Here is a 136,962-nt window from a genome sequence, read left to right as displayed (position 1 = left end):
TGAGATGGAAAGAAAGTCACAGCATGCACATCAGAACAAGTCCTCCACTAAAGAGATTGGGAGCTGAGTGATGGTCACAGGGTTTCTTCGACTAAATTAGTCAATTGATTTAATTGAAAACTGTCAGACTCTTTGCCCTTTGCAGAGGAATGCAGTGCTGCAGAGGGCGTCTTCTCATGCAAAGACCAAACTATTTGGTGGATGTTAAATAAACGCCGGAGATACTAAAGCTCGGGTAGGTCATGTGTTTCAGAAGCATTTTTTTTTTTTTTTTTTTTTTACATTTGTTGGAATTCTCTTTTAATCCTGACAGCAATCAATAATCAACCTAAATGCTCATTCCTCCTTAAAAACACTCAACAAAAAAAATTCCATTTGTTCAAAAAATTAATGTTCGTCATCCTTTTTATCACCAGAGTCCTGTTTCCGTGCCTGTCCACCATCTGGTCCAAATGTTTGAGTTTCCAAGATGGAGCAATCCATCAGTGTGATAGAGGTCTCTCCTTCCTGTATTTCAGGATCCCTCTGTCAGCGTGTCTGTCTTCAACTCTGCTTTTGTGGGTTTCTTTCGCCGCTCTTTCTCCGTCAGTCATGCATACACAGGCAGATCAAATGTGCACATTTAATCCAGCACAGCTACTGAGGGGAAAAGTTCATTTCCTGGGGTTAACAAAGAGCAATAATGCAAACCAGAGTAACAACACATTCCTCGCACAGTGTAGACTTTCTTTTATTGATGTGCTGATGCTAAAATCTTGTATTCAGTTTTTATGAACCGCATGAGAGAATTTAGAGGCAAAGCAAAGGTCCCGTGTGTGATCAGAGATGAAGAGACACACAGGGAGAGCACACATGTCTGAGAGTGATAAAGTGTGACGGATAGGGGGAGCGGGCAAAGATGGGAGAGTCATGGTCACGTTTGATAAAGACATGAACTTTCTTTGATTCCTTTGAGCTTTAAATGGAAAGATGGATTAGGAGTTTCATCTTAAGGAAAGCCAGTGGGCTGTCCATATATCCTTGTGACACTTTGAGCTGTGACTTAATTGAAAACCGACTCCTGGAGTTTCAGCCTGTTTCGGCCCCCATTAGCCCCCTGAGGTAAAGTGACCTCTTTCTGCAACCTCTGGTGACCTTGTGTCGGGACCAGCATGCCTGACTGATACTCACCTGGTTTTCATTACTTATCAATCAAAACACCTCTCACATCAGCGGCCATCATTAGATCTCATGCGCAGTTTGACTGGAAGGTAAAATCAGGTAGGGTTTGTTCTTCTCATTTCTGACATAAAACTGAAAAAGTCAAGAAACTCTACGTGTCATGTGTAACTCAATACATGTGACAGTCTGTTTATTCCTCTTCCAGCTTCAACAGGAAGCCTGTGTGTGTGCATGGCCCCACGGTGCTTTGACCTGGCGTGGAGAATCAGATAAATGACAGGTTAGCTCTACGTAAAAGCTCATCATCTGTGCCTGTATTCTGTTACCCGGCCTTGACTTACCTGACATGTGTTCAGGGAGCAGGATCCAGATGGAGGCATCACATATATGAATAGGTATAGTCATGAGGATCCCCCCCACACACACATGCACACGTGTACACACATGCATGCATCTCTGCAATAAGCAACTCAGCTCCATTGGAAAAATGATCCAGTGAGAGGTCCCAGTGGTCCTCATTTTTCCATGTAGGAAAGTGTTTCTGAAATCCGTCCATGCGCAGCATGTTTTATGGGAATAAGGGCTCTTGTGATATCAGCCTGATAAATTAGGCCCTGCACTGACTGATACAGCATGTCCAGAGGCACACTCTCTCCCACTACTCTATGTAAAGTTATTCCGTGCAGCATCTCGGCACAAAGTGATCGCTCCCCCTCTCTCACGGTCCGGCCTGGCCGATGTCCATGAGCTTAATGATCCAAGAAGAAAAAGCAACACTTTTCACAGGACCATTACACTCTAACAGCCCTCTCAGTTTACACCCGCGCAGTGCGACCTGTCTTAAAATCACTCATCCCAAGTACATTCAACATAACCTTCATCTCCCCTGTTCTTTCTAAAGTGACCACCAGAACTGAATGTATCCCAACAGTGCAGTGTAGACGCCTCTGTGCCACGACAAGACTGAGGACAACAGAGCAGAAAGAAACCATGGTGGTGGGTCGTGAGGTTCAAACCTCGCTGCATGGCTGATGTAACATATTTAAACTTTTGTTAAGGCCTAACTAAACAGGGACGCCACAGTGAAGCAGACGCTTGTGCTATGTATGTGCACACATCTGCAGATGGACCAGTGCCATTAAAAAAACACGGCATGTGTTCATGTTCACTGTCTGTGTCTGATCCTGTGCCCAGACTCACTGGGTCACTTAGTGCTCACATAGTGTCAGAGAGAATTTATCAGCGTGAGTTCAGCTCATTAGTAAGAGGAAATGAGAAAGAATAATATATCTGTATCTATAGAATAATATCTGTGCAAAGCTCCCTAACAGGTAAAATACTATTTACACTTGGAGTCATATTTGTGTTATTGGTACTTCATTTGCATGTCAGTGATGCAGAGTTTGACACTAGAGGTTTCACACTCATGCTGTGGGGAAGGTCTCTCTGTGCTCACCTTAAATCTGAGTTTTACTTTTACTTTTGAGCATGATTCTGTGACATCACAACTAGTGTCAAAGCCAATCACGGTCTGGAAAGCAGCTTACACGTGTGCGGGGGAGTGTTTTATATATCTTAAAACATTTCCGGAGGGAATCTTTAAGTCACCGCTCAGATTCAGACCAGTGTTGGGTAACCCTATTTTAAAAGCAACCAGGTCTCATTGCATACATATCTCTCATTGCCTAACAAGTTCAGATAATATCTATTTTTTTTTTTTTTTTTTTTTTTTTGCAATTTAACTGCAACGCTAAAAATTACTTGAAGTGCATAAAGTAAATACACTGAGTGTACTGAGGGTACCTGAGTGCTGTGGAGAGTAAAGCTCTCTGACAGCCACTTATGAAAATAATGAATGAATACTTCCACGACATACAGGCTCTCCTTTCTGCCATCCCGAGCTACAAAAAACTCTATCAGTGACAGATTGCTTGTTTGAAAGTGCAAATGAAAAACTGATTACTTGAACTGCAAAATGCAGTATTACTTGTTCTAAGAATAATCTGAGTACTCTGATGTGTTACTTGTAATGCATTACCCTCAACACTGACTGTCAGTGACCAACACAAGCAGTCTGTGCGAACAGTGACAAAGCACTCTGAACCTAAATGACTATGTGGCTGGATGGAGCCGGGTCACGCTGGCCCTCGGGGGGGGGGGGACCTGACCTCAGGGTTAACTACTCGGCAAAGTGCCGTAAGCCATAAAGCTAAACGTGAGAGAGAAGGCTCATTAATAGGAGCGCTGCTTGTTAAGGCAGGGCGCCTCTCAGCCAAAGACTCTTCCTTCCTCACCGCTTTGTGTCATATCTGGAAGAGGATGGGGCCTCAGTAGATGCAGCTGTCATACAGCACAGTGTCTGTGACCACTGTCCAGCTGTGGCCTGATGTGCTTCTTGTTCAGTTCAATCAGCTCAAAACGAGCAACTTTCATGTGTTAAATTATACACCATGTTTTCTATGGCAAACGATGATGCTGGTATGAGTTAAAACTCACAGAAAGTTCTACAAAAGCACGAACATTATCACTAAAAATGCCACAAAACTGTTGATCACCTGTTCTGAACAGCAGCCTTCACATTATTTGCAGTAGCTGGTGGTGGAGTCCTATTCTAGCTGTGAAAACAGTCAGAGTGATCCGACCTTGACTTCTGAAGGGAAAACCTGGCCAGCAAAGCAGTAAGTAAAAGCAGTGAAGCTGCTGATTTAAATAGCAGGAAAAACCTCTTTAATTGCCGTCACATCCTCTGCACTGAGCCCGGAGCCTTGAAGCCTGTCGCTGTGAGCCGTGGGTGCGATGATGGCGGGTCCCCTGGGAAATATTGTGTTACACTGCTGGTTTTCAGATCAGACACAGGATTCAGGATATTGAGGATACTTTGGTGCGAGGATTTTTGGATCAGTGAGTAATGCAGTGGTTTTAAGAGGAGTATTGATGTCACATTAGGATGTCTGATGTAACCGAGAAGACAAAATACAGTACTCCTCCATCCATTTCCTTCATTTAAGTGGGCCTGTGTTTGCAGTTAATATTTTTTGTGACCAATTTGTTACTGGTTTTGACACACCACGTGATAGCGCACGGTGAAACATCTGGACCATCTGGGCAGTCCAGAAGAAAAACAGCCAGTAAGTCTCCAGTGGCATGCGATAAACGTACAGGCCCAGACACTTTGGAGGAGAAACGTACAAATAAAAATGAACGTACAAATAAAATAAAAAATCGGCTTTACTCCAACAGAGATGGAGGCTGTAGGCTGCTCTGTTCCTGGATCTCTGCCTCATCAGTGCCTTTAAACATTGTATCATGCAAATGGAAGAGGAAATACCAAGAAAAGAGACAAAAATATAACACGTCCAAAGGTAATAAAGAGCAATAGAATTCAGGAAACAAATGAGGCAAATATAACCTCATTCCAGGCTGTGTGGTGGTTCACTTCATAAAAGGTACTTCATAAGAAGTGAACCACCACACATTATCTGCTGGGTGTATCATACATTTGATGTACTAATTTGTAATGAATAAATTGGTGATTGTGAATACGAGACAAAATTGAGATATTGTTCCAAATTAGTTGCCAGTTGATGTCTGCTGCAGGAGGCTTATATTGAGTCTTATTAAGAGGTGAAAGCTTCTGGCCACAAGGCCTTGGGCCTTGAATTTGTTGTACTGTAGTCTAGAAAGGACGTGAGGGCAGGCTGCACATCCATGGAACCCTGCAAGCTTTTATAGCTGATTGTAAGAGAAAATGAAGGTGGAAATCATCTGCACAGTTCTTCCAGAGTACAGAGTAATGGGTGCAGACTGATGGCAATTTGAGTGGGGTAAGAATCCATCTTTCACTTTTTCCAAAAACTAGTACACATATAGAAAAAAAGAGGATACGTTTCCATACTAATTCACTGGCCAAGTGTATGTAAAGATGGTAGTAAGGGCAGAAAGAGCCCCATATTTATTAGTACCTTACTGCTTTCCTCCTTACACTGTACAAGATTACAAAGCTGAAACCATAAAAAAGCAGAAAAACGTTCACTACATCCTAGAGAAACGAGTGTCTTTGGCAGACCAACCTAAACAAACTTGTCAAACTCAGTTGTGAGATGTAATTTAAAGTCCTTATTTTGTCAAATTGAATGTATGTGTGAGAAGAATTTATGCTGACCGTAGAAAAGGTGAAGGCTGAGACATTTGGCTTTTCTCTCCACTCTTGTCGAGTTTTCTGTGCTTGTTTCTGGAGCCTGTTCTGTCCAGCTGTGGTACGAGGACAAAAATGCATGAACTTAAGTACATTCAGCACAAGTTACAGACCTGAAAACTCAAAATCTGTCTGATTTATTTTCTCCTTCATGCACCATTGCACTGGTGTCTGCACAGAGGGAAGAATGTTTTCATTTCTCTGTTGTTTAATTTATCATCACATGTCATCAGAAATCCAAATATAACTAGACCTTACCACATTTCCCAGAACAGAATTCAAAGCAGTACTTTTCTTTATCCATCTCTGTGGCTGTTGGTGCTATTAAAAAGAGTGAATTCCTGTTCTTTTGGGTTGGAGTGGTACTGCAGGCTGCAGAGTGGAAAGGCAGAGAGGAGTGCAGCAGCTCCACGGTGACTCCTCACAAGCTTTGCTTTGTGTGGAGGGCTGTTTCCTGCGCTCACAGGAAGCGCTCATATTGGAAACAGATTTTCTCTGACAGTTGATTTGAGCCAAAGCCTGACTGAAAGCACTCTCAGCTGCTCCGTCCTGCACGCAGAAAAGGAGGAAGGAATTGAGGGAGGGGGCAGCTTTGAAACTCATCTCCCTCATCTCGCAGGGTGTGGGGTATTTCCTTCATTATTTATTCTTTCTCTCTTTTTTTTACGACCGCATATTTTCTCTCCCTCTATTTCTTTCACTCTCTTCACCAAACTGCTGCCCTTTCCTCCTCGTGCAGGGCTCATGTTTCACTGCTGAGTGCTATTTGCTTTTTCAAATGTCAACACACAGCAGCCCGCCTGGGCGGAGGAGTTACCCCGGCCCGAGCGGGACGGCGAGGGTCCACGCAGAGTCCTGGGTCAATGGAACAGCCAGGGCCCAAACATAAATACAGCACGCGACACACCATCACAGCACGCTTTTAAGCCCTCAAACAGAGGAAGTTAACATCTGAGCGTCGCAGAGCAGGCAGCCAGTCATCTGCGGGGTGTATAAAACTGTCAGGAGAAACCAACTGACCCTGGACTCAACCCAAACAGTCTCTCTGCAGCTCTGAGCTGCATGTGGAGACACACAAGATTATGCACATGCAGGAACATGCATGCATTGAACAACTGCATTGGCTTTATGAATGCTATTGGAAGGTTAATACCAACTCTATGATTCTTATCATATTTCTGTATTTGCTGTCTGTTTTTATTGTTAAGAGGAGACCTGATTACCGACACCCCAATGTGAGAATAACAGGTATGATGCAGCGAGTGACCACCACACCAGAACAGCTGCTTCAGTCTGTCCAGGTTATCACCCAGTAGCCACCATCATTCCTCAGGGGTGCTGTAGCTGGGATTACCATGGTGATAACCCTGAGGTCAAGGGAAGTGTGCCAGGGCTGGGACCCCCCATACTGCAGGCAGGGGCCCCGGGGGCCACACTGTTACCTCTCAGGAGACTATTGTTGACCTCATGTTTTTTTAAAGTGGCCAAATGGATCAAACAGAATACAAACTCAAACGAGTGTCAGCAATAATTTCTCCTGTCACAAGCTTTTTGTGGAGGAAATTGGTGGAAAACATTTATCTAAATGACTGTGTTTACAGTACAGCTATTATTGGCTGACGCTGACAAAAAACATCGGAAATTTTATCTGATTGCAGTAATTCAATGTTTAACACTCACTGATAACTTTCTGAAGTACTTGAGCTTATTGTGGTTATTTTCTAATCTCTGTGACTGGTGTATGATTTAAGACAAAAAGTCCATCATTCAGAGTTCAGAGTTATTCTCCCTCCATTGTCTTTACTCCATGGACCCACCAACACACTGCTGCCAGGCTCTCAAGTTAAAAAATAAGTTAAAATTTAAATAATAGGCTAAATAGGCTTAAATAATTTTCATTTGAAGGCTGACCCCCACAGAAAAAAATTTAACATTTTCTATTTTGAAATAAATTTTCTATTAATCAATAAATTGCTAGTTGCATTGAATATACAATCATTCACAGTGATCCTGTCTCCAGATGAATGTGGTTTTAATGTGGCCTTTCCCCTATCATTGACATTGTTGTCATGGCAGCAGCTGGCGAGAGAGCTGTGTGTTGTTGCTGCCGAGTTCACACGTAAACTTAAATTAACTCCACCAGAGAATTTGCTCCTAAATCACAGATACCTTCCAAAATCTGACAGAGCAGGACCGAGCCGCCGACATTAGCCTACACTCTGACATAGTCGCTTTCTGCTCCCACACAGTGGGGGAATACCGGACAGTGGCTGTGATAGTTGTAACATTTTTCATGTAACCTGTAATCTGTAATAATGTCGTATAGAATGTCACCATCTATACTCTTTGCATACATGTCGCTCTTACTTGACAGGCCTGCTGTGCCTTCTTTCGGTTGCTAAGCTATGATTGGACAGTCGCTATGAGGAGGAGGGGTCTAGTGAACAGCCAGTTGGTATTTGTCATTGCATCTGTGGTCACTCCTTTTCCTCATGGTGTTGTATTTCTGAAATCGCTAATCCTCATCTCAGTCAGGACCCTGTTCTTTCAGTTCAGTTCTCTCCTGCCGTCTGCTGATTTTGGCTTGCTGGTGGGCCACTATCATCTCACCTTCCAGGTGTTCTAAATGAGCCGTAGGTATCCTAGCAACCTGGCACCCAACCGCATGTTGAGCAGCTGAGGCAGATGTGGGTGCACAATACACCTTCCATCGCTAAGTCATTCAAAACAACTGTCCTGTTGGATCTCGTTTTCCCATCATGCCCTAACTGCATACATGCTTCAATTATAGCTCAATCCTGACATCAACCACATGCAGCAATGCACACACACACACACATGCACCATAGCCTATAAGGCAGGAATAAAGAGAGGGTGCATCTGCTGTAGGCTATGGAAAAGGAAGGATTCTTCAGCTCGTGGGAGCAGGCAAGTGTGTCCACAAAGCCCTAAACAGGCAGTCAGGAAGCTCTAAAGATGGGTTAGTGGGAGAGAAGCTTCCCTTCCATCATATTTCATTCACAGGAGTGCCACGCTGCCAGACAACATGTTGATTTTTAGAGAAGGCTTCAGGGTGTGTGCTGTAACCCTCCGCTGGGAAAGAATGTGCTCCCTGTGCCATTTTGTGCGTCGGCTCTCGTCTATATTTGAACATGAGAATGTCCACTGTGGTGAACCCGTGCTTTGCTCTGGGTTCAGATTGGGAGATTTTCCTTGGCGTGGCCCAGTGATTAAGTACTGGGAGAGAGGAGAGCAGCTGAGCAGCTTGGGATCTCTGACCACAAGCCAGGATCGCCAAACAGCTCTGCGGTGGCAGCAAGATGAGAGCTGTTATCTTACAGGCTGCTGTATGCAAAGTATTTTTTGTCATACTTTTCATGATGCATTTGTTTTGCCATGATAAAAAAAACAAAAAGGCAGACATTTCATTGTCTCTTATCGAGCACGATTTGGCAAACACTGATGCATTTGTATGAGATAAGGAGGCTTCTGTAAATAACATACATCTGTTTGAAAAAGCAATGCAAATGTAAGCAAAACATTTCAGTTCAGCAAAGTGATTTTAAGCAAAAGCAACTGAGCTGTAGCAGCAGCTGTCTCCCACTGTGTTTATACTGCACTACCTCTTTTCACTCCGCATATTTTCTATCTCAGATTCCCATCTTGCTATCACCCTTATCTGGTCGCGGCTCGTCGTCCCTGTGCGAACCTGAAAGTGCATATGCTTGTGATTTTATGGGCCTGGTTCCAGGGAGGGTGGCCCGGGCCCCCACTGCACTCAAAAGCTTTTCACACCTGGGTGCCAGGGAAGGGGCAGCGGCTGCACAGCTCTGTGCAGCGCTCTTATTAACAGCTGTAATGAACTGCACAGCATGCTGGATTTAGATCAGCACTGGGCCTGGAATATACAACGTGTATATTCACTATACTCTATATCTTAGTAGAAGGCTTGTAAGAAATTTTGGGAAATATGCCAATCCCCTTCTTACAAAGAGTTAGTTATGTCTGCACACTAAGCATGAAGCTAAAGCCAGCAGCTGGTTAGACTAGCTTAGCCTTAAGACTGAAAGCAAGGGGAACAGCTAGCCTGCATCTGTCCAAGGGTAAAAAAAAAAGAGCTCTAAATGTCACCAATAAAAATGCTACGTCTCATTTGTTTAATTTGTAGAAAAACTGAAATTCAAAAACAGCAATATGAGGTTTTATATGAAATAAAATAATGGGACTATTTCTTGGCACAATGAATTCCTGGAGCCTTGTTGTGTTGTGGTTGACGCTTTAATATTTAGCAAACAAGTGTAAGAGTGTTGTCGATTTTCTTGCCTAACTCGCAGCAAGAGAGCAAATGTATAAAATATAATATACAAAATATTTCCCAAAAGTTTAAGGTCTTCTCCTACAGTGTTAAAAAAAAAAATCAAAAATGTCTACCAAACTTTGTAAACATGTAGAAAAATAGCAAAAACACAGTGATATAGTTGTGATAAAGAAGTAGTATGCCAGTACATTCTCTTGACCTGGACTATCCACTAATAAACACATACGAGAGCAAAGAAGAAGAAAAGAGGCTCAAAACTTCCTTTGAGGTTTGCAGTCTGGTGCCAATTATCTTGATTGGACAGGGCCTGCTGTGCGAAGGTGATTACATCCCAGCACCAAAGCCACACACCTTCAGGTGTGGGAGCGCATGAAAAACCTGAAATAAGAGATGGGCAGTGGGAGTTTGGCACTGGTGTGGCCCAGCTGTGATTCACTCAGCTAAATTGGAGTTTAGTGTTCTTCCCGGGCCAGACTAATTGAAATCTGATTCCTTCACAAAACGGTGCACCGTGTTCAGAGGCTGTAAAGCAAAGTACTCTCATTTCCCTGACGCTTGTACCAAACTAGGTTTTACAAGGAGGTTTGCAGTAAAAACAAATATGTTCGAAGTGTAGCTTCCTCAGAGCGGCAGCCCATTCATCTTGAAGAATAGAGGTGAACGCACAGAAGATTGAGTTGAGGCCAAGTTTAATTTTGGGCCAGTGCAAACATACAAGTGGTTCCAGAGGCTGCAGAGTTAACCACTCAATAATACCTGGGAACAAGAAGTATTTCCCTCGGCAGCCCGAGGCCAAGTGTTTAGCGAAGTGCTTATTCATTTAAAGCTGCTGTGCACAACAGCGTTAGAAAAGGTGCACTTCTTATACTGTTCAAATTCCACAGGAAGTCAGAACTCCAAGACACGCGCATGGTGCTCAGGTAAGTCCGTCATTAACAGCATGATAAGCCACAGCTGTCACTTTCGTCCAAATATGGTTCTGGATACATAAAGTGAAACCTTTCCTCTCCATATCCGCTTCACTTGCTATTGTTTAGACAAGTTGCTGTAAACGTCTGCCCATAGGGAGGACTAGCAGAAGTTAACTACGCTGTTTAAACTCAGTGCTTCTTCGGCTCTCTCCATATATAGACCTAGATCACCCGTTTGTTTGGCTCCCACATATCATTTCCTCCCGAGCAGCGGACAGTGAGCCCCCTCTGAAAGGGCGTCTCTCAGGGTCCACGAGGTCACTGGCTGCAGGCACCCCAGCTCAGCTCTGATGGACCCTTTTGTCTTTGTGTGAGTCCCTCTGTTCTTGTACCCTTAATATCGCCACACTTCCTTCTCATACTGTTTGCAGCTGAAGTCCCAGCGGTCCGGAGAAGCCTGTGTTGTAAAATGCCGGGACACACTGAGGACCAGTCTGTCACAACTGACCCTATTGATCTTCACCCAACTACTGTGACATCTGCTCAGCAACTAATTGAGAGAAGTTTCACGTGTGCAACTGTCGGCCGCTACAGTGCCAGACTGCTGTAAAACTAATTGTCTCAATGGCGTTAACAAGCCTGTGTTGTTTACTGCCAGGTGATAAAAAAGAAGTCAAGATAAAGTCTGAAATAAATAAATGTGCTTATTTACTTCCTCGCTAAGAGTTAAATGACGATACGAATACTACTCTTTCATCTGTCTGTTGAATGTGAAGCTGGAGCCAGCCGCTGTTTATCTTCGATTAACATAAAGCCTGGGGGAACTAGCTAGCCTGGCTCTGTCACAAAATCTGCCTACCAGCACGGCTAAGACTCAGTAATTCATACATTATATCTGGTTTGTTTAATCCATACAAAAGCTTAAGTGTAAAAATGCCAGTTTTTTCTGTGGGGTTTTGCACAGCCCTGTTTCCTTGGCCAGGGACAGTGACTTCCTGGACTCCCGTCGTCACTGTGAGGTCGGGGCTTCTTGTTTAAACACCTTGGTTTTTGAACAGATTAAACAAAGAAGATATGAGGTGGTAATTGGTGAGCTTTAGAGGTGCTGAAAGGCAGATCTTTTTACCTCTTGACAGAGATAGGTTGGTTGTTTTCCCATGTTTGCAGTCTCTGTGCTAAGATGAAGTAAGCTAATCTGCTGGCTCCATGCAGCTACATATTTGCTGTACAGACGTATGAGTGGAAGCAATCATCTCATCTGACTCAACAAGAAAGCCGAAAATTTACCAAAATGCTGAACTATTCCTTTAAGCATAGTTCCAAGTAAACTATTGCTCTGAACCATACACTTGATAATATTTGGTGTAAACTCTTGGTACATTTGCAGCCATTGAACCATATTTTGTTCTGTTCTGTTGTAAATCGTGGCTTTGTAAGAGTGAGTAACATTCCCTCGAAGAATGGCCTGTTGGAATTAATGGTGACTGGAGAATAAATACTGAGCAGATTTAAGTAAAGTAACCATCAATTTTGTAATTAAGGGATTTTTTTTTTGCAAATTAAAAGTAAAAAAGAAACTTTTGTCAAAAAAAAATTGTTGTATCAGCCCAATTTATTCTGTTCTCAGAGTTCAAATTTCCAGTTTAATTCATTAGATCACTGTGACAGGGTACAGGGTACAGACAACAGGCTGCACGGCTGTTGTCTGTACTGTATAACACATGGGTGTCGGACATGCCTGCACAGAGAGCAGACTGAAGGGCGCACATCACCTCAGGGTTCAGGGGTCAAGAGGAGCCACACTTCCTGTAGCCTGCGCGTGGAACCCATGCTGACTGCTTTACTGGCTCTCTCATTGTTCAGATTTATCATCCCTGCCATTGATGTGGCCTCTCGCAGAGGCCATTAAAGACCAAAGAGCATCACCCCGAACCAGATGTTTCACCTGACAAAGTCCTCAGCGCAGTCTGTCACTGAGATACACAAAGCGAATGAAAGAGTGATGGGCTCATGAAGGCACGGGCCCTCATGAAGCACTCCAGCAAATGAAGGGATCCGTCCGGCAATATGAGATTCCTGCCATGGTTTTAATTTGAACAACCACGTCCCCCCATTATGTGTTCTGTATTTTATAAACTGATAGATGATGTGAAAGATTCTTTGCGCAAGAGCTTGAGTTGTTAAAGCGTTCTGTTCAGCACTCGTCATTGTTGTCACACAAAAAATACATGACAATATAAACAATAGATGAACAAGAACGTGACGTCATGCAGTGACATGGCACACACATGGCAATGCAGAATAGATAAAAAGGGGAAAAAAGCACCCAAAACCACCACAGAGTCAAAACCTCTGTCAACAATAATATTTTTTGAGACCAAAAAAGAACCTAAACTTTGTGAGGGTAATGTCCCCTCTCTACCACCAACACGCTAAAGACAAGGATAGCATACAGCATGCATTTCACCCATAATTTAGCTGTCAAAATCCAGTGTGCACAGCTCATTCTGGAGTTATTTTGGTGGCTGTGTGACGTCCCGTGGGGCAGCTCTGCTTTTGTTGTGGGTGACAGAGAGTCCCCTGAGGTCGGAGGAAAGAGACAGAGCAAGATAAAGAAAGTGAGAGGCAGAAATAGCAGCGCGATGAGAATGTGAGAAAGAGAAAGCAGAGTCTGGTGTGGTCTGACGATGTGACATGAAAGCTCTGCCTCATACCGGGGTCGGGATTGAAGGATCAGCACCCCGCTGCTGCCTGCTGGGCTGCAGAGGCAGGATGTGGTTGCAGAGTCAGAGGGGGCTAATGTGATCACATCAGCGCTATTAGGAGAGTGCATGTGGAGAACAGCAGCCGTGCACAAAGGAGCACAGTATCCACTTCTTCAGTCTGACAGAAGAGTGCTCCAAATAACGGCGTGATAACGATATTAGCATCTAATCAAAGGCAGCAGGTCAGGCTTCTCCCGCTGGAGATGTACTTGTGTGATAGTGTGGTTTCTCATTTGCCTAATGGAGGAAGTGGAGCGGCGCAGCAAACAAGCAGCATCCTGTCTGCCTCTTTGACTTCTTGCTCACAGGATTCAGACGATAAAAATGATTTTAGACCTACTCTGGCAATGAAAGCCTCTTTGAGACCAGATCAGACTTAATATTGGTGACAATTCCCATGTTGTTCCCAAGTCCTCATAATAGGATAATTCCCAATTAACAGCTCTGGGTTTCACAGCTGGGGTCTGAGGCAGAGTGCGACTGACTAAGCACAGACTGATAACAATGACAGTTAACGTGGCTCAGATAAGGAACGTAAACAACACATCGCACACTTCTGCGACAGGCCCTGCAGGTTTGATGTGAATTTATAAATGAGCAGCAAGGATCTTAAAGGATTAGTCCAATATTTTGGGAAATATGTAGAAGAATTAGAGGAGAACATTGATACCACTCTGTTTTTTTAATATAAAGCTGCAGCAAGTAGCTGGTTAGCTTAGCTTAGCATAAAGACTGGAAGCATGGGGAAGAAAATCCAGCTAACAGCACGTTATTAAAGCACTTTATATCTTGTTTGTTTAGTCCGCATAGAAAACAAGCTGTAGGCTCATGTTTTATGGATTATTTTTTGTTTCCAGTCTTTATGCTAAGCTAACCAGCTGCTGGTGGTATCTGACCTTCTCACCTAACTCTATGCAAGAAAACAAAGGCGTCATCACCAAACTGCACCAGGAAAGTAACATCCCACCAGTAAAAAACACATCATTTTTTTGCAGTTTGATTCAAAGTTTGAAAAGAAAAATCTTATCTGGAACCAGGAAAACCCATTCCTGGCCCGATTCAGCTGAACGTGCAGTAAAAAGATTAAACACAGCGTGCTTGCGGGTTTACCACTCAGTAGGAATGTGGACGTTAATTGCAGCTGAGCCAATGTATTTGATCTGCACCAAGTGACATGCATTACTCAGCCTTGCAGAGCGACACATCGCTGAAAACCAGCCAAGAGCACGGCCTGAGTTCACTGTGTAAACACGGGCTTTATCTGCCGTTTATTTGCTCTAGTTTGGCTGATGTATGTGTTTGTATTCAAATACAGAAGGTGAAAAGGCGGCTCAGATAACAGAACTGGGACAGAAATTGACTGCTGATTAGATCACACAGTGTTTATGTGATTAATAGTGCTGATAAGGTGACACAGGGGTGAATGAGGGCTGTTATTTGAGCTGATGTAGTGCTGAGGAGAAGCCAGTGGGAGACTCAGTTGTCATATATATTGTGCCAGCCTGGGATTATGCAGAGTCTTGGTAGAGGAAAAACAAGAGCTTTTTCCTGCATATTTCATCATGCCTCAGGTCTGAGTCAGAGATCTCTTGTCCAGGCAAAGGCTTTCACTTTTGTCATGGGTCAGGCACTGTGTTTGGGGGAGGGTGGGCGGCTGTTTGGTGGGTGGGTGGTGACAAGTCACAAGGGGCCACAGAGGTGACGGAGCTCAACGGCAGAGTAATTAGCAAGACAGTGGTCAGTCTGTGCTGTCAGATGTAAAAGCTGCTGTACTGTTCGGCCCTGCAGCTACACAGACACCACGGTGCCACAGGTCACCACGGCGATCGCGGTCATAAGGTGGTCAACATCACACGCTTAATGCTCATGTGTGAGTGCGTGTGTGCATCCTTCGTGTCTCTGCGTCATAGATCACATGTTCAAGACAGAATCATGTCATTCAAGTTTTTTGTCAAATCTTCTCTGTGTTCAGTTTTTATTCTGTAAATTTTGAGCATGTGACCAAAAAAAAATGGCTGTAGTGATTATTTTCACTGAGTCTAATCTAATCTGACGATTCATTTCTCAATAAATTGGTAAATTGTTTTGTCTATAAAATGCATTGAAAATAATTAATCACAGAACTAAAACTGACATATTAAAATTGCAGAAAATTGTCCAAGATATTCAGCTTACTGACATATAAATTAGCTTAAACTTAACCTAATTAATCAATTATTAAACCAGAAGCTGATTAATTTTCTGCTGATCTATAAATATTACTTATTATTTCATGATACAGTCAAATACAGTGTGGAATACTGATTCATTTTGATGCTCCAGTGTGAAAATGTAAAGCACTCGTGTGTCTACGTTACAGCAATTATGGCATAAACATTAAGAATAACAAGACTACTGCGAGATTGCACTTTGGCACTGTGGCATTTTGAGATAAATGCGGACAGCATGCTAGCATGCTAACATGCTTCGTCAGCAGTGCTAAAATGCTAATAATTGGCAGGTGTAATGTTAACCATGTTCAGCATCTTAGCCTCATGCATGCTAGCATTGGCTAGTTAGCATTTAGGTACAGCTGAGGCTGCTGGGAATGTCATTAGTTTTTAAGTATTTAGTCATAAAACAAAGTATCGGACATATTAAAATGTTGGCCTGATGATAGCGCTAGTTATTAGAATCCACCCTGAGGGCCGGTGAACGTGCGCACAAGATTTCATGGCAACAGTTGTTGAGACATTTCACTGTCACCAAAGTGGACCAATCAGGATGCCATTCCTCCAGCCAGGCAGCTAGCGTGGCTAAAATGATCTGTTTCAACCTTTAAAGTAGCCATTTGTTCTCAGGGCCACTTTTTATGGAGCAGTGACCTTTCAACCGGCACGCATGAGTGAAGTGGCTGATACCAGTAATATTTTTCCCACACCACATCCTGCTTGCCGTTTCCCCTCGTTTCTGGGCTGGTTCAGCCGGTCTAAAGTCTTACTGGAGTTCCCACACTGCTCTGCCTTGGGTGTAATAGTGATCCATCCCGTTTCCTGACTCAATCTTCTGTTATCCTCATTAAGGGACAGAAGGTGTGGCAGCAGGTAGAAGAGGGGCAGCAGGTTATTTAAAGACTCATTCACAGTTGGTTGAGAGGCCTCGAGGCCAACGATGATTTGGATTTTAAAGCCAGCAGCAACAGGAAGTTTTATTCCAATATGCTCTAGTCGGACATTTGGCTGGAAAATGGAGCGTTCACCTCTCAATTAAATTAGTCTGCAGAAGTCATTCATGCTGACCCGATCTCAATAACTGGTGTCAGATGAGACCAATCAGAGGGTCCCAGAACAACAGCTACCACATGACTGCACGCCTCTGAGTGTGACTCTCATCAAAGTGACTGGTTTGATCTAAGTGATCACAGTTGGGAAGAGTCCAATTAGAAACCAAAACTGCTGTGTAAAATCAAAACAATTGTTCAGTTAGATTAACTGTTACTGCACACAATGACTCACCTGCACAATTAGAACTGTTTTGTCACCCAACCTGTCGCACCTTCCCGTGCAGCGGCCAATCAGCTAACTGATTATAATCAAAGTCAAAGGCTACGTTAGGGCTTGAAAATCAGGTTAGGAACTGTGAAGCTGGTTGTTGTTGACAAAAGTTTTTGGTTTCACACTGAGTGGACTCATTAATAACTATACTTATTATTTCTATAGAAACAGGACATTTGTTGGTAATCTAATGATCCAGATAACTTCACACACTCATGGGTTATTCAAAACATTGTATTAACACAATGATGAGGCTGTAAAGTCAGTTCACGTGCAGGTTTCTATACGGAAAACTGTTGAATATATTATCAGTCAATTGACAGATTTAGTCAACAGTTAATTTAGATGATCAATGCATTGTTTCAGTCATTTTTAAGAGAAACATCTGTTGGCTCCAGCTTCCAAAATGCCGCTGCTTTTCTGCATTTTTCATCATTAAGCAAAAACAAAGAAACTAAAGAAACTGTCATCATGGCCTCTTTCAACTTGTGGTGGCATTTTACACAATTTATGCCATTTTGTAAAATTAAACAATAATTGATTAATTGAAAAATACTTGATAGATTAATCAATACTTTTAATCATCTGTTAGGGAGAGTAAACGGCTGAACTCCAAATGTAGGACAAAGATTCAGATGGTTTTGATTAAGAAAATAATTTATTGTCAAAAAAAGGCTAATTTATCATTATCACTGGGAGATGATCTGTGCACATCCAGGAAACAGCAGGCAGGTGAGGGGAGTCAGCAGGATTTCAGGTGGAGGACTGGAGCTGGGCAGACTTGGCAGGTGGATACACGAGGAGATGATCCTGAGACACGATGAGAACACAGTTTAGTCAGTCGGAGAGCTAGATGACCAGACGTGTTACCAGGCTAGAGAGTGCAGCAATCTGCCAAAGACTGGTTAGGAGAAGCGGGTATTTATCCTGCTGATTCACAGATTGGCTGCAGCTGTGGTGGTACAAGGATCAGGTGTAGGTGAGCCATGATTGAGGAGGAAACGCCCAGTCCAGACACACACACACACACACACACACACACACACACAAACAATGATAGACACAAGGAGAGGACTCACAAGACACAAAGGGACAAGGGCAAAACACAGGCAGAGGCTTCCCAACATGTTCATTATTTGCAGGATTAATAAATGAATCATTGAACCAGCTGTTCAGGTTAGCCAACATGCAACAAGACAATAATAACAGCAATAACAACCATAGGTATTGATATTATATTTGTAAAGCATGAAGATGTTCATCATTGACTCTGGAAATTTACTTTGATAAAAGAATTTCCAACTCAAGGTCCACTTACTAGACTTTTCCAGAACAGCTACTGAGCCCACATGCCAACCACAGTTTCCAAGGAGAACATCCCAACTGTCATCCCAAAATGCAAATTGAAAAGTCATAAAAGTGCTTTGGATGAAATTATAGCAGCATCAAGTTTAAGTTATTAAATGCAGGTGATGGTGGTGGGTGCAGGGGGTCCAGCTGATTTTTTTTCTAGCTGGTGAACCAGCGGCTTACACTTTTTTTCACCGCGATCAGTATGGAACCAATTTAAATGGATGTAAAACTACTGGAACAGGACAATGTGTGCAGTGTGTGTCAGCTGAGAGGGAGTGAGCGGTGGAGCGGGTTTGGGGAGGGGGGAGCTTGGCAACTCTAAGTTTAATATTTGACCACATCAGTGGTACTGAAGCAGTCACCCAGTCAGGCGCTCTGCATTAAAACTGACAGCTTTGTTTAAAATCAACAGTGGTCCAGGTGCGGCAGGCGGCCATCTGGTGCCTGCAGTAGCCCACCACCACTGGGCTGCGTGTGTTGACACAGGGGCCACGAGGAGGACGTGCCTCTCTGCAGCCAGGAGCCTTTACCTCTGTTCAAAAACTGCTGCACCAGGAGATTTGGCAGAGCTGATACTTTACATTTACATCTGTTAAAAACATCTGTTGCACAAAGTGGCCTTATAGTCTACTGCATGTTTCCATGTTAGCTGTGCAGGTAAAAAGCATTTTATAGTTGCTTACAATGGCTGCAATTGTGCTCGAGAATATTTTGCACCAAATATAATGAAGTTTAAGGGTCAGAGCGACAGAATATGGACACCACTCTCACATTTGCACTGTAAAAACAAAGCTATTGTTAGCCAGTTGTCTTATCTTAGCATCAACATTGGAAACAATCCCACTTGCATTAAAGATTGAACGTGTTGCTTAGTGAGCTTTAGAGGTGCTGGTATGGGAATTTTTGGACAGAGCCAGGCTAGCAGTTTCCCTCTATTTGCAGTCTTTATGCTAAGCTAAGCTAACCAGCTGTTTGGTATAGCTTAATATTCAATAAACAGGCAAAAGAGTGGTATCAGTCTTCTTATCAAATCATGTTATTCCTTTCAGCGCTATAAAAATAAAAGAATATAAGGCGATTGACGGGGTTGAATGTGTTTTGTTTTTGAGCTAAAAACATTAAGTGAAAAGGACTTTCATAATATGTGTGAAGTTTGTAAGGGAATAATTCCCACATCCAATTTCTGATAGTTAAGTGAGTTTGGTTGAGGATGGAGGCATCTGGTCTCTCACCATCTGAACCTCTTTTTTTCTCACATGACATCATGCCCTCATCTCCACCATCGACCCAGCTGATCCTCTGTGACACGTGATTTGAACTTTACAGCTTTTTTAACTTCTTGCCCTGCATCAGATGCCTGCCCCTTGAAGAATGAAAGCACTTGTTTTAGGTTTGCCATTCAACAGTTTCAAAGGAATTGGTGAAGCTTGATCACAGACTGCATGCACATCTGTTTTTAATGGAGATTTCCACATTGAAACCATGTTGGTCAAACTGGCCAATTGTAGGGCTAATATCTGGAGTCACGCTGTAGTTTCTCTTTCCTCCAGCACATGAGAAATAAATGTCTGAGAACGTAAACAAACAGCCTGTGGGGTATCATTATGATCAGAATTTGTGTGTGACTACATGGCCTCTGTGGACATTTTCCCTCATTTCTCTCAACATTTCTATTTACACTCAGCCTGCTCTGGCATACATCAGGACGAGAGGTCACTAAACAAGTTCAGCCGTCATAACAAATTATCCATAGCCAGACGCAGTGTGAGAGCCATGACCGACTGGCTCGACAGCGCAGTAAAGCAAAGCCTGCACAAACAAACTGCACATCTTCGCTAACAAATACCTGCAGGGGTCTGTTCTGATGGCTAAAATGCAAACAGTTTAGAGTTTTAACGGCAGTGAATTGAAGTGAGATCATGCGATAGAGAGGATGAGATGGGGGGTGGCAGCAGGAAGTGAAAATGTCAGAGCAGAAAGAGTCGGAGGAAGCGGGGGACTGAGAGATCTTTGAGACCACACAATGTCTGCTTTCTGTCTGTCTCCTCAGTGTGGCCCATCTCAGACTGAAGAAGGACTCCATTGTGTGGACGTCTAGCGAGGGTCTTCTGTCTGGAGCTGTGAAGGGACAGTTAGTGGCACGACCATGCTGTGGAGCACCACAGGAAGACAACTTATCAAGGTCGCCCCTCTGACCTCGGTTTCCTGCTCACCAGAACCACCAATTGTGCGACAGAGAAGCTTGCGGGCTGATTTCTGCTTTCCCACACAAACACTTTTACTAAACTTGCTTTTCCATTGCAATCTGCATGACAAATCTCTTCTGGCATTTTACTCCTCTTCAGCGTTCGCTCCTTCCCTCTCCTCTCCTCCTCATAGTGCAGGATTTATGTGTCTTCGCTCTTTATCTCCCCACACCTTGAGTTGAACCGACGATGAGCCAGGCAAGCCCGCTCTCCCACACTGCTGGAGTCTATGATGCTTCCTGTGTCTGCAATATTTGGGCAAGACAGAGGCTAGATTCATCCGCCTTTGCTCCGAACGTCAGTCACATGAGCTACTTTCAGCTGAGCATAATGGAGCGAATATGAGCGCAACATTGGTGAACTTTTTTTATCAGCCATTTAAAGCACAAAGGCAGTTTTTTTAGCAGGTCACATGCTGGGTCTCTGAGTAAAAAGGCACCATTTTTGCTTTAAAATCAGAAGACTCTGGGGGTTGATGAGCGTTTTACTTTGAGCATCTTCTCGTCAAGGTTCAGGCGAGGTCTTTAGAGGAGAATCTGGTTTATTGACTGAAGCCCTCTGTGTCTATTGTATCAACGTAAACTATGTGGCGTTTGTGTGTATGAGAGTGTGAATATTTGTGTTTGGCAGTGAAAGTGTGTGTTTGACTTAGGCGGCCTGTCGTAATAGACGCCTTGTCTGTGGGACTATAAGCACACAGTGGGCCGTGCGGTTGTGAATGGACTCTGAACAACCGAAGACACAGTCACACTTGCAGAGTTATGGATAGAGATTGTCTCTGTATGTGGCTTTGGCATCTTCCACGGCCTTTGTTTGGAAAGTCTTATCTGTGGTGTTTATTGTCACCATTTCCACTTGTAGCTCTGCAAAGTGACACAGCTGCATGACGATAAAGTTTAATCTTCATAAAAACAAACACAAATATGAGTCTCTGCCCCATTGTCTTGAACAATCGCCTTTTCCAAGTCTTGGGCTCTATCTTTTTTTAGACGAAAAGGAAACTGCTGCTTTATGGGCGCTGAAACACTAGGCTCTGCAAGAAATAGAAAAACCATTAATTGCCTCCAGAGAAGCTAATGTTTTTTCCGTTCTCTTTGCTTTGGTGTTTTTCCAAGGCAGAGTGTGGAGACGTCACGTTGGCAGCAGGCTGCGGGCTCTGCAGAGGCCCTGCGGTCGTGTCACCGGCTGAGCCAAATGTGTGTGAACTGGGACATGACACGAAGCAGGCTCAGGCAGGTCCACGCTCACATGCAGGTACGGCGAATTCACAGTAATAATAGATGGCGAAGGATAGCACTACATTCCAGAGGCAGTGGTTGTTTATTCAAGCTTTTAAAAAATCTGCAAGACAGCAGAGAATGGCTCTTTGTATATCACAGAAACTGAGAAATAGCTTCATCGCAGGAAAAGCTCATTGAAATGCCATCACGCGTATAATTAATTAAATGTACATGGACTGCCCATGGTTTATCATAGCAACCAGTACTATTATCATTATCATACATATGACTACTATTGATTTTCTCCAGTGAAGAAAAGCCAATAGACGCAGAAATTCTGCAGGTTTTGCAGAAAGCTGATGTGTTTGTTTGCTGCAATGGTTTGTTGTTTTATTTCTCATGCAGGATCATTTAAAAAACAAAGCCTGTACTGACAAATGAAACAAAATAAGGTCAAAACAGTCTGTTGTTTTAACCTCTAATGAGGCAGTTTTATTTATACTGTGGGATTGTGGCTTTGCTTGTAAAGCCGTGTGTTGTACTGAACAGAGGAAGTAGGGTCTGACCTAAGAGGCCCTGTTTGGCCATGAGAACCAAAGCAAAGTCCTCTGGGATATTTCGCCTGTGTCATCTCGTCTGTTATGATTCCCATGAACCTTTTTGGTGAGCAGAAGAAGAAAGCAGCTGTGCGGTTTCTAAATAAAGCTCGTGTGTGATGAACCCCTGATTCCTCTTGTTCAGATCTTCTGTGGTCACAAAGAAGAGAAAGTCAAAGGACAGTTTCAATACTACTCAAGTGCTTTAATGCTGGGAATTCTAACAAAAGGGTCAATTAATGGTCTGTATTCTATTAAGATCTATAAGAATCAGAATAGGAACAGCAGTGAATTAATGACTGCAGAAATTATTTTTTAATTCTTGCCAGGTTATAATGGGGGAGTTCTGCCCAGCCATGTCAGAGCCAAAAAAGAGAGAAGGAAAACAAAAAAGAACATTAATCACATTAATTCTTTGCCAGACTGCAGGCGAGACACCCCCCACACTTCACTTCCTGTCGCTCTCTCTGCCTGCTGATGGGGTAATAGGAACTTTGTGTGTGTCTCAGCAGTCAGTCAGAGTCTCCCTCTTCGGTAAGGGCCGCATCAGTTAATTCTCTCTATCTGTGATGGAGCAGTTTTCTATCTGTTCGTTTTGTTTGAGAAAGCCTCTCCTTAACATCATCACACAGTGTAACCCTCCTGATCCCTAAAGGACACAAGTGAATACAGTGTTTGGCTCTCTCTGCAGCGTGGAGCCCTGCAGCTCCGAGTTATGCAAGCAGCTTGGTGAATCAGTCCACTGGAATTCCTTCAGAAGCCAAAGTGAATCACATGTAGTCATTTTGTTATCTGTCAGCCAATATCTCAATAACTTTGTGTCATGATTACACTGCTGCATAACGTTTTAGCACTGGTGCCCCCCCCCCCACTCCTGCAGTTTGCTTTCTCTTGAAACCATCAAATCCAGCCAAATGGCCGCATGATGTCATTTATCTGCATCTTCCCATGAGTGTGTGGAGTCAGTCACAGATCTGCCAGCAGATTGCTGTCATTCACCTTCTCCCACTTTGTGTCTTCCTGGAGAGCTCATGAACCTCTATACGCTGTAGAAATACTTGTGACAACTCAACAGGCCTGCATTGAAAAATGGATTAGAGTGACTGTGCTCACTTAGATGACGTCTGAAACTGTCAAGTAAGATAAATTTAAGGTCCAGAGTGCAATAACCCTGAATATGGCTCTAATTAGAGCTTGTTTCTACCAACACACCTGAATCACAGAGATGAGGAGTTTGCCAGACTCAGACACACGGTCCATCTTCTCCTTCTGTTTGCTGTTTAATGAGCAGGAGATCTGTTGTGTGGCCGCTGCATTAGCCCGGGCCACCCTGCCTCGGCGGATCTGCTCCAGATCATCCGTGTGCCAAACTCACGCACACTGTTTATGGCAACTGGTGCTCAGACAGTCTCGCTCCTCATAAGCAGACTGTGGGTGGGAGCCATCATTCATCCTCAATCGTTTGAAAGCCAAGTTGTTTTAAAGGTATCCTGCATTGGTGGACAGACTTTTATCTTCCGGCAGCTTCCTTGACTCTGTGCCTACTTAACCGTGTCAAAAAACCTGTTAACAAACAAATGGTGACAGACTCAAGGGATCATACAGTTATGAATGCTGACTAACTGCCATTGTTCACACAACAGCAGCTCATTTTTGAAGAGGTACACTTCAAGTATTAGGCATTCAGCTGGACCGTGGGTGGGCCATCACGCACAGCTCCTGTCCACGTGCCTGATGAATGAGGACTGATGTTTGTCAGGTAAAGCATCAAACGACGGTTAGAGAAATGTGGAAACTAGCAGAGGTCTGATAAACTGGCTGGTGATATGTAATTAAATAGTGTTGTGTCATGTGTAGTGGAAATAATGATGCGCAGCTGCTGCCACCACCACAACCACGAGAAAGTAAGAGAGTAAAGTGACAGAAACCGACAAGAGACGGTTCAGCAAGTGCAAAGTAGCACCTGTAAAGACATGGAGAGCCTTTCTGCATTGCAGGTGGATCCAGTGGACTCTTCCTGATGCTCTAAAAACAGGATCATCTGCACACAGCAGATGATCCTATTTGGAGTCGACAGCACTTCCAGCAACAATATTTAGTTTTTGATTCTCCAGCCTGCTTCATTTACTCCAGGCAAGGTGTGATTATGTCGTTAACTTTGTTAGTCAAACAGCATTTTGTAGCTGTTTGCTCATTGAATGGTTCTTGGCTCACTGGAGCTGAATCTGACAGGTTTTTCTGCGGGTGCAGGCTTCAAAGCTCACGTGCGGATCAGTGTTAAACTCTCATTAACATGCTAGTTAGTTAGTTAGTTACAGTAGTGAGGAATCAGTTTCCAGCCTCTCACCTCTTTGCCCTGAATGACTCTCAGTCAGCTGGGGAAGGTGATGTATTGATGCACTCATCCAGCTGCCGGCCACTGGGAACCAACGTGTGCTGAAAAGGAAAATCAGCAGTAGAGCCAGGAAAATCTCAGACAAGGTGACACTCTTCCAAGTTTTCTTTGCAAAGACTTTTTCCATCAGGGCTGGTCTCGCACTTTTACAAACCTCCACTGCAGCGTGAATGTTATAGCTGCGTCCTAATAGGAGTTCATTATATCCCTGCTGCATGCTCAGCAGTGTGCCACAGTGATGTACCACCAGGAGACCTACATAAACAGGCTAAGACAAACGGCGCCCACTAAGAGCCATCTCTCTTCCGTAGCCTCCCGTGCCCTGATATCAGACATGATTGGTGGGCTGGCTGCAGCAGGGAGCATGGGAAATCCCTTATGGGAACACCCTTTATCTTTATAACGTCTGGTGCTATTTCTCCTCTGAATTGATGAACAAAGAGAATATGTAAAGGCAAAGGTGAAGTGATCATTAGCTTATCTTGGCGCATATGTCACTCTTTTGTATCAGTGTTGTCTTTCTTTTTTTTTTTTTACTTTCCTCAGGACTAATAGTGCCGTTCACCAGGGTGTGTGGATGAGCTGGTACCACCTGTGAGGCCAGAGCACAATAAGAGCAGAGACGGAGTGAAATGAGGCAGGGGGCTGTTAGTGAGACGTTATGCTTCATAAAGCAAAGGGGAGAGTAAACTCCTGCTCCATCTGCAGCCAGCTGCTTCGCCTCTCTTCAACTCTTTCTGCACGGACACATGGGGAATTACCTCATCGGGCACACTGCGCGCTATGTTGATACAGCCTCTGTTTCTGGCCTGTAAATAGCTCTGTCGCCCTCTTTAAAGCCTCTCTGGGTTCAACTTTTTGTTGAGCAAGAACAGAACTTTTTTTTTGAGAACACTGAGCCCCTTGGTATCTAACGAGCATGCTCAAAAATGGACTTTACAAACTCAAATGCCCTTATTAGTCCTGGAGTGGCTACAAGTCTGCACATCCGACACATTATCGTCTTTTCGATGGACCTTTTTCACTACACTAAACTATAAACTCCATCATGCACACCCAGAGTATCATTTCTAATGAAAACAAATGAAATTCTCCTCCGGCTGATCTAGCAGTGAGGAGTCACTGTCTGACTGGAGCTTCTTTAAAATAACAGATAAATGATGTCAGGCAACAACATGTCTTGTGTCACATGAGTAAGATAAATAAAAGAGGTGTGTAGAGTTTAAATTATGAGAACATCTTTATTTTCCATTAGCTTAGTCAAAGCATATAAAAAGTGAAAAAACAGTCATATAAAAATAAAGTGACTCTGAGGATTATTCAGTCTGTACATGGCTTTACATGAAAAGTCAGATGTAGCCAATGATATCTTTGCAGATTATGGGCTGTCGGCTGCCTGATTTCATGAGGGCCGCAAAGTGGGAAAAATCTGTGTCCAGCTCGTTGATGCCCAAGTGTGACTGGTGGAAAAAGGGGACTTTGGCCTGCGAGGCCACGACTGGGCAGGACAGCCGTTTTGGAGCGTTTGCAGCTCTGCTGACATGAGCAGAGTCTGCCGATCTCATCCTCACCCTGTCCTCTACACTCTTAGAAAACCCAACCAGTTTCCTCCTCATGTTGACAAAGAAACCTCTTCCCAGCCTGCGTCTCGAATTCGGCTTCAGCTCGGCGGGCTCGGGGCAATCTGGCAAGTCCATCCAGTTCTGTATGAGGTCTGCAAAGCTGTTGTCGCCCAGAACCAGAGGCTGGCGGTTGCGTCCTCTGGTTAGTAAAGAGTTCGTCCAGTCCTCTGGGTCGCTGATCTCGAACGATGTCCACCTCTCCAGACAGGCGTCAGAGGTGGATTTGGGTCGAATGCGCCCGCTCGGGGCTCTGTTAGTGCGGAGGCAGGCTGAAGATGACACCCGCACGTTCCTCGTCCTCCTCAGAACCACCCCTTCATCCTGCCACGACGCCTCAGAGTAGCCTGAATCGAACTCCAAACTTTTCTGACTGCTGGGAGAGCCCAGGCCCAGTCTGAGGCTCAGGCCCAGCCGGCTGCTCGAGTCATCCTCCTCCTCCTCCAGAGGGCTCGCCAGGCAGCAGGCGGAGTCGTAGGTACTGGCCGTGCTGGCGTCAGACATCCGCAGGCGTGATCGCTGTTCTCGTTGCAGCGCTCGCTGCTGACAGGCACGTGCCACCGCAGAGTGGCGCACTAAACCTGGGAGCTGGTTGCTGATGGGTGCGAGGGGGCGCCTGGCGGCAGGACAGGCCTTCCGCAGCTGTTTCAGGTCTTGCAGTGACCTCATCATATACTGCATCTGCTCCCGTAAGCAGTCGCCTGAGTCACGAAGGCAAAGCTGAGGAGACAAAAGAGAGAGGGTCAGACAATCAAAAAGAGTATCTGGCTATTTCAAAGCCTTTTTGATGAGCTGTCGCAGAATGGCTCAAATAATAACAAGGGTTGAGTAAATGCAGAGTCTCACGGGGGCGGCTTCGTGGACACGTTCAGGCTTGCACACACTTTCAGCCAATGAAAGAACACCTTTCCTCTTATTGTAATCTTAAAGGCCAGCCGACCTGCTCGTCAAAGAACACGCTTCGTCAATAGACAGATTTCAACACAAAGCAAATCTATCCGTTAATTTCCTCGGCCACGCCAACAACGTCAGTGAACGCCCTATTGTCATTGACTCAGCCGTGATTCAGCTGCAAACCCAGACAGATGTTATTACAGAGGCAGCTGCGCTAATGTCCAACCCCAGCTCTTTATGTACATACTGAGATTACTCCAGGAGTAACTGGGCTCTAGAGGATCTTGATTTAGCTACAGGGGTCCTGCCTCTTTAAGGGGGCAGCGTGCCTGCCTATGAAATTCACCAGCGACACACAAAGCAATATAATACTCCAGTTTCCTCTCTGACTCACTGCGCTGATTGGTCAGAATCAGCCAGTGAGCAGCGGCGGCTCACTCTCAAACTCAAACAGGGCATGAGAGATCATGTGACGGTGTGTGTGTGTGGGGGAGTTTAAGAGCAGACGTGAAGCAAAGGAGCAAAGATGGGGGCCCAAATTCTCTATGAACACAGTGCAGCCTGGACACTGTATGAGCTCACACTATATGTGTATCATATAAGGAAGTGCTGTTTCATTTAAATCTATGAATAGAGCTGAAAACCGTGCTGTAAAAAACACACCAGAGACTGACCTGACAGGGAGGTGAGATATGTAAGAAAAACCAGCAGGGGAGACATACAGGATGCAGGTTCATGTGTGACCACAGAGGTCACAGCCGACACAGGCCAACATAACACACACTCTGTCCCTCTGCTAGTGTCAGCAGACTAACCTCTGAACCTCTGCTCTGACTCTGCGCATTAAAGCCTTCGACCCTGCTGCAAGACCCTCTGCCCCCGTTTGGTTTTCACCACAACGCTGCGAGATGTTGCAAGAACTTGAGAAAGTGTCCAAGGCACAAAGTCGTGGAGGGAATAAAGCAGGAAGTGCAAACTGCACAGAAGAGATCTCACTCTAACATAATACATAATATAATGCAATAATCTGATGTTTGATCACATGATGAAAACAAGCTGCATGGATGCTGTTAAATATCTCCACATGCTGCACAGCTCTGGGAAAATAATCATTAATTGCTGTAACAATGTTGTTGTGTCCAAATTCTCACTGTGGAGGCATCTGAGCATCACTGCTGAGGCAGCACTGCCAGATGTTTTCTCCATATGAGGGAGGAAAACCGGACAGATTGGACTAAATACAGTTTAGAATATTTTCGTAGGCTGAATTAAGAGTTTTGTTCAAAAGTTTTTTTTAAAGTAAAGTCAGTATAAAAAAAAGATAAACTCACCATCTCTTCTCTCATCTGTAACACTCAGATCCTGCAAGAAAAACGATGGACCGCTTTTAAAACAAGACACACACACACACACACATAATCAGTCCGAGAAGTCACATGAGCGCGTAAAAGCAGGCAAATCAAGCACACACTCACTTTAACGTCCGAAGGAAACAGCCTGTGTCATGAAGGGGAAGATGTCCAGAGCTGCTGCGGGCCACAGCGTCACGAGGAGGGACCCGGTCCTAAATCCAGACCGCTTCCACGGAGGCTGACGTGCTGAGTGAGACGCTCAGCCCTGCTCGCCTCCTTTTCACCGCTCGGCGCTCCGCCGCCAGCTGCAGCGGCTGGTGTCTGAACGAGCCAATCAGAGCGCAGGAAGCTCTAACACACTCGTTTACACACACCTCTGTGTTCAGCGAAACACCACTGATGCAAAGAAAAGCCTCTGAACTGGACCTCAGACCAACTCATGCAGCTTTTTCTTTTTCTCTTATATTTAGTATAACAGAGGTATTTGTCTCAGTATGACCGGGAGGGTGAAGCTGATCCACCCTCACTCTCAGCTTCACGCACTCAGTTGATGTTGGAAATTCATGTGGTTTCTTTGAATCTCACTTTGGATCCAAGTTCATGTCACTTCTTGTTCATTTTGCTGAACTGGGTGAAATTTCACAGGTGAAGATCATGGCACCAGTTTCTGGGGCGGCTTTGAGTTTGTTTTGTGTCCTTCAGTTTAGATCCTTGTAAATGTGTGTTTCTGCACATGGTTTTTAATCACTGCATTGTGATCTATCTTCATGGTGAATCTACTGATTACTTCTTCGATTAATCATCTGGTCTACAAAAAGTAGACTGAACAAAAGTAGAATTTCCTCAGAGCCAAAGGCCACGTCTTCAAATGGTTTAGCTGACCAGCAATAAAAAAATATTCAGTTTATTATCACGGAAAAACATCAAATATTCAGATCTGAAAAGCTAGTATTTGAAAACATTAGCAATTCACTGATTTTTAGTCAATTGACTAAATGATTAACAAACTAAATGTGATGTGTGTGTATGAGCAAACCTTGCACAGATGCTGGTGAAATATGTTTTTGATTTCCTGCTGCAAAAACAGTGCAAACTTTTGCTCTCCCTCTGTTTTTTGGCTGCATGTCATTTCAGCAGCGTCCTGCTGGTGGCTCTTTGCAAATCACTGAATCAGACTGTAAACAAAACGCCTAAATGTAAATGTATTAATCTGCACCCTAATTGGGCATTGATCCTGACAGTCATTTGGCACTCGACCTTCCATTCACGCGGCTGAATGGATGGAGTACCAGTGAATGGATGTTTATGCAAATCTGATGGGCTAAGAGGAATGCATCTGTTCATGACTGCTGGGGAGGGCAGATCCAGATCTGATGGCCCGCTGTTCAGGTGCAGATTTGTCTCCACAGCATGGTCCACATTAGCATACAGGTACCTGCAGCATGTCCCAACCTGCTTCACCAACTTGACTCTAACACATATGTAAGGCATAATACAGCCTTTAGCATTACGGTAGCATGATTAACTTGATCATACTAAAGCCTCCCCGTCCTAGTTTGATCTATAAAATGGATAATTCACCTCTGTCATACTTAAACACGCTCATTTGAAGTCTTGAAATCTTGAGTCTTGAATTTGACTCTTCTAGGTAGATTTCAGGCACTTTTATACAGAAAAATAGCATTTGTCATTTCCCTATTCAACTCTGTTGAGTGCTGACATCTTTGCACATAACGCTTCAATAGAAGCTGGAGACTGTCATTAGAGAATGAAAACATTCAGCTGATGGAGCACGGGTTCCTGAGAGCGCTGGCCTTTCACTTATATCAACATTATGTTTCTAAAAAAAAAAGAAAAAACATACACACTCCATTAAGGATGATGCCTCCAAGAGCCCTCTACTCTAAAACCCACCGGCCCATACACTCTACACTGTGCATTAAGTAATTACACAGGGCTGCTAATGGAAATGTGATTATTTCAATTTTCAAGACAGGCTGATCTTTACTTCTGACCGTCTCTGCTTTCCTGAATGCCTAATGGATGGACCTGTTAGTAGAGATGGTGCTTGAACACAGTCCATGTCCACCAGGGTCACCGATGAATAATTTGCTCTCCGTCTTTATTATACCTGGTTCTAATCATGCTGATGGGTTGTCAACAGTTTTCTCTTGACAGTAGAGTCATAAGTGTTGCAGTGCTGATGCTCATTAAGGTTCAAATTAACGAGTTGAGCAAATCAGAGACGCAAAGCACAATCCTACATCACTAGGTCCATTTTCAGTGCAGCCTGACAGATCCAGATAGATCCCAAAAGGTCTAACACTGCCAGGATGTGGTTTTGACGCACCGGGTGTCCATGTCTGGCTTTGAGTGAGAATCACTGATTTCCAGATATTTTTTGGAGCTCATAGCAACAAATTCACTTAGACCGACATTTTAACATAAAAAGTCTGCTTCAAACCCGTCAGTGGGCAGAAAACACTGTGAGCTGGAAGAAACCTTCACTTTGAAAGCTTTACCAGACCAAACACAGCAGACATTACAGCACATTTTCTGTCACCCAAACTCTGAAGTGTTACTCTTGTCAGGTTTTAAACCAGAAGTTTTGTGATTCTGAGGCTGGACACAGAGTGGAACTGGTCTTTCAGATGTAGACTTGCAGCGCCCTCTACAGACAGTTCTGCTGAGGGGTTTGGAAAACTGGAGTCAATCAAATCAAGAGCAGCTTGTTCACATGATGGGGCAGTGTTTTTGGTTTTAGCCTGATCTGCTGATGTTTGGGCTTTTGAAAGTAGATTTCTTTTCATGGCTTCTCTAAAATCTTTTTTGTCTGCTGAAAAAGCAGAACTGGCTGAGAAAGCACCAATCACAGTTCAACTCGTAAGGTTTTACTTCAAACAGCAAGTAAATCATCACTTCTTTTGTAGATAAATATAAACTGCTCGAGACTTTGAGAGGCTCATCTTATTAAGTGTGCATGTAGCTGTGGGAACTGTATCTGGCTGTGACCGTTCATGTGGACAAGTCACCTGACTGTAAACTGTGTTTTTCTGGCAGGGATTTTGTATTGAACAGAATTGTATTTTTACTAGCAGAAGTTACCAACCCTGCTGCACAGGTGCAGGGATGTCCTCGTAATGCTGTGACTTTCCAGGTCACATGTCTGTGCAGGTCTATGTGTTGTTCGCTGTTCTTAATCTGTCTCAGTAGGTTAATTACTATTCTGAAGGACTTCTGCAGAAGACTTTCAGGATCAGTTTAGAGGAGGGTCTGTGCACTGGGAGCCTGTCATTCAGCTAATACAAGCATCATTAATCAGCCCTCTTATCGTTGAAGCATACTGTAACTGCGTCTGTAATAGTTTAAATCTTGCAGTCAGTGTTGGTGTCCACTGCTGTCCTGAGATTCATAAAGTGATTAATGAGAACTTTTGTTTCAATAATACTGTCCATCGTCTGTCCTTGTCAGTTCTTCTCTTCAGAAGGTCTTTTTCTCTCTTTAGGTTATAGTCAGGAAGATGTCTGAGACCACTGAGGTGAATGTGGACGGACACCACTGATGGCAAAGCGTCTCTCTTTAACTTATTAACGATCTCCAGCTCAGAGACAGACAACTGCAGGGAAAGGGAATGATAACATTCAGTTCTGCATCTGGAAAATCACTGGGTGACTGGATCTCTTTACAGTGTAGTATTAAGTCCATGTCATGGTGTTTTTAGTTAATTACTAATTAGTCATACAAAGCACAAGCTTGTTGGAGAAAATCAAAAATAGAACATGAATGCAAAACTGAGCTGAATGACACTGACCGTCTAAACCTAACTCTGTACTATTTATAAACTCATGTTCTTCAAGTGTCCACTAGATGGCGCCGTCAGCCCGTTTAAAGACATGTCTGCAGTAGGAAGTTGTGGTTAGGTTGAACTATGTATGTAACTGCTTAAAACTGAATCATTATTTTACCAAATAAGAAAGAATGTCAGAAATTAGTTTTAAAAGTGAGACTTGAAACATTTTAAAACAGAAATGACACACTCTCCCTCTTAGAAATTAAAAGTGTGTCATGTAAAACTCACAGGGGTTTTATAACATTAGCATATGGTGGCTATTGAGCTACTATTTCAGCATTTATCACCATCCCTTATTTGTCGCCTGTGGTCACAGTGTTGCTGTTCAGCTGAAGTCACACGGTCTGGTTGTCGATGTGAAATAAACGTTTCTGTGCAGTTTCAGTGTCAGTGTTTTCAGTTCAACTACCAGAGAGCAGTGATTGCTTTAATGGAAAGAAGCTATTTCACATTACAACGCACCTCCTTACCTTTGTCACTCAAACCAATGTGCACTTGACATCTGTCTTTGTTTGTTTTAATGTGGCGACTGAACACCACGGCAACTCGTTTCAGAAATATGTTCCTTCCTTCCTGGGTGAGGACGTGATGAGTGAAATTGTCTCGTCCAGTAAAAACCTTCTCCGGCCTCCATGATTGAAACTCCATAAAGTTACTTTAATGGTGTAAAACTGTAAACTAACTAATTTTATAGAAAGTCAGGATTATTCTATACACCCCAGCACTTCCATTGTGTTTATATTTGCAACCTCACCCTCCTGTGAAACAGCAGTACAGACACATGTGAAACTTCACTCGACCTCAGCAGGTCCACCACAAAAAAATGAACACGTTGCATTAAAGGAATAAAACAGAGAGGACAAACAATGTGCAAGAGTCAGGTGATCTCTACTTTTATTTAAATTAAATCATATAGGACTTTCAAAGCATTTTAATATTTACCAAAAACACTAACCTTTTTCTGAATTAGATTTTCGTCTCTCATTAATAATCACTACATATTCATAGGTGCTAGGCAGAAAATGGAAGAAAAAATATAGGCGCACAGTAGGTCAAACAGTACTGAAAGCATATCTAGGAATTGGTTGTAAACAGAAGTCAAGGCACAAACATACTGCAACAGACATGGAAATGGTACTAAAAAAAGTGAGAGAATGTTAGGTACACACATACTGTAAATACCAGTTAGAATTTTGCCATAATTTCCCCCTGCATGTGAAGTTTTTTTTTTCTTTTCAACATTTTAATATTTTTTATTTTGATTTTGTAGGAATGTTAGATAATTTGTGCAGTGATTACAGAGCTAATACTTGCCATGTTGAGTCATGCAGAACAATATACGGTTTGGCTACGAATGATGAACTTATGTAAACATTATAAAAAAAAAGCTCTTTCCTTTATCGATCATATGTTATGTCCATGCCTGTGCTTCACCTCTTAAAAAATAAGCTTCATGTGATTAAAAGTTTAATAATTTGCACATCAGAATTTCTAAAAGTAAAATGAATGCATTTATATAAAAAAGTTTTCCTTTGCCTCCTCTAGTACTTGAAAATAAAGAAGAAGAAAAAAAAACAACAACAAAAATACAATAATAAATGTTGATTTTTGTGGTCATAGCCCATAAGAGTTAACAATACGAGTGACTGGATCAGCAATCGTTGAAATCCCACAAGGCTCGTCGGGTTTTCAGTCTCTTAGGTGTCTTTATAAAAAGCAGATCAAAGCAGAAATCGTGGTTGGCCAGTGCAGTCATTCATGATGTGTGTATAATCCCCTATCTTTATGGTCACCGGAACTGTTCAAGTAAGCTAATAAAGCAGAAAAACACACACAATCAGTCATTTCAAACAGGCGTCATTTTGGGACTCATCAGAGATCTGGATCACTTCCTGTGTCACTTCTCTAAACTCACCTTGACTCTTCCTCAGACGTGGTTTCAGAAGAGGCCACAGTCCTTCAGGTTGTTCTTGATGATGACGTCAGTGACGGCATCGAACACAAACTGCACGTTCTTGGTGTCGGTGGCGCAGGTGAAGTGGGTGTAGATTTCCTTGGTGTCCTTCTTCTTGTTCAGATCCTCAAATTTGGTCTGGATGTAAGCCTGGGCCTCCTCGTACTTGTTGGGGCCTGAGGGACAGAGGGTGCTGGGGTTAATGGAGCTTCTCAGAGGGGATCACACAGTTCATGATCCGCCTGGACTCATTTCAGCTGGTCCTTAATAAATCCTCATCATGTTCTTCTTACTGCTGAACTCATCACTCCTGGTGCTTCCTCTTGTATTATTGTTACATTCTGAGTCACACAGATAAGCATTTGTTTCTCTGAAGATTAACCACCCAGAGCTGTTTGAAGAAGCCAGACAGCCGTTTAACAACACTTACTGAATGTATTTCCCAAATCCTCAAAGACTCTCCGAGCTAGCTGGATGAAACGATTTGATTTCATCCAGCTGGTTTCCTCAAACAGACATGATAGCTCAAAATGATGACTTTGTTTAATATTCATACAATCTGAACCACATTTTTAACTGTTTTATTACCAGATATACGATAAAAATTGTTTTGTCTGAGAGCAAACAGATCTAGATGATTTGAAGACTCTTGAAGGATTTTGGAAATACAGCAGCGACTGTCGTTAAACAACCTTCTGGGTTTTTCACAGATTCCTGGGTGATCAATACATAAGAGGCACAAACCGGGGCTGGATTTTCAGGAACAAACAAGTACAACTGAACTGGAGAGATGTGACCCTATCACACCGCATGGACAAAATACTTGACTTGTTTTAAAAAGGTTTAGTTTGAGACTGACGTTTGCGTTCTTGTCAATCATGCAGGTGTAAAAATTCAAAAGAAACCATTAAGTGAAGCTTAAGTGAGGCGTTCAGACTGTACCAGTGTACTCAGGGAAGCAGATGGTCAGAGGGCTGTGGGCGATCTTCTCCTCGAACAGGTCCTTCTTGTTGAGGAACAGGATGATGGACGTCTCTGTGAACCACTTGTTGTTGCAGATGGAGTCGAACAGCTTCATGCTCTCATGCATCCGGTTCTGGGTGGGACGGGCACAAATGTGGAGATAAAGAGATTATAAGAGAGTACAACTAGGGCACATAAAGGAAATGAGTTCACTGAACACTCAAACCTCCCACCCCTTTTAAATCACCCTGGGAACGGGCTCTACTGTGAAACGCATGCAAAGCAAACGAGTGTGAGCCGAACTCACCATCTCCTCGTCCTCGGCCAGGACCAGGTCGTAAGCGCTCATGGCTACACAGAAGATGATGGCCGTGACGCCCTCGAAGCAGTGGATCCACTTCTTCCTCTCTGACCGCTGGCCGCCAACATCAAACATCCTGCACAGGGAAGCAGTGTAAACATGAAGGGTGGATGGGACTGAGCGCAGGACAAACAACACTTTTTCACACTGACAGACAAGTCGAGCAGCTTCAAGGTCTCCCTCTGGAAAAGTGTGTGTGCTCTCTCTCTCTCTCTGGTGAATACATCTCTGCCTCTTCCTCTCTTCAGGGCACGGTGTTTCGCTGCACAGACGTTTGTCATTTTCCTGGCATTTGTTGGCATTTTAGTTCAGTGCAGTTGCTGTGGTAACAGGCGGCCTTAAGACAGGTTGAGGCATTGTCTGCTCCAGTGAAAACCGGCTCACTCTCTAGGCTCCAGGACTGAAACTGTCCCTGAGGCGTACTTCAGCAAGTCCATCGCAAAAAATGTTTCCATAAAACGGGCAGCGTTCAGACAGGCTGAGGCACGGGGCGGCGGCAGGTACATGACTTATTCATGAAGACGGAGGGAAGCTAAACGGATGAGAGAGCATGGATGGTGTCGGACATCTCGTATTGTTAATATTCTTGAACCCTTGGTGTTACTTAGTGAACCAGCCCACGCTCCTTCCACTTTTCAGCAGAACCATTGTAATCAAGGACGCCTCGTCAACACAATGTGCAATGGAAGTAAACAATAGAAGTAAGACGGCAGGTCACGCTGATTACCCGGGAGATTTTGTTCTTTTATTACAGATATTACAGAAAGCCTTCTCCAGCCTCTCTTTCCAGCTGGTACAATACGTCACGCCCACTGATGGTGTCATTGTTCACACTTCAGAGGGAGGAAATCCTGCTTTTTTCTGTTCCAGCTGGGAACCAACTTTCTGGGTTCAGAGCAAATATATATTTGGCCGAAATGCACCGAGCATGCAAATTTAGATGCGCGAACCGGTACGGAACCTGGAGTATAAGAGGGAGCTTTTCGTTTGTGTTACGCCACAGTGACACACTTTTGTCATAATACTACATTCGTCCTGCTCAGCAGTTTTGACTTTGCAGAATTTGGTTCATTAGAGCAGAACTTTGAGTTTCACGGACAGCCCAGCTTTAGGCTGAGTAAGCAGAACTCATTATAACAGTGACACACTTTAGACTGTTTACATCAGCACTGCGCTCGTCTCCAGCACTGCTTACATTAGCTAAACATAACACAGCAGCACAGCACTGAGGAGGTGCTGCAGGTAAACATATGCCAGCAGGATTTGATTTGCGTCTTCCAAAAAGACATAAAATGAATCAAGATGTAAATATGAGACTTAAATATGACACACGGACACACAGCAGGCGCAGAAGCACACACACACACACACACACACACACACACACACACACACACACACACACACACACACACACACACACACACACACACACACAGGCAGATATTCAGACATTTTACAAACAATTTCCTCTTTTGTTTCCAAAGCTTTAGTAGTGACTAATGTCTCCATGAGATATGAAGTACAATGTGTTTGTGTGTGGTTTGAGGGGTGACAATTTTTCACATTTTGTTGTCACACTGAGGAGTAGACCATTATCAGGTTTACACTGTGAAAACAGGCAATTTCTGAGAAGTATGGCTGAAGACAGGCATCCAAAATAACAAACTAGAGCGGTAATAATGAGTCTGCATGCCAGAATACATTTTTTCATTATTATTATGTGTAATCCTGCTGTGATAACCATGCAGTTATTAAAAACCCACACATGCATATTGTTTGTGCAGAATTTATTGATGTGTGTGTGTGTGTGTGTGTGCGGAGTCCCCACTGTGACAGCATCGAGTGGGATGAGCTGCTCAGGTTAGAGACATTTTGAGCTCAGTTGCTGAAGTGAGACGGCAACCTCAAAACAACTCCACAAATCGGAAAAAACAAATGTTTTCCTCTCTGTGAACTTTATTAAGTTTCCAAAAAGGGGAAACACTGTGAGCTGGCAAACACACGCAACACTTACAGTACAAACATAAACGCATGACTCATACGCGCACACACACAGATAAACTGTCCTCAGTTGGGAAAAAATGCTCAAATGATGGTTGTTACTGTCAAAACAACTCATTTTTTAGGCACTTTTTATGACTTTCACATAAAGTTTAAATTCTGAGTACTATTATCTTCCTGTAAGACAGTGATGCACTGAGAGAGTCTTGGAGATCAAAATGGGTCCCACTGCTTTACTAATGACTGCTGTATTTATAAACATGCTTACTGTGTAAATCTTCTCATGCGAAATGTTTCAGGCAACCGTCCGAACAATTCAAACTGAAATGTGTTCAGAAATTTCAGGTGTCCAGCATGAGCCTCGTCAAACAGATGCTGTCAGTGGTATATTAACACAGACAGCGGTTACTGCAGTGGAGGTGGTCCACCTGTGCTATTAAATACAGCACTTGGTAAATCAGAAGGTTGTGTCTGTCTGCAGGTGAAATGAAATGCTGAGCTGCATAATACAAACTGCTGTCGTGACTGCACCTTTAACAATGAGCTTCAGCAGAGTGAAAGTGGGGTCTTACTTGAAGTGCAGGTCCTTGAAGGTGAAATGTGTTTCCACAATACCGGTGGTCTTCACTCGGGTCCGCAGCACGTCTTGCTGTGTGGGGATGTAATCTGGCTTGGCTATCCTCTCCAGGTCATTTAGGTAGCTGATGGGAACACGGACACAAACCATATATGTCAAATTAACAGCGCTGTCCTTTAAGCCAGCACAGAGGAAGGATATTAAGCTGTTCCGTACAGGTGAGGTGTAAAGGAAGGCTGCGTCAAGCCTCCTCTGTTCCTTCACACAGACGTGAGAGGAACAGAAGGGCCTCATGCTGGCAGCAGGTTGTGTTACGGCAGCCTCAGTTACAAATGAATGCAACATGTGACATGTAACAAATTGTTCCGACAGCTTCAGAAAGTCTTTGCTAATAAAACTCAAAGCTTCACCAAAACACCATTTGAGTCCGGGTCAGCAAAACAGCAAAGTAGAGTTCTGGTTGCTGTAGTGTTCAATCTTCTTTGTCAACACTAACACACACACGGTGTCATGTGGTCAGAGACGTAAAGTGCAAACAGCATGGGCACAGCAGCCAAAATATTACTAATAAATGATAAACTCCTACTTTTTCTATTCTCTCTTAGCTGCACAGACGGCTTTCACGCACTTCAAGCTAACGTGCTGACATTCAACTTCCCCATATTTTGAATTGCTTTTAGAAGAAGCAGTGTTTGCGTGTGTGTGCGTGTGGATGGGTGTGTGTGTGTGAACATGGCCAAATAAAGCAATCCGACTTTTCAGGCCAGCATGCCTAAACCGCGACAAAAACCCTAAACACAAAACCACGATCAACCTTAACACATATAATGTAACCATGGGAGAGACGCAGAAGTGCTTTCTGTCAATCTTTCAGCACAATATTAAGCATGCATAAAAAAGACTGTGTTGTGTAACAAAGTGTTGCTGCCGAGTGTAATCCCATACAAGCCACAGCCCGGGCGTAGATATTAGAGCCTCTGCACCACTTCTTCATGCCACATGTTTGACAGTTTAATCATAATCCTTCTCTCCACAGAGGTTTAGGCTGCTTTTGTAGTCCACACATCAGATATTGTAACACTGCTTGATTTGGCCATTGGGTTTATAAGCCCTGAAGATTAATTGAATTTGGGCGACTTACACTCTAATAAGAAAAGGTGCTGACCTGCAGGGTGACAGAGAATCATCAATGGGAATATAATGGTCATTTTATAAGACTGTGCAACCTCACCATGCTAATTTTCTGTCACTGGAGTGAGCAATTATCAGATACTCAGAGTGGAAGCAGAGCTCAGTCTAAAGCCAGCCTGCATTTCTATACACACAGACGTGTGAAAAGGTCAGTCTTGTTTCCTCAAGTGATGGCAGCGGGATCCATTATTTTCAGAGTGTACAGTACATGTCCCCTTTCTATCAAAGCAGAGGGAGGGAGAGTAGAGAGAGGTCTCTGTTAATGTGAGCTGTGCCATCTCTCTCTCTTTATCTCCCCCTTCCTTTCTCTGGCTCTCAGCAGGTGCTCAGACATGGATTATGGTCTAGTGCCAGACTCATTTAGTCCTCTCTTATAGCAACCGACTCGCTCAGCGCCACACTAAGCCGTGGTGAAATGTCGTATATTGTCCACTCTCCCGGCTACTAAATGTGAGGCCGCGTTAGCCCAGCGCGTCCAGGTCTGCTCGGCCTCAACGAGAGCAGTGAAGTCGAGATGGACAAGTTATGGTTATACGGGCCAACACAAACAGAGAACAATATCACCCCCCCTGGAAGTTAAATACTGCCTTCACTGCAACACAATTATTTGTGAAACACTTAACACGCCCTGGACAGTTTATGGCACATTCTGGAGGTGTCACAGTATTATCAAAGGCCTTGTATTCAACAGAAAAGTTAGTTCATGCTGCAGCTTGCAGGCAGCTGCTGGGGAGCCAAGGCTAAGCCTCTTCATTTTCTCTGGATGCCCATTTCAGAGCAACGCTGCATCCCAGAGGGTCAGAGTGATAGCCACCTCTCACCTCCTACCAGCAGCCTCTCACAATTACCTCATGCTCCCGCGGTTATTATGCTGGAACATTATAACAATGCAGCCAACAAATGGAGCACTCAGAGATGCGGGTAATTTAGGTAATTAAGACCTGAGGAGAGAGGATGAGGTTGCTCTGTTGTTGCAGATTAGCAACGTGACTGGTCTTAAAAGTGAAAGCCTCTGGTTAAACAAAACCATAACGTCTTCATTATTAATAACTGTAGCTGCTCTCTATGTGGCGCCATATTAACAATATGACAAATAACAAAACTGAATCCAACACAGAGGAAACTCTTCAAACGACAACTCCGATTCCAAAAAATGCTGTGTAAAACATAAATAAAACTGAATGTGATAACTTGTAAATCGTTTTTGACATATACTCAACTGTAAACATCCGCTATTTCTGAATTTGATGCTGGCGATACATTTCAAACAAGTTGAGACAGGAGCAACTAAAGACTGGGAAAGTTGTGCAATGCTCCAGAAACACCTGTTTGGATCATTCCACAGGTAAACAGGCTGATTGGTAACAGGTGATAGTATCATGATTGGGTATGAAAGGAGCATCCTGGAAAGGCTGAGTCATTCATAAGCGAGGATGGAGCGAGGTTCAACACTTTGTGTGTGAACACATGATTGTATAAAGGATGTTGCTACATGGCTCAGGAACACTTAATAAATCTGTTGCTGGTAAACACAGTTTGTTTTTATTTGTTTCACACAGCGACTCAACTTTTTTGGAACCAGTGTTGTATTAGTGAAGAACTACTGTTCTAATGCGATGCCTCAAAATGCACATAATAATGCATCGATGGGAAATGTGGCTACTGACATCAGTTATATTTTTAGCTCTGACATTTGGTCACCATGGATTTCTGTGCATATCATTTCTACGCACATAATAACCTTGATGTCATGTCATGTTCTAAAGGCACTCACTAGGCAGCAGAGTCATTGAGCTGGTACTCTCTGGCCCGTGTGAAGCAGCTCTGGACGCCGCCGTCAGCCCACAGTCGCTGGATGACGTTGGACAGATCTTCTGGCAAGATGCCCTGCTCCTCTGCTGCTGCTGACAGGGCAAACAGTTGGCGGGCATCATCCTGACAAAAAAAGACACACACACACACACACACACACACACACACACACCATTAGATAGATTAGGTCTCTTAAAAAAAGATATTAAGTTTATTAACCCTCATTATTTTTCATCACTAGATCAAGCTGATAAGCAGAACGCTGCAGGGCTTTATTTACAACTTTTTTTTCCCACATCAACAGTAATCTATCTGTCTACTGCAAGGCCCAGTGGTGAAGGCCCTGAGTGCATTTCATTACTACAAACATCTGTTACTGCGAGTTCAGGATTGCGGCGAGCAAACAAATACTAAAAATATAATTCCACACTTCACTGAATGCAAAGTCTTTTTGTAATATAAAGGCTATAATTTTCAACTCTCTGTTGAATTCCAGATGGGACTTCTTTTTTTTGCAGATCGTGCTCTGTATCATGCATGAAGCTTTGTTCTCATCATTGAGCTTCATGTCTAACTGCGACAGAGACTTCCTTTATATGTAACCATCAGTAACAAGGAAAACAAAGCACAAACAGGGCAGAGAGTCACTGGAACAGAAGTTTTCTGCCGTAACTTGCCTGGCCAACATGAACCAGATATGGTAAGTGGTCATCAGCCAGCTGCCTTGCCAACATGCAAACTGTTGCTGTTGTTGCGGGTATCCAGGGTGTGCTTGTAGTAATTGGTGCTTTTAAAAATGGCTATCTCAAACTGCTTTTCTTAGAAATTGCAGATAAGAAGCTGCGACCGCTGGAAACTGCTGGTTTCACAATGGAAAGAAAAACAGCATTTTTCTTTCCAGGGTTATATAATATGACGTTCCTGCAGTCCTCTGCACTCCACAAGTCTGTTTTATGGCTAGCTCTGAGGAGATATGCTTTCTCAACCAATCAGACTGCACAAGAGAAACATGACGAAACAGAGAAATAAACCCAAGTGTGAGCAATAGTATGACCAGAAATGATGTATCCATCATTGGCCTAATTGGCCCTGGGCCATCACACGGTGAATCCATTTATTAAGGTGCGTTGGCCTGGAAAAACAGATGCATCAAATGGAAGACAGTACATTAATATTTGCATTAACTTTGAATTAATTAGGTATTTACTTTTATGACCCAGAGACACTTGTGTAAGCGAGGGAGCAGGGAGACTTTCTCTGAAATTGCCAAAAGATTAAACTTAGTTTTGCCTCTCTAAGCCATCTTGGCTGCATACTAATATTTTCTAACCGTCGTTTCTGGTGCTCCATGTCTTGCGCAAGAACAGTTTAAGACTGCAGATTGCTGTTGACTGACACAACTAAACCTGAGACATTCTGGTTTATCACAACGACTGTTCTCTTATTCGATCAGTTTTAAGGGGACTGTTGGACAAATATAGCGGATACTGGTGATTGGCTTAGTCCACCACTGCAATTTTTGTCATTTTATGTTGCTTGTTTAATGGTCGGCCTCTGAAAAACTAGTGAGAGCCACTGCTCAGCGACAGACTCTCAGTCAGCAAGCTAACCCAGTAGCTTAAAGACAGCAACAACGACAGAGAGAGGCGGGAGGGAAAATGGCACGCAGACCCAGAATACTTTCACATCTCTCTCGTGAATTAAGGATTTATTTCCACCAAATCTGAGAAGACTAACCAACCACCAGGGGGGAGTGGGAGGGAGGAATAAAAAAAGAACCAGAAGAGCCATTCATGAGTTGCTTCGCTTTAAACCAGGTTACTTAAAAGAACTGGTCTGCTCATCATTGGTGTGTACACGCTGCACACACACCACTTTGTTAGTGTTAAACTATTTGAGCTGGGACAGTTAGCCACCGAGCGCATGAAGTACTGATGATGGTGGTTTATATGTAAACATTTAAAGGCAGAACTGCAGCTATACTCACTGGGAGCACGAGAAGGGCATCGTCCACAGCTTACATCACCTTCGTCCCTTTCTGTTTGACAAGGACTTACCTTAACTTTTGATGTTATCTATTGAGAGACTTTCATGTATTAGTTAACCATTGTCTGGCCCTCCACCTCAACTGTAGGTCACAGGAAGTTAGTGGCCCTTAACTGTGTACCGCGTGGTAGTAATTAAAATCCTGTGATATGGCAACACAAGTTGTTTTCAGTGGACATCAGGAGAACAGAATGCAGAAGAGCAGGGCTTTCTGATAGCTACGCTCTCCTTGACCAACCTAAGTCCAGCTGAAGTTCAAATTGTTGGCTGGGTAGGTATGTTGGTAGTTCCCAACTTCGGTCTATTGGACAAACGAATGTCTGTATTAAAGTTCCTCATCATCCCACAGACAAATAGAATAAACTACATATTTCAAAGCTAACTTTGCAAGCTACAGAAAGAGTCTGGAAAAATGAAGCTCATTTTCAATTAAAATGGTCTTATGATACAGTTATGAAAATATCTGCAACTTCGGATGTGAAATCAGCTGACAGCAGGTCATGGAAGACATGATACATGTTCAGTACGATTCCACAATGAGACGAATCTGGGCAAGTGCATGGCACTGGCGGAGGTATGCACTGTATTAAATACAGTTTGCAGCAGTTGTCATGTTTGTTAAACCACGAACGCAGCTTGCTCCTTATGTATAAACAAAGACATTTGGTCACATGCTGATTTCAGAATAGTGCTGAATGCGTTCCTTCTGACTGGGAGATAAATATTGTCTTTTTAATTGAAATCTGTCAAATGTTCCAGGACGTTCAAAACGGGGCGAGACTCAAATAAACTTGTTATTGAAACACTGTATTCTGTCCAGTTATGCAGAGCTAGGCACCTTGGCAGAACCAATGCTGACATATACCAGGCAGGGAAAAAAGTTTTTTCCACATAAAACCATGTTTATCCAACTCCTCTGGAATGAACTGTCATTCCCAGGAAAGGGAAATATTTTAAGAACACACTATCAAAGAAGCAAAGTAAGGATTGTTAGCATTATGAAAAAATCTGAATTTAAATGTCTGTATTGTAGAATTCATTCATTCAGTTCATTCTATTCAGTAACACGCTACACATGACTTTATTACTTAGTCCAATCCAGCACAATTGTAGGCCTGTGGTCAGAATTCCTTCTATAGTTTATACAAACTTAGAAAAATGAATTTAATTTAATAGCAAATGAAGCATATGAGGTGAAATATGTCCATTAAGTTGAATTGCTGGACTGTATAAAAGCCATGACAACACAGCTCTCTTTTTCCCTGCATCTTAGCAAACTCATACACAATCCTCTCAAATGTACTTGGATGTAGGAGTTGACAGATTGCTTCAGCCTCTATAACTACATTATCTTTCAAATGATCTGTGAGAATAGAATATATGAATCACATTTATGAGACAATGGGTTCACAGGAAAAGGAATCATCATTGTCTCCTCTCATGAGTAGTGCCTAAATCTTATTTCAGTGATCTTATCATCTCCCTGGGTGGCGCCCTGTTGACACAGGCACAGAAAATACAAGGCGCTGCATGAGTCCACCTTCCCTATCTGCTACCCAGAGATTTCCATGAAGAAACTTTCACGCTGCACTCAAGAGAAATTCTTGAGCGGCATAATTTCTGCAGCTTCAAATCCTCAAGGCTAGATATGGGTGCTTAGGATGGAGGAAAAGTGGAGGCTTTGGTGGTGATAAGTAGAGACGATATCACTGAGCTGACTGCAGCAGTATTACACTACGCTCTAAGAGGTTCCCAGAAGGTTTTGTTACTACCTTCAGTAGCTTTCTATTATTAAACAACAGGTTTCAAATAGCATGGAAATGCCTGTTTTTAAAAGCATTTGTAATATTTGTTCATGAGGCAAATGTATTGTTAATGAATCTATCTGGAGCATCGAGTGTCACAAAGCAATGACAGACACAGTTAGTCTGGCTGGAGATGCTCTCTAGTATGGAGTCAGATCAATCTCAATATCAATGCTTGCATACAGAAGGATTCATAAATATATTTTGGGATTTACATATAAATTACTCTCTCCGCATGAATATTTTTCAATCCACTCAAAAAACGTCATCGATGTACACAAATGTAAAACAAATCCATACATTAAAAAAATAAGGTTCCAGATTCAAATGTGTTTCTGATGCACATCCACAAAATGTGCGTATTTACAAGTACTTTGAATTCTCATCATAAACATCCCTGGATGTATATACAGACCGTCGAATGTGCATTTACAAACTGCTCGTCATGCGTGAAATTCAGTGCATTTGTGTGTGGGACTCGCCCGACGTGGCTCGATTCACAAACGCATTGTGTGCATTCATTAATATTGAAAGTGATCTGGCTCCATATTCGAGCTGGTACATCTTTCAGGTTTTGCAACGGCTTATGCTAACAGCCACACGATCCTCTTTCTGCAACATCGCTGCCATCTTTGCTGTATTTCAAACATCATTTCACTGCAGTCTTGCTGGTGCGGAGGGAGACGGCATGTAAAAAGCTACAAACTTTAGGGTCAACTTTATTGTCAGGTACCTACCGCTCTTGTAGTTTCCTCATAGTCGATCTTAAGGTTGGCCATGGCTTTGATGATGGCCATAATGGACTGGATTGTGTTGCTGTAGACAACTGCTCTGTACTGCTTACACTCATCTTCTGAGTATCCATCCTCGTGGATAATCCTGCAAACAGAGAGCAGAGGGAGGGAGGGGAAGAGCAACGGAGAAACTAGTATGTCACTTAAACTGAAATCATAATGTGACAATAAAACAAAACACTGACTTCATTATATATGATTACACACTAACATACAATGGTATAAAATACGGTTTGCTGACTTTAATGCCCCACTGCTGGTACTACTACTGCATTCTTCAGGTAAATAACTCAACAAAATAACTTCTTTTTATTCGCTGTACGTCTTAGGCTATCGTTGACCATCAGTCAAAGATAACGCAGTTCGTCAAAACAATAAAAACAAAAGCCGTGGGTTAATGATGTCAAGAAGTGGCATGGGATCATGGGAGTTGTTGTCTTCATTGTTAAACAAGCACCACTGCTGATGAAAATCTATCTGAGCTATCACTATCTGAAGCATCATCTTGTTTTTCCTGTGTTGCCATTAAAGGCTGCAAAATGAAACGCACTGCGAGTAGAATAAAATACCTGAAATAAAATTAGGGAATTCTCCGGGTTTGTACTTTGTTGGGGACATTTGGGATAATCCAAGTACTCAAATCAACAAAATATATAACATCAGTCTAGTTGTTTTAGACATTTTAATGTAGAAATGTTTTGCATATTTTGCATCTACACACAGGGATTTGTCTAGCAAAGAAGCAAACACAGCACTGTCTATCATGAAGTATCAGGTCTCTCAGAAGGAAACTAAATATGATTACAGGTTAGCCCATTAAAAATGCATCACTGTACGTTCTCTCTCCGGTATGTGTTTTGCTTGTTTATGGTTGGGCCACAGTAATAATAACGTCAAAGAGAGACTATCTTGCTACATATTTCCAACTATTGTGAAAATGTTGTCCATTATCTATTACAATATACCTCATCTAAGATTATATGTATTTCATTGGATCCATCAAAGATGATTCAGCCCTGCATGTATGCGATCACAAATCACTGCTAGGCTGCAGTACTGGGAAAATCTCTCAACCAGAGGTCACTTAAACAAATATTTACTTGCATTTGGAGCAGTGGAAAGAGACGGAGAGAAGGAGGCATGTAGCTGAAAAAGCATGTGGCTGAGACAGAAGCTGCTGGGCTAGAAACCAAACAGAACCGTCTCCCCTGTCCTGTCACAGCCCAGAGACCAGAGTCACACCGCCAGCATGCTCATTGGTTGTGTGATGTGCTGAATGGGACCTCATTAAAATGCAAGCAGGCCTGCTGTGAAACACTGAGTCACAGCCAAGAGGACTAAAAGCCCACAGTGTTCTCCCCCTCATCCAAACAATACTTTGACTAATTTCACAAAATCATTTTTGACTGACTCGATTGTGACGCAAACTTTGTTTTAGAAAGCACTATTCAAATAGTTATTTTATGGCAATCTACGATTGGGCTGGCACATGTGAACACAAAGAATCATCTCACTCTCTTTCCACGACTGAACACCTTGTTTAAAGGCAGAATTTACTTATCTGAATGTCTCTTTCTACATATAGCTGAGATCGACTGTTGACACACCTATAACGACAGTATGGAAGCGCTCACAGACCCCAAAAAATGTTTCAGTGACAGAAAACAGTGTGACGAAGATGAAACACGTTGGAGCAGTAGTCACGAACAGTGTTCTACATAGAACAGAAGGTGTTGATGAAGGTGGCCATACGGAAGCAAATAGGGTCATCAATATTTTGAGCTTGTGAAATGGTATTCACAAATACTTTCTCAGCCTGCACTTGATATCACCTTTTGTGTGCATGTGAAAAAAATGTGCATCTTATTGTGAGGGGGGTGAATGTGTGTTTTGTAGCTGCAGAAGCATTTTGTGCATGTGTGAAAACTTTTTGTGCACACAGGTATAATTTGCACATGAACAAAAAGTTTTCATAGTTCTAGAAATATTTAATGGACGTGGAATTAAAATTTGTGCAGAGATATTTTGAATTAGCATGTTACAAAAGTGTCAACCAGAAATATTTTGAACAGTGGGGTTTCATAAAGTCTGAGAGGCAGACACACAAAAACCTTATCTGTGTATGTGGCACTGAAGTACACAAGCTACAAGCTACTGGCTTGGCAATCAGCACTGCTCACTGACCATCCAATCAGAGGAAACCAAACTGTCCAATCAGGGGGCAAAAGTTTCCCATGTTGACTTCAGCATACTCAAAAAGGAAAACGTAACCAGAACGAACCTGCTAGAAACTTTTGCAACATGCTCCTTCAAAATATTTCTGCACAAATTTTGCTTTTTTTTTTTGCATTGTGCACAAAATTCCTCTGTGCACAAAACCTTTTCACACATGCACCAAATACTTTTACAGCTGCAAAACCTTCTTACACATTCATCAAATTCACACATTCATATACGTGCATACAGTCTTTTCACATGCACACAAAGGTGATATTTGCGGGCTGAGAAAAGGTTTGTGATCAACACTTCACAAGCTCAAAATATGAATGACTATTTGCTTCTATATGGCCAGGGCCTGTCCGGCTACATCCTGTAGGCGTTATCCACACCCGCAACAAATAACTTCTGTTTTTGGCCTAACTTTCTGTCACATTTTGCTTATGAGTATCCTTTGAACTGAATCACATTAACTGTACTGGAAACTTGGCTATGCTTATTATATTGTATGGACTTTGTGAGCAGCTTGCTTCTCATTTAAATATTTCATTACTCTGCTATTAAAAATATCTTGCACATCTAGTGTCAACCAGGGAGACATCTTCAATACAACTCTGGCTTAAATTGAAATCCTGTCATTAATGCTCTCATATCTTGTGACTGTCACATTTTTGCAAGCAGAATTAGTGTGAACTGGAGGGAATTTTTCTAAAGAAATTGAAAACTAGATTAAATTAAACCCCATCATTAGTACTGCAGTTTCATGTGACTCGCAACACTTTTTGCAAGCATAATTATACCTTTGTCAAAATTCTGAATATGAAAATCTCACACATAGTATCTCTGAAGTCTATGATTTGTCCATCTTAGGCAGAAAAGAAACCAAAGAGGACTCTAGAGTCTAGTTGGGACTGAGGGGTTACATTTGAGTCAGTCATGTTGGGTCTCTATTTTTAGAAAGTCGAAAGAATTCACTCCTACTCCTCTGAGAGCAAAGACAGTGGCGTTGTTCTCCTTCCACTGCAGTGTCAGTTAAAAGGGCTTTATGGACCTTTTTCACAACACTATACAGAGAAATAATTTGTTCATTTGGAAACACTTGTTTTTGTGCGTTGTATGATGTTGGCTTTTGTTAACGACTTATTAAAAGCTAAAGCATCAAGTGTGTAGGCATTCACTGATGTGCAAAGGTAAGAGGGTTTTAAGAAGAGTATCTGAGAGATCTGTCAAACCGCTTCAGCCAGTGAAGGAACACTGAACAGGAACTTTCATTCATCAGCTGTGGAAATGCACATTTAGCAACATCTTGTCAGCCCTTGTTTTAAGGACAAGTAGGGTTTCAAAGGGACTGACGGGAGGGACATTTCATACCAGGGGTTTCATTTCAGCTTCATTACACAGTAATCAAAGCCTCAGCTATGAAGAAGACAACAAGTGTTTGTACTCTTTGTCGCTCATATCTTTTGAGTCTCTAAACAAATTCTTGCAAGGATTGTTACTTGTACTTACTGTACACATTAAGCTTTTTCTTCAATTGAGAAACTGGAAACACAAGAGCACGTTGCTACCCTCACTAGTCAACACCTGATGGACGGCGTAAAGTGTCATGTATTTCAGCGCCATATGAAATGCAATTCAGTTACTGAAGAATGTGATTCATGGTTTAAATTGGCTCTTATAATACATTCAATATATTTTCGTTTTCTTACTTTAAGACTGGTTGATTAGTCTAAGTTCAAACTTCCGTTTGCTCATTAGGGAAATTAGTTGTTAAAAACATCCCTAGTTGTGTACCCGTGTAGCTATTCATGCTTAGCATTGCAGATGTAAAGTAAACTGAACTGCAATTCAGCAAATGCATGGGCAATTTCTTGCCTCAAATTTCCAATCTTGCTGTATAATTAAAAACTGCAGTGGCCCATGTGTAGCACATAAGAGTGCAGTACAGATGTTGAAAGATATCTGTATTCTGCGCAGTGATTGGACTCCCCAATCGATTTGATCAATCACTTAACAACTGTTTCCGTCCTCCATATGGATGGTGATAAATGTTCATGGTCCATGGCCTGTTAATGGCCTATTTCAAGCTTCTTGGCTCTCAGCCAAGGAGCGCCAAGCTAACCGGGCCAAACTCCATACATTACTCACTATATCAGCTAGCTAGAAGATTGCATTTCTCAGAGGGGACATCCCTGTATACGATATCAGCTGCAGTGCAGAGGAAGATACAGACACGGTCTCTTAATAGAAACTACACTGGAAGACGTCATTTGGTGCTTGCTTTACTTGCTTTTAAATGAAAAGGAATCATATTTTGAAACTGAAATTAGTTGCATCTTTCATACATGAAGTGTGAAAAAGTCATTTTCAGATCTTCTGGGTGATCTCCCTGACCCTCCCACTTACAGACTACTGCATTCTTCTTCCTTCAGATTTCCTGTCTGGTCTTGGCCTGGATTGTCAGTGAAAGGACAACTACATGCTGATCAATTTTGCTTAGATTTAACACACTTTAACAACCAAAAATGTTTTTAAATCAAACTATCTCTAGCACGAGAGTGCTCTCTTATGCTGTCACAACAAAAAAAATGTGCCTTATCCAAATTTAGCGCAAATTTTAACCCAAAAAATCAGCTAAATACAAAGCAAATTAATGAGTGTTTCCAACCACTATTGTGGTGTGAATGTTAAGGGTTGGGTGCATCACGGTGCCGGTAAACCATCGCAGAAGAAGAGCGTGCATTGAGACAACTTTAGCAAAAGAGTGCAAGTCAAACCTCAAACGATCAGGAAAACTTGACAGATGAATGGTTATGTTTGCTTCATGTGTTAATTAAAGAAGGTTACAGTCTTCTCGTCGGTCCATGCAGAACTGATGTTCTGCTGCACACGTTAGTGTCTTCAGTAGAGCGGACGCTTCAGTGGATGCTTAATCACACATTTAAAGATGCTATAAAGTCTGTTCCAATTGCACTCTTTTATTGATGCATTAACTTTTCCACCTCAGCCAAATGTATAAACTTTTTTACGATTTTTTTTTCTTCAAATTTCCATTGTTTGCATTCAGGTTTCTTTTTTTGCACAATTTAAAATGCTCATAAAAACAGGAGGATGGAAATGCACTTTTAGAAAGATAGTGATTCATGGGAACATTGGGACCATGCTGTACACCACACAGAATGACCAGGGATGAGACTCGGACCCAGGATATTTTGTTATGGAGCTAGATGTGTGCTGCACACCTGCTTCGACATCCACAAATTAATGTCCTGCTATAAGCCTTCAATTCATGTTTACGCAGCACATACTGATCGTCAAATAAATGTTGGAGCACCATCTACATTTAAATATTCTAAATGCATGTGCTTGTGCTGTTGCGACACATTAATTTGTCAGAGATGATGGGAGGAAAACCAACACAATGAGCAGTCACTCACTTCATCTGCTTCACAATGGTGCTCTTCCCTGACTCTCCAGCACCTGCAGAGAGAACAAAAACAGGCAGAGGTTAAAAATACACTCCCGTTAGCTGAGAAATGTAAACAGGCAGCCGGCGAGGCCGTCTCACATCTGGACACTTGTCCTGTGCTCCTCCCTTTACCTCCCAGCTTTGGCTTTAGCTCTGCAACAGATCTCAGCTCTCATTTTCATCCTGGACCAGCTCCTGTTCTCTCTCACTGTAGACCTACAGGGAATCTGCCTGACTTTTACTAACTCAGTCAGCTCTATCTGTAGTCTAAAACCAAATGCTATTACAGGAATGTCTTTATTTAGGAACAAAGGAACAAAAACCACCTCCCCATCATATTCCCCTCTTTTTACTTTGAGACAAGTCACTTTATCATGGTCAACATTTTAATGGAAACGTCTCGCGCTGACAGGATATGGGCTTTTCTTATCCACTGCTATGTTTATTCGAACAGCCTCAGGCGACCAGAGAGAGCTCATCTGCCACAAGGAATCTAACACTACACACACACACACCCAGGGGTGCCTGTCAGTGCACTTTCCACTCGTACTCGCCCGTGGTGAAGACTTTCTGCGATGACCCTCAAAATACACTACTACGCAGCATGCAGCACGCACATGCACAGTGAGGCCCCCGGGCAGGAATGAGCCAAGATAGCTTCCACAGACAGCTGTCAGCTCCTTCTCCTCTGTGGTATATGAGCTCAGACTGGCTAATAGAGCAGAACGTGCTGTTTGCTTTGAAATTAAGTTACAGTTTTAACAAATATCAGATATGTTTAGAAAGTCAAGGTGTGCCAAAGAGTGTCCGGGGTCTAACTGTGCATGGACACTAGTGTGAAAATAATTTTCCAAACACATTGTGACATTCTTCATTTTATATCCACCTCATGGTTCTGAAGTCCCCACTCTGCACACCAAGCAATTTGCAAATCACACTGGGATGAAGCACTCATCCATCTGCCGTACAGTCTGTGGGCCATATTGTTAAGCAGGAGGAAAAGCAAAGAAAGAAACGCTCTCTCTGGCTCACTGCATACGGTGAGCGTGAATTGAAAAACTGTAAACAAATGCCCTGCTGACGAAAATGGGAAATAACTAAGAGCCAGACTGACTCAATGGAAATGGGCAGTGTGCAGTTATTTTGTCAGAATGCAGATGGAATACTTAGCTGTGAATAAATCACATGTGCCATTACAGGCAAGCTTCATTCTGTTCAAGCTGGGGAAGACCACAATATTGGTTTAAAGTCTTCTTTTAAACCACACACTTATTCTGTATACTGTATCTCTTAGAGAAAACGTTTTTTACCGCAGCCGCCTGGGTTTGACTCCAACCTGGAGCCCTTTTCTGCACGTCATTAACTTCTCTGTCTCTCATCAAAAAATACAGGCAAAATAATAAATGAACACATCTTTAGGGTTTAAGAATTAGTGTAGAAAACTAATAATTTATAATTCCTCACTAATCTGGAAGAGAGCCACACACTAAGATAGACGTGGCTGAGTTAGTCCCTGGAGCCTCTGTGGCTCAGCCACAGATATGTGTGTCCTGAGCCAAACTGTCAGAACATACTTTCTAGACCTGTGAGTTCATGAGTCTGACTGACCAGGGCCGAGCTAGTGGGCCTCTTCTCTCACCACCCACCCACAGACACACCCACAGTCTTGTTTCCATTACTTCAGAGGACATTAAATTGACTTGCATTCATTTCCTGATGACTTTCCTCATCTAAAATTTTGTGATTTACATTATGGGGACTTGCAATTTGTCCCTAAAAGTGAGGTAAGTTCCTATAATATGTAAACACATCCCCAACACACACACGCGCACACGCACACACTCACACGCGCACACACACACGCGCACACACACACGCGCGCGCACACACACGCGCGCACACACACACGCGCACACACACACGCGCACACACACACACGCAGAGAGCGAGAGAGAGAGAGTAGTAAACATGCCCTTTGGAGTTTGTCCAGTGAACCTGAAGCTGCTAACAGTTAGAAATGAGCAGTGAAGTTTGGCACATGCTTTGGGTGCCACTGCTGCTCTGATTAACAAATAGGCTGCAGTTCTCTGTACTGTACAATACAAATACACTTAACCACCGAGCCGATGAATACTTGTTTTTTCCAGCATGTGCATAAGGATTCTGTCTGGAGACCAAATCATTTGACTGTTAAATACAGTTTGTTCCTCATTACACAACCTTACTGTGACAGAACTGCACTCAAAAAATATAACCAAAAGCATAATGGATTAAAGTATAAAGCGGGATTTTATATACACAGCAAAGATAAACAATGGACTGCCGCTGGACTAACTCTTATTAGTTTAGTCTTATTCAGTATTGACAAGCTACACACACATACGCGGAGGAAAGCAGAGTCCTGCACTGCACTGTTTCATTTTAATATTTCATATTTGCCAGCTGGCAGTAAGAGGCTGCCAACAACTGTACAAGCACTTGTACTTTAATAAGACGGTTTGGAGAATTCCTACAGGGCTGTGCACATAGTTTCTTCTAATAAATCCTTAACTGAATGAAACACACATCTGGGACTCCTGAGGGATTGTAGAGGATGCTTTTGTCATGGTTACTGATGTGATACGAGTGCCAATCACTCTCAAGTGTACTTTCCTGGTGGTTCTGTGGGGAAAAAGCTGTGACAGGAACTCAAGGCCTGATGACAGCCAGGCTGACACCACTGAACCTGTCACTTTTCCACAACAAACATTGTCTGATCTGTGGATAATGCTGCATTATCACCATATCTCCCTTTGGAGGATGGAGGCTCAGGATTGCAGCTGCATGAACACACATACATGCAGACCATTTCCACAGGCTCTATTGATAATAGTAGTTTCCAACGATTGCTTGAAAAAAATGTTACGACTCAGCAGAGTCATAGATGCAGAGTTTGCCTCAACTGTAAGCTGTAACTGGTGGCCTTGACTGAATAGACCATAGTCAGCATCAGGAGGTAGAGGATTAAACCACGTGGAAGACTTGGTTTTTTCAGCATGAATAGGGCACAGTATAAGGAATACTTAACAACTAAGCTTAAACTTGATCTAACCTAAAACATAACTAAACAGACGTTAAGCCCATCCCCTCTAAAACAAACTGAATTGAGGTAAAGTTGAAAAGAAAAGAGGCATTTATTTAAACTACTATGACCAAGACGCAGAGGAATCAGACTGCATGTGCAGAGCAGAGGATGAAGAAAAGTTGAGTTTGCAGGAACATAAATATAGTCCACTGCCTAGCAACTGGGCAATAAGTACGACAGTTGTGGTTGCCTTTGACTCATGGTTGAAAATGAGGGGGGAAAAATATGCCTCTGCCAGTTCACTCTCCAGTTTCATTTGATTTGAATCAGCTTCTGTATGCCTGTCACAATTCTTTCAGCCTCACTAATGTAATACAATAAGACTTAGAAACACAGTCAAAAATGGGAAGGAAGTCATAGTGTGTGCACGCTTACATCTCATCTGTGGGCGTGTGTGATGAGGAAGAAGGGGGTATTAGCCTGAAGATATGTAGCAGTAGGAGAAAGCAGCAGGGAATTTGTAAATCTCCCAGCAAGACTCAGGAAATTGGCTGATTACGGATGGGCTACAATGTAACCGGGAGACAGACAAGAACCAACACAGGCATGGGTGCCAGGAGAACCTACGCCAGGGTACCCACATGATTAACGGGAGTCCAGCTGCCACAGGACGGAGCATGGGCCTGACCCCATGATGTCAAAAGTGGTGGGGGTGTCATTAACGTTCACAGTCATGGTAAGTGAGTAAAGTCCTTTTTGGATACATTCCCTACACACATTACATCGGCACATACAAACACAAAGAGCTTTAATCAAGTCCCAGGTGGCCGTGGACTAAAGAGAGAATACACTGATCCCTTTGGGTCAGGTAAGATATCAAAAACAAAGTGCGTTATTGCCCAACGGAAACCCGCTTTCACTAATTTAATTGTTGGAGAGCTGATAAGGGAAATTACTCCTGTTTGTATTTGTAGACAGTACGAGACCCACTTGGTACTTCATTAGGACTCAAATGAGCACACCTGTAATTAGGTACCTTTGTTTGGAGATGAGCAGGTAGCTGCTTGGGGCCACCTGGGAATAAAATGCAATTATCATTATTATACCAGGGGAAATCTGCCTGCTCCCACCATGCAAACGAGTGGTTTCAGGGATTAGCTATAATTATCCAGCATAGGTATTAGTTGAGAAATCTTAAAGTCCAGCAGTTGATCAAATGTGTGTGATCATTACAGCCACTAGTGACAGTTTCAATGCCGCACTGCTGGCTGAACTTCACTTCCCTAACACAGACACTTTGAGTGACTTGCTTGAATCACATACACTGCATCAGCAGCTTATTGAGGTAATTAAAGCCTCATTGGTGTTGTGAAGGAAAAAATGATCAGAAATAATAAAAAGGTACATGCCAGCTGTACTTCAGGTGTCATATGCTCCAAACTGGGTGGCAGGCATCAGCAGTAAGAACTTTTCTTGGCTAACCAGAGGTCAGATAAGTGAAGCAAAAACCAACTCAACAAGCCTAGAAAACAGCACTATCTATTGCAGTTTACACTGATTTATTTTCTGTTTAACTGTGAAAACTACATCCAAATAAGGAATTTCAGTTTTCTTTTGTAGAATTAGGATCTGAGAGAAGAACTAACAAAGCTTTATCGACTCCCACATTTGACCAGCGATGAAACCCTACGAGAGGAAGAAGTGTGCCAGACAGCTCCAATTCCTGGCATGCTCGTGCCGTCTCTAGAGTTTCATTATTTAGTGAAGCATGATGAAACTGACAAGTCCAGACATAAAAGGAGGAGAGAACGAAGGGCACTTCCCACTGTTCTGTGTCAGGACTGAGGATCAGCAGCTTAAAACAATCAACTCATTTCACTATCTTCCTGCAGCGCCTGTCTGTTGCATCAGCATCCTGCAGCCACGGCCTCATCAAGCTTAAAAATGTTAACTGCCTCAAAGGTCTGCCTCCCATGGTACTGAGGCTTTCACTCTATGTGTGAATAAATGTGCATGTGTTTGGAGCAAGTGTGACTCCATCCTGGTGGGACTGGGAGCAAAGGCACAAAGGCAGCAGTGTGGACTCCCGTTAGCTGAGAACACAGGCCCGCTGTTGATGTTTAGGCTTGGACCTTTCCTATCAGCACTATGGCTCAAGCAAGTTACTCACACTGCTGTGACGACTGCCTTCACCAACCCCAGCAAATAGCTTTATGGCCACTAGCAAGATAAAATGTTGAAACTCACTGCTGAGGAGAGGAACATACTGTATGTTGAACTGTGATATAATAATAATAATAATAATAGGCAATTAAAACATCATCTTGATAGGTAAAAGAGTGAAATCCCAACTGGTTTTGTTATAGTGGTCAAATATAGCCCCAATTTCCCTCACAGCTCACTAATGATGTTGTGAAAGGAGACACTTTAAGGTTTGCCCCATTCCTGATTAAGGCTTTTCATTAATGTTAAATGTAAATATAATCCATGTGACGAAGATGTAGACACAAGACGAAGATGCATATTTGATTTACCCTTTTCTTCATTTAGACTTCTTCTCTCTTTCCAGCTGATACTAAGTGCTCACTAACAGTTTGGCCTAATTAGGGGTTAGAATGGCACCCAAAAGTGTGGCCATATAACCCAAACACCAGTGCAATACAATATAATCCAATTAGACATTTAGTTTCACTGAGGCAGTTTTCCTTGCATGGCAATTGTCCTGCATTGCATTAAACCGCATACTGTAGGTGTTTATAACAACTTCATTAATCCCCAGCTGGGGAAATTTGGTAAATGACAGTTGTTTAATATTAGTAGCCCAGTATTTTCATATAGCCCTCTTTCAAACATGCTTTTAAAAGCTGTTCAAAATGTCAAAAAAGACTGCCTTTGTGTAATTACTGAGGTGCTTTTGTACTGAACCTTCAGGCATGCAGAGTGAAAAATGAAGAAAGCATCAGCTTCACTGTGTGAAAAATGAATGTCACACGTTTTAATGAGACAATTATTTGACTGATTCTTATGCTGCCACTGTCAATGCAGAGAACGTTAAGAAATAAATCAAAAGTTGAATAAGACATTTAAAGGAGCATAAGAATATTTTCTTTTCAGTCAGGCTCGTCCGTCCACTAAATCTATAATGGGATGGCCCTCTGGTCCTTCCTGTCCCTCACTTCAGAGCGGATCTGTTGAATAAATCAATATCTGACCCCTTTGAATATCAAATATGCGCTGGTTTTAAAACTTAACTCTGCAGACAATAAAGGCAAACATCAGCTGTCTTGGGCTTCAAATCACTATCCACTTAGAGAACGCTGATTAGCTCATGTTAATGCTATTTTTTCCTGCGTCCTTAGCGGACTGACAAATATTGGTCGCAGTGCAGGCAAGGCTCATCTCACTGTTATACATCGCTTGTCACTGACGTGAGACTTCTCACAGTCTCTGTTCTCACTCTCAGGAGCCTGAGGCACACTGAGACTCAAACAAATAAGACAAAGAGACATTTGAAATCTCACAATCTCCCCACTAATATACAGTACACTAAACATACAGGGGGAAAGTGATGAGGCAGCTAGTGTTAATGCTGAGATGAGTAAAGTGATAAGAAAGCTATGGAAATTCAAAGAAACAGAGGTAAAAAAGAAGGGGACAGGGTTAGAGAGGGGAAAAAACAACAACAAAAGCGCTAAGTCGGCAATTCTAGCCTGCAGCAGGATCCAGTGAGACAAGACAGCCTCACTACACTGAAGACTGTGACACACGCAGCTATCTCATACACAACGAAACAGCCTTGATCATTTCTCCATCTCCCCGCGGCCTTTTTCTCTCTTTATTCTATAATCTAATTTATTTCAATTTCCATCATTTCTCAAACTCTTCCTCCCACTGTCCTCAGCCGCCTACACACCAGCCGTGAGGCGGCCCCGGTGCCGCCTGTTCTTCTCAGCTATGTGTTGAGAAATGTGCCAATCCAGACTCGAGACCAGAGGCCCTCCAAGAGACACATGTGCCACTTCCTATTCTGGGATCCAATCAAGGAGGAAATGGAAGCAGCTTGCATGAACATGTGTACACTCAGGAACGTAAAAAACATGCGTGCGTGCGTGCGTACACACACACACACACATAAACACAGACACACATGGGTATATCTGTCTGATTGAGAGACAGGGATGGAGAGATTCAGTCTTCAACAGATGGCTACCATGCCTCGGGCAAAGACCAAGTCTGGACAGCAAACTGACAACTGCTGCCAAAGCAGAGAGGGATAAGAGGCAAGAGGACCACATCTCCTTCCTCTATGTATATTCAGTGAATGTGAGACAAGCCTAATGAAGGTGGAAGACATTTTTATTTGACAATTGTGTCTAAAGATGCAAATTACCTCAACCAACCAGCAGCCACAGAAACAATCCATTCAGGGTTTTTCTTGCATAGAGGAATTTTTGGCACCCCTGAAGAGGTTTAAGCCAGCGCCAAAGGAAAATCACAAGCAGGAAAACAATACGAACTGAGAATGAAAATCACAACTGAAATACTCTCCAAATGTGTCTAATTGCAATTTATCAAACAACTGCTGAACAAGCAGAACAGCTTAGCTGACCCTACTGGGAGAGAAGACTTCCTGTGATTTCACTTAAAATTAAAACAGTTTTATTCCGGACGGTGAGGAAATTCTTACAACAATTACTGATGCACATGGTAACTGTTGTGAGCAGTCACCCCCCAAAAGGCCCATTCTGAAAAAAACCTACAATTATCCATTGATTATTAAAACCTCCTGAAAACACTAAATGCAATACTGATTGCAGCGCTGTGTGGTAGTTGTGTGACTCCTGCAGAGGTTGTTAGTCACAAGAGAACCGTATGGATTACACACCACACAGCAATTAGAGGGCGTTAAGCTTAACTCGGTTTAGTGAGAAATTTGTCAAGAATCAATGCAAATTTCAAGGAGGTATTCTCTGTGTGAATCGCAGGGTGTATCTAACGTGCTTGTATCAGACTGCTGGCCAATCGACAGAGGTAAGATATACAGACGCCTACTAGCAAAACACTGCGTCGTCCTTAAAGAAAAGGATGCTGCACAGACATCCTCCTTCTATCAATAGACGACTGAATATAGAGGACTGCTGAGAGAGGTAAAGCAAATAAAACAGACGGTAATAACACAGAGGTATCATGTTGAAATGCGTCTGAGAAGCTTCAGTTGATAACGGGAGTAGCAGGAACACAGGATTCTGTCAGCCTTAAAAGTGTACAATGTTCTGACATGTTACTGGGACCTCTGGAACAAAATGCCTTCTGTCTCCTTTCTCCTACAGAGGATGTGGAGAGCAAAACGGGAAGACAGGAACAACAGCTGGTTGTGTGAAAGACTGGCTGCTCGTAATCTCTACACTTTCTACACTTCTAACACTCTGCAGGTGCTGCCTTACCTTCCCAGACCTTGACAGGTGATCAAACAGCTGGTCAGGTCTCTCACTGCATGACACACATCTAACTTTTTATAGTCAAAATTAAAATTTGTCATTATAGTGACTCAGCTGTAATGGCCAAAAGCCCACATTACGCTCTTCAGCAAAATAAGATAGTGACGTGAAGATCTTCAGAAGGTGTCAGCAGTTTTAATGGGATGAAGGAGCCAAGGAAAAATGTAACACAGCAAAATGATCCAGGGTTACATTTTACCCTCTCAGGTACTTTGCCCTTGGTGTCTTGTCCTATTCACCAGCCCCTCTGTTAAAATGAAACTTTCTTAACTCCCTTGCAATGGTTTCTCCTTTTCAACATGTACAACACACACACACACACACACACACACACACACACACACACGCACGCACACACGCACACGCGCACGCACGCACACACACACACACACGCACACGCACACGCACACGCACACACACAGTATTAAAACAATTACAAAAATTATACGCTTCGCTAATTGGATAGATGGAAAAAAGGATGTGGAGCAGGTAATATCTCTAAACCACCTGCTCTCCAGCCTACGGGGAGGGGAGGCGGAGGCCCGCTGAGACAGTGGTAGAAGTCAGAAGTGCTATGTGAAGGTGAAGTGCTCTTTGGGGAACAGAGTTAGAAAAAAAAAACAAGGGTGGAACGGTTTCAAAGATGGGAGATGATTTGCCCTATTTAAACAAGGTGCAAGGTCTAAAGGGCATGGCGCAAGGTGTATTTAGAGCATGTCCAACTCCAGTTTTTCAACAGGACACAACCTGGACACAAAGTAACGTGCAACAGGGTTGTATTTAGCCTCTTAATTAATCATAGGCGTGTTTTGGGCAGAACATGGATTAAACCAATCAAAGTGGCATGTCCAGTTCCCATTGCTCCTGCACCAGGCTCACATTGCTATTTAAATGGCAGATTTGGCAAGTTGGAGAAGCGAAGGGTTTTCTGCTAAAGGAAACGGATCTACTCATGCCAGAAGTGAAAGTGTGTGAGGAGACCATCTATAGGAGCAGCAGGAATCCACAAAAGCTCTCTGAGCAGAGGCAGGCATGGGAGACTCTTACAATCTGAATAAGGCACCGTTTAAATAGCAGAAAAATACTGCACCATTGACTATAGACTAGGTTTTGGTTGGTCAATGGTGCAATAGCTTTCTGCTGTCTCAAGATAGCCAACAATGTGCCTGACAACAAATGATTATAAAGCCATCACACCAGGGTGCATGATGGGTGTAAGATAGGGCCCTGAGATGAGGGTGACATCAAGCCATTAATTGCAGCAGACAGCCGAGAGAGGAGAGGATCAACAGAGGAGTGAAAGGTGAAGAGAGAAGAGGAGGTCGGAAAAAGAGAGATGGCCTTCAGAGACCCTGGTGGGACATTAGAGTGGGGTCCCACTGTGAGGGTGCCCTTAACTGCCAATGATTCAAACAACCTTGAAATCCACAACCCCCGAGGAGTAGACGAGTGTATAACAATCTAACTCAGAAACGTTATCTAACAGGGAAGCTCCATTCGATCAGTCGGCAATCACTTCACCCAATAATTAATAAAAATTACTCCATTACTACCACGCTCCTTCAATGTGCCAATGAGGAAAAAGTAGGTGAGGTCTCTCCTGCTCTCATTTCTGCCTTGGCTTTGGCCCAAGTGTCTCTCCTGCCTCATTTCATCAGCTCTGAATTCTAGCACTGAAACCATTTGACAGAGCTGTGAGCAGCAGAGGCTATCAGGCCCACTACAGTGCCAGGAGCAGTAATCACAGCCCCCACCAGATGGAATGAATTCATAATTGATGCTGATTTTCCAACTGTTTGCAGGGATGAAGGAGCATCAAGCAGAAGGGTGCTGAATGTCTGCAGCCCTGTGAGTTTTTTGTTAATGTGCCGTAACATCTGGAGCAGGCTTCCTCAGCCATCGCGCTACTACAAGCAAATAAACAAAGCTATTCCCCAATAAAAGGATACCTTCAAACACGTTACTACTCACATGTTCTCCTCTGATGATGAACATGCTGTAGTAGCTGGTATTCAGTGATCTAGACAGTCCTAAAGTGATTGTGTAACTTATTTAACCAATGCAATTAGCCAGCTGCACAACAGAATAAAGTCAGCTGCTCATCTGAAAATATTCAGTCGTTTTAACTAGCATTTGAGATCACTGACGAGTGAGTTGGTTTGCTTTAGACTTTCAGGTGGCCCCTGATCCAATTCGACATTTTTACATTTTAGCGGGACAAATAGCATCATAATGAAAACTAAAATCTAACTGCAAACAGGTGCATGCAATATACTTAAATTTAATACTGATATCAGTTAACTCATCTGTGCAATAAGTCATTTAAACTATAAACAGAGAACTTTCAACCCCCCTAGCCTCTTGAAGCGGTATTACTGTAAAGACAACCAGATTACTTCCCTTTTCCCAAGAGCTTAGCAACTACTGCGAGCATAGGACACAATGCATTTGTTTCCAAATTTCCGCGAAGGAACGATCAACTGATCATTTTCTTAGAACAATTATTCAGAAAAGAACAGGCCTGTACAGACACAGGTCGTCTAAAGTTTTGTCCTGCCTCATCCTCCTTCAACTTTGACTTCAATATAATTTAATCAGAGCTTACATCTTGCAGGCATCTGGTGAGGTCAGGTTTAGGATTGTGTTACATGACCTCTGACATGGTTGCTGGCGCCCTGGCTAGAGACAAAGACCTGGGATAGCATCAAGGGTAGCGAAAGACAATCCCTCTGCACACACAAACACATGCACACACACAAACACACGCACCATCTACGGGCGCATTATCCTTCATCTAAAGCAGCACCGTGGTCTAGAAGCAGGGTCAGACACTGATTTAATACCTCACACAGATCACACAGACACAGCTTCTATCTGCAATGAGGGACAGAAAATACCCAACACTCAAACACTTCTTCAGCAGGATAAAGCAGCACACAGCTTTGTTCGCTGCAGATAAATACGTCTTTGCTGCTGCTAAACAAAGTGACATGATTTCCTGGGCTTTTTACGTCATTTGGGCTGCGGGTTCTGGTTTATTTCCTTTAGTCCTCCTCTTCATATCTCCTCCTTTTTAGTTTCTCTGTGTGTATGTGTTCAGTGCTTTACATATCTATATTTCATTGCATTAAATATTGCAGCTTGGTGTTAATTACTCTGTATGTGAATAAGGGGGGAATTTAAATTTGATTGTATCATTAGCTACTGAAATATGGCTTCCTTTGTATTTGTAATGTTTTTTCTTACGTTATACTTAAAAATATTCAAGTGAAATGTGTTTCTGTGCAATTATGTGCAGTGTGCAGTCTCCCTGTCCCATGGCATTTCCTCAGTGTGCCTTAACAGAAGTAGTTTAAAAGGCTGCTGTTGTGGCCCAGTGTGATAACTTACATTTGCTTAGTGCTTTTTTCCACAGCTGCAAGCCCCCCCATCATGATCAAGAGATGATCACATAGGGACCACCATTAATTTTGGCCTCCCCTGAAAACAGCTGAACAGCTCTGACAAGCGCCTTTAATAGCTGGCATATTTCAGGCGCCTTGCCCGGCTCTTGGCCCCCTTTAATTATTCAGTTGCCCCACCTTTAGCGGCACCCCTAGAAAACAAGAGAGATTAAATTTTGAAAATTCAGGTTTTACGTCTCAGATTCTGATGCACAGAACACTATGGAAAACATTAAAAAGCCAGATTACTGCGATAGTGATGTGTCCTACCTCCACCACATTGTTTTGTGTCACCCATACAGCCACTCCAAATTTACACTACATCACAGGTGGAGCCTCTCCACACAATCAATATTTGAGCTTCACTCTCACTTCCAGCAGCGAAACAAAGCCAGTGTCTTAGCGTCTCTCACTGGCATTAGCAGTCCACATCACCACAGCTGCAGAGCTTCCAATGATGAGGCTGAACCATGGGAGGAAGGGCTCAATGTGATACAGCTGACGTTTAAAAACTTCACAGCATGGATATGTTCTACTGATCCTTCACATTGCCACGTTATAGCAGGAAAGAGCTTTTCCGCACCATCATCAGGCAAAGATGAAGGCAAACAGGGACACAGAGTGTGGTGGTCACTGGAGGAATCTGCTGCATCATGGGCTTCGGGCAACTGGAAATGTACTGCTGATGCATTATACATGCATCCATTACCAGCCCCTCCTGCTGCACTAACCTTTGTACTGAAACATGCACATACACATTCACATGTACAGGCACACAGACAGAGGGATGAAGGAAAAGGATCCTATGAATTATGGATTGGTGCAATGAGCTGTGGAAGAGGCATGGCATAAACATTTGGATGCTCAGTGACAAAAAGCCAGACAGTGAGGGAACAATAAAATCAAAAACTTGAATAGGTTCCTAAATGAGTGAACTTATTTGGGGGAAAGTACACATAAAAGAGCAATACCATGACTTATGGGATGTTTTGGTTAAAAGTATGCCCATTTAATTGAACGGTAACCATACACTGCACTCAGCAGCACACTTCTTCATCACATGTAAAGATATTTTTTCAGCAACCCATCACCTTGAGAATACACACATTATGGATAATGCACTTTAAAAGGCCACAAACAATATTGTTGTAATTGTTTTGCTCCAGGCGAAATTCAAGAGTCTAAAAAAAAGGACTTTGCTCAGCTTCGGTGCACTTACAATGCATATCAACACACACTTTTACACACACATTGAGACCGTGTCCACATGAAGCCAGTATAATTTTCTTTCTCTGTTGGCCATCCACACATTGTCCATAGCTTTCTGAATTTCTCAGACACTTTTCATTATTTTTAAAGCAAAATGCAAAGATATATCTATTATGATGTTTGGCTGTAGTGAAACAGAATTGTAACTAAAAAGTCGGGGGTGAAACAGTTTAAACTTTCTGTCAGAGACCAGGCTCCTTGCCAGATGCCCTATTTTGTTGTTTGTTTGTTGTTAACAGAAAGAGGCATTCATTTGGCATTTCAGCTCGGGCGGTGAACCTTTAGAAAATAATCTTTTACTTTCATCTGCTGTGGATGCAAGTAATTTACACGTAATCAGAATTCTTAGGTTTATGCACCTTTGTGTTAACGTGACAGTCCACAAAGTCACCCGCCTCACAGTCTGGCCTGGGATAATTACTCCAAACTGAAAGGCCATCGATCAAAGAGCAGACGAGGCGACCAAGGCCGCCTGAGACGACTGGCTTCTCACAGCCCTAAAAATCAGAGGCTGTCCTGGCCTTGAAGCCTGCAGACATGAAAGGCCAGACCAATGCCCCTGACATGGCCAGAGCAAACATCATCGCTCAGCTTTTCGACTCAAGCTTAAATGACACACTGTGAATCCAATTTTAACTTTCAGATAAAACCTGTTCTCTTCCAAGACTAACTTTGAAGCTAAGTAATCAATAAGGCAATGAGAAAAAGAATTACTTGTTTTGTAATCATCATTCTTATTATACTATATGAGATGTCAGCAAAGCCCAAGAGCCAAGACAAAATGTTCCTGAGAAATGGTGTGCTAACCTGATTTCTTAATACTTTCCTGAAATGTAATTTGCTTTTTCTTTGTGTGCTTTTGCGGCACTCAGTGCAGCATCAGATCTAGATCTAAACAAAGCAAAATCATCCTATCTATAAAATTTGAATAAATGTTTTTTTCTTACTCACACTAATCTGAAAATCCAGCACCCATGAAGTAAAGTGCCTAAAGGCTTTAGGGAAGGGAAGGTTTTTAGGATTTAACTTAAAACAACCACATGTTCTATTTTAATATTAGACCCACTGTGCTGCCACATTTGGTGCATTTCATTAAAGTAGGCTGCGTACGTTGTGGCCAACATATATTATTTCTTAAAATACAACCGTTTGTCAGTACATTTGGTGGTGAGAGGTGACTTTTAAGAATGAGTCGAAAGAAAATGATTTTAACAGCTCGGTAAAAAGGCTGTCTGAGGATTTGTTTCACAAAGAAACTGCTCAATTGCAGTGCTGCAGGATTCTAATAGCTAGATGTTCAGTTGTACATCCTCACTGTGTTTCTTCTACTATTGGTAAAGTGTTGCAAGGTTATATTTATCAAACTAAAAAAGCAGAACAAAATACTCTTGACAGAACCAGTTTTAACAAACAACATTCTGAAAATGTGTTTTACTCGTCAAGCAAACTGATAATGTACTGTGTAGGTTATAATTATCTACATGACATGATGAACAGTGTGAAATCATCACATCTCGAGTGTGCAAGAGATTGTAAAGGAAGAGAAAAAAAAGAGCCAAAAGAGGCCGCAATTAACAACAGGAAACAGACAGGAAGTTTATTCCATCTCTGTGTCGCTATAGCAACCTCAACTTGCAAGTTAAAAAAAAAAAAAAAGCACAGGAAATGAAAACAGGGGGGGGTGAAATGGGAGGTTTCTCAACGGTTCACACATTTTCCTTAGAGGACACAAGCTGAAACTTGCTTTGCTGACACCTTTGACTGAATGAAAGATTTGAAATTGACTTGTCACATCATGAAGGCAAAAGGCCGACTTACTGGCCTCAACTTTCACACGGATCTGATTTTGAATTTCCTGGACAATAAAAAAAGAAAAGAAAAATTACAAGTAACCAGTGCATCTAAACTCTTCAATTCAGTGTTAGCAACCCCCTATCATAAATCATGAGGGAAGCTGAGTTGTACAGTGTTACTGCTATTCTAGGTTTTGTCTGGTAGACTCAGCCAGCTCAATGTTAGTAGTGCGGCAATGATAATGAACACATGCAATTTATTGAATACAGTACACTACAGTAACAGTGTAGAGGCTCTCCAACAGGTAAAGCAATGCATTGACCCTGAAAGCTCTGGTAATTTTGTCCAGATCTTTGAAAAAAGTAATTCCTCCACATGTTTTTCTGAAGTGGATGCCATGAATATAGAAATGTTGTGTAGTTTAGTGTAGTAGGCCCTGTTTGTGCCAATGAGCAGCTGCCTCTTGTTTCTCTGGAGGCGGCAAAGCTGCCGATGCATGAACAGTGAGAACAGTGGAGGAAACGTCTGAACACCTTGAGATACAGTATCATAACATCACAGAAGATTATTAAGATTACTGATTCAAGCTAAATATTGTACGCATTAACTTCATCAGACACACTGTTAATATATATCCAGACCATGATGCATCTAATAAGCTACCCTTGTGTTAGATTCTGCTAATGTTAACTCACCGTGCACGCTCAGGAACCAGAGACCCTGGCGTGGTGCAGTCACACATGAGAAACTCAGCCCAGTATGCTAACCCAGGACATTGTATTAATTCAACAAAATTTGTCAAACAGACACCCAAGTCTCCTTACTTCAACAACAGATTTCAGTTTAAAAAAAAGCCTCCTGCACTGGACTGAATAATCATTAAAACAAATGCACCACTGGACTGCTCAAGTTTGCAGATGACACCATTCTGGTTCTTAGGCTTCTTTATGAGCAATTTGTGTTCATACAGGAGGGAGATTGCCTGCTATGTTATGCCATGCACTGGAACCATACATGCATGCAAGGACATTTCATTACTGACATGACAATAGCTTCAAGGGACCTTCCTGCTCACCACCTGTGGAGGATGTCACACCTTCAGCACATGACAATTTATAGCAGGAAAATTCTTGATTTCTTACAACATGCATCACTAGTCCACAAACAACACTGACTTGTCCTCACCAGTCAGTGGCCTTTACCTGTCAGCTGTCCACAATCAAGATGTTGCATGACACAAGGAAAGTCAAGACTTAACAGCAGGGAGGGTTGCTGGCGACACTGTCTATACAGGCCCCCAACCAGTTTCTCTCCTCTGCAGATTCATTTAAAGGTGCTCTGCTCTTTCAGTCATTCAAACGAGTGGCTGATAGACAGTTGCACTTTTCTTCTACCAGTCCCCGTTGACAATGTGGTTGTCATTATCTCTGTCTGAAATGTCAAAGAGACAAGTTGCTATCCCTCTATCATTCCATTACACTTTCTTCCACTTTCTAGGTAGCTGTAAAGTTGGTTTGGAAACAAACTTTGTTAAAAAAAAAAAAAAAAAGAGCTATTAAACTTTAAAATTAAAGTGCATTTCTTGTTTTTTAAGGTTCACGCTCCACCGTTTCAGCTGGACATCTAGTCACAGGATTTATATGACAATTCTCTTCACTGGGAGGTTTTTACCGTGAAAAGCATGTAGAAGTGTTGAATTTGTATTAACACAGTGTTCCCTGTGCAGTTCCCGGCAGATTTTTTAAACAAATGTAAAAAAAAAAAAAAAAGAAAAAAAGGGACAGCTTGGATATAGATACTGTAGCCAGGGGACAAACAACTGTGAAAGAGGCTGATTTGAACTTGCCTGAGGACAACAGCCTCTTTCCAAAATATGCCTTACTTAACTACAACCTTGATTTCAAAATGACTGGGCACTGTGCAAAATGAAAATAGAGACAGAATGCAGTCATTTGCAAACAAACTGTGTTTATCAACAATGGTTTAATGAAGTGATCCTGAGCCCATGTCCGTCATGTGTTCACAAAGTGGTGAACCTCGCTTGTGAACCACTGAGCCTTTCCAGGATGCTCCTTCCATACCCAATCATGATACAATCACCTGTTACCAATCAACATGTTTACCTGTGGAATGATCCAAACAGGTGTTTTTGGAGCACTGCACAACTTTCCCAGTCTTTTGTTGCTCCTGTCCCAACTTGTTTGAAATGCGTAGCTGCATCAAATTCAGAATGAGCAGATATTTACAAAAATCAAGGAAATTGACGAGGTAAAACACTAAATGTATTGTCAGCAGTTTTGCACTTTTAGTAATAAAACCAAGACATCAGCAGAGATGTTATATAGAGAGAGCTATGCACCAACCCATACCTCACTCAGGGCTGCTGGTACTGATTTCCTTTTTCTTTTCAATTATGCTATAAACCATTGGACACATCAGGAAAAGGGTGGATTAAGGGGGAAAGGTAAAAAAGTAAGAAGTAATTGCTTCTCTGGTGCAGCAAAAAGTGCCCCAAATTTTGGAAAGTATAGGCTGTGACATGCCATCTATCCAGCACAAACCACTTTGGTAAGTCTCAACACTACTGACTCCTGGACCTCAGCATATAATTCAGTCACATAAGTTGCCTCAAAGATTCCAGACAGGTTGTCCCTGTTAATAATGCTTCTGCAGCCTTATGGTGCATGTCCTGACAGAGGCTGCAGCAGACAGATCAACATCAGATTAGAAATATAAATTAGCTGAAAAAGGGCCGACACAGTCACAGTCATCTGAGGGTTTAAAGGTTTAATTCTAATACTGTCTGAAAGAAGTGTTTATGGAAACGGTACTGACATGATGGAAAACTAAACTCCAACATTGACTTTCCAGGGTATCCATTAGGGTTGGGAATTTCTTTTAATACTTTTGACATTTAAACAACAGTCAGGCAACAGTTGACCCAGAGAGAGTGAGCAAATGTCAACAAAACAAAACATCAACAAGCATGACACTTACAATGAAATTATGACTAGTGGCCCTAAGAAACATACCTAACACTGCTTGTTTCTGAAAAACTCAATGTAGCAATTTTATTTTCAAATCAGCAGAATAGCATTTACTTATAATGAGTGTTTACTGTTGGTTCTTTTCCAGCAAAAGTTAAGTTATGACTCCATAAAAACCACATATGTGTACTAAAAGATTAACAACGCTATGCTCAAGTCAAGTTTATCTCTTTGTGCTGTGTGTGTGATTGTAATGTGTGTGCAAGTGTGTGACTGAGTGAGTACTCCACAGGAATACGGAGCACTACCACTCTCACAGAGAGCTCTTTGTGCGCGCACACTGCCCCTGAACCAGCATGTCTACCAAAGCCTCGTTGCAGCTTTGTTTGGCTTGCTTTCCTTTTGTTTATTCCACTTCCTTTCAGGTTCCTCTCTCTGCAGCTGACCACAGGGATGGCCTCGGACTCCGAAAGAGGGAGCGAAACAGACTCATTGAGAGGAAGATAGACAGGCAGACAGACAGAAACAGACAAACGATCTGTGAAGTCAATCCAGTTTAGAATGAGGTCAGGGTAACTGACAACTTACTAGATGAGATAGCAGATAATTACCAAGTTTATGATCAAAATGCCACTGGACACCTATAAAATCAATAACTCCAACTCTCCTGAGAGTGCTTCTATCAGTCATTCTGCGAGTGCTTTATGTTTGACAGTGTGTGAACAGTTGAAACAACAGATGCAGTCCTTTCTCGCTGAAAAATTAAAACAACGTTGGGAAAGAGGATTTCTCAAGCCCAGGTGTGTCCAACCAGGGAAGGCGCATATGTAACCCATGAGCTTTGGGCCAACAAGCACAAACAAGTTTCTTTCTGTCCACTCATTGCTAAACAGCCTATTTTTGCCAGCATTTTGGCACAGGGTTTGTAGCTAACTAGCTATCAGGGCAACAGCAGCAGCATGTTAAATTCTCAACTTAAACATGGCGATAACAGTTATTGACAGGACTCTATGGTGACAGCATCTACTCTACTCTACATGTGACAAAACATTTATTCCACTGGTTCGCAAATCATACTTCGTAGATGTTTTTCATCATTTCGACAATCTTTTGCGATTTTCCACACAGCACGGACGCAGCCAAGAAATTTGCATGAAGGCAACTTAAAGAAACATGGAGGAGAGAAAACGTAGCAAACAGGAGAAGGACTCCAGACACACACAAATAAAGACAGAATTATAAACAAAACTAATGTAATTTAAGACAAAACAAGGAGCTCGTACCCACTTCTGTCAGATGGACATGGTTTTGAGTATGTGGTCATTTTATATAAACTGTTTATTCACTGAATTTAGAGAAAATGTTCTATATTTATTATTATTATGGTGGTTATTGTTATCATCATCATCATTATCATTATTAGTAGTTGCAGTAGTAGTAGTAGTAGTAGTATTTATTATATGTATCATATATGGACAAGATCTACATTATATTGGGATATGAGATTTTGGTCACATTGCACAGCCCTAGTTTGACTGGTATCTGATTAGCACAGCCATACCGTATAGTAAATGTTCATCTGTGTTTCAGTGCCACCCTAACAGTACAAAAGGAAAAGCAGGTCTTGATGAAATCCAGTTCAGCGTTCAGTGACACTAGCATTTGAATCTGGAACGTCTGTGAAACTAGTAAAAAGTCACCATCATAGAATAGGAATTAAGAGCACAGCTGGAAAAATAAGACCAACGTCAGACATTTTCTGTTGAAAGAGGCACACTGTCACCTTCATTGCTGTCAGTGACATCCTCCCAGCTGGTTATGGTGCCAAAACAGACCTGTTTGCTTTCAAAACACACTCTGCTCCAGTGATAATCGCCATAGTAACCAGAGAGCTTAAACCCTAGGCTATCTGGCCCTTTCCACACGTTAACTATTACAGTTCACTGAAGCTGACAGGACACAAGACCGTGATTAAACATTGTGTCAAAGATGACCAGATGAAGCAGATGAATTCATTAACATGGTTACACTGAGAGCAAAGCCTCGCAGTTGACGACCCTCAACAACAAAAACATTTCCTTGACAACGTAGCCTGGCGATGGGGCCCTCTGACATCATCCAGGAGATGGCATAAAGAAAATGGTGGAGATAAGGTCTCTTTGCTGAGTGCATATGGCTGTTGACTTTTTTTTCTCTTTTTTGAACCCGTATTTGGCCAGAGTATATTCACTAAGCATGAAACGCTCTTTTGCAGGAACGTCCTGCTCCACTCTCACACAGGAAACTGCCCATTGCAGCCACAGCCTGATCTAATGGCCACCAGTGGAGAAGTCAGGGGTCTCCACAGTGGTAATAGGTTAAATGCAAGTGCTGCTCTTTCACTTCCCTGCCCAGATCTATTACAACCTTTCAATTACGAGCTATCGTCTCTTCTCTCTTCTGTCTGTTAAGGAGCATTTGTTTCACCATCACACCAAATACTTTTATATATTTGACAAGTTCACCTCCCTCCACACTTAAAGAGGACAAAAACTATGGTGGCTCACTGATTAAGGGGAAGTTGGCGTCAAAGGAAAAACAAGAAAAAGAAAAAGACATCTTTACAATGACATGTATGCTAAACTCCCTCCGCTGTCTGATGAGGTCTACAGGAAGTCAGAAGACGCTGCAGAAGTTGGCCCTCTGAAGATCAAGCTAAAGCATTTTCCATGATTAGTTCTCAAGTTTTTACCAAATATAAAAATGTTGGTAACCCTCTGTGAAACCTTGCACTAACTTCCTGTTGAAGCATGTCAAATTTTTTGCTACATCCTGGGGGAATTGATGTAGGATACAGAGAATGTGAATGTGAAACTCTTTGACTGCAGCTGTGCATCACATGGTGGAAGCTGAGGTATGCAAAAAGCAGCACTGTTTTCAAATATCTTAGCTGTCAGATGGTCAAAACTGATTTAAATGAAGAAATAAAAGGGCAATTTGACTGCGTGCATGAAAATAACTGATGTTCAATATCTTTTTCAATAAACAGGCACAAACAGTGCTCAAAATAAAAGCAACCCAGGCTTCAAGTGCTGTTATAAATGCCATAATGGACACGATCCAACAACTGTGAAAGCACACCTGGCAAAGCGTGGGGGTGAAGAGCATTTTAAGCAATGCCAGTCACAAGATAACAACATGCAATTCACTTTGCTGTCCAGCATCTACTGTAAAAATAGTGTACATAATTACATTTTTGTTGCGTTTAATGAATTTAGAAGTCAGTCACGTACCTTGCATGGACTTTCTCTTCATTCTGACAATAAGGCAGAAATATTAATGTGCAAGCTAAAAAAGTTTCGATATGTGGTCCATTGCTGGTTTTCGAACAGGAATTAGAGCTTAGAGGTGTATTTTAAGGCCAAAAGTGTGGCAGAGTGAATCCAGCTGCCCTTCAGTTTCATGTCTCGATATGAACAGTAGGGTTGCCAAATAACATGTTTCTGCTAATAAAGTGCCTTTTTTCTGCATATTTTTGTATTGTAGATAGATAGATAGATAGATAGATAGATAGATAGATAGATAGATAGATAGATAGATAGATAGATAGATATACATGCACTGCATGGTTGCACATAAATAATTCACGTCACAAAGGTGTTTTCTTTTCTTTCTCTCTGCTGGAAACCAACAGCAGACCTTACAAAAGAGGAAGGTGATTTTTCTCCTCTCTTTCCCAAACAAGTCAATTTTTCACTCCCACTCACCCCCTCCTTTTCTTGCACCGTATAGGCCCACTTTATTTTTGTTGATGCAGTGGTTTGTGTGGGGTTAACACTTTCTTAAAAAGCTGGCAACCGTCGTGCCACATTTGTTATTACTTTAGGCTGTTTACTCAGTTGTTCTCAGTTTAAAAAAACAAACAAAAAAACTCCTTTCTCTCCCAGGATGCACTTAAAGTATCTAGTCAGTCTTTTTGGGTTCAGGGTTAAATGCATCTATTTATCGCCTCTACATTTAAACTTTCAATGGTACTATAACCCAGTGGTTATAGTAAAAATATAGTGTTTATCTGCAAAACTGGTGTCACAAGAGCACTGTAAGAGGTTCATTAGTCACGCTATGGCTGCTATACATCGCGGTAATTAGAAAACCACAGAATGATTTAGAATGGGCAGAAAAAAGCTGGACTGTGAAAGTGCCACTGATATGAGAACACATTCTCTGGTGGAAAAACCAAATCACAGTACTGTGTCGTAAAACCAGCTTTGGTGTAAAAAGGTTTGTGTAATGGTCCACAAGGTCAGTCATTTACGATCAGTCAAAGTACTCGAGGCCGTGCATCAGTTTGACAGAGAATTTAAAAGCAACCAGCTCTTTTTGAAATTGTACCTCAAGGTTCACTTGGTCATGGCCGAGGTGCCACAATTTCTTCACTTTAAACCTCAGTGAGAAAACTTTTGCTTGCTATGTGCTTTTGGAAAATTTTAAAGAATTACATAATGAGTGAAAATAATAGGCAGCAACAATCACATGATGAAAAATGATTTGCTTACCTATGCATCACATTTTCAAAAAGGGGAATGAGACAAAAGCTTAGTATAAAAGAACATCATGCAAGGCTTTAACAAAGTTGGGTGTTTCCGGTCGTGTTTATAAATGGTGAGTGGTGTCTTAACATTTGTTGTGCATCTCTCTCCACAGCTGATGCAATGCGGGTGTTCATGCAGGCAGATAAGTTGGTCAATAACAAATATGAAAGTCAGAAATGAATTGTTGCAAAACAGTATGAAGTTTGTTCATCTTGCACACTCGCATCTTCTCCTTATGACTGTGTGTGTGTGTGTGTGTGTGTTAATACAAAAAAAGGGAGCAGTGAAGCACACATCCAATCCAGTAATTAATTCAGCGTAAACAGACTAGACACAAACAGCTGAGTCATGCATCTTTCTGCTCCTTTAATTCTCTTCTCTTTTCATGTGAAAGGTCACAGTTTGATTCTCAGACGACTGTCGGAGCTCCTGTCCTCTAGCCTAACCCTCACGCTGCATTACTGATACTATTAGCTTTTCTCTAATACACAGTAACCTTCAGGAAGATTCTGTGGTGACGGCAACCTGAACACAGGTGTTTCCATGTACAGGGACCAGGGACCTGTGTGTTTCCTTTGCAAAAATCTGTAAAGGTCTGAATAGAAAAAAATAATAATGGAAAGAGAAAGATATAAGACTTCATGTAGACTGTATCGTGAGTCTTTGTAAAGACCCCGTCTGTCAGTTTCTCCCTATAGCATTACTGCTGACTGGCCAGTAAGACGAAACCGAATCGCAGTCCAATCAGAGTGAAGTATTAAATCCGAAAGAAGAGTGAGGCACCAATGGATTGTTTATTTTGGATTTTGGCAGCAGCAGCTCAGAGCAATAACTCATAGTGCCTCTGTGGTCTGACCCTGCTCACTTCCTGCCTCACAGGAAACACGCTGCACAGCCCTCGCCCTGCCCTTCCTGTTCCTTATGCCTGCGCACGCACACACGCGCACACACACACAGAGCAATTAATCGAAATAGTGGTCTTAAAGGTAAAATGTGCCACAGCATACCATGATGAATGAAGTGTTGCTGTGTTACAGAGATGCCCCAATCAACAAAACCATCATCATATCCTCCAGACATAAGGGAACATGCTTGTTTGGTGCAGACCCCAGCAAACATCACATCATCATCATTTTATGTTTTTTTTTCAGTAAAAATTAATTCAAAAATTACCTCTAAAATTGTGACTCATATCAGAATCGCAATATATGTAAAAAAAAAAAAAAAAAACCTCTTTAAGGTAACTCACCCAGGTAAGTATTGCATGAACATCAAGCTACACTGGGTCTTTTTTCTGACAGGGCGAATAGTGTCTGCGTAATGAACCTTAAAAGTAAACTTTAAAAAAAAAAAACGACGCATAACACTGAAACTGAAGATGTTACGGCTCATAACAAGCAGTGGTCTGCCTTGGTCTGCAGACCCGAACTACCTTTTCTTTGCTCCTGAACCACAACACTAGACTGAGCCAAAGAAAACGCTGAGACACAGAGCTAGGAAAACATCGGGATTACATATGTGCCGGGCTGAGCTGGGCTGTAATTGAGAGGTGACAATGTTAACTAAACAGCTCTCCTGTAAAGACAGGAAAAGCTGCATTTGAAACCCCCTAGAGACGCAGCTGTAGCCCACATTCCTCCATTGTCTCGATGCCTCGTTTCCCCGCAGTCTTTAATCAAACTTGAGTGGAACGAGTAGGCCATTTTTCACCCCGGGCCTCAGCTTACCATTGACATTGCTAAAGAATGGGGATCTACTTTAACACATTATGTGGTGCATTGAAGAAAGCAGAACCATAATGTGCGATGGCAACTTTGAGGGACTGAATTTGGCCTACAATTATCTTTTGATCTGATCTGACATTTCTTTGCAAGTGGATGCATACAGAGCTGACGGTCTAAATGTGTGCAGTGTTTCACAGATGCAAAAAAAAAAAAAAAAAAAAAAAGAAAGAAAGAAAAAGAAGCAGAAAAACAGGAAATCAACCTGCTGCAACTGGCAGCCTTTGCAGGCAGGTCTGAGTCAATGCATGGCCTCCTGCCTTTGGCTCAGCCTGCTTTTAAGGGCAGACTATGAGAAGAATGATCAATAAGCAGATACACAGAAAGGCTCCGAGTCACTCACTATACTTAGCATGTTAGAGGTAAAACTGTGAACAGTAGTTTCAAAACATTTACTGATGAAAACATTAAGCATTCAGCGTCCAAACGAATTCAGATCAATATAAACCAAATCGCAACAAACATTGTTTGCTATTTCAGATGTGTAGCCTGTAGTGATAAATGTCTGGCTCTGCAGGCACTACAATTAAAGTGGGCATGCAGGCTTAACACAGTGAAGCTGTGCCCCTCCTGCCCTGTTTTCAAACTCTTCTCAGTACAGCTGTCTGCTCTCCTCAACTTAACTGGCACAGCTCAGCCAATGACTGACAAGCAAGACACGCAGCATAGCAACTCAACACTCCCAACACTTTGTTATCACCTCTGCTCTCTGCTCAAGCTCCTTCCTTTGCTGTCCTGTCCATCATTCCCTTCATTTCTATTCACGTTCAGTTGGCAGACGCCTAAATTTGTGACTTCCCTCTTCCCTCTTTTTCATCTTTGTTGGGTTTTTTTTTGTTTGCTCCCCTGCCTGCAGCCCATTTGTCCTTGCCTCCACATTCATGTAAAAAGGGATACTCTGTCGGTCTCCAGAGGCTGCCAAAAATAAAGAATCGGGCCTCAATCAGCACACGACTGGGGAAAGCGAAGCCACCCCACAGCAGACCACCGTCACTCATGCAAAACACACAACTGGCTGACAGCTCTTCAAACTCCACCAGCTTGTTGTAATCTTACACCAAAAAGATGACGGGTAAAAGAAGATATCTGAAAAGGCATTGTAGGAGAAACCAAAATCAGTGATTTAACGCTCTTTGAAACAGCACATGATTGCTTCCAATTAAAAATGACTCATGATGAAGATTATCATACACGTAAATTTTACTGCATCAGTGAGAAATGACAAGCAAGTTGTAAATGAGGATGTACAGCTTCAGAAACCATTTTCATCCATACCTTACCTCTTACAAACACATCAGCCATGGTTTTCGGTTACTTAAAAAGGCATGCATGCCAATCACTTATATTCAGCCTGTCTAGTCATGCACATTTCTTCTATTCTTAACCTCTGGCTGCTTCTTCCGTGATTATACTGAAGTACAGCTTTCCAGTTCAGACAACATACAAACCATGCACATATTGATCCCACAAAGGAAATGACGAGAAAAAGGGAAGCTAAGTCTGCATTTAAATATATACTTGGCTGTTTCTGAGTCACAGCTTCAGTTCAACACCACACTGGAGCTCCAGCCATGTCTGCTCACTCTTGGTTTAACAGAAATAGTTAACAGTGACCCCGGCCCCACCCTCTCTCTCTGTTCTCCTACTCAGTATTCCCTGGCTAAAAAGAGCCTCAGTGTGGGAGCGCACCAAACTGAGGCCCCACAGAAAACCACATAATTACAAATCACAATAAAGCCCTCAGTGCTGTGTCCCTGCCAGAGGCTCAGCTGCACCCTGCTCTGCTCCAACTCCAGGCTTTTGCTTAGAACTACACGGCCCCCTCTTCTCCACCACTCTCTTTCAGTCTGCTAACCCATGCCCTCCTTCCCTCCCTCACCCCTCTTTCTCTTGCCCCTGCTGTAAATCTTACTCTTTCCCCATCCTCTTTACCCATCTCTTCTTTTACTCAAGCCTGCCACTCATGTTAGACAATCTACACCTCGGTGGACACATCTACAAATGCCCACCCAACCTCACTTATCCTACTGAAATGGTGTCAATACTATAGAATTACATCTCACAAGCTCATACAAAAATACAGAGTAAATAAGCTATACTATGGATGTACAGTACCAGCAACACAAACCCAGGTACAAGTTTACTTGAGCGAGAACTGAATAGAAATGCAGAGCTCTGCTTTTATTTGCCAAGGATTCATGCCAGAGCAATAAAAACCTACAGTCTAATACAGTGCTAAAGCTCCAGCTCTGGGCTAACGAAAGTAAGCCAATCATTAAGCCGTATTCATGTGCAAGGGGCAAATCTCTCTAGTGAGTTAAAAAGGTAATTATAGTTCCATTATTCCTACAGGGCATCAGTGGTGGCCTGATATCAGGGGTCACCTTAAACAGAGAGCCGCATGCTTAAAACTGCAGAGCTTATTAATGTGAAACGAAGGCGACTGCAGTATGATCATTGCTCCAAATGATAAAGTAGAGCTGACTTCAACTTGCAAACTTGGCATACAGATGCATCAACAAGAGAAGCTGCAGGGACAAATACACGGAAACTACAGAGCTACATGTGACTATGCAAAAACATACTACATAGTGTTACGTTTGATCCTGGCATTTGAATTTTGACTCGACTGAATGTGACAGCATCAAACTTTGCCCTCAGTATTTGAGTTTTCAGAGGTGCCAGAGAAAAAACAATAAAATCTGTATCTTAGGAAAAAATACTAGCATGGGGAACTGCTCTTTTAAGTCAAAACATGTAAAATTTAAGAATGTAAAAAGCGAGCAGGAAGGTACTATTTGAATGTTGCATGTAGGGCTGCACCAAATAGTTTTAAGCTTCATTCATAATGCTGACATTCAAATTCTAAAATCAACATTCGATAGATAGTAAGGTTGTGGTGTTGCTGCAACTTCAGCATAAAGGATTTGTGACGTTTATTACAAAAATATTGTATACAAGAGCCATTTTAAGCCACTAATCATGTTCTTCAATACCCAAATAGCATTCTAAATGCTGCTGATATGTGTCGCGCTTTACGCTGTCCATCAGGGTTTCTGTGCCACTTTACATCCTGGAAGATTCCAATGTGACGGACAAATGAGAGAAATTGTAGGCAAATATTCAGTGTTTATGGACCCTATTATCTGTTGTTTTTGTGTGTAAGTAACTAATGGGGACAACCAATTTTGAAACTGGTTCAGTATCGAATGAGAGTGCTGCAGCAAGCATGCAACGTAATCCCTCTGGGTGTTTGCACACCGTCAATATACGCCTACTAAAAGTGCTTGTTTGTACCACTGACAGGCTCAGATTGCTATTCTAAGTGTCTTACAACAATATGGAAAAGATCCCTACAGAGTAAGATCCTTGTTGTTTAACCAGAAACAGCTGCTATATCGCTCTCGCCAAGCCCACCAGCACCATTTACAGAAATAGTACTTTTATCATCGTAAAACACACTTCATACAAACTTGACAAAAACAAAATAAAATTTACCTTCCTGGTTCCTTTTTTACTGTTCCAACAATCACCACCAACTCTGGTTTGGTCGAAATAATCCCTTAATTCACCGTGTCAGGAGAGGAGCAAGAGAGAGGGTGGACATCGAGGGGGAGAATATTTTCACATCCAACTGAGGAATTATTTTCACCTCATATTATGACTGGAGAGATTTAAATATGTCGGACTTCAACAAATTTCTTGGTTTAAAAATTGCAATACTGGATAACAGAAACCCTGAAGTGCATTATGGACACATGGTCCTGTAACTGTAATGTGTACATTAATAAAATAACAATAAGTTAACCGACTAATATTTCTGGTGCTGACTACTGAGCATGGCAATGTTTAATCAACTAGTCCACTAATTGCGCACATCCCTAGTTTTAACTCTAGCAATGTATCAGTATTTTATGAGCTTAATAAATGTTTTTACGTCTTTATGTAAACTCTTGAACAAAAGTTGAAGTCAGAGTCTACTTTCTCTTTCCACTGTGACTGTCCCATAATCAATATCCAGTCGTTCTGGAACTACTTAAGCCACAGCCTCCAAGGCTTGCCCAAAAGGTTCAAAGGTTAAAAAAATGGAAATAAAAGGGTCATAAAAGATGATTAGTTGGGTTGTGTGCGAGCGTGATTTTTATGAACACGTGCCTCAGGCTGTACCTAGCTTCAGAGTGATCTCAAATATTCCTGATTAGTCCGCCACTGTGATTGTTAGTGTTTGCAGCTGGGAGAAGTAGGGCAGCACTGCTCTTTCAAACACCTTCTCTGTTGCTCAGTCTCTCTCTCCTCCCCCTTTCTTTATCAGGCACTCACCAACTGATGAGCACAAGTTCACTGATATCTTCTTGCCGGTTGTTGTTATTTTCCTTTTGCCAGAGTGTAATTCCTGTGATTGCAACAACACAAGGATCATTTGAGCCGCCGTGAACTCCCCTGTCTGCAGGAAGGAATTCTTCATAATGTGGATGAGACCATCATATGCTCTACTTATTAGTTTTCCTAACCTCCGGCTCACTAACATTCGACAACTGCGCTAGGAATGGAGGGCGCACAACTCCTCGAGCCATTGGCACAGTTGTTGCAATTTGAGTTATTTAAGTGGAAAGCACCAAACTAGTGTAATATTCAGAGCTGACATTAAAATGGAATCCAGAAGGAATGATGTAAAAGTGGGGACTGAGGTACAGTTTGTCATTTTTAAAGGGATTTTCAGCCCAAAGCGTATCATTTAATTTTTATATTCAAATTCCTATGCTCCTATGAAAGGAGTCCAAGTGACTTGCTGCATGCTGGTATATCAGAACTGAGAGACATAAGTGTTGTTTCAGTTGGCATGTTAACACAGTGTTTAACATTATTGGTGAGATCATTTCATGGAAAGAAACCCTGTTTTTACAGGAACCAATAAACTAATTTCCCCTGGGAATGTCCCACAGTTATGAGCTCCTTACCTCGAAGTCTAATGTTAGAGCACTGGTCTGCCTGAACATTGAACAGAATGGTAAAACACAGTAAAACACAATAAACCAGGCCGGTACATAGCCATAGCTATTTTCACTATGAGCGCAATGCTGTGCTTTGCTCCCCTATACGCACACACAAATACTGTATATGTACACATTATAGGCCTGCACACACACATTCATAACCATAAAAAAAATGTAAGATGAGACACATGAACACACAAACACACCCCCCCCCCCCCCGAGCAGGAGCAAAGTGAAAGCAGCTCCCAGGCTGCCAGCAGGTATGATTAAAGCCTTCCTGGAGGACACATTGTAATCCCTGTCAATGAGAGAGCCCCTGACAGGCAAGAGTTGAGCCCCTCCAGCCCCTCCAGCTTCTCTGAAAACAGGAGAATTGAGGTGATAAAAGCTAACTGCCTTTCTTCTTAAAGAACTCTCCATTTAAAAACCAGGGTCTTCATGGCCCATTTAATCGAAGCATGACTTTGATTAGCAACAACACTGACAAAGAAAGTTGCTGCTTGTAAAGAATAACTGTATGTACCTTTGTTATGTTATGATAGTATTCTACTACCCATCAGAATGTCTGCAGCAGATTTTACTTAGGGTTTCCGTCAGGCTGGTGGTGTTTGTAGCGTGCTGTAAATACACGACAATCCTATTGTAAACAATTGTTAAAGATAGTTCTCAGTTCTCTTTGAAATAATCGTTCAGAACATCTGATTTTAACAGACCAACCAGCAACTGTTCTGGCTGTATACTGTCTCCACATGCAGTCTTTGTGGGATAGAGCAGCAGCAGCAGCAGCAACATGCTTTGACACGCAAAACTAATCACCTTTTCGTCATGGAGACACTTAATGTGTCATGGCTACAGTGAGCATAATCTAAGAGGCTCTGCTATCAAGTACTAAATGGTTCTATTGTTGTTGCCTGCATTATTGAAACACTCTTCCTACTAATCATGTTTTCCTCATTGGAACATTTTTGTTTTTTAGCTGATTTTAAGTTGAACACTAGTTCGTGTGTCATACTTGGGGGAACGTCAGCCTGCCTCACACATGCCAAATTATACACCTCACGGAAGGGCTGCATGGCACACACATGTGCACACACACACACACGTGCACGCACGCACGCACACGCACACACACACACACACACACAAGCACACACACACACGCACACACACACACACACACACACACAAGACTGTGTTGCCAGGGATTTTTCTTTTTCAAGTTAGAGGGCTTGGTATGGGCTCTCACACACATTTCTCCATTGTGCCCTGCTGCTTCAAGAGCTGTTTTTTTAATGGGATGGAAAACAAAACAACACACCAAAAAACAAACATATTTTATGGCTCTACCACATTCTTTCCAAAAAATCTTTCTTAGCTTGAGGGGTGTCTTCAGACAAATAACAATGGTGACTGAGAACTATGTGTAAAAGATGAGTTACCCAAAGTTTCACAGCTAACACTGCACGCAGACACACCATGCGATCGGCCAGTTAAGGGTTGTTACATGTCACATGTTATTCTCATGTTTTCTCCTTACTGTGAAGTCTGTCACTTGCATTGTGAAATACGAGTATTGTTAATACTGCTGTCAGTTTCAGAGAAAAAAATCTGAGTGGAAAAAAGAAGGAGGGCGGCTGCTTTCCTGTTTTATAAGTATGGGGTGTTTCATGCAAGCTTTAAATCAGACTTGTTTGAGGGCTTCATTGTTGTGTGTTAACACAGACTCTGGCAGACTGCGGTGCCACAGTATGAGGATCAGAACCAGACAACTGACACAGGATGGGTGTGCTGGTTTCCTCAACCAGCTGAACAAAAGGCTCACATCTACTTCTCTTTTACACACTGCCAGCTGAAAAAGGAAGTGACAGATGGGGAGGGGGGGTGATGGGCTGAAACAGGAAATGACATCTATCCCATCTGCAACACAGTTAACAGCCATGATCAAAAAACGAGAGAGAGGAGACAGACAGCAGCAAGAAATTAAGTTTTTTAGTGATATACCAAGCCCAGTCTATTTGATACAAGACATTTTTATGTGTATGTAAAATACAACAAACCTTCTTAACAGATATTTATTTAAAAATCTTCACGAAGGAAATCGAATGATGAAGATGAGCTAGAAGAGATGGTTATAGTCTCAGTTTCTTCCCCATGTGTGCTGTTCTTGCTTGATAACCGTGAAATTGCTTGTACTCACTGAGGATCATAATTTGCAGAGCAGATTGGTTTTGGAAGGTGAACACAGTGGGGATTTTTTGTACTCAGGCATTTGTCAAAAGAAATCCCACATTTCCTTCAAAACCCAAGTGTAATTTCTTGGCATAAATTGATTTCACAGCACCAACTTGACTCTTTTGGAGGCATTAATATTTTGAGGTCACTCAGCTTTAAGTGTAACTGGAGAGAAAAAAGAAAGATACATGCACAGCGCACGCCAGGCTCCACAGCACTAACAACTTCCTGAATGTGATACAAGTGATACGTTCTTGCACAGGTGTAACAGCAGGCTGCTTCTGACCTGCACATTCATTATAAAAGGCAATGGTGTGGCTGTAGTGATCCAGTTTACGTATGACTAACACTGTGAAGCTGACACATTTCTAGAATGAGCTCTTGAGCCCGTTTCACAAACCAACCACATGGGTGGAGCAACAGTATGGTTTCATAATGAATGCCTATACTGTTAACCTCATTCAGGGTTCATTGAGATTTATGTAGAAATTATGTAAATCTTGATTTCAATATTGAAAGTTTATTTTTGCAAGGATGTGTCTGGGCAAGGTTTGAAGTTTAGTTTAGGCTTGGTGAAGAGAATATGACTGGAGGAGACATCACAGGTCAAAGCAAGAGAGTTTTTGTAAAAGAAAAAGTCTCAGACATACAGATGAAGCTCTAGATTATATCTGTCCAGATGACAAAGAGTGGAGGGCTGAAGACAGGCAATACCGCTGCAACAAACTGCCCTTTCAATTAAAGCCTTGACAGTGCAGCTGTCACAACATTATCACCCTGGGGGAAAAAACATACCCTCACCCAGTGTGACATCTAAACTATTCCCACCATCTATCACCTTCACAAGGGCCCCTGCTGCTCAATTTATGTTAGGCCCTTCACTCAATGCACTTTCTCCACAGCTCACAACTCAGCAGAACAACCAACAGAAGCCAGCCGAAGCAGCTAGAAGCCAGTTGTGTGACAGATCAAGTGAGATCCAGAGCAATACTAAATCTGGAAAACTTTACAGAAGTGAAGGAGGGCAAAATGAGGGAAGAGATTACAAGCAGCTCCCCCTTGTACACCTCTGGGAGAGTGACACATGGTGCTTTTCTAAGCCGCCTGCGTTCTGACAACTTCACTGCATCTCCATTTCACATTGCAGCAGCGCACTGTCACTCTGTACAAAACACCTTACCTTACCTCACCTTACCACCAGTTGAAATCATGCCAGATTACATCTCTGATGTGGCTCGTCGTCTCATCGACTAGCAACTGCCTGCTTTTATTCTCTACCACCTCGAGACATTTGAACGGCAGCTATAGGAAAAGCAGAGATGAAGAGACTGAGAGGATCAAACCACAGCTGCAGTGTGAACAAGGGCAGCAGTGACAGCTGTGGTTGAGTGAAGCTGAGCTGCTGATCCTACAGACATGCTCAGTCTTCCACTTAAATACGAACCGTGGCCTACACTCTGCTTCCGACCTTACTATATATCATGAGCTTTTCTACTATGACCCTGTCAGAAATTAAATTTCATTTCATTTCTTCCCTTTTCTTCTCCGGTGAGTACCACTTTTTCTCCATGACTGTCGGAGTAGGGTGTAACAAAGACTGATAGCCTCCATTGAAAACTGGATTTGTTTTCTTTCTGTAGGTAGCATTTGGACAATTAGCTGCTTAAGTGTACTCAAGCTTGCAACATATATAGATGCACAACCCTGAGAGTGCAGGCTGCCTACCCCAGGGAAGGCCCCAGGAGAACCAGACGTTCCAGCGCAGAAAAATGACAGGATAACCCGATGAGGATGGAGGGGAAGTCAAGTGAGCTCATTTCCTAGAATGGCAAAAATAAGGAAATGGATTGTGGGAGGGGAGAGAGGGGATAATGGTTTGCTGTATGTGTGTTTAATGGCATAGTCAGACAAAGAAAGGCCCCAGCCCCAGTCCCCAAAGGCACTTGGAAATGTAAGCAATATAAAGAGGGGAACTTTGCCATTTCTAGTGATGCTCTTGGTGGGGGGGTCATGAACTTTGGGAATGAATTGTGTTTTTTCAGGACTGAAGTAAAATAAGCAGCATTACAGGGAGCACTGAGTGGACTTAACAGAATAATGTAAATCGGGGTTGGGTTGAAACTGGAACATGAAGGGTTTTGTGGGCCTGGGGCAAATTTTTAAGAAAATAAGATGGAGCAAACTACTCACTGATACTGAGCACGAGCACGTCATGCAAAATACAACAACATCAACAACAAAAAGGTTTCTCTCTTCGTAGTGGTATCTAGTCATGCAGATAAATGCATTCACTGCATCTATTCCAATACATTAGAGCAGAATGCAACTTTGTTTATGGTGCTCTCATCATTCAAAAATAACATAAATAACATGTCATGTAAAATGGTCTTCAGGAGCATGTCTACACACAAACAATGTCCCAGTTATTCAGGATAATCCACAGATCTCACCTTACTCACCACTCTCATCAACAGTCAACATCTTGCAGCATTTTCTAATCTAGCAGAAAAAAGCTCCTATTGAAAAGTGAGATATGCCAATTGTTCAAAATAACCAGAATTACATGGATTCTGGCAAAAACAAATTGCTGATGTTTCAGGACTTTGAGCACCACAAAGGAAATGCCATTCGCCGTCATTGCACGAGGCCGTCTCTCGAAGTCTCAGAGGAGAAGATCTGAAACAGCAGCTTGAGACAAAATTATATCTACGTGGCTGGATACCTATGTGATTAAGTGGGTGAGGCAATTTGGGTGAACTGATGCTTTCAAAAAAAAAAAAAAAAGACACATTTGTACATTCTTCATTTATGCTTATACCCTTCTTTCTCTCAGTGAGATAGCTTTGTATTTTGCAGCAGTTTCTGTATTTGTGCAGGGCTGTCTGCAGGCCTACATGCAGCAGTATCTACTTCCCCCTCCTACACACAGTATCGAAGGTAAATGGCGTGCACAGAGAATTAGGCTTGTGATCTGGTCCTGTGTCTTCACACCCTGTGATGATCTGAACAAAGGATAATCCTGAGGCCTGCACTCATATGCACACTAAAAAGGGCCACAAACTTCCTCTCCTCAGTAAAACATTCAACTCTATGCAACTGTAAGGAATAATGCAGGTAATAAAGCAAGATATGAGCTGTGTGTAGAGGTCAGCATTGAGGCACTGGAGGAGGATTTTCTAGACTACCAGTATTTCTAGAGCAGAGACCATAGTGCAGTCTTGTCCCTGTGGACTCGCACTGAGACACACAGTCTGCAGGAGCAGGCTTTATCTTCAGAGCTCTCCCTGTAATTGCAGGATATACAGCCCCTTCACATACACACTCACAGATCTGCTACCCAGTGCGTCATACGGCTAATTGGGCAGCACTGTGGTGCTGACTGTTGGGTAAACATGGTCAAGTCACCCTAAAACATAGGGCAGCAGCTCATTTGATGAATATCATAGAATTGGCACATTTTAAGCTAATAGTGCTTGTTGTAAAAATCAGTTATACTGCAGCTGCCATGTAGATGATGTTCAGATGGGATTTCTTGGGGAGCTGTGAAAGTGCCCTCAGCTGCCAGAGGAGAAACTGCAGAGCTGCTTATGTTTGAGGACCAGGTCAGTATGACTCGCTTTCACCAGAGAAACCTAGGTCTCTATAATCAGCCATCTGTAATTACACCTGACACCCACTAAAACTCAGACACTGACTTTAATAAGAGGGAGGAACTCTGTGTCTGTGGAGAACTGACCACATGGGATGACCAGCCTTGTAACATGTCACCTTGTGTTGTCATCAAATATGACTATCTACAGTAAATAGGTGACTGTGCTGGAGCCTTGCATTTGGGCTACAATGTGCTGCTAAAGTCCTTCATTCAGCACAGGATACACCTATGTGATATGAAAAATGTCCTGTAAAATTAAGGCATGTAATTCTTCAGACAAAAAAACATTCAACTCCTGCACTGTTATAGTTCTTCAGTGTGTTTCTGATCACAGCTCTTTAACCTGGGGAGGAAATGGAAGAGGAATTGGGCTCGAGAGAAGCAGCTTTCCAGAATTTTGCAGACCAGTCGAACACCTCTAATCACCAACTGGCAAAGGCATAATAACAGGATCAGATCAGAGAGAGGCTCAAGCTCTGGGCTTCGTTAACCACAGTAGTTACAGCTCAGGTTTCCCAGCCCAACTCTGCTTCAGACTGATGGCTTTCACAAATGTAGCAGCCGCTGGGCTACTCGATATAGGCCCTCGCTCTCTGATCAATATGGTGTCAGCAGAGCTAAGCTTTGAGAAAGTTACCTGATCAAAGCATTTAAGAAAAAACGAAGCCACCTGTTCTCCTGCAACCCACGGGAGCAAAGTGACGTGTGACACTGGTTACAACCTAATTAAATTAGTGTGTTTGGCCGTGGCCTGTCAGTGCAACATGGAAGTAGACTACTGTACAATACATACACTCAGCGATGCGTAAATTAAGGGAAATTTTACAGTTAATAAATTTCCATTTTCTTTAATGTACCTCTGTCAAATGACTCTATCAAAACATGATTCAAACAGGAGGTGTTTGAATTACATTACTGTCTGAGCCTGTGAAAGACCATTACTGAAAAGACAACCTCCAATTATTTTCATACCAGAAGTGTATCTGATGGGGGCTGTGGTCAAACCTCAGTCCAGGTGACGTGACACCAACTCCAAGACAAGATAAATGCTTCCAGGAAAATCCATTTGTGACACGAATGGGCAGGCTAGAATTTCACAATGTTGTTATAGCCATCAAACTAAATCAGTCTGGGATAAAATAAGACAAATTGAAAATAAAATGGTTGCAGCTCTTTATATTAAAAGGTCGAGTGTGTAGGATTTAGGAAGGATTTATTGGTAGACATCAAATATTCATATGTATTCAAGTATGTTTTTGTAAGTGTATAATCACCTGAAAATAAGACCCACTTTGTTTTTGTTACCTTAGAATGAGCTTTTTATATCTACAGAGGGAGCGGCTCGTCTTCCACGAAGTCTGCCAAGTTGCACTGGCATGTTTCTACAGTAGCCCAGAATGGACAAACCAAACACTGGCCCTTTAGAGCACCTTCTGTTTAAGTTTTTACCAGCCACCGTAGGGAAGGATGAGGCGTGGGGTATTCAGTTGGTCGCAATCTGCAACCTCACTGCTAGATGCCGCTAAATCCCACACATGGGTCCTTTAAGTTTTGTTAGAGCTGCACAGCCGAAGGCAAGACAGACCTCTTTAAGAGTGATGGTGAGAGAAACGGGTACCAATTCCAAGATACAATCAGCAGGTGTTTAAAACTGGTAGTTATACCACAATTACACTGGTGAACTTCTTTTGATCTTTTTGAGCTCTGCATGGAACTTCCATGATTTTCAAAGTAAGTATTAGTATCAGTGTTTCAGCTGAGAAAACACTGAATATAGTAAAATCCACTACTTAAGTATTTCTGCCCAGAGTTTATATCATCCAATAACTGTTTCAGTGCTCACTGGAGGTCCATTTCCGTACTTCCTGACCAAGGTTCTAGCAAAATATGCTGATTAATGAGCACGAGCATCCTCACGCACGCTGCAGAGATGTAAAAGAGGAAGAGAAAATGACTGGGCTCATTTCATCTGTTTTTTTCTTTCGTCTGTGGTTCAAAAAAACTCGACGCTGGTTCATAATAATGACCAGTTTTTGGAAGAAAAAAAAGAGTCAGGTCAGAGACCGCGCTATAGTTATGCAAGCTTCTCTTTACATCCCCTCTCTACATAGAGATAATATATTGTTAGCCCGAAAGCATTAACAGCACATCTCCAATGCTGTGGCATGAGTGATGTCATAAGGCTGGCGCCTTCATTTTAGGTTAACCATTCAATGCTTTGATCATGAATGAAACCAGCTGCAGGCTAAACAGTATGTCAGCCTTACATTGTTACATGTGCCAGCCTTTCTGCAGCGACCACCAGGAGCTATGTGGTGGAACCTGAGCCAATTCAACACTGAAGCAACAACCAAGTCATAAACTGAGTCTGAAATGTGTACTGCAGTGTGTGCCGTGTATATCATGTCATAAAACAACAACACATCTACTGTCCTCCGTGGAAATGAATAACGGTGCTGCCACACCAGTTGGTTTAAGACTTAAAATAGACCAAGTTGTTTCTCTTCTAGGAACATGATGAACATTTTTTCACTGTAGCCTGACAAAACCATCTTTATTTTCCTTCATTTTATCACCTCTATCCTGTCAAGCTGACAGCTGTGTGTGTGTATGTGTGCAGTGGGGGGAGGGGGGTACATTCAATTACATACATGTGCTGTGCCTATATATTTGTGTCAGAAGTAGATGTCTCTTCCTACTGTACCCAGAGGCAGCACGCATGCGTTCAATACGTTAATGTATTTACATAACGGCAATGCCCATAAAGCTCTTGAACAAATGTGTTTATGTACTATTAAGTGCGTGTGTACGCTTGCATTTATGTGCAAGAGATACTTCCTACTACCTCGGCAGAGCGTGCTGCCAAAAGAAACATTTTATTTGTGCTGACCTGAAAAAAAAAAGGTTAGTAAGCCAATGAACAGAAAAATGGACTGAGGTGAGCAGCAAAATTTTTTTGTTGTGGACGGGGAGGAGATTAAAATGTCAATCAATGACCAGAATCAGCAGCAATCTGTGAATGAGTGCTTCCTGTTAATGAAAGCTTAAGCCTCAACAGTGTGAAGTCCTTTCTGCTACATTAACTAATGGCTTTCTCTGGGGATCCTAACAAGACAAAATCTAACTCGGCCCTCTTTTTTGCGAGGCATATGTAGAGAAAAGTAGTTAACATGGAAATTCCTGATTGCATTTGTTTGTTTACACCAGGTAACATATAAAGTGCAAACAATTGTGATCAGTCTCTCAGTGGGTTAGACTTCTTGATTCAGAGCTGATTTAACAAGAGATACATCATTTCTGTCTCGGCCTGTAAGTAGAAACTAGGCCCATCCTTCAACCCTAAACCCCACATCTCACCTCAGAGTCCTTAGAGTTTGCTTTAGGAGGGACACGGGATTACAATTTACAAGTTACAAGGCTGCATTCGACAGAGAGGAGAGGCCTTTTCCTGGTGTGGCCACACAGGAAGCTGTGAGCCTTTTCTCAGCTTTTCCAACAGATAGCAGATGTGAATGCTGAAAAGCATACGTGGAGGCATGATGTAGCACCTCTGGAGGGGTGTCACACGTCTATCACAAGCACTGCTACTCAACACACAGATCAAGATTTCAGCCATGACTACAAATTGTGACAAAGCAGCCTTTACTTTGGGCCTGACGAAACCCGTTTTCATTTTTTTCAGATTTTTCATTTTCTGTTTTAATTTTTCTGAATGAGTGTGGTGGATGAATAAAATTTCAAAAATTCAATAAAAAAATATTCAAAATGAATTTGCTGTAACATTGCACTATATTTTAGGGCTGTCACTGATGATAATTTTCATTGTTTATTATTTCTTGATTAATCAGTTAGTTGTTGGTCTATAAAATATCAGAAAATTGAAAAAATATTGATCAGTGTTTCCAGTGTTTCCCAAAGCCCAAGATGATGTCCTCAAATGTCCTGTTTGGTCCACAACTCCAAGATGCTCACTTAACTGTCACTGAGGAGTGAAGACATCAGAAAAAACTCACACTTAGGAGAATGGACTCTGAGAATTTTGACTTTTCTTCAAAATTACTCAAATCAAATAATCTATTATCAAAACACTTTAGCAATTAATGTAATAGTTGACAACTGAGAGATTAATCGATTGATTGTTGCAGCTCTAGCATTGAACGCACCAGGTAAGTGGGTCTGACAGAGACTACTCTCTAGTTCAGGTTCCTCATTTATAACGCTTGACCAGAAACGGAAGTAGCCTTTTCATTTTTACCAACAGAATATTTGACTCCGTACATACAGCCACAAAGTCTTCAATGAGTCTGCGTCTTGCATCTGACGCTGTGGCTGCACTCCTGATAGTGTGTTGAAGTGATGAGCTCTTCTAGGCACTGCCTCTCTTGCAGGGCCTCGTCCACATGACTGTGTGTGTGTGTGTGTGTGTGTGTGTGTGTGTGTGTGTGTGTGTGTGAGTGAGTGAGTGAGTGAGTGAGTGAGTGAGTGAGTGAGTGAGTGAGAGAGAGAGAGAGAGAGAGAGAGAGAGAGAGAGAGAGACAAACACAGAAGCAGAGTTTTTTTCCTTTCCAATCAGCTTAGGTGCTATGAAAAAAAGCTTATAATGGGAGGGAAAACACTGATTTTTATACACTGCACAGACGTTTTTGCAATTTCTGCTATATTCCATGTTTTACAGTTGATTCTGTTTTTGTGAGCAAATCCCACAATTCTGTGTTTTCTGCATTGTGGATATCATATGGCCCACATCGTCCAAGAAAGAATAATTCAATGAAACTAAAACACGGTCTATAATTAAAGTCTACCAGCAGGACAGTGGGAAAAGAAAATGAAATGCCCAAATGAACTTGTTCAATCTGGAGGGTATTATTAATTCACAACTCCATTCACCCTTCAAATAGCTGGAATGTAAATTTCACTTTTTAGAGAGAGAAAATCCTCCTCTAGACATTCCAGTTTGACATCCTTCACGTGCTGTGACATGTTTTCCAAACTGCACACATGAAGGGAAGACTCTTATTTGCATGACGTGAGTCTTGATGCACAAATTCATGAATCCTCCATTCAAATACAGACCTCTCCTATAATTCCTCTCAACCCCCACACACTGCACCGGATGGTAATTACTGATATGAAACCTGCTGTACAGAGCAGAGCATGTAATTAGCCTTCTAACCAGGGGCACAACTTAACAACCAGCCGTTTCTTCAAAGACCTAAGAGAGAAAAACAGCATGTGTTCTCTAGAAATTTAAGTAGAATTTTCTGTTTTCTGTCAAGAAGGAGGATGACAAACCAATTTAGCGATTAAATCTGTTGCCAAATGCATGCAAATACGCAAATAATTTCAAATTTAAACAAGCTATAGAAAGAAATGAGAGTATTTTTGAGTGCGGTGCAGAATAAAAAGTTCCACTTACACCAGGCATGGGCAAACTACGGCCCGAGGGCCAAATGCGGCCCGTTACAAAATTTAATCCGGCCCGCCGAACTTGAACAAATTATATCAATAAACCTTGTTAATGTTTTATTTTCCCTGCAATTCTGGCTTTTTCCCAATAGATGGCGCACTCTAGATACATTGAGCTTTGTTGAGGTGAAGCGTATTACTCCACGTTTGCGCTTTACTCTTCGACCCTCAGCCCTTCTGTAAAGATGAGCGGAGCTAAGAATGTCCAGTTTTTAATAAGGAGTGGACAACTAAATATTTTTGACTGAACACCGATCAGGCGGTGTTTAAAGACTACGATACAGCAAGAAAACTGACTCCAGACTTTGATGCGCTGGATAAAAAGGGAGACCAACAACACTGTTCCCACTGAAATTAAAAGTACGTTTCTCCGTTGTGTTATGTAAAAAATGCATTTGAAACTAATTTGTTCTGTCTGTTAAGGGATGCACGTATGTGGTGCTCAGGTGCACGTACGTTCTCAAAACCAAGTGCGCAAATGCAGCGCGATCAAATATAATGCGCTCCACATACTGGCGCGTTGTCACTGTTCCGTCCTCGCGCTGCTCGTTGTTGAGTTTTGGCATTAGGGATGATTGAATAGAAGGAGAGGACAGTAGACCTGCATCTCCTACCGTTTTTTAAATGAAGACAGTCAGGAGGAGACTGATGATGATAATATCCTTAAGGATAACACAACTTTCAGTGCTTTAAAATAATAAAAAGAGTCATTTCAATAAATAGCTCAGTTCTGTGGGACTTCAAAGACAGATATTTAGTTGTAATGCTTTTGTTCATTTTCAATTGAAATTAAAGCACATGTGTTCTACATATCTCATGATATTTTATTTTCTCTTATGAGGTGGATTACCAAAACACTCCATCCATCTGCTCCTGGTCCGGCCCCCCAGTCAAATTTTAGAACCCTTTGTGGCCCACAAGTGAAAAAGTTTGCCCACCCCTGACTTACACCAACAAACACAGATGTTGATATTAAGCTAAAGGCTCAATACAGGAAGCTCTCAGATTATGTTCTTGAAAATGTACTGCTCTGCTGTTAATTCATTTTCCACCACATCATCATTTTATTCAGAAAACAAACATCGAAAAACTCCTTTCAAGCTGCCTCAGATTCCTCTGCTCACAGGATCAATAACAGCTTGAACCTGAGCGTATGTTCAGTAAGTTGTCCTCAATGAAATTAAAAAAAATAAATAAATAAAATGACTAATTGTTTAGAAAGCTGGGCTGACTTCAGGAGTGTAAATCAATGAGCAGGAGACGAAACATGTCATTGATGCAGGAATTTACCAATTCCAACTCTCAATTCATACAAATTACTGGTTAAGCAGCACCATGACAGTCGCTTCTTTCCGCATCTCTGAGCTGCATATCAAGTAAGGTGTTAAAGCTTAGAGGACCCTTGTTCCATAAAAAGTAGGGAAGTAGAAAATCTAAAACGGATAAGCATTTGGGAAGTAAAACCAAAAAGCATAATGTCTGGATGGCACCAATATTGAAGGACTTTGTTGACAAAAGCAATGTGAAGCATTAAAATTAATATATTTGGTTTGTGCACAAAACAAGACATTTGAGGACGTCATCTTGGGCTTTGGGAGAGACAATCAATGTTTTTAACCATTTTCTGACGTTGTATAGACTAAACAAGTGAATGATTAATCGCTGAAATCACAGACAGATAACTCAACAATGAAAATAATCAGTATTTGCAGCCCTTGTCTGCAGCGGCTGTGGTATGTTTAACCCCCCATCAGACAAAAAGTTAAAAAAAAAAAAAAAACAGAGAGAGGCATTTAAAAGCCTGGGAAAGTGTCATTCTCTCTGTGTTACCTACCAGGCAGTACTTTCAGTCAGTTGTGTGTGTGTGTGTGTGTGTGTGTGAGTGTGTGTGTGTGAGAGTGAGCTCCAGCCTGGGCTGGGAACAGTAAGGGGTGTTCCAAACAGCAGCCCAGTCATTATCAACCAGACCCTTCCATGCCTGACCCCTCAATTCAGGCCTGGTGGGAGGAAACCAGTCCAGATTTAAGACTGCCTATTTGGACTGCCATGTCCAAAAAAACAAGAAAAGCAAAAGTCAGACACTCTGCTCTGATCTCTCACGCCCTTGCTGGACGCGGACATGTGCCCCGGGTTGATGTTTCGACTCCAAACCCCCCCCCCCCCCCCAAACATTCCCGGTAAAGCCCGCATGTTTACATGAAAGCAGAGCCAAGGAGGACGGCAAAGCGGGCGCGGACATGCTGCTCTCTGACATGTGCACCGGGCGGCCGCTGCTCTCACACAAACTGCACTTCTGCTGCCACGTTTGTCTGCTCGGGAGGTGGGTGAACTCTCAGCCCCAACAGCCCGAAAGAGCCCTCATGTAGCTAGAAAAACAGTCAGTACAGCAACCATGGCATTTTTTTTCCAGGAACCAACGTGTAACCAGCAACGGCGACAACTAAAAATGTCACTCACTCGGACACTTTTGCTCTGTAACACCCGCGTGTCATATTCGTGCTTTTCACGCTGTTGCACAATCCGTCTGTAGCCGCTAAATGCGGCACTTTGGCAACCCCCATTATCAGTGTTTGACAGTCTACTCACCCAGCAGCAGCAGTTTCACTTCCCTCGCCGCCTTCTCTCCATCTTCTCTCAGGTTTTTATCAATCATTTTAGACCTCTCGGCCGCGGCTTTATCTTCCTGACTAACTGTACAACCCATGGTTCCCAGTGCGCGCTTCAGGACTGCTGCTTGAGTGGGAAAATATCACCTGGGAAAAAAAATCGAGTCCGAAAGCCCCTTATTTTAAAAAACAAGGGCTGAAGTTGAGTAAGGCGACTTCCCTTTTTGATGAGTGGAGACAAACGTGACGGAGTCCGTTCATCCGCGAGAGGGAGCGAAAATCATTAAAAACAAAACGTCTCTGTCTGCGACGTGAACCTGGGTTTCTAATGTCGGCTGCGGAACTCCCAAAGGCTCGTCGGTTGCTCAGGCTGTCATTGGCGGTTTCTTCCGAGAGTGGAGAAGTTGTCAATAAAAATAAAATAAAAACGGCGAAAAAAGGCTACTTTCTGAGTGACGGTAGACTTTTAGCTAACTCGGCGGTTCCTCCAGCAGACCATCAGAGCAGGTTAAAGTGAAACACACGAAAACGGGCCACGAAGTTCAGCCCAAAAAAAAAAAAAAAGTATTCCAGCTGTTGAAAAACCGAGCACACGGATTCCTGCTGCCAGTGAAGCCACCACACACACACCGACCACTTTTCAGAGGCTATTTCTCTTTTCTGCTTTACGTCTTTGTCTCGTTTCAGTGCCTACTGCCGTTACGCATTCTTTCCCCCGTGTTGAGATTTATCACGTTTGAAGCCACACCCGTAGCCGCCGTGAAGTTCCCCTCTGTCCGACAAACAGCCAGACAGCGCCGCCACCTCCCAACTCAGCGGCAGCGGGGCCAGCCCCAGCCAGGAAACGCCCACTCCGAGTGCTTGATGGGAAATGTAGTCAACCGCTCCCTTCAAGCGCCGTCGGAAAGACTTCACATTTTTTAAGAATTATTTTAAAATTACAAAACACAACAGTGCTGGAAAACGTTCCCCCGTCGTTTACTTAGCAGAAAAACTACGGTGCAAAAATGCCATAAAATAACCCTACTTTTAAATTTTTATTGAGAGAAGTACCCATAAAAGTAATATCTGCAAAACGTACTTGGAAGTATTAAAAATAAGAGTACTCACTGTGCAAAATGATATACTGATATAGACTAGATATTTAATTCGATTATTATGACTGATGCAATCATATGTGAGCTGGTTTGATCCAGCCTATAGCAAGGCTTCATATCTTAAAAGATGATATGCTGCTGTCAATGTTTTAACCTCGAAAATAATCTTCATCAGCGAAGTAATCTGTGACTACATCTGTCAGATAACTAAAGCGCTGTAAAAAAAAATGTGATATTTCCCGCAGAAATGTAGCAGAGTACATAGCAAATGAAAATACATGGGTCAGGTACAAGTACGTCAAAATTGATTGAATGCAGTCAATTACTGTCCACCACTGAATTATGAATTGAGTGTGCCGACTGTATCATTTGATTTATACTTTAAAATTACTTTTAGATCATAAAAAGTAGCCTGACTTCAAGAAGGATTGCTGCTCTTTTTCTTTTTCTAAAAACAGTTAATAAGAACTGAGTTGGATGTAGCAATTTCAACCTCAGGAGCTTCCAATGAGCATTTGAGGGCAGTAGAATAACTGAAATTATGGCATAAGCAGTTACTATATTTTAAACATTGGTAAAGAGCCAGATTGTCATTTAAAGCGCTTGTAGCAGCCACATTTGATCATAAAGATTACACTCTATGACAGTATGAAGTCAAGACTAAGAATCAAAATGAGTCCTATACAAACTAGATAATGAATACTTTAGGTTGTTGCTCTATAAGAACTATATTTGATTGCTATGTTGCATGATGGTCATGGCTCCACAGCTAATGTCTAACACTGCTCTATAGTGCCACCTTGTGGACTGGCTCCTGATACTCAAGAGAGGAATTAACTCGTTACTTTACACTATTTTGGTATTATAAGATTTTATCAGTATTTCAATTCTATACATTTTTTCTTTAATATATTTGCTAAAAATTTCAGGTTGTTTATTTCTGACAGCTTACACAGGCATAGTGGTCCATATAAGGCTGTTATTATTCTGTTTGTCCACTCTCATAAAGTATACAATAGACTACAACAGATTGAAGGATGTGTTAGATTCAAGGTCACAGAATCTGAGCATTTCAATGAAATTACTGCAAATGCTGATGTAGAATGACCACCACTCCACCCGGCTAAATCCTCACTGAGCTGCTGGACTGCTAGACAAACTGACAGAAGAGACTGCTGCACACTTACATCTATGCAGCATTCCACTCTCTGCTAGGCCTCAACAATGTCATATCTGACTGATGACGAAAGATCAAAGTTTTGTTACCTCATTATCTTTATTGCAACATTGTTTACAGTACAATAACTGCCAGCAACATATTAAAATATATAGAGATACAAGAAAATCGACATGGATTGAAGGACAAAAAGGTTTAAAAGCACTTTGAAAATGATTACATTTCAATTTTTAATTGGACTAAAACTTTAATTGCTATTTACATTGTACAAACTAGATATGCATATAGAATATAAAGGGTATACATTTATATACATTATTTATAAATGCTGGCCAATGTCAATATTTAATATGTTACTATTCAATCATACACATTTCAATAAATCACACAAAGAGGGAGACTGAACAACAATGAGATCTAAATCGAGGTCCTCAGAGATCATCTTCTATCAGCCACTAACACAGCGTACCTTTCACTGTGCTGCCTTTTGTTTATTTTTTGCATGGTGTGAGGCTTGAAGTTTTTTTTTTGTGTGTGTGCACCATTGTTTGTAACATGACATTTATCACATGGCTTTATCATGCACACAGCCATAAAATTAGGTCAGACTAGGAACAGGAAGTTGGGGATAAATATATCCATTGCATTGGCGAAAAGACACTAAGCTATGGCCCAGTGGCTGATTCAGATGCGTCCCTGTTCATACTGACACATAGAGACAACCAAATATGTGGATATAATGCAAAAGAAAAGGGATTAAAAGAGGATTGTTTAACAAATTGACAGGACAACACTACCTTATCCACACAGCACTCACTGCAGTCTGTTGTGACAGATGTAGAAAAAATAAAAAATAAAAAATAATGAAACGTAGGCAAGTACACCAGCTCACTAACAGCTCCAAGTTAGTAGGTTACTGTCTGCCAGGAAGCAGCAAGGAAGACAGAAATTACCGAAACTAAACCACTGATGATATACCACTGACTATAAAAGACATATATAAGGGAAAAAACAACATAATATCAATCATTAACATGTTTTGCATCTTGCATTCAATCACTGAATCAGATTCAACTGATATGCCCGAATAAACACTGAACATGAACTGTAAAACAACAGTTAATCTATCAATGGCAGGAGATGAAGACTTGAATTAATCTCTGATTAGAGGATACTTGCAGGTTTAACTACACAAATGCATACAGGTACTATAGTTGAAATACAGTGGAGCCATGTTTTCTTTTTTAAAACAACACGGACACTCAAAAACCTCCAACAGCACATCCACCTAATTAGTTGTTTTATCTACAGAACGGACCAGAGGAGGAAACTAATGACCGCAGGGGCTCACAGGAAAGATAAATTTAACGTTATTTCAAGTAATGTTGGAGAAGACATCCATATTATACCATTGATACATTGCTAGTTTTTCTCATACATCTACATTAGATTGATTAATTTATCATCGACTTAGTTATACAAAGGGATGTGCCCTTAAATCACATCTATCACATACGTGAGCTTCTCACAAATCATTTGCTGCATTTGAGTTTCAACTTAAGAATCGCTACAGGAAGTTGTGCTTATCAAAGGAAAGTGCTATTGCTAACCGCTAACGTTTCAACATTGTTAGAGACAGTATTCCCATGTCTGTCGTTTCTGTCAGGGATCAAGCTTGTGCTGGACACAGAAATATTTACAGACACCAAACTGCTCATGAAGTCACCCTGTTGTGGTTTGTTTTTTCCATACATGGTTTGGTCATCTCTGATTACTTCCAGTACACGTTCAGAAACAACACATCAAATCCTCCAGGTCCCTCCTCCATGATTAAAAACACAAGACGTTCTTTCTTCTGTTCACTTCATTTATCACTTGGATCTGTGCACTCCAACTGATGAGGTCTTCTGTACCATTTATCACTGTCATTTACGCAGTGACGCTGAAAAGAAAACTGTGTAGGCAGTCTGTTACGTGGTGCACAGCCGAGAAACATTTCAAAACGCTCTCGACCTGAAACCTGCTTTTCTGATATTGATCGCCTCAGTACATGCTGAGGATCATGTCATCAGTCCATACTGCATCTTGTGAGGTTTAAGTAGCGACTAATAATAAAAATATACATCTAGATCATACTGTGTCGGAATGTTCACAGCACTGTGCCACATACTGTCTGCGGTTTTGTGCAGTCAGAGGTGACAATGTTGACACCTCCAGACCTTAAAATACACAGCAGCAGCACAAGTTAGTGGAGTAGGAGGCTAAAGGCTGCACGCCTTAAAGGAATAGTTGGACATTTTGCAGTCTTTATGCTAAGCTAAACTAAGCAGCTGACAAGAGTGGTGTTGACCTTCTCGTTCAACTGTCTGCAAGAAAGCAAGTAGCTGAAAATGTTGAACTATTCCTTTAATTTATCTTTCTTTCTGTGCAAAAGCTTGTACTGCACTTTCCTCTGCAGTTGCACAGAATGACAGAGACGTGGTTATTCAATAACTTAATAATAGACATAAAAATCATAAAATAAGGGTCTTTCATTCAATACATTTCGGTAATTCAGCCGTTAAAAGGGTGGTGTATTATAATCTGAGTAGCAGTTTGCGGATCATTTTAGGAGAGGACAGGAATAGCAAGGGGTCACACAGCTAGCACAGGGTCAGGCGTGTAAAGACAGCAGCTTTCCATTTTTTTTTTACATCCATCTCACAAGGCACAGCCTCCAAACGTCAACATCAATCTTTATGCACCTGACCTATTTTGTAAATTCACGAGCAACTTTCCATGAAAGTCTACTGGCCTGGATCTGGTCACTGTTTGGCAGGATGTACAGTACAACGTAACGTCATCAGACTGAGAGCTTTTCTCAGAGAAACAGAGAGAGAGCCGTCTTCGACTCTAGACGCCTCCTCTGTGGCCAATATCCTCTAATGGAAAAGATCGACATCAAACATTATTCAAAGTAAAACAGTAACATTACAACACAGATCTAAATCAACGATATAAAACCTGGAAAGAAAAAAAAAAAGGAAGGTGGTGCCTAGTGACCACTGCTGGCATTGTTGGTGCCTGATGTCCAATCAATGATGATGAAGCTGAGACTCATGATCATAAACAGGACACCTATCCCGGCAAAGCAGGCAGCCTAGAAGAGAGGAGTGATAGTTATCATTAACCTGACGAATCTGAGAGTGTTGCTTTATTCATGGTGGTAGATCTCCAAGAGTTTCAGCTGCTCTGCACTGACTTCCTGTAACATTCAGGATGATTTAAAGGTCCTCCTCCCTGTATACAAAGGCCTCAATGGGCTTGGACCAAGGTACATTGCAAGGCTGCATCCAGATAGAAAATCAGGGATGCAGCCTTTGTCAATTACTTCCCAAATCTCTGGAACACATTACATATAGATATCAGGGAAGCAGCTCTCTGAATGTATTTACAAGACAGGTTAAAACTTCACTTCACTTTAGCCTTTAACTAGCTATGCCTTCCTGATACAGGCCTGAAACCTCTGCTTTTAAGGTGTTATATTTTACTTCATTTTATGCATTTTTAGTATTATACGGTGGTTTTGGGTTCCATCTTATGTCATACAGGGTGTATTTTTGTTTTCTTTATTTTCATCCTTACTCTTGTTTTTACTATTATTATCAAATGGGTTTTATTTTTCATCTTATCTTACATTCATTTTCTGTTTTTATGTATGTCTATGTCTTTTTATGTGAAGCACTTGGTTCATGTGATTTCTTTGTTGTAAAGCACTTTTCTTGTATGATTCACGCTATACACAAAGTTTATTATTATAACTGCTATTCTAGGAACGTTACATCTGTTGTCATGGAAAAGCCAATAATTTTGCAAGCTAACTAAGCTTACGACCGGCACCCAACTGTCCGACAGAAAACATTTTTAATTGTCTCTTAATCTCATGAGACGCTCACCAGGATTTTGGGGACAGAGCGCATTGACTCCTCTTCTTTGGGTACGATACGAATGTAGAAGACAGCAGGGAAGATGAAGATGAGACAAGGGGCAGATGTGGCACCTGGGAAGCAGACAAAAAACACAAAATTGTTCATGAAACTAATCCCACATGGATTTTTCCTCCTTTCAGCGCTCATAACGTGCTGATGTCAGTCTGACAGCACTGTTGTGAGGATATGAAAATTAGCAGGAGGAGGGAAAAAAATTAGCTTGTATTTATTTTCCACCACCAAAAAACTCTCTATAACAGTTTTAACCTTTATGTTTGAGGAGTTCAGGAGCCTGTTGGCCTCTTGGACTCATCTGTGAAGTACTGCTCTTTCCAGATATTAAACCACTGTCTCAACATCTTTGATGTGTCTTCAGTTCACCAGTCTTTAACTTCAAATGTTCAGCAATCTTTAATTTTAAGTGCAAAAATGTGACTTTCAGTACTCTGAACTTTGAAGTGAAAAAGTGTGACTCAGCACAGAAAAGACTGAGCATCCAGACATTCATTTCCCTCCGATTGATTAATGGTTGCAGCTCTATCAGTTCACCTACCAGGACTTGATATGCAACATAATATATCAGAGAATGTCCTTATGAAATATGTAAGATATAATCCACTGAAATCTAGACTCCAAAGACATCATGAAAGCAACTCAGGATCCTGCACATAATGACACCTGTCTGAATGTCAAACCTACCAATGATCCCAAAGATGCCCAGGATGTTGGGGGCAAAGATGACCAGCAGGTTGATGAACGTGAGCAGAATGAAGGCAATGGCGATGTGACGGGGCCAGTAGAACGTCTTGTTGGGAAACATCATCTGCTGGATCGCTCTCCGCACCTGATCATAACGGCAAATTCATGTTCAACGTTTGACTGCGTTTTAAAACAACACGTATGAAAGTGATTGAGCCGATGCGTAAACTTTAGGCACTGAAATCGTACTTACAGGGAAGAGCACAATGGGCACAGTGAGCGTGACGGCAGTGAGCACAGCCACACGCACGCACAGAATCAAAGTGTCATACGGGTCAATACGGCTGTAGGTGTGAAGCAGCTCCGCTTCCACTTCACCTGAAAGAGATCAAAGCAGAGGAAAATAGAGTAGCTACAGCTGGCAAAACAGCACTGGTACTGATCATTTTAATTAATAAGCATATAAAATATTGATATTTACTGGTATATATCATAACATAATGAGAATACTTTGGATAAAAATAAAACCTTCATAATCATGAGGCCGTCATGCCTCAGTGTAGTGGATTACATTGTTATAACGTAAATATATGAGTATAAAAGGTTGTTGTTATTACGACCACTAGAGGGAGCAGATGCATCATTATGATTTGCAGCCTACAGGTTTACTGTTTTACAATGACAAAGTGATTCAGACTTAATAATGTGCTGATATGAGAACAAATACATGACAGCGCTACAATTAACTAATTAGAAGCATGGATAAAGAAATTAAGAAGCAAATTAGGCAGTGTAGCAAAAATAACTTTAGATAGATAAGTAGATAGAGAGAGAGAGAGAGAGAGAGAGAGATGGAATAATCTGCAGTGGGAGGAGGACCAGGCCTCACCATAGAAAGTTAGGTATCCAAAAAGGGCAGCCAGGAAGTACATGCTGTACATGACTGCAATGGAGATGTTGGCCACATGCTGCATCTTTTTCTTGGTGGGACTGAAATCAGAAGATATTGCCATGTGATGTCACACACACACACAAACATAAAGACACACACATAACATCAGGGCATTCATTGTCAAATTACTGTATATGCCCATACACAAAGCATGTAGCCCCAGTTAGTACAAAATACCCTCTTCAGCTGCGGGGCCACTTTGGTTGCAGGACTGTGCCTCAAAGATTCAATAACACATCACAATTAATCTAAGGAAACAAGCAACAGTGGTTCAAAGCAGGATGATAAAGTTAAACTAACAGCATGCTGCATCATACAAGCAGTGCCAACGCATTTCAAAATAAAGTGAAAGCAGTGCATGTGACTAGGTTATGATCAGCCAAACACAAGTCTGACACAGTAGCTTTCCTCTTTGTTGCGCAACTGAGCTCTTGTCCAAAAGTTAGCAGGAGTTTTCCATCATAAGAACATACTTGCGCAGCTCTGTGTAGATGGGCAGGACCTCGGGGTGGCACACAAAGGCGAACGCCAGGATGGGGATGGTGTAGGCCGTCTGAAAATGAACCCCAACAGGTCACCATAGATACAGCAGCGCCATCCCAGACGTCTTACCACCAACCTCGCGCTTTACTGCCCATTACTCCCTCAGACACATCACAGTGGGCTAATTGTTTCCCTGTGATTAACTTGGGCCTGGCTGCAGACCAGCTTTAGCCTATTTAAGAATGCCTTACTTATAAGCTGCTAAACAGCAGGGATTGGTTTTACTAGCCTGGGTTAGAAAAGACTCGTACATCTTTAAGGGATACTAATTAAGACTTTATAGGATTTCATAAAATCAGGAAAAACTCATCAGTCTTTGCTAATGCTAAAATTAAGTTACATAATGTTACAATCAAACAAACACAATCATGTAGCTGTGATGTAAGGGTCTTTCAGCAGTCTCTCCTGGTGTGAAGGAATGTATTGTGTGGTTTAAAATAAGGGCACTGAGAGAAATGTCAGGTCTTTCCCATTTCACTCATTACCTATCACTTCGGCACACAAAGGGCAAACTTGATGCTCTCACTGCAAGCAACAGAATGTCAAAGCAATTCTTACGCTTCTGGAGCAGACAGCTCGGGGGTCTCGGTCCATCTTTGAGCCTTACATTAACTGCGCACCATTGTCTATCATTAACAGCTTGATATATGCCCTGATCTCCTCTTGAGTGCGACTGAGTGCTTCAAACCGAGTGTGATTCCCATGCTTCGATTGTGAACTGTCACTGGCAACATGCGGAAGATGACTATGACATAAGTGGGTGTCTGTCAGTGGCCATGACAGTGGAGGTGGGTCTGCAGCTTCAGACTGAGTGGCATGCGTAAACCTACCTGTGAGTTGAGGTTGGCGAGTTTGGGGATACAGGCGGGATTATCCTCCCCGCCGGGATCGGTGGCACTGACATTCAGCACGGTGGCAGTGCTATTGAGTGCAAAGTCCACAAATGGGCAAGGAACATTGAACTTCTTGTAGATGACCTGTACAGTGCAGAGGAGAGTCGTTCAGCAGAAACAAAGGCTGTGGGAAACAGTTAGCATACAGACAGGCGGAAAATATGGCACTAAGAGATCCAGAAAGAGAGAGAGAGAGAGCGATGCGTGGATTACAGCTCACACAGCCAAAACTAGGTCAGAGAAAGACAGAGAACCAACACAGCCTGAAACTGCAGCATGCAAACATTAGTCCATGGCAATGAGTAGAGAGAGTCGAGAATACTAAAGAGGTGGTGGGAAGGTGGAAAAAAAACCCAGACTGATCCCAGCGCATCTGAATATGCTGCCTTGATGTTTCTGCCAACAGAAGAAGCCAGACAACAACTAGTTTACACGTATGCATATCAAGAGTCAGAGGACGTACCGAAATGAGGAAGAAAACCATGCAGCTCAGGGAAAAGCCACTGGTGTATCCCAGGTATCCTAAAAGACAAACGCTTTGTTAGCATTTCGCTCATCTGAAATTACGTGGTCATGCTTAAACTGGAAAATATTCCACTAAATGCTTATCTAAGATATAATAGTATAATATCCCCCCTCTCTGCTTAACTCTAATAACTAATCACTGGTGAGTTAAAGCAGCGTTTTCCTGCTGAACTGTATTTTCTGCTGTATGTCTTCAAGCCTTGTGGTGGCTTGGCTGATTTAATGTGCTGGGAGTCGGAGCTCATTACTCCACAGCACCGACTGGCTCTGTTGTCCTTCATGTCTCGGCAGGAGACCGACTCCTTACAAGAGGTCAGCCAATACGCCTCCTTTTCTCACTTCCAAACTGGCTTCCCTTGCTTTTTTTTCCTCCGTCTTTCCATCTGTTTTGTTTCATGTACTCGCTCATCTTAAGCGCTGTAATGCAGACAGACCGCAGGACACTCGACCAGCCTCGTGAAACACATCGGATTTGTGCGTGTCACGAAAGCAACAAAGACTTATTATTTTAAAGTGAGTGAATCAGACATGGCTGCATGTTGAATGCAGGGGCATAAGCCAAGAAGAAGCACGGATGGGAGGAGAAAGACAGGGTGGGCTGACCGAGCCGAACCGAACTACAATAAAACAAAGGCAGAGTTCTCTTCGAACATGGTAATGAACATGCTTTTAATAAAAACTAAAGCATCCATGTGTGGGTCTCAAGTCTTTGCAACACCCCCCTGCAGATATCTTAATACAAGGAATGGCATCAGGTGAAATTTAGAAGGTGAGCAGGAGGCCACCAAGGTGTGATACTAAGATTCAAGCCTTGATGGTCACAAACAACAAATCCCCTTGGATGAAGAGGTCCTTTTCTGCCTCTAGTCCTGCAGGATGTTGGCGAGCAGAGAATAGTGAAGAATTTCCCCACTGAGATCAGTAATGTGCAATACTTTCTAAACAATATTCACAGCTTAATTTTTATATTCTCACACCTGAGGACTTTTCAGAAGTCTTAGTAGTTCAATTCAATACACTCAGGGCTTTTGCTGTGACAGCTTTACCAAGTGTGGCATGACCAGACCATGACCGCACATTACTGATTTGACTTTATTACTCTTCTCCACTTGTGCTGCTAAGCATTTTAGCTAAATGCACAACAGTGGTTCAGCATTTCTAATTATCCAATAACTTGTTGCCACTGCGACCGCCGTTCCACAAAATTGATATAATATAAATAATAACATAAAACAACAGAGAATAAACCCAGACTGAAACGCTAATGGGACCATAAGAAGGACGTGATATCACATACTCACCAAGCTGTTTCATGAGAGCCAGTGGTAATATTACTGCAACAGACACAATTATCACGAGGTAGTTCCCATTCAGGTACCATTCGCTGCAGAAGCAGAAAGACACAGATAATTGAATGCATTGATTTGGAATTACTGGCCTCAAACGCTCCTCTCAGTCTCTGTCAAGCATTTGCACTGTGTCAGATATTGATTGATAGGACAAAGATAGATAGATAGACAAACATATCTTGAAGACTACGGCAAATAGTGTTACACAAACAAACACAAACTCAACTGGTTCCCTTGAAATCAAATATCTAGAGTGGTAAACATCAGCCTCTTTGCTCCCGGTCCCACTGGAGACTGAGGAGTGTGCTGTAGCTCATGTCCTCATGACTGTTCATGAAATGTTTTCAGGAACATCTTAATATTACACAGAGAAATTCCACATGGTGGCTTTTAGGCCGAATCTGGTAGTTTTTAGATTCAACATGTTTATATTTGATGGCAAAAGTGATGAAATTAATTCTCCGGCAGCATGGAGAAGGCTTTGAAAGCATTTAGATCTTTGCGATAAAATCTAAGGAAAATTTAACCAAATGGTTTAACAAAAAAATTTGATGGGAGTAAAATTAATAATCAAAACATTGTACCGATTTTTTAACAGCTAGTCCAGAAAAAAAAACAGCATCGTGACCATCAGTATGACTAACAGCCCTGCTGAGAACTTAATTAAACTTAGTATCACAAAACTCTGTGAGGATATGACTGATTGAATAACTGAGAGGCTGTCAGCCAAATGGCACTACTGGGCATACTTCTATTAATTGCATCAAAACATGACAGTGTGATTAATACATCATTATGTGGTGTGATACAGTACAATTCCTGGAAATAACCAGAATGCCTGTTTTTGGCTGAGCAAATGAAATACCTGACAAATCAAGGTACTTAATCACGCTGATGTATTATATAAAAATGCAGTATTTCGACAAATCGGTCCTCCTCAGTGATTTGCAGCATTGCCCACATTGGCCTAAAGCAACCCTACATTAGCTATACCCACTTATCCTTGAAGGGCTGAAGCCAGCTGACACTGGGTAAGAGACAGGGTGCACACTGGACAAGTTGCCAGTCAATCACAGAGACATGCTCACAGTCACACCTGTGGGCAAGTCACAGCCGTCAGCAAGCCAAACCTGCATGTTTTTGGACTACGGGAGGAAACCAGAGCACCTGAAGGAAACCCACGTAGGCAAAGGGACAACATGCAAGCTAAACATGTGCAAAGGCAGCGTTGTTATATTCCAGTGGCAAACAAAGGCCATTTAGACTTAAGGGACAGACATGAATATGAGATGTGCGTCAAACAGACTCCACTGACAGAACCCATCACATGTTACCATCTCATGCATAGCCATGTCCAGGAAACAAACCTCTATTTTTAGATCAACACAGTGATTAATTCCTTGTCTTCTATCAGGTGGGAGACACGACAGAGATGCAACATCTGCTGGCCACACACACACGCACATGTACACACATGCACACACACACACACACACCACACACACACACACACACACACACACACACACACACACATCTCAGAAAAGAAGCGGCTCATCTATTCTGTTGTCATCCTGCCCTCCGGCCATCTGGACCAGGCACACAGTATCTCATCACCACTGATAGACACATTCACACAAGCATGCAGTGTTTTACAAATACACAAATGCACAATCACAAATAATCACACGCAGCGACAGAACTTTGATAAGCAAATAAAAATGCAGCACCGTCCACGAGGAAATAGCTGTAGCTCTCCGATACGTTGACACACAAACACGCAGAGGCGGCCTCAGGTGCTCATTGATGTGCATGTGAGCCGACCAGGGTCACACATCCAGAGACACAAATAGACACACACCAATGCATGTACACATGTGGAGGGCGGACAGAACAACAGGAACCCCTCAGATACAGTGTTATACAGCAAACAGCAAGAACAGCTAGCTTTGTGAAGGTTATCATTTTCAGTTTTCATCAACACTGTGCAGTTGTCACTGTTAATAAGGATCTTCTTTCCAGCTTCCAGATTCAATGGATTTTATGTCTCTATGCATGCAAAAAGTCTTGTGTGTCCTGCTGTGACAAGGCACTGTGACTCATATACTCTCCAGATCAATAGATAAAGTCATAGAGAGTAATTTATTTTTTAATGATATCCAAAAATAATGATCCTTAAATACAGTCAACAAAAACACCATTACTGTAAAACAGCTCTATCATTACAGTATAATCCTATTCTAATATAAAGCAGTGTTTGTTGCAGAGCTATTGTATTGTACTGCATCGGACTGTGAGTTGTTCCTGCTATTTTGTCCAACCCCCTGTTACAGTTTAGCAACATAAACACACACCCACTGGCTAGATGAAATGCCACTGGAACAATCTAGTCCGTCATTTCAAATAAACAGTGATTGTTGACCGTGGCCAACAGCACCAAGAGAACAAAACGCAAGGAAAACAGAGCAGACACCAGAAAACAACAACGCTGTCACGCTGTATCACCTCTATAGTGTCTGCATATAGTGAGACACATCAGCCTGCACATACATGAGCTGATGTGATGGCAGTGGTAGTCTTCATTCTCCTCCCTATAGATCGAAACCTGCGCCCTACATGCACTTGTTTCTTTATTTATCTCTGTGAGAAGCAGCACAGTGTCATCAGTCCACTGTACATTTTAATATGAGGGGACAAACCCTCTGAGGCAAAATCTTCCATGAAACTCTTTGTCCATGTTATACAGGGTTGTGTAAGCGGGCATACCACTGTATCACACATATACTTTCATTTCTCCTCCTCACCCACTTCTCTCAAGCCAGAAAAGTGGGAGGCTCTAACTGGGGTAAGGGTTAAAGGGTAAGGGGGTAACATCACACTCGAAATCCCAACAGAGGAAGTGTGTTGTTTGTCTCTGAGGCCACCTGCACTGCGATATCCCATGGTTTACGTTTTCAGCCGTGGAGTCTAGCTGTGTTTTGATGTGAGTGTTTCTCTGCGGCCGTGCTGCTCTCCTCCTCCAGGGTCACTATCACAGCTGTTCTCACGCCAGCTGCTCGGTGCACCCAGAGCTGCTCCAGACCCGCCAACTGGCACAGCCCGTCAGAACTCCACTATGGAGGCTAAAGTCTTTATACACGTGGGACGGCTGCACAAGGTCTCATAGAGCAGAGATGGGATATCACAATGCTTTTTTTTAAACTTTGGGAGCAGTGGTAGTGTCTACATGTCACTATAAACCAGATGCATTTGCAGCATTTCAAACGTGTGGAATTAATTTATCTCAAAGTGTTACAATTTTGGTTTAGAACAAAATACATAAATCATGCAGCATTTCAATACACTTCTAATAGGAAAAACTCCAGCTAACTGTGCTTGAGTGCATGAAATTGGCCAGCATTTTATTTTAAAACAACTATTTGTAGCACAAGTTATAAAACTTAAAGTTGTAAGATTTTCATTAAATCAAACCCAGTAACCTCACTGAAAGCCTTTAAAGGTGTTCACATTTTGTTATTACCCATCTATAAAGATGTTTTAGTTGTCAGTGGTGGAATCTGCCATTCCTACCATTCCCAATATGACCGGAAGTCATGGAAAAAGAAGGAGCAGCCACAGTCTTCATCCTCAGATGAAGACAGTCTCCAGTCCTGCAGCTCTTGAGCAAGGTAACTGACTCCTTTAACTCTCCCTGCTCTTCTGACTCCTGCTGTGTGCGGCATGAAGTCAGTCCGCGGTTGCTCGTGGCATGATGGGAAAAGGCAGATTATTGTTTGGCTGAGCTGTAAACGGTTACATCAGTTTCTCCTCTGCTGTAATTCTGCTAAAGTAGCTCAAGGAGTGTTTGCTGTAACCTACACCAGCAACCGCTAATCAGTTAAGACGGAAACCTTAAGTACGACAATTTTAAACATGTTCTTTTTAATGAAGTTAAGTGCTTTTGTTGATGTCTAACCATTCATTTCCATTCAAGGCCAGAAATAAATGGACTCTAACATGTACATTTGCATGTACATGTACACAGACTCACTGCTGTTAGTCCACAGTATGAATGAAAACATGTATGTCATGCATTGACCACTCACCCTGCAGGTTTATCCACCCTCAGGAAGGCCTGGATGACCAAAGGAAACTCATACTTGACTATGTACAGATAACTGGACATGGCTGTGGAGAGGAGATACAAAACCACTCGTTAGTTAGCACTCAACTACACAGAGGCTTATGTACAGTACAACAATGACACACACATATTAATCCCAGGCAACAAATCACAGAATTCTTTGAGCATCATCCCAGAAACATCAGAGGAAATTTGTGTGTAAGAAAGAGGGCAGTGTGACCTCACCTCCAATGTTCTGCAGCGTGATGGCAATACCTGCCGCCATCTTCCCCGGGGTCCCAAAGGCCCTGTATCCGAGCTGCTCATACGCACGAATACCTGAGCCACACATATCAGCATCAAAAGCATTTCATCAGTGTGTTAAATCCATACAAACAAGGTCCTAAGGGGACACCAGTGCATCGCGTCATCATGCACTGGTTAATTTTGAGATTTTGGGCTATTTTGCTTCCATAACATGTCTCCTGTCAGACTAGAGGAAAGAAAACATCCAAAATACACATTTAAGCATTTATTTTAGTTCAGATTTCTGATCTGGACACTTATGCCATTTAGTGAAGATTTCAGAAAAGTGGTGGTGATATCTATTTTCACCCTCCACTTATAATGTCTTTTTTTTAAATGTATGAAATTTTACAATCCACATCTTTAAAGGTCTTCAATCTCCACTTCAGTAGCAAATACAGACAGCAAACCTTCCAGTTGTTTTCCTATCTATGTTCTGCAGGATTTTACAGAGAGACATTCAAAGCCAGATTTAAATATCATGCTATTCCAAAAAAAAAGGTTTATACAAACTGTAGTCTGTATTATGTTGACGGTCATAGTCCTGTGGTTTGCTTAGTCTGTCTCCTGTTTTATTTTGAATCTCTCCTTGTGTTTCATGTTTAGTTTCACATCCTGCCTTTGTCTTGTTCCCGCCCATTTTCTGCATCACCTGTGTTTCATTCGTTAATTAGTTCCTAGTGTTTTCTCTCTTTCAGTCGTCAGGTTGTCTGCGTCTGTTCCTCCTGCGTTTGTTGCTGGTGGCCCTCATCAGCTCTCCTGCCTGTGTTCCTCCCACCACGCTGGTTTGTTCTCAGTTTAGTTTTGGTATTTTTCTTTTGTTCTTTGCCTCAGTCTGCTCCCTCAGTTTTTGGTTGCCTGCCTGTTCTGTTTTCTGGAATCAACTTTTTAACGCATATGACAATAATAATGCATACATACCTACAATACCAGATGACTTCAGCAGCAAATGTATGGAATATGATGAGAGGACTGCCACCACTGTTAGAAGTACCCTGAAACAGACGCACAACAAGACACATGTACAGAATTACTGCCACTTCTGCCACCAGCAGGAACACCATTTTAATCACTGTTATACCAAAGTGTTTATTCACTCACGACACCTGAAAACCTCAGTTTTCTGTTACATTCTTACACTGCACATTACCCTGTAGGCTATTTACACAGCTGCAGTATAGGCATGCATTGTCTGGATGTCTGTGCGTAGATTGGGTCACAAGAACAGAGTCCCCGTGGCTCTTCTTTACGCTGGATTGTTACTCAAGCTGAGCCAAGGAGGCTGCCCTGTCAGCCCCTCTGCCCTCTGAATAATCACACACACACATACACACACAAATACATACATACCAGATGGACAGTTTCACTAGAAACGTTTCCAATGCAATGCTGAGATTGACAGACTGAGGAAAATCCTTCTGTAAACATTAATCTTCTCCCCTTTGTTCGTCGGTGGTGGAATAACCTACTTCAGTCACAACAACAGTCACTCCTTCCATTTTCAGTTATAGACACGTCTCTTCCAGAGGGAAGGTGCACTTGTGATCATTCTCTCTCCACTGACTCATATTCACAGCTTTTACATGTTATTCTGCAGCAGCAACAAGCTTCGATCCTTTCTGTTTGATCGCTGGAGTTCTCTGTGTTGTTCCTGGAATCCACTCCAAAATCATATTCTACTATTGCTCTCATTGAAAATTATTCCAGATGAGTGTGACATAATCACACGAGTGATAGAGTACATGATATGATCTAGTTTTTGTAACATGCCCAACCATCCGGAGTGGCCTGAGCTAAGAAACCTGTGGCCATATTCACAAAAAGTCTGAAAATACACTTGGAGAGCTCATATTCTGGCCTTAAATCTGCTTTTGTCAGAAGAACACATTACAGGTGACTGGGCAGCACGTGAGAAACTTATTCTGTATATGCAATTTGAAGGGGTAGGGGGTTGACTTTAATTTGGCTTCAAATTAGGCGCAACACTCCACATCTACAAATGTTTTGTTTACAGACACAATGATGAATTGATGTGATATCATCTGGTCCGTGTGTGTTGCATTCAAGGACCACTTGGAAGAACATATAAGTAATTCCCTGGTAGGCCAAATCAAATGTCTCACTGTCCTTATACAGCTGGAGGCCGAAGGTTCCCAACCTCTGACGTAAAGACCAGGGTTGATTGTTAAACCTCAATACTTTTTTTTGGACCCAACCCAAATGTGTCTATTGAAAAGTACCCAAAGCTGCCATTAAACTTCTGCCTTTTTCATAGACTGGCTTTCAGTCAAGTTTTTTTACATTTTACTCAAGCAAAGTTCTTGTATGGCTGCTTGTGTTAAGTTAACATTTAACACTTTGGAACCGTGGCTTCCTTATTCAAAAGAAAAAAGGAGTTTTGCCAAAAATGTTCATTTATTTTAGATTTATTTAATTTGTAACTTAGTGGATGTTTGCACTAGTATAGAAAAATGACAGGCAGCCCCATTCAAGACACTGATTAATTAAGATGATTTCTTAACTGCATCAGCAAACCTACATTAGTGTGTTAACTGTTGATGTTGAAATCACTCAATGACCAACAAGCTGCTACATCCATTAATGGTGTTTTATTGGCTTGCAAGATGCACATGTTACATGTTTTACTACAAGGAGCTAACAGTTATTTTTAAGTGAGCTGTGTAAGAAACATCTGAAGACTTGTTAGAATCCTCAGCATGAGGAAGTTTTGTGAATGGGCCCCTGATCCACTGACTTTCCCTGACCCAGTGCACCCCATTCCAACTACTTTCTATTTTCTTCCTCCTTTGTTGGTTCTGTTGGCGACATTAACTTTCTCTCTCTGACACAACCACACACGCATGCACACACACACACACACACACACACACACACACACACTCTCCATTTCTCTTTGCTTTAGGAAAAGCTAGACAGCACGTCTTTCATCTCGACTTCAACTCTTGGCCAGTTAACAGGGTTTTTTTTTTTTCTTTTTTTTCAGACTGTGTGGAAGAATGCTGGGTTGACTTGCGGTGGAGGATTTAGTCAGTCAAGTGGCAGTGGGAGGACAGATCTGCTGACAGTCAGACAGACTGACACACTTGGGTCACTGTAGCTCTGCTCACAGCTTTCCACCCCGCTGCATTCCTACCCGAGCCGGGGCCGCTGACCCGCTGAAGCCTCGGCACCGGGCAACAAAAATCTGTGTGATGTGAAACATCGGGCCACAAGGGAAACAGAAAGAAAGGACATTCACAAGCAACTACAAGATAGAACAAATAATCTAGGACATTCATTACATTTAAGAGCATGCGTCAAATCGTGGCTCTCACTGCTGTCCAGAAAAACGCCCTTACTTCACTTACGTCCTCACTACACTCTGCGAGTCTTGCAGCTTCAACTACAATATAGGATGTACTTAGTGCCAAATAAACCATAAGCATGCCCATTGTTCACCTAACCCACAACAATAAGCAACACCACTCTTCAATAGACATATACGACAACGTGAACTGATGCATCTTGCCTCACATGAGTGGGCGGATGAATGAATGGCTTCATAATCCTTCAACAACCTATATAACAAAAATACTCAGCAACAGGCCTATTTTTTGCTGCTGGCATTTATTTTGCCTTTGTTTACCTCCCTGTGTTTGAGCAAACGTGGTCGCCTCTTTTTCAGGTCTCCTGTCCCCTTTCGGAGCAGGACCTACGGTTCAGAATGACGCAGCAGAGTGCTAGGAAAAAAAGATTAAATGTCTGTCGAGGCAATCACTAGACTGGAGTCCAATGTGAAGCAGAAAAATAGCCAGTATTCTTTTGCCAAATATGTCACTGACCCTGCCTGTATGTCTCAGCAGCTACTCTATTGTTTGACACAAGATCTTGCAGATATGCACACAAAGACGCAGCCTTTCATCTATAACAGGATGGATAAATACACCCTCTCTGTTGCATTCAGTCACGTACTATTAATTTGCATGCGATTACGTGTATTCATCAGAGTAAAATGTAGAGTAATCAGCCAGAGTTCATTTCAGCTCCTGTCTAGCCAAGTGTCAAATGCACTGCCATTCAGAGACACAGGGTTCAGCCCGGTTCAGACAGCAGACAGCTTAAAAAACTACAGTCACACAACTCAGCTCAAAATAAGAAGCTTTCTCAAACACGAGGGAAAATCCTACAGACATGACTGCCTTGGCAAAGAACTCATATAACGTCCTTGAATAATATTTTAGGGCAATAGTAGCTGTCCAATATTTAAACTAATGCGTGCACTTTATTTTAAGTAGTTCTATTGTCATTTGTCCCAAATTTCACTGTAAGAAAGTCTTATAAGGGTCAAACAGTGGGAAATGAAGATGCAGCTTCCATAGCCTGGCTCGGATAGTGACATAGTATTAAATGGTCTGATGCCATTAACTTGTATGGGAGTAGAGCACTGAGGAAGGATGTATTATGCTTTGTAATACTATCAACTCCACAGGACTCCAGAGAACGTCCAGGCTAAGAGGGACGTGTGAAGTAGCGCCCAGATGTGACTTGACTTACAGTTTTCTTCTAATGAGCAACAACTGACCCTGTAAGAAAGTGAAAGTGTGTTCAGTAAAGGCCAAATAAATGTATTGTCCTCTGAGCTCTCAGGGTTTTGTCTTAAGGTTATGCCTGATATAATACAGCATAATATTCGTCTAATTACAGGCTGTGTTGCTTAATTAAGCTATCATACTGTAGGCACATGTTGGCAGCATTAAATGTGGTGTCTAATTGCAACATAATTTGGTAGTAAGGGCAGAATAGTGTCTAACTGTAGCATATTTTGGGTCTGATAGTGTTATTTTTGTAATTAGACTGTGATCTTGTAAAGTACTGTATTATGATCTGAAATTGGTTTGTAATTAGAGTATAATTTGGTATAAGAGTGTTTAAGTATAGTATATTTTGGGTCTAATATGGCATTATATGTAGTTTCTATTTACATCGTAATTTAGCTATACGGTGTCTAACTAGGGTGTAACTGTGCTTGTTTACTGTCTAATAAAGATTGTATTTTTTCTAGTTTCTGTCTTATTTGATAAAAAGTAGCACGTGTTACTTTTCTGTAGTCAAGTTTGCTGTGAAATGAACAAAGTGGCCCTGCTAGTGTTTCACCACAGCTACAAATCCACAACAAGCCAAGAGTTAAACAAACATCCAGAACATTGCTTCACCTCTCTCTAAGGCGCTGCATTGTAGTTTTAGTCAGGGACGCTTAGTTAAATAAACAGCACTGGCTGAATTCTAAGAAACGTAATACTGGGGAGCTTAAAGCAGCGCTTACAGCAGCCAGCTTCAGCACCAGCCACCTCACGATCTAGCACCGTCAGGTAGAGGTGTGGAAACAGCACGAGGAGGTGAAAGTGTTGACATCACCACTGCTATCTGTGCATCAGGAGAGCAGGAAACAGCAGCCTGATTATTTTCTGAGAGACATCCAGAAACAGATCAACGCTGGAAATATCAAATGCACTAACACACGCGTGTATCACCTAAAAGAGTGTGTAAAGCTTTGACAGCCCATCGGTCTAATATTATGCTACTGTTATGCAGAACCCAGCCTCCATAAATCAAAACTATGCCCACTAGCTGAAGTTTTGCGAGGGGATGTGAGTATGATCTGGCAGGCTGGAGCTGCTCTCCCTGATGGCAGGAGATTCAGATTGGATGGTCGACAGAAATGCTGATGATGAAGCCTCCACAGTGCATGATACACGTGCAGTGAAACGGTAATGGCAGTGAAATGTTGACAATTTCCTTAAAGCAAGCTGTTTAGTTAGTTTAGTCTGCAGGCTTTAAAAGATATTCTGTATGTTTTCTTATTGTCAACAAATACCATAGAAAGACTAAAACCAACGACAAACAACAAAACCAACTACTAATACGTAAAAAGTATGGTCTGTGTAGCTAAAACCTGATATAGCTTATTTCTCATTGCCTTAGAGCCCCGTTGTTGCTCTAAAACTATTTAAAACCAATTGGTGAGCCAGACTGTTGCAGTGGGTGTCTTATAAGGATTATTACAATGGCACTAGTTTATTTTGATTCTTTATTTTGACCGTCCTAATAGCACAAATACTCACTAGAACAGTGCATGTGTTTTAATCCACCACTGAAAATAGTCCCAATCTAGAGACCATCTAATGAAACCAACTGTGATGCCCATCAACATGTTCCCAACCTACAAGTATTCAGTAGTCATTACTAGATTATTACACATGTGCTCAGTAGTCATTACTAGATTATTACACATGTATTCAGTAGTCATTACTACGTTATTACACATGTGCTCAGTAGTCATTAGTACATTATTATATGTGTCCTCGGTGGTCATGACTATCTTTCACGGTTGTGATGCTTTCACATTGACAAAATCTGTCCCCCACTACAGTACGTGTCTCCAGAACCACATTTTCCCATGGTGACACACACACACACACACACACACACACACACACACACACACACACACTCAAAAGGGGAAGACAATAGCAGCCTATTCAGACAGTCTATCTATCTATTCAGACTGTTTAAAAAAATAAAAAATAAGCATAAACTACAGTATATATATATCATCTGTTTGGATAGGTCAGAGCCAAAAGACTTGAAGGTATGGAAAACCTCTTGTCTGCCAGCTGCTTTCAAACAGCGGTTGAATGAAATACTTCCTCATATGATCTGGAGAAAGTTTGCTGGGACAGAACTGGCTCTGACGAACAGTTCAACAGGACTTGCAGCCCATGTTTAGCTGGGCTGCAAGTCCTGTTGAAAGCCTGTCAGAGGAGGACAGCCCCAGGCTGCAATATTTTTCCCTCCACATGAAGTTATACAAAGCGTTTGCTGACTGGTCTGCTCATTCAGACTGTCATCATCTAATTCTTGCATCGAGTTGAGGTGTGAGAGGTCACTGCAGCTCAGAGGTTAGAAGACCTCCAGTGCATCTAAACCAGGTAGAAAAGACATCCCAATGAAAATATAAATACTGAACCTGGAATTTGCAGTCGACTGTGACGTCATTATCCTGACAGCAAATACTGCTGCGGAGGCTTTTAAATGTTAAGCCCCTCATGTATACAGCATACACCCACTGGTTCAAGCAGTGAGTCCACCACACAGAAACAATGCGGTTATTTCCTATATCTGCGATTGCAGTTGCACTAATTTATAGCACAAGTAAATGATTTCCTGTGCGCTTTTAATCTGAGCCTCTGTTAATCACAAAAATGTGCCATATGTCATCGGGTTCTGTGTCATAAACAGGGGCCGCTGCTTGGTTAATACAAGACAACTATAATACTATTAGGTGTATTTATGTGTGACGCAGAGCTCCACTAGAAGAAAATGAGTCAGACAACATCTGCTAGCTGTAATTCATTCATTCTACTGTTTCCAATCTGTAGTCATGGAGTTGCGTCAGATGCATGGGAAAAACTTACAAAAACAGGACGACCCCTGTGTTGGCCATGGCGTACGCCAGTCCCAGGATTCCACTTCCCATGATTGCATTGCCCAGGTTGAAGACGGACATCCCAAACGAGGTTTTCCCCTCAAACTACGGCCGATGCAAGACAGAGGAGAGAAACAAAAGTGTTGTCTAATAGTACATGCAAGTACTCCATATATACTGCACATGATATCACTGGCAAAAGCGAAATGGCTGTGTTTGACCTACATCTGTGAAGCGCGTGGTCTTCTTGTCATCCATGCCTGATAAGAACTCCTGGCTCTCTGGGAGGTTGGCCTCTGTATTGTCAGTTCTGTGAGGACTAAATAAAAAAGAATACTGTCAAAGCACTTGAAGCTATTCATCACAAGTTATCTCTTTTCTTTTCCATTTGTGGTTTAGAAAAAGTGGCTTTTTTTGTGGATAGCACAGTGAATCTGAAACACATTCTCAGTTCATTGTTATAACATACATACCTAGCATTCTGGGCACTATTTGGTACAGTTTCCCTACAAGCAGTGTGGAGAGAGGCCATCCATCACCCAACGAGTGCACAAAGTGGAAAAACAACACCCTCAGTCATAATATAATCAGGCAAATAACACAGTGAAGGGACAATCTATGAATTATCATCTGTGTCCCAGAGAGAGACATTTTAATTAAACCATTTATTACATAGAAAGAGGACACAAAAAATATTGCAGACCACCAGTGCCATAATAATCAGGCATTTAGCTCACTCTATTATGCAGTGCAAATTATGGTACAATGAGTGAGAAGGTAGGAGGTAAATGTTTTGCTCAAAGGCACATCACCAGGCAGTTAATGGGCACACACACGCTGTAACAGGGGTTGTGCAACCCTGCAAACCTGCAGTTATGAAACACTCCAGTGCAGGGCTGCAATTAATGATTATGCACACTATCGATTGGGGCTGTCAACGAATTTTAAATCCAAGTACATATTGGAATTGTCTTCTCTCTCTTGCTCCTCTACCGATTCAGCCAAACCAGAGTTGGTGGTTATTGTTGGAACAGTGGAAGGATGAACTAACAAGGTTTTGGTGTGTTTTGTTTGTGTTTGAATGAAGTCCGTTTTACAATGACAAAATTACTGTTTCTGTAAATGGAGTCCAGTGGTTTTGGCAACAGTGATATATTTCTGGTTAAATCTGATCTTTTTTCTCTTTAACAAAAACTTATCTCTTTGTTTATTTTGTAATGTGTAAGTATGTAGATCTTTTAAAAGACATGTTTATGTTGAAATAATATACAAGTAGTAAGATTACTTTTACGACTACGCGTTTAGTCTGCTAAATGTCCAAAAACTGTGAAAAAAGCTCAACATAATTTCCAAATCTTCAAATTCTTTTGTCCATCCAACAGTCCTAAACTCTTCATTTATTGTCATAAATAACGAAGAAAATTGGCATTAAAGAAGGCAGCAGTGTGACCTAATCAGTCTATCCACAACACACTCAATAAGCTGCTTTTCTGTATGTCTCTCTGATGTATTGTGAGCATCAAGTCCTTCCATTTAGATAATTTTAATAATGAATCCCCTTAGCTGATGTATGCAGAATTCCAGTCAAATACGGTACATTATATCTTGCTTCTATAAGCGAGGGTCTGGTCCTTCTCGTGCTTCATGATTGGTTAAGAAACAGGCGCAGGCTACACATGACACCTATTCCACTTGATGCTCTGTCACCACATAGCACGTCATGTGCTGTGATGCATGATCTTCAGTAAGCGGCACGTTGAGATGAACAAGTAAGAGCACCCAGTGAATCAAATCAACAACTCAGTTATTGTAAGAATGGAACAATGACAACATCTGCGTGTCATCATGAATTAAAATGTTATTCCTACCAGATCATGGACTGTGTAGTAGGCCTGTACTCACTTTTCGCCGTCCCCTGCAGGTGGTGTTTTGGCCGATGCTGTGATCTCCTCCCCGGGCTCATGGCCTTTCCCATTAGGGATAGCGTTCACCTCAGCAGGGGCAGTTTCCACAGTGTCGGCCGGTTTCTCCTCACTCATATCTGCTCTGGAGCCTTGGTGTGTATGCAATGATCAGTCTGTTGAAATGTGTAAATGTGGGAGGCTGTGTCAGTGCTTGTACTCTGAGGGTGAAGTTTTAATTTTCCTCCTGGGATCTGTGGAAGAAGAGATGTGGGCAAATTAGAATATTTTGCAATGACATGGCATTTTCTTTGATTATAAAGCAACTGGGAAGCCCATTGTTAATGCATTTCCCTGACAGCGCAGGTAAAAGATGCATTATGCACTTGCCATTTCATTTCCTGACTCATGTAATGATGACTGTATTTTCCAAAAACAGGTCTGTGAAACCCGTTAAAGGATTCAAATTTTAAGCGATTCATTATCATTAGCTTGAGAAAAGCTGACATTTTGGAGATACACGGTTTTCATGCGACAGCAACAATTTGCAACTGTTGAGACTGCTTGAGACTGGAGATAATGTTTGATGTTCTTGAATTATAACAGGAAGTCCAACTCAATCATAAAATGACAGATAAGTGGAATAGAAATGCTTTAATTCCTAGTTTAGTAGGCACGTTTTGAAGATGAAGGAGGTCACCCTGAGGGAATTCAAGTGAGTCTGTAGTTTTCTTAAAGCAAAAACACCAACTCCTACTATGTTAGTCAAAATATAGAGTTGGCAACAAATGGATGTTTTGGCAAAAGCCATGACAAGCCAACTGACAGGTTTACGCTCAGAGGAAAGAGCTCTGAGGAGACTGTGACACACTGGGCTTTGCGTCAGGCATCTATTTCCTGGATATGCTGTTGTTAGGTGACCATGCTGGTTTGTGGGGCCCAGAAAGGCCCCATGTGACATGTATCTCCTGGATGCTGTTGACCAAAGCCCCCTATCTGGCTGGCCCTGAATGATCTCCTTTGCTCTGCTGCATAAACAGCACTGGAGGCTATAATGGAGAGCACGTTGGGGGCCATAGAGGAGGCACACACACACCCAGCTTTGAGATAAATAGAGAAGAACCAGCTAGGACCAGCTAAGAACCAGTTCTCGCCGTCTTTGTGGCCCCATTTTTCTGCCTGTCACTTTTCCCTTGGTTTCCTCTTTTATTGAGGAGGGTTCAACATAGCAACAATGCTCAGGGTTTTCTGTACTACCGTTCCTGGCAACCACTCAGCTGTCCTGTTCCCTCAGGCTTCTTCCGCTTCACAGCCCACCCTTTTAAATGTGGAACTTTTTTCTGTAATATTATTTTAACACATCAAACGCAGTGTGAGGTGAATAAACCTTAGTCTTCATCTAGCAGTCCTCTGAACCTGTCTTACCAACCAAGCTGCTGTGAGCTTCACTGCACAGCCAGGCCTCTCGGTGTCTCTGGCTAAAGCCAGGCAACGTGGTTGGGCAGCAAAGCACAGTGCACAATGGCACATGTTGTGCGGTTTCCTGGGAACGGGTTGGAGAACAGTGGCACTATTGTGCCAGGCATCATTATACTGCCGAGGCCCCCTTGGCTGTAGTTTGCCAGGCCACTCGAGAGGCTGAAAAGGTATTTCACTGGGCTCTAATTGAAAAGACGCCACCTTGAATTCAGCAAATGCCAGTATCCTGCATTCATGCACAGTTGTAGCAGAGCTGCTGACGGTAGCGATGGCAGAGGCAGGGCCCCTCTCGAGGGACAAATCACCGCACAGAACCACTCTGCCACTCAGAGAGTCTACAAATCACGAGGAGGTTGGGGGTAGCCATTCGAGGACAATACACGATGGGCTGTCCGGCTACAAGGGTGCCTCCTCAATGGCCTCAAGCAGTGGAGCTTGAAACAGCAGACCTGGTTGGACAGAGTTGTGGCTCCTACCATCATTATGTTCAGCAACAAAGGCAAAACACGACATCCTCGGAAATAGTTGAGTGTAAGCACACTCATTCAGTCAGAAACAACTATTTCTAGAGAGCTTGTTCTCCGGTCCAGCTCAAGTTTAAAGCAAATGAAGGTGTAACAGACGTAGCCGAAACACTGTGGGGGGAAATGCTCCTTGAAAAGTAGGACAAGCTTTTGGCAACAGAGACACTAATTCAGACATCAGTTATCATTTGCTAAATGAAGGTATCTGGGCTGAAATAATGCAGATTCAGTTGATGAAGATGAAAATACTGTGGATAAGGATCAGTACGGGACAAATCCTGCATGGAAATATGTACCAGAGACCTATTCACTGCACTCTTATTCCTATGCACTCATAACTATCACTGACATGCACGCTTATTTGTGTAATAATATTGTAAAAATGATTTACACAGATCTACTCTCAAGAATTGTATTTACATAAAGTCAAACTCTATAATTGGCCAAAATCTCAATACCACTGGGGATCCGGTTTGTAATAATTATAACCAAGCAAATGAAGGAAAATGAGCACAAAAACAATTGAATTCATCCCCACAGGCTTGAACAGCAGTTGCCGTCGCACCATTGTGGTATGAAACAGAGGAAGAGTTGTGCGTCCGTGAGGAAACGCTCAGCAGCACTGAAGCGTCCTGTAGTCTGTAGACAGTATGTCATCCAAAAAGACACCACAACTACAGTATCCAAAGAAAAGCATTGTTATGATAGAGACCTTCTCTTTTCAAAAGCATCGATGTAAGTGAACCAGGAGAACATTCAAGACTTCCACATAAATAACATGGGTTTATTTTCCTAATTGCACCATTAACACGACACAACACAGAGTGCATTTACAAGCTCATTAGTATCCGGTTTTTGAGCCTTATGTTGGTTTTGATCATATTTAATATGATGTTTACATGGAACATGAGAGACCTGGTTATTCATACCGCTGTAGACATGATTTTGACAGCATCCAGGTTTCTGATGGTCTGCGTGCAACTGTGCTGATTTCTAAGCCTCTCAGTTACGATGTGCTCTGCCAACAAAGGACACTCAGAAACCTGGATAAGGTGTTTACATGCCGCAGTATCCCGGTTTCTGTCACAGTACTCCAGGTAGCATATCCAGGTTTCTAAAAACCATGATAAGGGTTTATCCAGGTTTCTGAAACCAAGATATGATGTTTACATCCATAACACATAACCAGGCTGAGAGGGGGATAGTCAATCTTCCTCCACAGTCTGACTGTGTCAGGAGTCTCATCTGTTAGAAAGGAAAGAAAATATGAATAAACACCAGCAAGACCAGAAGGAAAAAAGGTCTTAATTAGAAATCCAATGTTTCCCCACCGACACTGTCCAAACTTCCGAACTCCTATGCAAGAGTTAATGCTACATTGTGATGCTCTTGGTGGGAGTAAATGAGTCTTTTCACAGCAACAGCAGAGGCTATGTTTATTCAAGCCCTCGTCCAAAACATCACTTCAGTGTGCCAACACACAGCGAGTGTGTGCGCCTCAGTTCACCGGCTGTGACGCAAGCAACTCTGCTGAGAGACGTCATCCCACAAGGAGGCGAGTGGAGCCGGGCAGCTCCACTGATTGTTATTCCTCAACGGATACCTGAACCGAACGACACCCTGCATGCTGATTCATCCTCACTTGCTGCTAGGCATGTGTGCATTTGTGTTTGTAGTTCATTCGGTGACTAACTAAATGTGTGGCTGTGTGTGTGTGTGTGTGTGTGTGTGTGCAGCAATCTCAGCGTGTAATACTGCCTCCTCTGTCACCACTTGATGACATTCTCACAGGCCTCTGGCCATATAAGCTTTCTTAATTGAGTCTCCACTGTAAATTCTCTTAATCTGCTGGAGTGCGTGTGAACAATTGCTGACTGCTTTTCACTCTTTATTTCCCCACATCCAGGACTGTGGATGCAGTAAAAGCGGAGCTAAAATGTATTAAATGCCATCAAGAAGCCTGAATATCCTTCCTCTGCAGCTTTGTCTCATCTATGCAGGTCATTTGAAAGACAACAAACGTATCTCATCACAGCAGTTCTGGAAAATAAAAAAGGAAAACTCACCTACTATAGGATTTTTGTAGGGACTAATGCTGCCTTGCCTGTTTTGAATAGAGGCTGTACTGGAAAAATGACAGACAGCATTTAAAGCAAATTCCTCATCCTCCCTTTATGTCCGTGAACAGGAAGAGATTTCCTGCAGATTAAGAGATTACACATGGCCACAATTCTACTGATGAGCAGCTAATAGAGCTATCAGAGATCATTTTATCATAAAATAGCAAGTTGAGACCTCTGACAGTCAGGATGATAGAGTCGATCAGATTAGGGTCCATCACGCTCAAGCAGGAAATCAGGATCAATCAGCCCGGGTCACTCCATACACTCTTGCTCCTGTATAAAAACAGCTGCAGAGGAGTGAACAGCCTCGTTGTAACCCCACGTCGTGTCACACACAAAGCTGTGTTTAAGTGCTGCTGCATGTGCCACTGAACACAGCAGCTGCCTGAAATAAGCAGTAAACACCCAGCGAACACATCCAGCAACCATCTGTCTGCATTCTGGTTCTTCACACAAGGGTGAACATGCACATAAATACACATGATGGCACACACACAAAGACATATGCAGTGTAATTATGTGAAAACTGTCATGCTGTTGTTGAATGAATGAAACACCCCCAAAGAGCTACAGGCGGAAAATAAAGCTATCATCGTTATCAAACTACTCTGGTGATGCAAAGTGTCACATCTTCTTGTTTCTATGACATAAGTAGATAAAAGAGATGCTGCTGGATTTCAGCAACAGCAAGAAAGAGATTGTGTTAATAAACCATTACTAGATTCTTCTAGAGCATAATGAGGAATTTATCTCGCACATGCTTATGTAATGTGCAGTTTTTAAAAAAAAGGCATCGGGAAGCAATAATGGATGCAGCCTGGGATGAGTTTCTGAGGATATTATAACAGCCAGGATGTGACATGTTTAGCGTTAAGAAGAAGTTTAGTATGTTAAACACCACTTAGTGAGGAATTGGAAAGTTCCTGAAGTAAAAGTCTTGTTATTTTTATAGTTGAGAAGATTATTTCAAAACAAACCTCACTTGACCCTCAGCTCTCGCTGTTGGGCTTATATCAGAAAACATAATGAGAGCAAAAACGAAGGAGCACTTGTATACCTCAGCTTGCGTTACACCATCAATGTATTGCACTGTAATGGAAAAAGACTCACAGACCAAGATGTTACCAGGCCTTCCATTAGAAAGGATAACTGACATGTTAAACAGCATTTATTTGAGAAAATATGGAAGCCCTTCATCAATTATATTAAGGATTTAGATTTAAGAAATAATCAAGAGAATGATTAATTTCTGTGGACTGAACTGAACTGAATACAGTTTCCAGGCTTGGAGAAGCTTTCATTTTTCTTCTAAATAATACGTCTAAATAAAGTATATATTGCATCCATTGCAATTAATATGTAAATACATTTGTGCAAACCATTTGTTAAAACAAGAGGAGCATTGCTGTTGAGTTTTACTTTGTTTTGTGTCAGTGCAGCAGTTTTAATATTTAAATAACAGCAATGGTGGCTGAGGCTCATGGGTAGTGCAGTATTTTAGAGCCTGTAGGTATACCAAACTTATGGAGATTTGGCAGAAAGATGAAATAATTCAAAATGATGGACAACATCAACCTTTAGATATGTCTAAATCATCCAGGAAATGTTTTATTTTGAGAAGCTTTGAAGATATATTTTAAGGCTCTGCAGACCCAAACAGATGTTTTCTATCATTCTTGCTAATTAAACGCTAAACCCTCAGCTCAGGTGGGCAGAGCTATGCTACCAATTAGGCGAGGACCTGTGTTGCATGTCGTTCCCATCACTCTCATTTCCTTTCCTCATTTCCTTAATTGCCTTCCTGCCTTCTTAATGTGCTTGCAGCAGTGTTGACATACGAGAATGACTCAACGAAGCAAAGAGAAACAACAGTCCATCAGTCCTTAAAGACATGAAGGTCAGTCAATCTGGAAAATTTCTGCAACTCTGAATCTGAATCTTCAAGTGCAGTCAGAAAAAACAACATCTCTATGATGAAACTGGCTCTCATGAGGAACACCCCAGGAAAGGAAAGTTCATTACAATTACCAGCCTCAGGAACCGCCAATTAACAGCACCTCAGATTAGAGCCCGCATCAGCGCTCCACAGAGCACAAGCAGCAGACACATCTCAGTGTCAACTGTTCAGAGGAGACGAACTGCTGCACAGAAACCACGACTGAAGGGCCCCAACAAGAAGAAGAGAACTGACCAGTGGAAACCTGTACTTCGGTTTGACAGCTCCAAATCTGTGATTTTGTCTTTGTGAGATGCAGAGGAAGTCATCTGCAAGTGTCAGATCACCTGGAACTCCACGCTCAACTGACCTGAACTGAAATGAGATGGTTTAGGATGAGCTGGACTGCAGAATGAAGAAACAGCAGCCAACAGGTGCTCGGCGTATACCGGGACTCATTCAAGGCTGTTAGAAGAGCGTTTAAGGTGACAACCTCATGAAGCTGGCTGACAGAAAAAAACAAAGTGATCTACTTCATGTCTTAAATCTACAACCTTCTATATTTTTGTAACTGTGGCTTTGAGTTTCTCATTAGAGACTATCTGCCCTTCCTTATGGTGTTTTCCTGCCTTCTCTCTCTCTCTCTCTCTCTCTATCTGTCTCTCTCTCTCTCTCCCTCCTACCCCCTGTGATTAGCCAGCAAGGGGAATAAGAGATTAAGTTCTGACTGAGACATTTGTATGTCAGCTTCAGAGATACTACTCATTTCCAGGGTTCCTATAAGCTGCTGTGAGATACGTACGTCTTAGGCTATAAAATGATGCAGGATGTGGTTTCCGCTTGGCAGTGCATGTAAATATCCACTCTTAGGTGGAAGGTATTATCTCCCAGCAAGTCAAGTGTTTCAGACAGAGCCTCTAATCGGGATTATTTTGTATGTTTAAAGCAGGAAAAAAAGACTGCAATGATTTTCCCTCCAATCTCCTTTGACGATACATTTCTTTATAGATGGATGGATGTTGATGTGTACAAGTACTGTAAAGTAAAGAAAGCTGAACTGTATGGCACGCTGTCAATGAAGCAGTTATCTGGCTTAACATCACCACACATACATATCTTCTGCTGTCTTAAATATTTACACATAAAATTCCACCTGCCTATAGTCAATCAATGTGATACATACATGGTTTTAAAAAACATCCAATTTATGCAAAATTAGAGACATCTCTACGCACAGGTTGGATTATTTCCTTATCCCAGACTATATGAAACTATTAGATGATGTGTCTTCCTTTGTGAAGTTGGTGTGACAACTGTATGTCCTTGAAGCTCATTGGTGACATTTGTTCCACCAAAGCATGCACAGTTGTACCAGATTTAATTTGGTCTCCTGCTCCACGTCCTGCTCTAATGAAACAGGCTTTTTATTTTTTGTTTTTTTTGGCATTTTTTCAAACCTAATGAAGCTTTTAACACAAGTTCAGGCAGGAAGACAACTGTCAGCACATTTGAGCATCACACTGAAATGGGCTCACACTGTTGTTCACTGATTTCACTGCGATGATCTTCTTAGCTGAAGAATGCTGAAACCAGTTTTACCTTTTATTGTCTCTCTCTGCTGTCGCCGCAGTCTATGTCGCGCCGCCCCTCCACCATCACCACCAGCAGTGTCAAGTCTCTCTCGAGGGATCTCTGATTGGCTGCTATTTATAGGGCTCTATCCCTATACATCTATATATGGATGGGGTCAGTGCCAATGTCTTTATCAAAGAAAGCTTCTGCATTTATTTTAACTTGTGTTCTTCTGATTGAATTACTCTGATTAGCTGACAGTGTTGCTCCACCTGCACCTACAGGTTGAAACATCACACTGCAGGTTGGTTTAACATGATTTACAACATCTTGTAAACATCTTATAATCTTGTAATGTCCTTGGTTTGAGTCCAGCTGGTAATTTTTGCTACATGTACTACCCCTCTCTGTCTCCCCTCATTTCCTGTCTGTCTCTATACAATCAACTGTCCAATAAGGCAAAAAATGTCAAGAAAAATCATCTTTAAAAAAAGCTGGTAATCCCTGGAGCTATTTTTACTCTATTTTATCCACTTGCCAGTCTTTCCTCTTCCCGCTGAGCATTGTGTATCTACTTGCAACACACAAGAGAGAAAGAGAGACATTTCTTTATAAATTACATTTGGAAATGACCGAACACATTTTTACACAAGCAAATACTTCGTCAAGACCTGTTGAGTCCTGGGCAAGTAGCAAACTCCACTCCAAGACCTGTTTCGTTTTCCATAATTCCTCTTTAATATTACATTTGTTGATTTGGGTATTTATTTTTTTGGTGACTCAAACTTTTCCAAACCCTCTGTGAGACTCAGAGAGGCCAAAAGTCTGCTGTTTTGTCTCCTGGCCTGACTGGCGTACTGTAGCTGCAGGATGATGGGAAAGAGTGCGGCATGCGGCAGCGTGGATTGTCTTTAGTGTTGTGACACGCCGGAGTCGTAGCACCGGGCCGGTGACTCACTGCAAATGAGATTTATTTATAGAATCACACAACACTTTCTGTCACTCTGGCTTAACTCTAGCATCGGACACCCCATAGACAGGAAGGGTCAGTAGAGCAGCAACGCGACCACACATAGAAGTCTAGAGACTGGGCATTGAGATAAGGCAGGCAGGACAAGCCATAGGTACAAACAGCTACAGGGGTGGGCTTCAGGATACAGGTAAAGTCTGAAGAGACAGAACAAGAGGGGGGTGGTAAGATATAGGACTACAGCAATCAATACGATATTAAGGGTCAGATTTATGTACATGAAAGTGCAGGGTGCTGAGCCTTGCTTAAATTTGTGCTTGGAAAGTAATGAGCATCTGATTCACTGAATGAGACCAAGCTGTTAGTCTCTAATTACACAGTAAGAGACTGGGGCTGTTTTAATAGAAGATCTTTAGAGGGAAATGAAAAAAAGATGGAATAACAAAGTAAAACATACCAAATGCACTAAATGCAAATGTCTAATCAATAGAGTTATATTCTTAGTGTGTTTGAGAAGTTTACATCACATAAAACCAAAACTTCCCATCCTATATGTTTGGTGCTATAAAATAGTGTTCGTTTATTATTACTGCTCTTTTTCTTTCTATCTAAAAATAAATTGTATTTATTTATTCATTCATTTGTTTGTGTGATATCTAATCCAGTGCAGTTCCTGGCACAATCATTTGGCTATTTCCACTTAAAAACTGGTCCTTATAAATTGTGTGGGTTATTTAAGGTTACTTAAGGTTATTAAATCCGGCCAAATCGGTAATCAAGCACACTTCCTCCTGTTAATTGCACAATTCTCCATGAAAAGCAGCTGCATTTGCCTTCGCTGACTTCAGGCTGCTGTGCATGTTTGATCAGTAGTATCACACAGACACTTCTCCAGGTGCAGAAAGCACTTCAAATTTGGGGGTGAAACACTCGTAAATTTAAGTCACTTGTTGATTTAACGCATGTATTAAAAACCTAAAAGAAGGACCGTGAGTCTCGAAACTGAGGAATTCAAAAAAGGGCACGGTATCACCAGTGCCGACATAAATACTGCGTACAGCACAGATACCGAATGCCATGTTGCTCTTGAGGTGATGAGCTGCTTGAAATATTTGACAGGTTATTAAGATTGCGAGCAGTCCCACATCTGTTTCAGTGACATGCTGTGATTCACTTGATTGGAATGTGATCTCAGCCCCGTGGTTCCCTGGCTCCCGAGCTGCCTTCATCACCTCTGTGCAGAACACACTAACGCTGAGCGATGCTGCTTAATAGGCAAAACTGCAAATGAACTATCAACAGCTTCTAACATATTTTACATACGGTACACTGACCAGATTGTGTATTGTCTTGAGTTATATACAACTTGACATAACTGTGCTGCCTAAGTTCATACAAATAAATCAGAAAAGATAACAAAACAACATCATCCATAATATTACATTATGTAAACATTGTTTGCAGAGGAAATTCATGGAGGTGAAGAGAAAAGTCAGAGTGAAGACAGTATATAGTTAAAGTTAGATATTCATACATGGAACATATTTATTATACTAATGTAAGTATCAGTATTAAACAGGATGAATTTATGGAAAGTGCTGACACAGAGATGAGTCATTGTTTTAGCCCAATTGCATGATCAGATTCAGGCTTCTGGCCAAAGCAGTGAGTTACTGGGATGGATGTAGCGTCCTTTGACAAAGAGGCCCTGAATTAACAAGTGCCACATGTGCTCCATTCATTTTATCTGAGTGAATAAAGTTAGGTTGACAAGTACTGGCCTGGACAGTAACACAATGCTGACATGATGACGCCAAATCAAATTTCGCCTGTTGTCAGACTGCCATAAAATTCTGCGCTGGAAGTGAATGCCAGTGTGAGCGCCAGATGAGGAAGCATGCAAGACAAGAGCAAACGCAATTTGCACACTCTCCAAGACAAGATGATTTTAGTAAAGCTATATGAACTACATGAGTGTAAACCAAAAACACCTGGCGAGCTGCTTATCACAGGACACTGCTGACACACTGCAGGCGATGATGTGTTGACGCTGAATGATGTGTGCAAACATATCAGCAAATTCGGCTAGCTAGCACATTCATGAGGCCATCAAAGCCAGAAACCACCTGGTTTTGCAAACCAGTCCTCCTAATTTGGAATATCTTGCCAGCTGAACAATGATGGTAATGGAGACCCGGACCAGACAGTCACATTTTTTCACACATTTCTTTGAAGGAATTGAAAAACAAGAAATGTATTGGTCAGGACATTTTACAGTTTAAAAATAAATTATAGAACAGTGACTCTGTTTCAGAAGGCGTTTCTGTACAATTTCTTGTCATTTGTTGGCCAGCATGAACTGATATGGATATGTCTACAATGAGTTAAGAGAAATCAATATTAGTCACCGAGCCATTGTATCCTTATTATGTTGATGACAGGCTGTTTAACAATGGCAATGCCCAGATAACTGTATGAAAGACTCTTGACTTTTGTCAGACATGCAACATCTAGCTTTAAGAAATATAGGGCTGCAACCAACAATTATTTTCTTGATCGATTCATGATCAATGTTCCTGATTAATCAGAAAACAGTAAAATATGCGCATCACGTTATATTAGGGCACAAGATGACATCGTCAAATGTCTTGTTTTGTACAACCAACAGTTAAAACCTGAAAATATTACATTTGCCATCATGTAAGAGCAACAAAATGGCACAATTTCACATACGAGTACCTTAAATCACAAAAAGTTTGCTAAAAAATGACTTAAATGATTGAGTCTCAAAATAGTTGCATAACAATTTTCTTTTGATTCATCAATCAATGCAGCCTTACCTGTTTACCTAACAGGTCTTACTTGATATAAAAGAGGCATCATTTGACTTTTTGTCTCCTCCATATATTCAGCTATGGTTATTTTGCAACATGGCTCCAAAAGCAGAATGTCCTGGGACCGAACGTAAAGGACAGCAGTGGCACAGTCAAGGACACAGCCTCCATAAGGAGACTGTATGCCAATTGTACATTAGTTATAACAATAGGACACAATGCAATCAGCTAACCAGCTACCCGGACAGTCCTCCCTCAACACCACAGTGTTCAATGCCAGCTCTGTCTTCTCTCAATCATGCGCCCTCAAACAAAGTACCATCCTCTCCTGGCATCTGCCGCCCGTCTCCCTCCTGCTTCCTCCTCATCACATGGGAGGAGAGCTAAAGAAAGAGGTGGAAGTACAATTTGTGCAGCGTGTGACCACCATGGTGGATGTTGCACTGCTGACTCTGTCACATGCTGTAGCACCACTGAAGTTCAAATCCCAATCAGAGACAGAGAACTCCTGAGCACCATGGGCACCCACACTAAGCAGATCAATGTAAGGCTTAAGCATCAAAGCCCTTATAGAACTAAGAACTGTACAATAGTCCAACAATAATGAAAATACAGCTCTAACTGAAGCTCACAAGATTGTATTTGGGTTGTAGAGGCCCAGTGGTAAGACTTCCCTCTATCTGTCCTTTAGAAGTGTTTTTGGCAATTCAATCAAAACTACGAGAACTAAGAGAGACTCATATAAACCGATCCTTTGCTCTGACTTCCTTATTGGGCTGGGCGATTGGACAGATATTTTGCCTATCGGCGAACGGCAGGTCCATTGCTGGTTGTTTTTCCTGTGGTGTGATTTTTGTCATTTTGTTTTGCTAATTTAATGGTCTGTCTCCGCTGCTCGGCCACAGACTCTGGTTCAACTAGCTAACACGGTAACACATCGACACCAGCAGCAACAGTGAGAGGCAGCAGGGAAAACAGCCTGTAGGGACAGAATAATGTGAATTTGTCAATTAAGGGTTTATTTGTACCAAACCAGAGTTTATGATTGTTGGAACAGTGGACAGACTAACCAAGATGGCTTTGATGGATTTCATTTTGTTGCTGTCCAGTTTGAATGAAGGGTGTTTTATGATGAGTTAACAAGGCAGTGAAGATTGCTAGCTAGCCTAGCACAGTGAACGAGAGAAACTTGAATTCAAAAGGTCCACAGTTGTGTTGTTATGTTTAATAAGGAAAATAGGTGTAAGAATATTTCTTTTCTTGACACTTTGTGAGTTTATTTTGTTTATTTTTTAAACTAAGCGTAGCAAACTCGCCATTCGCACACATCTCCCAGCTGGGGGGAGGTGGTTCCCAACCTGAGGGTTGGGAATAAGCAAAAAAGCTACACCTTGCTTCACAAGATGATGCTCATGATTGTGTAGTGTTATTTAGTCAGGGCTAATCAATCATTCAACCAATCATTATTTGTTAATCCTTTGAGACTGTCACACTTTGATAAAACAGTGCACGTTTTCAGCCAATATGAGGCTTCATTTACAATGGGCAGCTGTTAACATCAGACATGTTTTTGAGACTCTTCTCAATCTACTGCTGATTAATGCACAGCACAGTGTTGACGGTATAATTGAGAGCTCATCTACCCAATGGGCTGGCATTTATCCTAAGAGGTATGACCTTATGCAAGCAGCAATTGGTCTATGATAACCCTCGGTGTGTCCTCAGATACCACAAGTCTTTCAAAAAGCAGTCTGCACTTAGAAAATGTAGAAATACTGTGATATGACAAGGAACAAATAAGTATGTGTGCTTGCCCTCAAAGAGATAGAAACACCTTACGTCTACAAAATATCAGATTGAAACTAGTATGAAATGCAATTTCATTGCAATTTCATTATCAACTTTGCTTTAGGCACCAATTAACTAAAACATCTTCGATGTTTTATCCCATCCTTTTCAGTCTTTAACAGATCAGTAGATCATCTATAACACTCTGACTGAACAAACTGACTGTGCCAATACAACACTGCCTTTTTGTTACCAGAGACAGGAAAGGGTTAAGATAATAATTGTGTTTGCTTTTTAAAGTCCAAAATCAAATCCCTGCAAAACCTCAAGGCCAGACAGGAGCTCATGTCCTTTCATAGTTTAATACCATCAACAAAGTCCCAGCAGGGTGTTCCTTTCTTCTCACAGTGAGCTGCATTGCTCTCTACAACTGAACAATCCCTTCATGTTTTCTTTTCATTCCTGCAGAGGTAAACCAATACTGCTGCAGGATACAAAAACATTTCACATGGACACAGAGCTTTGATCAAATTAAATAGTAGGTTTGTGAATCTCTGTGTCCACATCTCATCCAATAGTGAAGGAAAGAAGAGGCAGGAGAAGGAGCATCTCTCATTCACTAACCTTTATGTAAAGACAATGACTAAATACTCCTAGAAATGCTTCTTTCCTGCTGGCTAAATGTGATGGGTACATACTGGAAGGAGACATGATTTTAATCATTTTTACCTAGTGTGGTAAAAAACACACTTCCTGTTGTAAACAATGGCTGTGACCTTTACTGCAGGGCACGCCCCACTCTTTCCCACTTTTCCTGTTAATCTATACATTTTGTAATCAACCTGAGAGGCAATGATTTTTACATCACCAAATCTCTTCAATCCCCATTCCAATATTCAGCAGTGTTCATGCATGCATGTGCACGTACACATGGTTTCACTCTCATACATGCACACAATTACAGTCTGAAACACAGGCTTTAATCACACACCAGATCAAAAGCTCAGCACGCCCGATGCCGGCTGAGGCTGGATCAGTCTGTTCATACTGTGATTTCATTCTGGGATGGGGCAGCACATGGGCCCATGACAAGCCAGAGAGCAGAGTCAGTCAATTATAACAGCAGAGGCCAAGCGGACCAGACAGGAGCCCTTGTCAGCTCTGGCCTGTAAAGTCCAGCAGTCGCAGTCTCACCTGCTGCCCACCAGCCTGCGAGGTGAGTCATCCTGGAGGAGTGAATGACTGGCGACTTTGCCTGCTGAAGGTGACTCCAGAAACCATGCTGCTGTTAGGAGTTTTATCCAGTCTCTACGATGTTTTGCACCTAGCCTTAACTGGATGATGAGGTGTTATTCTATGCATGCATTCTGCCTTTATGAGATATCTGGTTAACTATGTGCATGCCTCACCTGGTAGAGCGTGTTCTATTTATCAAGGCTGAGTCCTTACAGCAGCAGCCTGGGCCCTTTGCTGCATATCATTCCTTCTCTCTCCCCTGCCATCACTATAGCTGTCACTATCAAATATAGCAGAAATGCAAAAAAAAAAAGAAAAATTATAAAAGCTATGTGCATGCTTGAAAATTCAGCACGTGTTAAATTAAATGTATTATCATCTGAATGCTGCTGTGACATCTTCCTAGTTAGACTTGGCATCCCACCAAAAGCCTGGGTATGTCCCTCAGACTGGACAAGATCACCAAACATTAGGGCCAGATGGCACCTGTAGCCAAGCTGTGACGTGGTGTGACCCAGCTGTGGATGACTTAAAAATATGACAGGCAAACCAAGAACGAAGCTTTAAACTGCATTAATGCATTTGCAGGACTCTGCCAAAGTCACCGAACACCTCAAACATGCATTACTGAAAAAATGTCAATGCTTCATTCACACAGTAAAAGTACAGATGTGTTCAGTTTAGAGTTCGTTTGGGCAAAAGTGGCTCACAGGGTCCTGGAGGTTCATCCAGTGCCCAAGTTTGATCGCACTAAGCCACACCACTTGATCATGGTTGTAAGAGGCTGAAACTGTTTTAATCTGAGGGTTCACTCCCAACAGTTAGGCCTGTCCTCTGGCAGGCAGAGTTAACATTCATCCCGATTCTGAGATAAAGCCAAAGACAGGTCAGAATCTCAATAGTAAATCACCGAGCTCCTCACATGAAGACGGAGGGCAGCACGCTGATGGCACCTCTCTCTACGGCTTGTTTTCTGGCGACATCGCATGTCTTGACTTTTACTTTGCATTTAACTCCCGTTTAGTAAATGTTGCACACAGCAAGCAGGTGGATGCCTCAATAGCACGCAAAAACGCACAGAGAGCGATGTTTTGCCCTCATAATGGACTCTAATGTTAGGTCCCCAAATGTCGGTGAAAAGGCATGTTCGTGAGTGAGTTTAAATGCATTATAAGGACTACACATCAACGTTAAAGAGCACTCCAGCCTTCCGGAGCCTTACCAGAGAAGTACCGGTGTCCTCCTCAAACTCCAAATATCTCCACACGGATGTGATGCCTCCGCTCGCTGCTCGGCTCTGCCTCGACCCGCGGCGCGTCGTCCTGCCTCCGTCGTCCGTCCGCCTTCCACTCAAACAGCTCTAATGTCATGTGTCTCCCGGTAAATTGTCCTCGTAATCTTCTCAAAAGTGGGATGTGAAGAGTGTCAGGGTTCCGCCTACCGCACGCACAGCGACTCCAATCGAATTATTGTTGTGTGTATGTTGCGACGCCAGCGCGCGCGGTGACACGAGAGCCCCGCTATTTGGCACGCGCCTTTTTTAATCGCGTAGGAATGGTGACCCGCGGTAGATTGATCCCATCGGTCGGTTTAAAGACCGTGCTGTTAACGCGCCGGACGATGCTGTCATTTCACACGATGGTGGCGGGTTTCATTTACGTGTTCGTGGATTTATCGTCGTGCTTGAGCGCCTGTCATGACACAATAGTGAATGACCGCGAGGAGACCACACACGCGCACACACACACACACACTACGCATTTATTTCATCTACTCCATTATTTCCCTTTTAAGTATTTCTAAAAATAAAACTCACGTGGGTCTTTAAGAAAAATCGATCCAATTGCAATGTGGGTTTTTTATACGCAACCAGCAACGTAAACAGCTGCCTGAGCCATGTGCCACAAAAGCCCACTGTTGCTTACGCACATAGGATACGCACGCTCCATTTCTAGGTCATCCTGGGTAGCGCGTTTTGATGTCACACCGCTCCGGGGATCGTCTCTTTTCTCTCTCCTCTGGTTCATGCTCATCGAGGAGGACACACACCTGCAGTCAAATTAGACCAGGTTCCCTCATCCTGTGAACCTGTACCTGTATTCATGGAGGATGAAGTCAAACACTATTATCAAAAAGTGTCTAATTTATTAGGCATTAATTTCCCAACCTGCATACAAACACGCGTATCCCCCCCGCATTTTAAAATGATTATCTGAGACGTTTCTGCATTTACTCCCACAAATGATATTCTGTCTTTCTCAATGGCAACCGCAATTTCCTTTGAAGTTGTCGCAGTTGGCCTGACCTTGTGGAAAGCAGGGGACATTTTAACCTCTGGGACATATAAGTCCAGCATCTGGTCTGAGGTTGACACAGTGGGGAGCGGTTACCCATTGAGGAAAGGGCCAGAGATGCTGAGAAAGTGGCTGGTGCATTGAAGAGGTCAGCAGGGGAGGCTCAACAGATGTATGCTATAGTTCAAAGGCAGAGTCTCAAGTGCATGGAGGCATGTGCTCTAATCTGTGGTTTAATTTCAGAGCACTG

The 136,962-nt window shown here is 42.2% G+C and overlaps 3 protein-coding genes across 4 annotated transcripts; all 3 read right to left on the bottom strand.

Annotated features, from left to right (window-relative positions):
• Nucleotides 1-25,944: 25,944 nt before the first annotated feature.
• LOC121621382 (PAK4-inhibitor inka2-like) lies at nucleotides 25,945-28,802 on the bottom strand. 2 transcript variants are annotated; one of them, XM_041957826.1, is made up of 3 exons: nucleotides 28,682-28,802; nucleotides 28,538-28,568; nucleotides 25,945-27,032 (listed from the first exon to the last, which is right to left on the bottom strand). In XM_041957826.1, the coding sequence occupies exons 2-3, from the start codon at nucleotides 28,550-28,552 to the stop codon at nucleotides 26,043-26,045; spliced, it is 1,005 nt and encodes a 334-aa protein (XP_041813760.1). In that variant the 5' UTR covers nucleotides 28,553-28,568; nucleotides 28,682-28,802; the 3' UTR covers nucleotides 25,945-26,042. The 2 variants fall into 2 exon arrangements, with proteins under 2 accessions (XP_041813760.1, XP_041813768.1); XM_041957834.1 differs by having other exon boundaries at nucleotides 28,538-28,590; nucleotides 28,682-28,796.
• Nucleotides 28,803-33,285: 4,483 nt separating this feature from the next.
• Nucleotides 33,286-95,738, bottom strand: LOC121621760 (guanine nucleotide-binding protein G(i) subunit alpha-2-like). Its single transcript, XM_041958374.1, has 9 exons — nucleotides 94,939-95,738; nucleotides 51,570-51,612; nucleotides 45,859-46,000; nucleotides 41,233-41,393; nucleotides 38,263-38,391; nucleotides 35,633-35,762; nucleotides 35,305-35,458; nucleotides 34,324-34,538; nucleotides 33,286-34,219 (listed from the first exon to the last, which is right to left on the bottom strand). Exons 1-8 carry the CDS (start codon nucleotides 95,054-95,056, stop codon nucleotides 34,348-34,350), a joined length of 1,068 nt encoding a protein of 355 aa, XP_041814308.1. The 5' UTR covers nucleotides 95,057-95,738; the 3' UTR covers nucleotides 33,286-34,219; nucleotides 34,324-34,347.
• A 4,528-nt stretch (nucleotides 95,739-100,266) lies between these two features.
• Nucleotides 100,267-135,738, bottom strand: LOC121618686 (sodium-coupled neutral amino acid transporter 3-like). The gene is made up of 17 exons (XM_041954239.1): nucleotides 135,641-135,738; nucleotides 119,958-120,210; nucleotides 118,529-118,561; nucleotides 118,281-118,374; nucleotides 118,045-118,160; nucleotides 111,491-111,564; nucleotides 110,510-110,602; nucleotides 110,247-110,328; nucleotides 106,114-106,196; nucleotides 104,751-104,809; nucleotides 104,225-104,371; nucleotides 103,325-103,404; nucleotides 102,789-102,889; nucleotides 102,153-102,277; nucleotides 101,900-102,044; nucleotides 101,168-101,271; nucleotides 100,267-100,371 (listed from the first exon to the last, which is right to left on the bottom strand). Exons 2-17 carry the CDS (start codon nucleotides 120,092-120,094, stop codon nucleotides 100,267-100,269), a joined length of 1,578 nt encoding a protein of 525 aa, XP_041810173.1. The 5' UTR covers nucleotides 120,095-120,210; nucleotides 135,641-135,738.
• Nucleotides 135,739-136,962: the final 1,224 nt, after the last annotated feature.

Source organism: Chelmon rostratus, chromosome 2, assembly GCF_017976325.1.
Source record: "Chelmon rostratus isolate fCheRos1 chromosome 2, fCheRos1.pri, whole genome shotgun sequence".
Classification (NCBI taxonomy): Eukaryota; Metazoa; Chordata; class Actinopteri; order Chaetodontiformes; family Chaetodontidae; genus Chelmon; species Chelmon rostratus.
This window is presented reverse-complemented; position numbering and strand designations above follow the sequence as displayed.

Coding starts and splice junctions, on each gene's coding strand:
- LOC121621760 (XM_041958374.1), bottom strand. CDS start 95,056: ATGGGTTGTACAGTTAGTCAGGAAGATAAAGCCGCGGCCGAGAGGTCT. Junction 51,613..94,938: donor AGTGAAACTGCTGCTGCTGG/GTGAGTAGACTG, acceptor TTCTCTCTGCAG/GTGCTGGAGAGTCAGGGAAG. Junction 41,394..45,858: donor ATGAGGAAACTACAAGAGCG/GTAGGTACCTGA, acceptor TTTTTTTGTCAG/GATGATGCCCGCCAACTGTT.
- LOC121618686 (XM_041954239.1), bottom strand. CDS start 120,094: ATGAGTGAGGAGAAACCGGCCGACACTGTGGAAACTGCCCCTGCTGAG. Junction 104,372..104,750: donor TGGTTTTCTTCCTCATTTCG/GTACGTCCTCTG, acceptor TGCACTGTACAG/GTCATCTACAAGAAGTTCAA. Junction 100,372..101,167: donor GCTCTGTCCCCAAAATCCTG/GTGAGCGTCTCA, acceptor CCTCTCTTCTAG/GCTGCCTGCTTTGCCGGGAT.